This window comes from Vigna unguiculata, chromosome 6, assembly GCF_037176805.1.
Source record: "Vigna unguiculata cultivar grain cowpea cultivar isolate G323 ecotype 2 chromosome 6, ASM3717680v1, whole genome shotgun sequence".
NCBI classification, from domain to species: Eukaryota; Viridiplantae; Streptophyta; class Magnoliopsida; order Fabales; family Fabaceae; genus Vigna; species Vigna unguiculata.
The window spans coordinates 10,825,254-10,969,432 of NC_140797.1; the positions used below are offsets into that span (position 1 = coordinate 10,825,254).

The 144,179-nt window shown below is 33.7% G+C and overlaps 6 protein-coding genes, 2 long non-coding RNA genes and 4 pseudogenes across 10 annotated transcripts in view; 8 read left to right on the top strand and 4 right to left on the bottom strand.

Annotated features, from left to right (window-relative positions):
• Positions 1-7,327: 7,327 nt before the first annotated feature.
• On the top strand, positions 7,328-8,136 carry LOC146885514 (uncharacterized). The gene is made up of 5 exons (XM_085674967.1): positions 7,328-7,413; positions 7,512-7,633; positions 7,707-7,791; positions 7,876-8,008; positions 8,095-8,136. The coding sequence occupies exons 1-5, from the start codon at positions 7,328-7,330 to the stop codon at positions 8,134-8,136; spliced, it is 468 nt and encodes a 155-aa protein (XP_085531093.1).
• An 11-nt stretch (positions 8,137-8,147) lies between these two features.
• Positions 8,148-9,412, top strand: LOC114163677 (uncharacterized). The gene is made up of 5 exons (XM_028047972.2): positions 8,148-8,248; positions 8,339-8,459; positions 8,661-8,840; positions 8,927-9,004; positions 9,072-9,412. The coding sequence occupies exons 1-5, from the start codon at positions 8,199-8,201 to the stop codon at positions 9,360-9,362; spliced, it is 720 nt and encodes a 239-aa protein (XP_027903773.2). The 5' UTR covers positions 8,148-8,198; the 3' UTR covers positions 9,363-9,412.
• Positions 9,413-11,218: 1,806 nt separating this feature from the next.
• On the top strand, positions 11,219-19,467 carry LOC146885515 (uncharacterized; annotated as a pseudogene).
• Positions 19,468-30,270: 10,803 nt separating this feature from the next.
• LOC114188369 (uncharacterized) lies at positions 30,271-31,329 on the bottom strand. Its single transcript, XM_028076959.2, has one exon. It carries the CDS (start codon positions 31,327-31,329, stop codon positions 30,271-30,273), a length of 1,059 nt encoding a protein of 352 aa, XP_027932760.2.
• A 16,914-nt stretch (positions 31,330-48,243) lies between these two features.
• Positions 48,244-55,218, top strand: LOC146885516 (uncharacterized; annotated as a pseudogene).
• A 2,637-nt stretch (positions 55,219-57,855) lies between these two features.
• Positions 57,856-58,752, top strand: LOC114188370 (uncharacterized). Its single transcript, XM_085674968.1, has 3 exons — positions 57,856-58,099; positions 58,151-58,503; positions 58,582-58,752. Exons 1-3 carry the CDS (start codon positions 57,856-57,858, stop codon positions 58,750-58,752), a joined length of 768 nt encoding a protein of 255 aa, XP_085531094.1.
• Positions 58,753-58,889: 137 nt separating this feature from the next.
• Positions 58,890-59,679, top strand: LOC146885517 (uncharacterized; annotated as a pseudogene).
• A 15,074-nt stretch (positions 59,680-74,753) lies between these two features.
• On the bottom strand, positions 74,754-75,602 carry LOC146885518 (uncharacterized). The gene has a single exon (XM_085674969.1). It carries the CDS (start codon positions 75,600-75,602, stop codon positions 74,754-74,756), a length of 849 nt encoding a protein of 282 aa, XP_085531095.1.
• A 36,940-nt stretch (positions 75,603-112,542) lies between these two features.
• LOC114189141 (uncharacterized) lies at positions 112,543-114,158 on the top strand. The gene is made up of 3 exons (XR_003605574.2): positions 112,543-112,744; positions 112,842-112,907; positions 113,937-114,158. It is a non-coding gene; the product is annotated as an uncharacterized LOC114189141 (long non-coding RNA).
• A 6,568-nt stretch (positions 114,159-120,726) lies between these two features.
• On the bottom strand, positions 120,727-122,370 carry LOC146885519 (uncharacterized; annotated as a pseudogene).
• Positions 122,371-136,494: 14,124 nt separating this feature from the next.
• LOC114187850 (F-box protein At2g26850-like) overlaps positions 136,495-144,179 on the top strand; it is an 8,829-nt gene continuing 1,144 nt past the window's right edge. Inside the window, exons 1-5 of one of the 3 annotated variants that reach the window (XM_085674700.1) lie at positions 136,507-138,331; positions 138,490-138,569; positions 138,744-138,922; positions 139,363-139,437; positions 139,530-139,716. In XM_085674700.1, coding sequence (XP_085530826.1) covers positions 137,657-138,331; positions 138,490-138,569; positions 138,744-138,922; positions 139,363-139,437; positions 139,530-139,537 — 1,017 coding nt within the window. In that variant the 5' untranslated portion in view covers positions 136,507-137,656 and the 3' untranslated portion in view covers positions 139,538-139,716. Of the gene's footprint in view, positions 138,332-138,489; positions 138,570-138,743; positions 138,923-139,362; positions 139,438-139,529; positions 139,717-140,847; positions 141,323-144,179 lie in introns of those variants that run through there. The other 2 variants (XM_028076234.2, XM_028076235.2) reach the window with 2 other exon arrangements.
• The window catches only part of LOC146885520 (uncharacterized), a 2,671-nt gene continuing 342 nt past the window's right edge, over positions 141,851-144,179 (bottom strand). Inside the window, exons 2-5 of the long non-coding RNA XR_014995826.1 lie at positions 143,577-143,651; positions 143,347-143,379; positions 142,975-143,062; positions 141,851-142,675 (exon numbers count right to left, since the gene is read on the bottom strand). This is a non-coding gene — a long non-coding RNA (uncharacterized LOC146885520). The remainder of the gene's footprint in view (positions 142,676-142,974; positions 143,063-143,346; positions 143,380-143,576; positions 143,652-144,179) is intronic.

The following is a 144,179-nucleotide window of genomic DNA, read 5'->3' on the forward strand; positions in this document are numbered from 1 at the left end:
TGCAAGCATAAATTATTCCTATTGGCAATGCATCCTGACAATCAAATTGTTATATTTAAAGTTTTTAGTAAAAATGTCAATGAAATTTACATATGAGAATGATAGACAAATGTATTAGATACTTAATTACTCATGGTTATCTCTATTGACTTTGTCAGGTTAAAAAGAAATATTGCAGATCTGCTTATCAAAAGGTTGATGCATAAATTAGTTACAACAATGGACACCCATCTCCACATGAATGGCGATCCCATGGAATGGAGTTCAATGGGTAACAACAAAGTTTTTGTTGACTAAAGTACACCAAATAGTTTGATTAAATTTTATGTCTCATTCCTATGGCGAAGTGTACTATAAATTGTGGCAATAATAAGGTTGAGGTATGTGCATTATTATGCTTATTTTATAAAATACCTCTTAATAAACCTAATGGTTGAGGTATGTGCATCATTATGCTTACTTTATAAAATACCTCTTAATAAACCCAATGACAATTATTGTAGGGGTGTGAGTCACAAACCACCATTCGAGTCCTAAGTATGCCAATTATATGATATTTTAAAATGTGCATTATTTTAATGTTATGATTGAATGTGAGTAGTGATAATGTAATCCTAATATTATAAGAATACCATGAAACATGTGTTGGTTGAATTGGTTGCGCATTGACTTTGTAATTAAGGGGTTGTGTGTTCAAACCTTGCTAAGAATGAATTAAACTTTCATTTTGCCTAATTTTCTTTTGGCAAGAATATGAAAGGGGAGAGAAACCCTAGCTGCAAAATAGGCAAGGGTTTCGGGTCAATTTGGTGGTGAAACAAAGGGGAGTTTATGCGTTAGTTTTTATGTATGAGCATGAATTGTATAATGTTTGATATGAATTGTATGCATTTTTATTGTGTTTTTCGTGTTTTTCAAGGTTTCTTGAAATTTCCAAAAACCGCCTAGTAGACTATTCATAGCCCTAGGCGGCACATGCGTTGTGGCTTATTTATGGGTTCCTAAAGAGGAACTGCCAGGCGGTAAGCTCCCAATCGACAGGCGACACATACCAGTTTTACCCAATTTTTTGAGTTTTTATGAAGGGCTTGGCGGTGGTGATTGACCCGCAAGGCGACGCGAACCAATTTTTGGCTTGATTTTGATGTTTCTCAGGTTTTGGGAGGTTTCTGATCGGGGAGAAATTGCGTTCTAATCTTTATGAATGACTAAACATCGTATTTCATTGGCAATTCGTGGAATGGAGGTTTTATTGAGAAGAAAATTGCATGAAGGTTATCTTAGGGTTGATGATTTGGGGATTTCGAAAATGACACTAATCTAAATGGAAAATGTGAATGAATTCGGTATGGGAAGTGTTAGAGAATGAATTGTAATCCTAAAAGATGGGATCGTATCTTATAGAGTCATAAATTGGTTGAACTCAGAGTTGTTGTGAGTGGGTTGAGGTTCGCATGTGCAAAGAAGAATGTTGGGGTTCCTGGAATAGTAGGACCCGCCTGGCGGCACCCAATTGGCCGCCAGGCGCCATACCAGTGATGCGTGGCGCTTTGATTCACGAAAAACGTTGTTTTTCGTATTTTTCACGGAACAGGAACCGCCCGGCGGTAGTAGAGTCCCGCCAGGCGCCACCTTCCTCACTTTTGGGCGCTAGGCGCCAACTTTTTTTTCTGGTTTGCGCAGTTTTCGTAAAATTGCATTTCCTGGTTCGTTAACCGTCCAATCTAGGTGAAATTTTGACAGGTAGTCCATAACATGTAGTTCTTCACTGTTAACGGTGGAGATTTGATTTGGAGGACAATAGCTAGAGATATACGTCACGCATGTTTGGTTGTTTGAATTCCCTAATAGTATGATCACTAATGGTTGATTAAGTGTTCTCAAGTGGTATGGTCTTGATTGGTGAATGCATATATATATAAATATATAAATGTGTGAATGATGAGTATGTTTTTGGTAGTGCTTGCTGAGGCATGTTGAATATATGAACCTATATATGTTAGCTCAAATGTATGATGTTATAAGTGTGTGAATAAGGCCACTATTGATGATATCACTATGACCGAGTGTTGCATGATCATGACGGGTTTTGGGAAAGTATGGAAACATGATAATCATACTTTAAATGTAATAGAATTGCGAGGGCATGCAAAATAAGTATATAGCTTTGATGGTGTTTTATGTGGAGTCTTTAAATTGTAAGCATGCAAAGGGATGTCTTGTGAGTTGTGGTGCCCGGCGGTGATGTGAAACTGCCAGGCGGTCATTACGATGCTATTTCGCTTAGCAGCGCTTAGGCTGCGCTAGGCGATGTTGTAGTGGCAAGGTGTGTTGTGATATGTTTTGCATGACTTGTTGTGTTGGCCCTGGTCTGGGATATGCTTGATCTTGTCATGAGCGGGTAGGTTCATGACTGGTGATGAACACGTGATGATATGAGCGGGGAGGTTCATATCCTATTACTCTCGTGTGAGGATACGAGCGAGGTAGGTTCGTATGTTCCGTGCTCACACTTGAGAGATGCTGCGTGCAGGGAGGTGCGTAGCTGGTAGATCACGTGTGTTGGACTACGGGCGGGTAGGTCCATAGAGTTGGACTACGAGCGGGGAGGTTTGTAGAGTTGGAACACAAACGGGCAGGTTCGTGGAAGCATTAGAATCCCTAGGACTAACTTGAGTATGTAGCTTGTGTAGCGTAGTGTGCTTTACTTGTTTTCGTTATCATGTTGTGATGTTAAACTTGGATAAGGGGATGTTGTGCCATGAGCAGGTAGGTTCATGGATGGTGGTGAACATGTGATGATATGAGCGGGGAGGTTCATATCCTATTACTCTCGTGTGGGGATACGAGCGAGGTAGGTTCGTATGTTCCGTGCTCACACTTGAGAGATGTTGCATGCGAGGAGGTACGTAGCTGGTGGATCACGTGTGTTGGACTACGGGCGGGTAGATCCATAGAGCAAGACTACGAGCGGGGAGGTTTGTAGAGGTAGGACCACAAGCAGGCAGGTTCGTGTGAGCATTATAAACCCTGAATCTGAGACTAACTATTTTGTGTGTTGTGAAGGTTGAAAAGCCTTGGGGATGAAGGTCTTGGCCAAGAATTAACTAAAATAAAATAGATGGTTGTATCTTGATTTTCTTATTAACTTATATGTTATCTATTTATGAGTTCACCCTATCTGCTCGTGTTTGGCGATGATCGTGTAATGCATTACACGGGAGCAGATGATGTTGCAGGTGGTGTTGATGAGGCATAGCATCGGAGAGAGGGTTAGTTGGGAAAAACTTTTACTGGAATTTTATCATTATTGTTTTCATGAACCTTGTAAACAATGTTTTACTGATTTGTGAATTTGGATACAATATTGGAGTTTCATAAATTATGGATTTTTGGATAACTTCCGATTAATAAATGTTTTAAAATTTCCCGCGTTTTTGGGAAGCGAAGTATAATAAATGAGGTTTTCATCATATTTCTTTTTTTTTATTACTTAAATTAGTAATATCCGACCGGAATGTTACATAGGTGCATGGGGAAAGATACAACAACAAAACAACAATAGAAACAATAAACACTAAAGTTTTTCTTAAAAGTCTTCTTCTTTTCTTCTTTACATTATCTTAAAACAGTGGTGTTCATAAGGTTCGAAGATCCTTCGTTGCACTCGATCGAACTGACGGGTTGTTGTATCTTGGGAGAGAAACGCATATGATTTGAAAAACATATGATTGTGTATTTATTTAACCTTGTGCAGTAGAGGTGTTTTCTCTCTAAGGATAGCGCTATGCGTGCCTCAACCCAGAATATTTCTACTCATTTCCTTGTTTATTTTTTATTTATTATTGTTATTATAATCGTTGATCTCTTGTTAATATTCATTGTTTTATATATATATATATATATATATATATATATATATATATATATATATATATATATATATATATATATATATATATATTTATAATACAATTCAAAGAATCACAAAAGGCAAAAAATTACACGTGTCATTTTCTCTGAATTTGTTCAATTTCAAAATTTTTTATTTCTTTACCTCTTAAGGTAATTTGGACACGTGTCATCTTCTTATCCCGTCTCAGCCATCTTTCTCGCGTTTCACCACACTCACGTTAATCATCTCTCTCGACTTCCTCTCTCTCTTCATTTTCTCTCTCTGTTTACGCACACTTCACTTCTCTCCTTCCTCAAACCCTTCACTTCCTCTCTCTCTCTTCACTTTCTCTCTCAAACCTTTACGCACTCTCCACTTCTCTCCTTCCTCAAACCCTAGCCACACCTCTGCCTCCGCCTCCGCCTCCAGCTCTCTGCCTCCTCCTCCACCTCAGTCGCTCTTATCCGTTCTTCCTCCACAAACGCGACACCAAATAACGTTCTCCACCTCTCTTCACTTTCCCTCTGTCGAACCCTAACCTGTTTTACGCATTCTCCACTTCTACGCCATCGACCTCCCTTCCTTCTCAACTTCATTCGACCTTTTTGCTGCGTCCAACCATCTCCACGATTCTCTCGATTCGTACTGTTTTAGGGTTAACATCAATTTTTTTTGCTTCTAACTAATTTTTTGGTTTGTTTTGTTTGTGTAGATGGTTTTTTTGCTTCAGACGCTCTTCCTGCACAAACGCGATCCACCTCTGTTCTTTCTGAACTTCATTCGACATTTTTGTTGTGTCCACGATTCTCTCGATTCGTACTGTTTTAGGGTTAACATCAATTTTTTTTGCTTCTAACTAATTTTTTGGTTTGTTTTGTTTGTGTAGATGGTTTTTTTGCTTCAGACGCTCTTCCTGCACAAACGCGATCCACCTCTGTTCTTTCTGAACTTCATTCGACATTTTTGTTGTGTCCACGATTCTCTTTACTGAAACCATGTCCTCTTTTGTGCCGCATGAAACGCTCTCCATTGGAATCGCACTCTCCCCCTTTCTGCGTCATCAAACCCTAGCCAGCTCTCTGACGCCGCCTGAAACGCGATCCTCAAACCCTAATTTTTTGTTCTTAGACTCAGTGAATCCAACTTGGTTAACATCAATTTTTTTGTCTTCTAACTCTTGTTTTGGTTTGTTTTGTTTCTGTAGATTGTTTTTGTTCTTCTGTGCGCCCATCTCTCTCACGCCGCGTCAAACACTCTCCATCGCTCTTTGGTAATAACTTTTATCTCTTCACTTTTAATTTGAAACCGTAATTTTTCATTTCTTACTAATATTTTTCTTTGTGTAGATTTTTTTTGTGGTTCTGTACCTTTTGAAAACCTCTCAATTTCTCTGTTGAATCAGACTCAAACCCTACCATTTCAATCTGATATGTTGCCTATTGCATGTTTTATTGGTTTCTATTAACTGAGAAAGTTGCTTCACTTCTTAATCTTTTTTATTGTTAATGTTTGCTCAAATTTGATTCGATTATACATCAACTTTAAAGAAATCCCACCATTTCAGGTTTGCTTAATTCGAACCCCAAAATTTGAGGTATATTTCATTTTTATGTTAATTTTATATTTTATGTTACTTCATCAATCTGTTATGTTGTTGTAACTCATTTTTTTGTTTTTTTTTGTTTATGTAGGTTGTTTTTGGGTTCATTCCTTCATTAACTCTAATAAGATAACTTCATCCTGACGTCCACTACGTATTCCAGTTGCTGATCAAATTTCTTTTTCTCCACTGTTGAGGAGAATATGTTTTAATCAAAGGAATTCCTTTAATATGTTGTATTGTTTAATTGTTTAATTCATGTGTTTTGATTAAACATGTCTTTCTTTGTTATTGATTTTCTGATGTCTGATGAAGAAGTTTGAGCTTGATTTTATTGTCCCTCAACTTTAAATGCAGAATCTGTTGCCATTTTATTTCATAAGATAATTTGTTGTTGATTCTTTATGAATTATTTATGAATTTGTTTTATTGATTTATTTTGTTGTTGTATCGTTCATTCAAAGATATTCCATATTACAGTTTTAAAAATCTATTTTTGTCGCCTATTTCATGTTTTATTGGTTTCTATTAACTGAGAAACATGTCTTTCTTTGTTATTGATTTTGTGATGTCTGATGTTCTTTGTTTGATTCTTAATTGTTGTATCTTTGAGTCAAAGATCTTCCATACTATACTTTTTAAAATATATTTTTGTGGCCTATTGCATGTTGTTGATTAGTTATGAATATTGCATTCCCTTACTTTTTTCATTACTGGTATATTGAAATCAGATCTTTTTTTCCTATTTTCGTTGATTTGTCAACCTTTTCCAACATTTAAAGTTACTTTTTGTTTTCTTTTTGTACTGCTTTCTGCCATATTTCCTTTTATTGCACAACATTGAGCCATGTGAAAAACAGCTTTTGTTCTTTTTTGTGATCTTCGTATTTTTGTCAGTCACTTCTCCCAATTTTTACTCCATTTGTTTAACCTAAACCACACTTTGCGTGTTGTTTCAGTAAATATCTTTTTTCGTATCAAAATCTGATTTTGCTTTTGCAGATTGTTTCTAAATTTGTGAAATGAAAACCAGAGCATGCGTATGGTGTTGTTTTGTATTTATGATCTTCCAATCTATTCTTTTTATGTTTTTATGTTTTGTACAAATACATTTCTGCAGACCTTTCTTCATTCCTTACTCTACTCTGATTTCCCTCATTTTCCTCATTCCTTCAACCATGTCTGTTATCCAAAAACACACTCACTCTTTACAAGAACTAAACCCTGAGAAGGAGAGTTGGAATATCCTTGCAAGAGTTGTAAGGTTATGGTTTGTTGAAGATTACACAAAAGGAAAAACTCCATTTTCCATGGAAATTGTTCTTCAAGACCAAGAGGTATCTTCCTTGAACTATAAACGGCTTTTATTTTTTGACTTTTCCTAAATTAGTTTTTACCCAAAAGTTTAGATATGTTTTTGTAAGTTTAAATGTGCTTCTATTTTTTCATTTATGAATCTTTTTTTTTCAGGGTGTACTAATCCATGCATCTGTTAGACGCACATTGATATACAAATTCCAGTCTGAAATCAAAGAGGACAAGGTTTACACCATCCAATCTTTCAGTGTTTCATGTAATGGTGGTTCTTATAGAACCACAAAACATGCCTATAAGATCAACTTCCAATTTGGAACCAAGGTCAATATGGTGCAAAGTACCTTAGTTCCGAAAACTACAACTTCATACACCCCTTTTTCAACCATCATAGCTGATGGTTTTGACACAGATTACTTAGTTAGTAAGTATGTTTTGCTTATTTTTCTTCAGTTTTTTGTATAACTTTTTGTTAATTTCTTTTCTTTCTTTTTCCTCTTTCTGTAGATGTGATTGGGATGTTTACTGGTGTTGGAACAGAGAGAGAGCTAGAGAAAGCTGGTAAGAAAACCAAAATGAATGTCATCCTTATTGAAGCTGATGGGTAAGCAGATTTCATTTGTTTTTGTTCTTTATTATTTTTTATTTTTCTTCATGTATTTCATATGCTTCTCATTTTATGTTATTTTTAACATTCAATAGTTTGCAACTGGAGTGTACTTTATTTGGTCAATATGTTGATATGTTAAATGCATTTCTGGCCTCTGGAGAGGATCAACATGTTGTCATTGCTTTGCATTATTGCAAAGTGAAGACCTTCCAAGGTAACTAACATAAACCACATTATTACAGTTGTATTAATGAATAAAAATCTTTTTGACATTTTCTCTTTTGTAGATAAAGTTTCTATTCAAAACTGTATGAACTGTACCAAGATTATCTTTAACTGTGATGGTGAAGATGCAACCAAGTTGAAAAAAATGTAAGTCTATATACATAACATATATCTTTGTTTATACATAGATATATGTATATCTTTGTAATATAAATTATTTTTTTAATGTAGGATGTGGGATAATACTGAATCTCCTTCTCAAGCTCTTACCCAACTTTGTGCTTCTTCTAAAGTTAGCTTAGAAGATTATTTCATTAAGCTGCATCCTAGGAGTTCAATTGAAGGTCTAAAAGATTTTAAGCAGGTTCAAATATTTGTCTCTATGTTCCACATAAATTTTTTTATTTAATGACTATTTTTTTTCATAATTTTATATTCTAAATTTTACAGGAAAGTACTTTTGTAGTAAAAGCTACTATCAAACATTGCTAGATCATGATGATTGGTGGTATACAACATGTATCTGCAACAAAGCAGTTTATCCTGATTCCAAAATGTTTTTTTGTGAAAAGTGTAACAAGCATGTCATTAAGGTTACACCTAGGTAATATTTTCAATATTCACAACATGATTTTATTAATATAATATTAAGAAAACTTAATAATGTTCATAATGTCTTTATTGTTTTTTTTAGGTTTAAACTGAAACTTCGTGTAATTGATGCTACGGATTCTACAACTTTTGTTGTATTTGATCGTGATGCAAGTGCAATGTTGAAGAAATCATGCTCTGACATTCTTGACTTGCAAGACAAGGTGAAGTTTTTAATCTAATCATTTCTGCTTATATTGTTGACATTTAACTTAAATGTTTTGTATAATTTTCAAATGAATTCACAATCAATTATTTACTATTCTATATTGGGTACTTCGTTTCCACTTATTTTACTCATTATTGTTGTACAGTAATCGTTTTACATTAATTTACATCATTTATATTAATTGCTTTTTTAATAGAACACTGCTGCTGGAGACTTGCCTAAAGAGTTTGAAGTCCTAATTGATAAGACCTATCTCTTCAAAGTTGAGTGCAAGAATGATTATAATACCAAATTTGAACAATCATTCAGAGTTAAAAAAGTTTGCATGGATGAAAAAGTAATTGAAAGCTTTTCTGATGTTGAAATTAAGTCTTTGGTAAGTTTATTTTTCTAATTTTTTTCACGTGTTAGCCTAATTTTTTCTTAAATTTTATCATTATTAATATTTTATACAATTTTTAGGATCTATACTCTGCAAATGAAGAAGAAACCAAATTAAATGAGCGAACAAATCAAATCTCATCTGATTCCATTGCAGAGGTAGTTGAAAATTACAATTTAACTTATTTTGTAAAGCTTTGTATATTCTAATCTTTTTTTTTTTTAGGATTTGTTGATCAAATTCACAGAAGAATCAAATGATCTTGAGACTCTAAGTGATGATTTGAACAATATAGTATCAAGCCATGTTCCTCCCGAAGAATCCTTGAAAAATAAAAATGTAATTGATGTTCAAATTCATGAGTTAACCCGCAAAGAATCATCTCATCTGGACAATCTTGATTTGGGTACTCAACCACCTGTTCCAGTACTTAAAAGACAAAGTCGATCTATGGTTCAAGAAAACAAGAAGATTCCAGTGAAGATGTTGAAGAAGAATATAAAGATTGAAAAGTGATAGACTTTATTTGGATTTTTATGTTTGTTATGTTATTTTTTGAAAAACATTTGCTGCTGTTATGTATTTGTACTCATGACCATTATTTTCTGTTTGGTTGTTATTTTGAAAACAATATTACTTCAACTATGTTTTAATTTAATTATGAATAGATTTCATGCTTAAAATTAATTCTGTACTCTATTTTTTCTTTCAAAAGTTGCTAGCTGAATCAAAGTGTGTTGATATAATTTGACATTGTCAACACCATAATCATGCTAGCTACATTAAATTAATTAATTTCAGCATAGGTTTTTCCTTTTGTTTTGGTTTATAAAAAATCCTTTATTTTGAATATTTGTTTACCTTTTTTAAATAGATTTCTTTAAATTTATATACATTTTGTTGTATATGCTTATTTTTAAAATTTAGTATATATTGCTAGCCTAATGTCAAAGTTTTGATATTATTTTTAATGTCAACTACATTATGATGCTAGCTACATCAAATTCATTAAGTTTTTATCTATGTATATTTTTCAACTACATTATTTTTTTCGTAACATAAAAAAATTATTTCATGTTTTCAAAACCATGATTCCTTTATCAAACAGATTGATTAACAAATCAAAAAACATTTGTAACTTTTCATTTAAAGGATAAAAGTTGATTTTTATTTTTCTTAATCATTAAGTTTTCTTCTTTTATTAATTAGTTATCTTTTATTTTAATCTTTTATTATATTATTTTTATGTGCTATTACTCTGTCAACTTCTTATTTGTTTTTATTTATTAATTTATTAAAAAAATGTTCATTTCTTCGTAATTTGTTTAAATTTATTTATACTTTCTCAAAATTAATTTTAAATTTTTTTTAAGTAGCATTGGATTTTGAAAAACCCTTCTTTTATTCTTTTATTAATTAGTTTTAATTACAAGTCTTTTCATATCTATTTATTAACTTTTAATATTATCTTTTATTCTTTTATTAATTAGTTTTTTTTCTGAATTCTTTATTATATTAAGTTTATCTGTTATTACTCTTTCAAATTCTTATTTCTTTTTATTTATTTAAAAAATGTATATTATTTTTAAAGTTATTTTTACTTTCTCAAAATTAAATTAAAAATATTATTAAATATGATTCAATTTTCAAAAAGCTTTCTCTTTAATTACAAGTCTTTTCATATCTATATAACCGTCTGTTTTCCTATTTACTATCAAGTTTTATGTTTTTACAAAATCATTGAAAAAGAAAGGTCACTCCCCTACACTTGCTTCCATGGCTTCCTCTTTGAGTGTCACTGCCAGAAAAACTTTAGGAAGGTTCACAACAATCATTTTGTTCATAATCAGGTACGTCTACTTCACAAAAACTTAAAAAAAATATTTGCTTTGATGTTTTTTTTTAAGTTTAGACCGTACCACATTGCTTCGTCATCCATCCTAATCGTTCAAAAACATGTTTTTATGTGATCACTTTTTACACAATATTACTTATTCTCGATTTTCTTTATAAAAATTCAAACTTTCTGCAATAATCCTTCAAAGGTCGTTTTTTTCTATTTGTTTCCCATGCTTGATGTATGTTAAACTATATTTTCCTTCATCATCTATTCTCCAAATCTTACTTCATTTCATTTTTTGTTATGAAAATGTCATCTTTCTTCAATAACCGTTGAAATCAGTTAAAACTACTGTTTTTTATGCATTTGTCATGTATGTCCACCTTTTTTGTCTTTCATAAGACAACTTATATTTTTACTTTGTTTGAACTCTGACTTACTATTGGTTTCTTCTAAAGATGTCATCTTTTTCCAGTAACCATTCAAATTCACTACTTTTCTATTCTTTGTTTTTATCAGTTTTACATCACCCATGCATGTTTTTATTCCTGTATTTTAATATTTATGCTTTCATCATCAGTTTCATATTTGTCTTATTCATCTTTTTGACGTTTTTATCTGTTTTTTGTCTCATTAGGAGTTTGGACATGTTGATCCAATATTTTTCGCTATTTTTGGTGAGGAATTAGGACCCGTTTGGCACTTGGAAGATATTGAAGGGAATCAACATCAGTTAAGCTTTAATATGGATGTGAATCATCCCGTTCTCACGGATGGTTGGTATAGCCTACGAGTTTTTTATAAACTGCAACATATCCATCAAATTGTATTTAGATATGTTGGCAATTCTACCTTCCACATCACTGTATTCCCCAACATGTCTACAATATCAACTGGTGCCAAATTTCTTTTAAACCTAATTCGGTTGCGAAAAAAACATCTGTTTAGAGTCAAATTGTCAAAATCTCAATGCAAAGGAAGCCATCTGGTGAACTTATAATTTTATTATTTTGGTTTTATATTTTGTTTTCTTTATATATTTGTATTTGTGGTCTTATTTTGTTCTTTTTTCAGGACCTCCAATCTGACTTTGCAGATTACGTTCGTAAACATAGATTGAGGAGGTTGGAATTGCAGGGACGTAACAACACCTTCATTGTTCAATGTAAACTTCTGCTCCGTAATACACCAAAGAAGTCAAGTAAGATTGGGAAGGGATGGAAGGACTTCTGCACATTCAATCGTTTGGAAGAAGGAGATATTCTGGTGTTTCTAGCGGACAAAAAAATGAAAAAGAAGAAGATCAAAGTATACGTCCACAAAGAATGCAATTTCTAATATTGCACTTTTCTTTTAGTTTACTATTTATATTATGTATGTTTTTTTGAAGAACTTTGAAAGTAGTTTGGTTTTATTTTGTTTGTAATAGTTTTAGCATCTTTTTTTGTTGCTTCTAATAATTAGAAGCCATATCTAAAAGTATTTAACCGAATTTAATTATTGTCACGTTTTATATTTTAATTATTTTCGTAATACAAATTTTATTTAAGTAATGATTTTCTAAAATAAATTTACATTTCCGATACTATAAATAATTTGAAATGATTATGATAAGAATTCAAATATGTTAAAATATTTGATTGTTTTCCTTTAAAAAAAGTTTAGAAGTAATAATAAAGAAGCCAACTTGATATTCTACAATACTAATAATTGGGCATACTAACTGAATATAATTTTCAAAAGATTTTATTAATTTCTTTACAAAAATTATTTTAATATTTATTGCAAAATTTATTGAAATTGTTTTTTTATTAATATAGTAACCATGAAAACTTTAAAACCCATTTCATTTTGAACTCTCTTACAAGTTTTTTAATTCTATATCGAAATTTTTTTTCATTTCTAAACTTGAAAACAATAAAATTATTTTCTTTTGGCCTTTCTTTAGTAGTTGCATTTTACACTCAATGTAGAAACAAATGTTTACTTGAATGGTTGACTATTACAAAGCAGAGTACTTTTGTGCTTGGCAAAAAAGGACATATATCACAGATCCACATTCTGAAATGAGGCTTTGCATTGTCTGCAAATCATCAATTTGGACTTTGCAGATCAAATCTTTTTCAAAAGGTACGCTTTTCCAAATTTTGATTTATTTGTTCAGTTCTGATATTTCCATATCAATGAAATGTTTGTTCTTTTTTGTCAAAACTTTGTACTGACAGTACCTGAATCATCAGGAAGAATGTTGGTTGAATACTAAAAATGTGCCTACATATACTAATAGGTTTTTTCTTCCTCTCTGCTTTACTTTCTTCACAGTGCATTGTTAATTGCTTTTGTTATTAGTTTTCTATTTGTAATTTTAAATCTTCCTCCAACATGTAATGAATTTGTAAAACACCATAATACCACAATACAATGCATAACTTCTGCACACTTTGAACATTATCACAACAAAATGGATTCAACAAATGGAAGAAGAAAAAGGAAGAACATTATCCCACAAAATTTATCCAATACCTTGATGAAGTCCACAGGTTCAATATTTTTATGTTTCTCACATTGCATTTTTAAGTTTCTTCATTTTTTGGAGCTCATTTCATTCGTTTCTCATCCAATTAAATCTACATGTATGTTATTTTTTTTTTCTTATTTTGATTTCATTAACAAATGATGACAAATCCAGTCCAACTGAAGCATTTCCTTTTCCAAATACTACACCTCTTTCTCATATAAGATATTGTGGTAATAATTTTTTCATTCTCTATACATTTCATCCAACAAATTTATTACTGCATTCATTGTTATCAAACTATTTTTCATTTCATTCACAAATCTGAATCCATTGATTGCACTAACACAAATCTTTATTAATGCATTCGTTTGACATCTATTCTTTTCTCATTGGACTTTTTAACTATTCTACTAGTATCCAAAGAAAATGTTACGCCAGATTCAACTACCAAAACCTACTTATCTCTCAATGAAGATACAGACGTGCAGAATAAAAGAATTCAATCTACTATTAGAAAGCCATTTTCCGAGTTGACATATTGTGGTAAGTTTGTTTTTTAATTTAGTTTTTATCCAAAATTCAGTACAAATGCTAGCACTGCATACTTATTAGTCTCATTATTCATCTTTAATGCATATTATACAATTAACACACATTGATATTAGATGACATCATTTCATAATTAATTGGTTTCATCTTTAAATTCATTTCATAATCCTTTTTTTAACTGCATTTTGCAGAACTTGAACAAAATAATGGGAAAGCTGCACGAAGAAGAAGGAAACTTATTATAAATCACAAGTTGGTAGATAAAAGTAATTTCTTTCATATCTAATTCTTTATATATCTATTATTATGAAATCTTCAATTGAATTTCTTTCATACTAAATTTTTCTATTACTACCTCTCTTATCAGAATTTCATGGTTCTACATCAATTGGATCTACCAATGCTCCAATTTTGCAAAACAGCAACAGTAACAACAAAGGTACAAATGAAAAATATATTAATTTTTTTAATGCTTTTCTCTTAATATATTAGTGCTTTAATATATTTTACTATTTTTTGTTTTAAAATTGAGTTGTGCATACTGAAATTGAAGTTATTTTAGTTATTCAAATGTATACCACTAATATATTTTACTATTTAAAATTATATTTGAATGATAAATTAAATTAATAACAGAATTACAAAATCATATATATAAATAATATTTAGTTCATTAATTTATGGATGTACTTGCAGGTATTGTTCAATTTGATTGTCCTATTGGAAGAAGCAAAATCAATGTGTTTAATACAGAACTGTTACCTAAAGAAATTGTGGGTAGCAGCTCCAGTTATGCTTCACTAAATTCTTCTGTTTTTTCTGAAGTTGTTAATCCTTTTTATGTTCAACAACACCAAAGTCATGGTAATTTATAATATAAATAAAATTCGTTTCATTACTTTAATTTCTTTAATTGTTAAAAATTCAGCTTCCTAATATGAATTTCAATCTTTGTTAAAGGTTTACAATTCTGTCAGCCTTCTCGGGAGCAGGCTATTAGATCTATTTCGAAGATATTGGATTTTGACAATAATTCTGAAGAAGATGAAAATGATGGTAATCAATAATGGTTCATTTTAAATAATAAATACTTTGTGTTTGTTTATTTAAATTGTTGTTTAAATAATAAATACTTTCTTCTTCTTTCAGATAACATAATTGGACATTTCAAATCTGATTTGTATTCAAAAGCTGAAATTCAAGGTGAAACAATACTTTTTAGTGTTTTTATATTTAAGTATAAATGTTATTTAATTACTGACATATATGTTTTTTATGTACTTAGGAAATGTTGATGTTGGGGAGTGTTCACTTGAGTGTCCCTATTGTCAAGCTCAACTGTGGTACGAAAAAAGATCTGATAAATGCAAAAGATTAAAACAAGTTGATTTCTCTCTTTGTTGTAAAAGGGAAAAGTACAACTTCCATTGTTGAAGAAACCTCCACAATTGCTTCAAAAGTTGTTAAAAGGAGAAGACAGTACAAGCCAGAATTTCTCATTTACATCCATTGGTGCTAAGATCCATTCCTCAATCAACGATGGATCAGGTCCTCCTCAATTTATTCTTAGTGGTCAAAATTACCATCGCATTGGAAGTTTATTGCCCGAAAAAGGATCAAATCCCAAATTTGCACAACTATATATTTATGACACAGAAAATGAAACAAGCAACAGAGTTAGTCACTTTGGGTATGTTTAAATAGTTTCTTTATGTTTTAGCCATCATTGGCATATAATTGACTAATATTTACTTTTTCAGGTCTGATAGTCAACAATCCATATTTGATAAATCATTGATCGAAGAATTGAAGAAAATGATTGACAAACACAATGTACTTGCTCAAACATTCAGAAGAGTAAGAGATTTTATACATGATCATGAACAATCAGATTTTGGATTGAGGTTATTTAGACATCGCTTTAAGGATCCTAGAGTATATAATACACCAGTAGCAGATGAAGTGGCAGCATTGATTGTTGGTGATTTGAGCACCTTAGATGTAGGAAGGGACATCATTGTCAAGAAAGTTTCTGGTCAATTAACAAGACTACATGAAACACACACATGTTTCATTCCTCTTCAATATCCTTTGATTTTCCCATACGGAGAGGATGGTTATCAAGAGGATATTCCAATTAGAGATTGTCAAAAATATGGACAAAGTAGAAAGAGAATTCGCATTTCTTTACGAGAATTCATTGCTTTCAGAATACAAGAGAGAAAGGTTGAATTTGGTAATGTTGTAAATTCACGTAGATTGTTTCAACAGTTTTTAGTGGATACATACACCATGATTGAAGCCCAAAGGTTGTCTTTTATACGAAATAATCAAAAACTCATTCGTTCAGATATTCTGAATGGGTTACAAGAAACTGTTAACAAAGGTGAAACTGATCCTTCTTCCATTGGTAAGCGTATTGTTCTTCCAGCTTCATTTACAGGTGGTATGAGATACATTTTCAATAATTGCCAAGATGCTATGGCAATTTGTAAGAGGTATGGCTATCCAGATTTGTTTATAACAATCACATGTAATGTAAATTGGCCTGAAATTGTTGATTTTGTCAAATCAAGAGGATTAACTGCTTCAGATAGGCCAGACATAGTTTGCAGAGTTTTTAAAATGAAATTAGACCAATTGATGACAGATTTCAAGAAGAATCATTTCTTTGGCAAAGTCAATGCAGGTATACAATTTTAATTTTCTTAATTTATTTTTCTTTTCTGCCTAATGTTTTCTCTAATAATTATTTTACAAATTTAGGTATGTATACTGTTGAATTTCAAAAGAGAGGTCTGCCACATGCTCATATATTACTATGGTTGAGTGACTCTAACAAGTTAGAAAATGCAAAGCATATAGATCAAGTTATCTCTGCTGAACTTCCTCATCCAGATCTCTATCCTAAACTTTCAAAGGCTGTTCAAATATATATGATACATGGTCCTTGCGGAGCTGCTAGATTCAACTCGCCATGTATGAAAGAAGGTCGGTGTTCTAAATTTTTTCCTAAAAAATTTAGACATTCAACTACAATTGATGAAGATGGATATCCTGTATATAGACGTAGAGATGATGGTTTATTTGTGTTGAAAAATGGACATAAATTAGGTAATGCAAATGTGGTGCCGTATAGTCCTCTTTTGTTAATGCGTTATCAAGCTCATGTTAATACAGAATATTGCAACAAATCCAACTTAATCAAGTATTTGTTCAAATATGTAAACAAAGGTCCTGATAGAGCAACAATTAAAATTACAGACAAGGAGAATGAATCTACAAAGATGCGTATTGTTGATGAGATAAAAAGATACTATGATTGTAGATATTTATCTGCATGTGAAGCAGTTTGGCGAATTTTTGGTTTTGATATCCATCATCGGTGGCCAGCTGTTCAACGATTAACTTTTCACTTACAAGATCAACAACCAGTTTTGTTTAAAGATGATGATCGAATTGATGATGTATTGCATAGGAATGAGAATATGAACACCATGTTCTTAGCTTGGTTTGAAGCTAACAAAAAATTTGAGGAAGGTAGAAACTTGACCTATGCTGAATTTCCAACAAAGTTTGTTTGGATGTCTCAACAAAAACAATGGAAACCAAGAAAGCAAGGTTATAGTATTGGTCGACTAACATATGTTCCTCCAGGATCAGGTGAATGCTACTACATGAGAATCTTACTAACAAAACAAAAAGGTTGTATTGATCATGATAGTATAAAGACAATTAATGGTAAAACATTCTCCACATACCAAGAGGCTTACCAAGAATTAGGATTATTGGCAGATGACAAAGAATTCATTGATGCCATTAAAGAGGCTAGCCATCTTGCATCTGGAAATCAACTTAGAAGGTTATTTGTTGCTTTGTTAATCATGAATACAATGTCTAAGCCAAATGTTGTTTGGGATGCAACTTGGACTTTACTTGCAGATGGTATCCTATATCAAAAAAGAAAAGACTTGAACATACCAGGTACTAAATTGAATTATTCTACACTATTTTTTCCATAATTAGGTATTAATTACATATTCTATTTTGTAGATTTTCAAATTGAAGAGCATGATTTACACAATCTTTGCTTACTAGAAGTACAAGAACTTCTAAATTCAAATGGGCGAGCTTTATCAGATTATAGTTGCCTTCCTCAACCTGATCTTTCAAATTCATTCAAATTTCAGAACAGGTTCATTGTTGATGAAATGAATTATGATAAAGAACAAATGGAGAAGCTACATCAATCTCTATTGCAGTCTGTCACTAATGAGCAACTACATGTTTATAACAGAATTATGACAGCAGTGAACTCAGAGGTAGGGAATTTCTTTTTCTTATATGGTTATGGTGGTACTGGAAAAACATATCTCTGGAAACTTTTGTCAGCTGCTATTAGAGCAAAGGGAATGATTGCCCTTAATGTAGCTTCAAGTGGCATTGCATCTTTATTGCTTCCTGGAGGTAAAACTGCTCATTCTACTTTTTGCATACCATTAGCAATCAATGATGAATCAACATGTAACATCAATCAAGGAAGTCTTCGTGCTAAACTATTGATGGAAGCAAAACTTATAATATGGGATGGAGCTCCTATGATGAATAAGCTATGCTTTCAAGCTTTTGATAGAACATTGAGAGACATTATGAGAGCTACGAATCAACATAATGCTGACAAACCATTTGGTGGAAAGGTGGTGGTCTTGGGCGGTGATTTTAGACAAATCTTGCCAGTAGTAAGAAAGGGATCAAGGTATGATATTGTGAACTCATCAATTAACTATTCTGATTTGTGGCAATATTGCACAGTTCTTAAGCTATCACAAAACATGAGGTTAAAGACTGCTACTTCAAATGAAAGTGCAAAAGATATAAAAGAATTTGCTGATTGGATTCTTAAAATTGGAGATGGAAATATGAATTTGAATGAAAGTGGTGAAGCCAACCTTTCAATACCAACAGATCTTCTAATTCAGGAAAGTGAAACACCTTTACTTTCTTTAGTCAAATTTGTTTATGGTGGTCTAATTGAAAATATCATGACTCCTGGATTCTTTGATGATGGTGCAATACTTTGCCCTACAATTGATAGTGTTGAACAAGTAAATGACTTCATTTTATCTTTGATTCCTGGTGAAGAAAAAGTTTATTTAAGTTCAGACACTCCTTGCCAATCTGATGATGATCAAGAAATTCAAGGTGAGTGGTTTACTCAAGAGTTTCTAAATGATATTAAATGTTCAGGAATTCCAAATCATAGGATTAAATTGAAAGTTGGCGTACCAATTATGCTTTTAAGAAACATTGATCAAGCAAATGGTCTGTGCAATGGTACAAGGTTGCAAGTTAATGATTTGGGAAAGAATGTTATCTCTGCTACAGTAATAACTGGCAAAAATGTTGGTGACAAAATATTCATACCAAGAATGAACTTGACACCTTCTGATTCCAGCATCGCTTTCAAATTTCAAAGAAGGCAATTTCCAATATCCTTATGCTTTGTGATGACAATAAACAAAAGCCAAGGTCAAACTCTTTCTAAAGTTGGACTTTATCTTCCTCGCCCAGTTTTTACTCATGGACAATTGTACGTAGCAGTTTCTAGAGTCACATCAAAGAAAGGACTAAAAATCTTAATTCTGGATGAAGATGGAAAAGTAACCACTACAACTACAAATATGGTTTACAAAGAAATCTTTGAAAATCTTTGATAAAGGTATACAAATTACTTTTATATAATTCTTACAATTTTTCAATTATTTTACATTTAACTGTATTTAATTTTTACCTTGCAGATTACAATTGGTGCAGATTACTTTATTTTTTGGGTCCATATACAAATTTTGGTGCACATTACAATTCATGCAGATTAGAACTGTATAATATATAGTGATTGATAAATGTTTTCATACTTTCATTGTTTATAATTTTTTTTTCCAAGAGCTACTTCTTTGCATTCCAGTAATGCTTCTTACATATTAATACACTATTGTTTCTTCTATTAGTTATATATATATGTTGGTTTTCAATTGTTATTTGTTGCTTTACTCTATTTTCAACAATAAATATCTACATACATGTGCTTGGGTGTTACTGAATCCGAATTGACATAATTGCATTTCATTTGTTTAATTTTGTAAATGTTAAAGAATCTGAATTATATATTTTTGCTGTTACTTTACCTGTAACTTCTATACTTTATTTTATCTGTTACTTTACTGACAGTGAACAATAACAATTTTAAATTTGTTGTCACTGTTTGCACGTGACAATGTTCTCTATTCTAACTTAAAGTTTGTCATTCCTTCACAACTTTCACTTTACCATTTCATACACATCCTTCACTCAACACTACATTTCAACCTCCATTTCTCTGCAATTACAAAATTGGAAATGGACCAAACCCAACATCAGAGAACAATACTTTGGAAGTTCAACACCATCTACATATTCTCTAAGGTATGTCTTCAATTTTAACACAATTACAAATTTAGATCTATTACCCTGCATTGAGATTTTCTGTTCTATGTGGTTCGCAGTATTCTGTATTCATAACGTATGTACTGCACCTTTCTATTTATTTTTTAAAATAATTATTAATTCTGAATTCAATTTTTATCAACGTCTGTTATAAATAAATATATTTTTTGTTGATATATAAGTCTGTTGACAACTTATATATGTTTTGTTTTTCATTCTGTTATTGCAGAAAAAATATTCATAATGTCTTTATTGTTTGAAAATAATTTAGTATCCTCATTATTTTGTAGCCATTTTTGTTTGTTGATCGACACTTTGCTGTTGGTTATGCACACGAATTAGGCCCACAGTGGCACTTGGTAGATGTAAATGGTATGACCACAACAGTTACCTATAACATGGATTCAGATAACCCAAGGATCACTGAAGGTTGGTTTAATATGAGAAATTTGTATCAAATTCAAAGTGATTCTCACATCCAATTTCAGTATTTGGGAAATTGTTTATTTCACCTAACAGTGTTTAAAGGTGGATGTACACGAACAAGTTGGACAACATTTATGAACTGTATTACTCATCAAAATACAAGATCTATATTTTCAGTGAAATTGTCAAAGTATCAAAGCAAAGCAAGTCACTTGGTATATTCCTTCTTATTTAGTATTATGCTTATTACTATAATTAAATTCAAATAATTATGCTAACAATAAACGTTTTAATGATGTAGGATTTGCCATCAAAGTTTGCCAACTTTATTCGGGAGGTCAAGGTAGAAGACGTCTTTCTTATAGGGCCTAAAACTATAGTGAATTGCAAAATACTAATATCCAACAAACAACGAAGTTCAACAAAGATTGGTCAAGGTTGGAGGCTATTTTGTTATGAAAATGAATTAAAAGAAGGAGATATTGTTGTCTTTCAAATAGACAATGATTTCATCGAATCAAATGTTGAAGTATTCGTGAATGGTTGTTGTTGTGATTAGATTAACGATAATTTTTTAATGTTGATCAATTATGGTCATTCAACTTTGTTATATGACAATATAGTTTTGTATTTCATCAATTATGAATATTGAACTTTGTTTACAATATATAATTCATGATAATTATTATAAATAATCCCGTGCATTGCACGGGTCAAAAAACTAATATATATATATATATATATATATATATATATTAGTATTATTATTGATTTAATAATTATTATTATATCATTTTATATTTTTATTATTATTATATTATTTGAATAATATTTTCTAACATGTTGTCCACTCTGCTATCACTGCTATTAAAATAAAGAAACTGCATAAAATAATTGATTTTTGTGACATTTCTTGCAACACTAAAATAAAGAAGCTGCATACTATAATGCTTACGGTGTACATGTTGGTGTGCAATATTTTATTTCAAACTATTTATTCTTACTTCTAACTGACGACAATAATTCTATCTTGGGACTTTCATGAATGCTTCCATAATAATTGGATTTTTTTTTACTTATTGCTAAGTGAACAAATTTAACATTACTTGTGTATTGTTTTTAGTTATATTTTTTTGAAATGTTACAAATATTTATTTTAGAAACACATTTATAATGTCTTTATAGAAAAAATATTACCTAACTTTTTTAGTAACAATTTGAAAATATCTATATTTGAAAAAATGTTACTAAAGATTTGTAGTAGTAACATTTGTATAGTGTTACTTTTTTTATAAAAAATTATTACTAAATGGAGTTAGTAGCATGTTTTAAAATGTTATATTTTCATTAAATAAATATTTCTGAAAATATTTAGTAACAATTTTATAAATTTTTTAATTGATAAGTAAAAGTTTCACTAAAAGGTCATTATTAAGTTAGGATATATCTAGCATTTAATATAATGTTACTAAGTCATATTAAAAATGTTTTTCATAATTTAATAATTTTTTTTGTTGTTACTAACGATTATGCAATGGTGTAATTAGGGTTGGGCAAAACATAATTAAAAACTGCACTAAACTAAAAAATGGTTCGTCTAAACTACACTAAACTGAGAAACAGTTCAGACAAACTGAACTAAACTGTTTTTTTCTCTAACAAATTGAACTGAACTATACTGCACCCTAATTTGAACTAAACTGTTATAAACTGAAATATTTTACAAACTACATTATTCTTTAATTGAACTGCACTATTTTTGAACCATTTTTGAACTACACCATACTAATTTTAAACCAAAAATATACTATTTTTAAACCGAAATGTACTTTATCATTTAAATTCTTAATAAATTATTACATCAATTTAAATTGTTGAATTTTTACTTCAAATCCTTTTTATTTTTTTGCTAATAAACTTAAAAAATATATTAATAATGAATTAACTTAAAGTATTTTCTATAATATTTTTTGAAATAACATTTTTATATAAGTAAAGAGTATTTTATGTATTTACAAAAATTTTAAATTTAAATAATATACAAATTTAGTTAATATGACGTGAATTTGTTACGTACTAAAGCAATAATAAAAATAAAACTTAAAATATTATTTCTAAAATTTAAGTCTCTCACTATTATACTCTATTCCATGAATAATAGTAATTATGTGATATATAAGAAAAACACATTTGAAAAGGGGGAACGAACAATAATTAAAAGAGACATTTGATTTCAAGAGGAAAAGAGGGAACAATAATTAAAAGAGGCAGGTATTTTGTGTTCGATATCAGAAAAAATATTTAGAAAATAAGTGCTGAAAGTATTAAATTTTCTTTATCATAGATAATTACATTAATTAATATAAATTACATACATACTATTTTTTATAAAATGAAATAATTAATATCAATGAAAATGTGGCTTATAATATAAAATTGTCGCTTAAATCTATTATTATAATATAATCTAAAAAATATTACATACTTTTATTTATTATTGTATATGAAATGAAAAAAAAAAAAAAATCAAAGAGCAATAAATTTTGTGTGTAGTGTACATGAGATGAGGAAATACGATGTCGTATATTATTAGCAAAGTGTGAAGCAAGAAGGATAAACTAAAATGCTCAATTCAGTTCAGTCATAGACAGTTAATTTCTCTAAGTTCAATTTTTAAAAACCCAACCGAAAACAGAATAGTTCAACTTTTAATACAACCAATTCAGTTATTTGAGTACAAAATAATACAGTTAACTGAAATACATTACTGTTAAGTTAATTATGTCCGGCCCTAAGTGTAATATTCATACACTTAACTAAAATGCTATAAAGGAAATTTGTGCTTTTATATTATATTACAAGAACAATTGGGTTAATTAGAAGAATTTATTTTGTCTAGAGTCTTAATTTTCTTTTATATACATTCAAGTCAATTAGATGTATCTTCACAAACTATGTTCCTAATTTTAGGATTTGTTCTTAATTTTGAACTTAATCACACTTAAACCTCTAAATTCTTCTTAATTCAGTGTTTTAACTTTTGGGCGTTAAAATGCCATTTCTCACATAAAAATTAAACTAAAATATCGTTTCTCTTACAAAAGTGAAACCTAAATTTTGATCTTGTAAATTGCTTCATAGGTTCATGTTGTAAAAATTTGATCTTAAAAGCCTCCCCTTATTGCAATTAATTGTGGGCTTCTGCAGGTATCTAGACCAACGTAGTGGGCTAGTAATGATAGTCTAAAAACTTTTCAAAACACATAAAATATGTTTCCAAAAAAGTTCCAAAACGAGTTTTTTTTTTCTTCATTCTCTCCCTTTCTTCTTCCTTTGTAGCATTTTCTCTCTTCTTCTTCCTCAACGATAACGACGTGATAATGACAGTAACGAAAACAGTAATGATGTAATGTGCAGTGGTGAAAGATGTTTGAGTCTTTCCTTATTATCGTGGGGATGTAGTTAGTAATTGTGGGGTACAAAAAGCAATAATGAAGAGGAAAGAGATTGTTTTGGCATCTGGCCATACAATACAAAGTGAGAGTGAGAGAGTTTTTCATATGGAGAAGGTAGGTGGGGCACCCAAATTCAAAGCTTAGTGGGGTTTGACTGCTCAATTGTTCACACTTTAGGGGACAAACACCAAAACATTGCATCTCCTAGGTCAAATCCCAAAACCCTAATATGCCTACTATTTGCATTTCTCAATCAACACCAAAAGGAAAATATATATATATATATATATATATATATATATATATATTTATTTATAAAGAAATGAAAACCTGTTTGTGCCATTTGCTCCATAACCCATGGAGGAAAAGAAGACAGAAAACAGAAAACAAAAAAGTTAGTTCCATAAAAAGAGAGTGTATATGTGAATGGCCAATGGCATTGTGAAGAATCAAATTGGCCTTTTGTCGAACAAATGATCTGCATTTAGATAAGATTCCTTGGGTTCACTTGCAAATGCCAACATCTCCACCCCAACACTCCTCCTTTATTTAGACATTGCTTACTAAAGTTTTCACCCATCAACATTATTGCTATTATACAATAATATATGATGCATTAAACTAGTCCTAAACAATTTAAGAAACTTACTTTTCATAATAGGGTATGCTTAAACAAATCTTTATATATATATAAAGAAGTAAAAAAATGAAGTAAGTTTTTCTACAAGTTAAAATTAGGTTATCTATGAGCTAATTTGTAGAACATAGTTTCTAGTAGTTTTTTTTTTTTAATGTTTGTATATAAATTAATTTTAGTTTATTAAGAAATTGATTGGGTATTATTTCCCATTTTCCTCTTTTAAAAGTGTTAATGGGTAAGTTTTTTCCCTGGCAACCTTTAATCTAATAGTTTTAATGAGTTATTTAAATGGTAAATTAAGAATATGTTTGAATTTTTTTGATATAGATTATGAAAAAAAAGTAGAAAAACAATAAAGTGAACTTTTACATAAATTCAAATTAAAATTAATTTTGGTATAAGATAATTTGTAGAAGTTATCTAGTAAAGAATTCAAATTAGGAATTGAAAGTTTCATTTTTTAAGTGAAGATACATCAAATAAGTTATATATAAGGAGAAACATCTACAAATATATACAAATTATTGATTAAAGGTTTTGATTTACTAATGATGTTAGGTCTTTGGATGAATTCACAATTCATCAAATCCAAATCTTAGAAAGTCGCTAGTTAGGTGAAGATAAAAGAAAGGACTAATCATATTTAAATTTTCTTAATTACGTGTAGTGACTCTCTCCAATATATATGTACTTGAAAAGTTTAATATATCTCATACAACCTTTTAGATTTTTATTTTTTAATTTGTACATAAAGAAGTTTTTATTTAATCCAAAAGTTTATCAAAAAAATATGTTTAAACACGTGTTTAAAAAAAAACAAAAAAAAAACAACCCTCTTTTGTATATATCAGAAAGAAATGAACCCACCCAATTAATGCATCTCTCTCCTTTAAGGAATGGAGAAATTATATCCCTAGTGTGGTAATGCCCTTTGATGGGGTCATTGTTCCCACATGGAGCCACGTTTCCCACTTAATAGACCAAAGAAAAAGCGATTTTTATTCATCAAAGTGTCAATCTTTGAAGGACCCTCTTTTTATCCACTATCCACTAATCAACTTCAACCCATTTTTTCTCTTCAACACCAATTATTGATCACTTTCAAAGGACACCACCAACTAAATAGATTTTATCACAAACTAAAAGCAAAGAAAAAGAAAGTTCATGGTGTTCTCAAACTGTTCAGAAAATTTTGGAGTGCTATTAAGTTACTTTACTTTCTATTTACGAATACAATACTTTGGTGCATCACTCTATCCCCTTTTGGTTAGGTTTAGGCTTAGATTCATGAAGGTGGTTCATTTGTTGCCACCATATGTTGAACCTACTGTTAATTGCATTGGTCATGAAGTCATCATAGCCCAATAGTGGAATGGATGATTCACATTAATCTACACATTCTTTTTCAAGAAAAGTTTTTTCTTTTTCTGCAAAATAAGCTGTGATTATCTAAATTAGTGAATAATATCTCCTTTAACATGGCTTTTTAGTTCTAGAAAATGAGTTTTTCACTTTTTTAAATTGAAATTCTAAAGAGTTATACATGGTTTGGTTATCTTATTTTCGTACTTATTTTCATATTTCGGGAATGACGTATTAAGGTTTTGTCAAATTTTTGTCATAATTATTCATTATTCAATTTTTTTAAATGTAATCATTCCTTTTATTGGTACTTTCAGTTAAATTGATGGTGACACTATTTAGATAGAGTGACAATATAACAGTATAAATAAGATGGTTTAATTATGTCTTTGCTCCCATTTTTGAGTCAAAATTTTAAAATGGTACCCAAATTTTTAAAAGTCTCAAAATGGTCCTTTTTTTTTGTTGAAACGTCTCACGTTTGCCCTTTCCTTTAAGTCAAGGTTGACGCCGTTAGAGGGAGTGTTACGTGTCAGTTCTTCGATTTTTTGAAATTTTTTATTATTTTTTTTTTGAATTTTATTTTTGATTTTTTTAAAAAAAATCAAAAAATTGCCACGTGTCAAGCTGTCATCGTGCCACGTGGCAGTGACAGTGACACGTGTCAGTATTACACCACGTGTCATTTCCTTAGTCTCAATTTGGTCCCTTTATTTTAATTTGTCTCAATTTAGTCCCAATTTTTGTAAAAAATAGCAATTTTGTCCCTATTCAAATTGAAATCAAATTTAATTTTTATATAAATGTACATAAATATTTCCATCAATATTGATATTTCAAGTAAATATTTTTAACCAAATTAAGTTCATTTAATTAATATTTTACATTGAAATTTATTTAAAATGGTTTAAAAGTTGTTAATAGAAAAAAATTCATAAATTAACTAGTTCATGTAAAAATAAAACACATATAAATTTAAAATTTGAAAACAATTTTAAGTAAAATTGAATGTAAAACATAATTTTAAATAAACTTAGCTATGTTAAAAATATACAATAAAAATATCAATTTAAATAAAAATATCAAATTTAATAAAAATATTTGTATAACATTTATATAAAATTAATTTTTGAGACTTTTAAAAATTTGGGTACCATTTTGAGTTTTTGACTCCAACATGGGGATCTTTTTAATAAATTATCATACACAGAAGATAAAAAAAATAATTATACATATTAAATTTGTGACAAGAAGATATATAGTATCTGTACCTGATCGATACTATTTCGGTGCAGAACCAGACGATCTCAAGAACCCTCTGTGTCGAACCTCCTCTTGTTCCTCCCTAAACTCCTCCTGGATCTCCCTACTGTCTGCACTCCGGGGGTGGGGGTACCTGCAGACACTCCGACGCTCAAGTCAGAAAGTGATTCGATATGAGGCGTATTTGGTTCAGTGAGAAAAGCGTACCTTTACATGTTCACTAGGCCTTAATTTATACTAATTTCTTAATGGACCTGTTATTATTATTTGCGGGTCATTTGTATCCGAGGACCGATTCTTTCCCTTTCCGATTGAGGTTACACGCATCGGTTCTTTCCTTATTGGCTGAGATTGTTCTTTGTGTCTTTGTTAAAGATCAGCTCTTTCCATTATGAGATTTGTTCGTCTGTACTTTTGTCAAAGATCAACTCCTTCCTTTTTGGGGTTTGGCCGTTTGTATTTCTCAAATATCAACTTCTTCCTTTTTGGGGGTTTACCCGTCTGTACTCTGCCAGATATCAACTCCTTCCTTTTTGAGGTTTGGTCGTCTGTACTTCTCAAATATCAACTCCTTCCTTTTTTGGGGTTTGCCCGTCTATACTTCGCCAAATATCAACTCCTTCCTTTTTGGCTGAGATTGCGTGCTGCTCCTCTGTACCTTTGCGCTATAATCACATGTTCCATCTGCCACTCCCTTGGGCCGATATGTACTCGGCCAAAAGGGGTCGGGATATACCCGACCATCACACTTATTGGGCCCTCTGTGTTGTGTTGGAGAAAAGGTGAAAAACAGGTACCCTAGTGACTGGGCCACAACAAATGTGCCTCATACTTGGGCCGGGGTGATCCCGACCATTTCTGTCTTATTGGGCCGGGATGTACCCAACCATACACCAACACCAGCCCCTCTAGTCTCGTAGTGAACGAAGTGAAACAAGAGGCTAAAATGTGTAAAATTGAGTATGAAGGAAAGAAAGAGTGTGGTTGGCCGAGATGTACCTGACCATTCCTGGACGGGCTATACCCGACCATTCCTGGCTAGGATGTGGTTGTGACGCTGCCAACATGTGTCTTGGCCGAGATGTACCTGGCCATTCCTGGCCGAGATGTACCCGACCATTCCTGGCTGGGATGTGGTTGTGATTCTGCCAACATGTGTCTTGGCCGAGATGTACCTGGCCATTCTTGGCCGAGATGTACCCGGCCATTCCTGGCTGGGATGTGGTTGTGATGCTGCCAACATGTGTCTTGGCCGAGATGTACCTGGCCATTCCTGGCCGAGATGTACCCAGTCATTCCTGTCTGGGATGTGGTTGTGATGCTACCAACATGTGTCTTGGCCGAGATGTACTCGGCCATTCCTGGCCGATATGTGGCTGGCCTCTTGCCCTACTAGGTTAGTAAGTCCGCTTTTGTGAGTTGTTATGTGTCATTTTTGTCGTATTTATTTTATCATTATGGGGGGATCATCTAGGGCGATGAAGCTTCCTTTCCCATTTATATATATATATATATATATATATATATATATATATATATATATATATATATATATATATATATATATATATATATGAGGGGATCATCTAGGGCGATGAAGCTTCCTTTCTCATTGATACAGATATGAGGGGATCATCTAGTTTGATGAAGCTTCCTTTCCCATTGATATAGATATGGGGGGATCATCTAGTTTGACGAAGCTTCCTTTCCCATAGAGAGAATGCTAAGAAAGTATTTGTTTGATACACTTGATTTAAATATGAGTGTGCTTCAGCGATGGAAAATGTAAGCGTAGAGTAATAATATTGAAAAATTATGCTTTATTCATTGCTACGATGCCTCATTAAAACCTTCTTGACCAAAACCCTCCTTAGGTTAAAAAAAAAAGATCAAGGTAGGAAAGAGTACACCACTTATTATGCAATCAATCCACAAATCGTTCGTAAGAAGTCTGAAAATAAAAAATAAGCATTTAACAAACTAACTGTAATACTTCAGATGTGAGGCGTTCCAAGTTGTTGGAATAGAGACACCTGATAGGTGTTCCTATCTGTATGCGCATTTACCCACAACTTCCTTGACACGGAGTGGCCCTTTCCCAGTTGGGTGAGAACTTCCCCTCGTGTTTTCGGGCAGCACTTGCCATTCGCCACACTAGATTTCCCTGGTGAAAAGACTTGGGTTTGATTTTGGTATTGTGGTGGTGTTGGGCTCTCAACTTGGTGTATGGGTCTTTCTCTTAAGCTATCTGCGTAGCATCTGCGCACAGTTGGCTGGTCTACATGTACAGTGACTATGTCTCCCAAAGTTGACAAAAATTTTATAGCTAAGTGATATGTGGATATCACCGCACCAAGCATGTTCAACGAAGGTCTCCCTAGCAAAATATTATAAGAGGTGTGAGCATCAATAATAAGGTATCAAATTTTTACCGTTCGCGTCGTTCTCCCTGCTCCGAATTTGGTGAAAAAATCAATGTAGCCCTTTGTATTCACTCGCTCCCCTGAGAAGCCCATGATCGACTCTGAGTATTGTTGGATTTCTACTTTCAAAATTCTTAACTTTTTGAAAGTGCCCCAGTACAGGATATCCACTGAACTACCCTGGTCTACCAAGGTTTTACTTATTGCAAAGTCATCAATCTCCATTGAGATCACCATTGGGTCATCGTGTTGGGGGTCAATGGCTTGAAAATCATCATCACAGAATGTGATGGGTGGCATGTGCCGCTAGGGACATGTAGATACGACATTGACATTATGGATTGCTCGGATGTACTTTTTCCTCGCAGACATAATGGCTTTGCCTCGTGTAAAGCCTCCTGATATATAGTTGATCACCCCTCTCAATGGCTTCTCCCTCACATCCTGTTCATCATCTTTCTCGGGCTAAACCTTCCTTCTGGTACCTTCTTCTCGCCTCTCCTGGTACCCTGACGTTCTTCGTGGTCGCTCCTCATATCTACCTTCTCGCTCTTCTTTGGAAGAGAATCCTCCTTCCTCCTGTTTGACAAATCTTCTCAGGTGTCCTGCTTGTATAAGCTCTTCGATTTTATCTTTCATGGTAAAACAATCCTCCGTCGTGTGCCCATAATTCCGATGATACCGACAATGCTTAGTGGTATCCGCGTTTGGAGGAGTCGTGACCCTTTGAGGGGTTGCTATTAGGTCGGCATTCAAGGCCTCCTCCAAAATTCTCACTCTATTAGACACGAGGGGTATGTACCTATTGTACTTTGGTTGTCTAGAGTCCTTGAACCTACTGTCAGGTCGCGGCGCTAACACCCTTTCTCTGTCAATGTATTTCTTTTCCCGAGTGTCTGATTGGGTCGTACTGTGAAACTCCTTTAATTCTTCCATCTGCATAAATTTGGTTGCCCTGGTTCGAAGCTCGTCCAGATTGCTCACAGGCTTCTTGCATAGACTGTCAACGAACGGGCCAAGCTTTAACGCTGTTACAAGGTGGTGCATGGCGACCTCAGGATTTATATTAGAGATATTCAACAATATCTTCTCGAAGCACTCCATAAACTCTCGCAGAGATTCTCCCTTCTCTTGTCGTATATTTACTAACACCAGAGAAGTGAGATGGTGTGGCTTACTGGTGGTGAACTGAATGCCGAAACGGGTGACCAACGTATCGAAACAATCAATAGAGTTAGGTGGTAATCGTGTGAACCAGTTGAGTGCAGGACCCTTCAGGGACGTTGGAAACACACGACAAAGAATTGCATCATCTGAAGTGTACAACCCTGCTTGGGTGGTGAATACGTCCACGTGCTCCTCTGGATCAGTAGTGCCATCGTACTGGCTCATAGTCAATCCCTTCCAGCATGCAGGAAGTTCTACCTCCATGATCCCGTCCACGTAAGGGTGGCGTCTAACTGTTCTGGGTCTCGCGCCTGTTTGGTGGGTGGTGGTCTGTACCCTGAATTCATCTCGTCCCATGCCGCCCTCTCCTTCTCCATTACTGTGAGATTATTCCCTTTGTTGGGAATTTTGCTCAAGTTACCTTCGCAACCGCTGGTTCTCCTCCATCAGGGCATTTATCTCTTCTTCATTCTTGTGTCTTAATTCCTCCAACTGGCGGTTCATCTCTCGTTGCATCTTCGCTGCTATTGTATTTTGATCGACTGCTGCTCTTGTCGACACCATCCTTCTTGAGAATTGTCTGGCCCCACGGTGGGCGCCAATTGTACCTGATCGATACTATTTCGGTCCGGAACCAGACGATCTCAAGAACCCTCTGTGTCGAACCTCCTCCTGTTCCTCCCTGAACTCCTCCTGGATCTCCCTACCGTCTGCACTCCGGGGGTGGGGGTACCTGCAGGCACTCCGACGCTCAAGTCAGAAAGTGATTCGATATGAGGCGTAATTGGTTCAGTGAGAAAAGCGTACCTTTACATGTTCACTAGGCCTTAATTTATACTAATTTCTTAATGGACCTATTATTATTTGCGGGCCGTTTGTATCCGAGGATCGAATCTTTCCCTTTCCGACTGAGGTTACACGCATCGATTCTTTCCTTATTGGCTGAGATTGTTCTTCTGTGTCTTTGTTAAAGATAAGCTCTTTCCATTTTGAGATTTGTCTGTTTGTACTTTTGTCAAAGATCAACTCCTTCCTTTTTGGGGTTTGGCCGTTTGTACTTCTCAAATATCAACTCCTTCCTTTTTGGGGGTTTACCCGTCTGTACTTCGCCAGATATCAACTCCTTCCTTTTTGAGGTTTGGTCTTCTGTACTTCTCAAATATCAACTCCTTCCTTTTTTGGGGTTTGCCCGTCTGTACTTCGCCAAATATCAACTCCTTCCTTTTTGGCTAAGATTGCGTGCTGCTCCTCTGTACCTCTGCGCCATAATCACATGTTCCATCTACCACTCCCTTGGGCCGAGATGTACTCGGCCAAAAGGGGCTAGGATATATCCGGCCATCACACTTATTGGGCCCTCTGTGTTGTGTTGGAGAAAAGGTGAAAAATAGGTACCCTAGTGACTAGGCCACAACGAATGTACCTCATACTTGGCCCGGGATGATCCCGGCCATTTCTATCTTATTGGGTCGGGATGTACCCGGCCATACACCAACAATATCTAATAGATATTATAAATGTTAATTTTTAGGTATTTCATTTATGCATAAGGGATCTTCTCCCTCAGTTAGATCATCATAATTTAACTTGTTTGATCATATTGTCTCCTTTCTCTTCTATGTATAATTATACTAATAATGTTAAATAAATTTAATTTATTGAGAGCCTCTATATATAGGGTATTCATACTAATAGTTTAATATTAAACCAATTTAATTTATTGAGAGGATGATAATAATATATTTTTCTTTCCTCACAAACCTAACCCTTAAGTTTTATGCATTATGTTTCTTTTCTTATTAATTACCAAATCAACAATAATTTCTTATTATCTTCCCTTTAACTCCATTCAATATTGTTATATTGACTTGTCTCTATGCTAAACTAGATAAAAAAAATACAACTATGATACTCAATTTGTTGACTATCAAACTACAAATTGTTCAACTATAAATTTAAGTTTTAAATAGATGTTTGACATATTGCAATTTTACTTATCATTTATTGTATATATTCATATATATATATATATATATATATATTGAATATTTAGGTTGATGACTTGTATATTCAAAGTATAGTGATGTTATATCTTATTATGAACTTACTTTAAAATATAATTGTGATCCTATTTTAATTATAATGTTCCAATAGTTAGATATGTGACTTTGGGAATTACATTTCATTGGAAAGTTGATGTTTTTGGTCAAACACCGATGTGAGACAAAAGGTTATGTTGAACATGTCTCTTTAATGTCTAATTATGTTTTTTCAAACATCATATGCTTTTATTATAGGTTCCTTAAAAGTCTAGAAAGAACGTATACTAAAAGCAAGTGTTGACTATATAAACAACTTAAATTGATTATTCCAATCACAATTTGATTATACAAACAAGAACAATAAATAATGATTTGATAAAGAGTAAAAACTAGACCAAAATAGATTTTAAAACATATAAGAAGACTCAAGAATGGAAGAATAGTGTGTCACTTGAAGAAGAAAAATATGACTTCACACCATCTAAAATAAGTTCTAAGTGTTGAATCATTGCTTAATTTCAAGAACTCTAAGGCCCTGTTCTTATGCGATGAAAGACTGTAGAAGCAGAATGGAGAGCGATGAATAGGAGGAGAAAGTGATGTTATTTTTTGGGAAAGGCAACGATGAAAAAGCGAATGTTAGCGAGATTAGTTGATAAATGAATCTCTCTTTTCTGAAGAGATTTGAGGGATAAAAGTGGCAAATTACCACAATGTCCTTATGAAAAAAATCATGTAGTTGCTCATAGCCATGGACGTTTTGTGATGTGCCACCAGCCCTCGACTTCAGCTCCGTTTGATGTTTCATTCATTCTACTTTCATTCTATGTGCCTTCACTTATGATTTTACATTTTCCATACTTTCCATACAATTCCATGCATGATATATGAAGAATATTGAAGAAATAGTTTATCCGATTTCATTTTGTGTATCCGGTTACAAGTGGTTGTATCCGGATACATGTTATTTGTATCCGATTACACACCACATGTGTATTCCATATTTGATTTGTTACTGTGTTAAGCTATGGCAGGTTCTGTCAATAGTTGTGAAGGAGTTCACACTCTATTCTTCTCATATAATGGTATGGTTGAAAATGTTTTTTTTTTTAAATTAAAATATTAAATTTTCTAAATGAAATATATTTTAATATTTTTCTTCAATTCATAAATATTTATAATATTTTTATTTATGATAATATTATATGAAAAACTAATTATAACTTATCTAAATATAATTTAATTATATTTTTTTAACACCAAGGACAAATAAGTCATTATACATTTTCATCTATTAAATTAAATTTCTTTTAGTCACATCAGTCAAATCCTTCATAAATTTTCACAAAAATTACTCTTAAGTACACTCCACTATCACTCTCAAATCCATAAAAAAAACATAAATATCACCTTCTAATCAACCCAAATCAATCCTCTCCCTCTCTCTCAATTCATCACCCCCGTAAGAACACACCCTAAGAATGATCTTCACACACGGAATGTATTAAAATCTTAACAATCTCATATATCTTAAAAGTGATTATACAAAGGAAGGATGTGAATGTTAATTACAAGTAAATGAAATGTAAAAATTAATCTCTATGTAATGGATGCAAAGAATAAAGAGGAGAAAAATTTGAACTTTAAAAATTCAAATCCATTTATTTTAAGCATGAATCAAGGAATATAAAAACCATATCGCAATCACACTTTTCTTGTCACAATCACTCCCCCGATACCTTGTTATCCATGTATCTTGACTAAAGTTTGATTGGGCTCTCCATTGGACATGCTTCCTTAACTAAATTTATTACATTGATTTGAACTCTAACAAACCTTACAAACTAATTATGAACATATTTAAATCTAATAGTACAAGCCATAACTCCTAATTTCTACAAGTCTAAGAAATACAAAACAAAAAAGTTAAATCATTATTTTGGTGAGCAAGAACATTTTTTTCTTATCATAATTTAGTTACTCTTCTTGAAATTGTGTGTTCTTGTTCTTTTTCTTTCACCATTCATGCACTCATCATTTTATGACAAGACCATGTCCATTTGGATCCTGAATTATAATAAGAACATTCTTATTGCTTCTTGTAAACAAAAGTAATTTCTCCTTTCTTCGCTAAAAAAGTAAGCATTATTTATGTTTTACTATCTTATTTGCTTTAAAAAAAATTTGCTTTGCTAATACTAATTTCTTCTTAATCATAGAGTTACACTCCATTATATCCATTTCTTTACTATTGTAATATCATATCTTTATTTTATCATCAAGGATTCCTTTTGAATCCCACCACCACCCTCCAGTATAAAGAAAAATCATAAAGATTGGTAGCAAATGATATTGCCCTTCTCAAATAAAGTATTCATCAACACTATCATTTTTCTTATAATAAGTAACATCACCGACATTGTTCAAAAGTCAATGATGAAAACACAAATGTCACCAACAAAACTAAGATCTTTGTATTAATCATATTGAAAACTAAATATTGGAAGCAAAAGAGAGAATTTCTACTACTTAAGAGGATTTTCCCTCTTATAATGATCCCTAGTCATAAGTGGAGGTAAGAAAAGAGATGATAATAGATTTTCCTCTTAATTTCGGATTGAATTCGGTCAATACCTTTATGTTGTGTTTGGATAGAGTATTTTCATTTTTTTGAAAAAATTAGATTTCTTTATAATGAAATGCTCTGTTTGAATAAAGAAATTAAAAAGTACTTATAATTCAAGCATTTTCTTAAATTATTTCAATTTTAACCTAATTAGTACAAATTCAAATACCCTTAAAAGAGGTAGAGTTTGAAATTTTATTTCACTCACCAACTCACTCTGGGTGCTCTATCCAACTTACACTCTCCATTTCTCACCTGATTCCACACTCCTCCACAGGTATACACCCTTCCTCCCTCTTCCACCACACTTTTATTCCCTTCACACTACCTCAGCTCGCTCTTCCCATTTTCTTCTCCACTCTTTGTTCTATCTTCATTTTTACTTTTTTTGTTGGAGCTTTTGGGATTTAGGTTTCAAGTTCCAATATTAGTTTGATATTTTGTGTGTATCACGTCTTCCTCATTTTCCTACTACATGTTTATTGAAATGTTTGAGTCACAAATTGCACATACATAACCTTTGCAAATGACCCTCCTGTTTTTCTTTTAGCTTTTGGATTGTTGTGTGAGGTGTTAGAATTGGATTAGTTACTTGTTGAGTTTTGTTTGTTTTATATATCTAATTTTTCTTTATCATAAACTTTTGAAGTGGGTAATGTCCCGCCAGGCGATGGTGACGAAATCAGTGGCCTCCTAGAGCACGTCTGCCTGGTGGTGTGGGCTGTCCCGTCGGGCGGTGGTTAATGAATTTGCGAATTTGAGGCGCTTGGCGCCTGGCGATACGTGTCCCCCGCCAGGCGGTCTGGAAGTGGATAGCGCCTAACGGTACGTGTCCCCCGCTAGGCGATTTGGTTGTTGTAAGTCCTGGTTATTAGACTTTGTAGGGTGTTCTACAAGGCTTTTGGTGATGCTTCAAAGGTAAGATTGCTAGGTTCCTTGAGTTGAGCTTGGAACGTATCCCTTGACTTGAGCTCGGGATAGGGGTTAAGCACGTATATTCCTCGAGTTGAGCTCAGAATGACATCCCTGGAGTTGAGCTCGGGATGGCGGATGAACACGAGGAACCCTTGAGTTGAGCTCGGGTTGGCGAGTGTTGCCAGTGTGAGTGTGCTGGTTGTGGCCAGTACGGATGGGTCCAGATAGATTGCCCACCTCAGTAGAACGCTGACGAGTTTGGTAGTCTTGGGACATTACGGACTATGTTCGTATTTGGGAACTCCACCTGGCGTTACGGTTTATGATCCGTGGCATTGGTTCCCGCACGTGTTCTGTCGGTTGTGGCCGATAGGTTTGGCAGCAAATTACCTTGGGGTAATCACTAGAAGAGGTAGAACACGAACGGTCTGGTTGTGGCCAGATGATAGAGAATAGAGAAAGAAATTGTATTTTGGTTCTCTGCAGAAAATATAGTTTTATGGTCGGTTGTATATTTATTACTATGATGTATTTTGATTTCATAAGCTCACCCTATCTGCTTGTGTTTGGCGATGATCGTGTACACAGTACACGTGAGCAGATGATGTTGATGCAGGTGATGCCGGTGATGCTTAGATACGGAACGGGAGATAGCTTGGGAGACTTTTTATGACTTTATGTTATTTATATTTTAAAATAAAATGTAAAATTATATGAGACCGTTCTGGATTATTCAGTTTCTGTAATCTTGGATTTGGTTTTAAATGTTGAAATTATAAAATTCTAAATTTCCCGCATTTTTGGGAAATGAAGTTTATTCATAAATGCGACATCTTTATGATTTTATTTGTTTTATTTATTTATGTTGATATCGCGCAGCGGAATATTTAATCTTTGGTCAAAAACCAAGAGGGGGGTGAATTGGATTTTTATGAGTCTTAACAAGTTTTAAAATTTTTCTCAAAATTTAAATAATTAACTTAAAATCACAGTTACTTTAAATGCAAGTGTAGATAAATAAAAAGGTTAAAGGAGGAAGATGCACACTAATATTTATACTAGTTCAGATCAAAAGACCCTACGTCCAATTGTTAATCTCTTACACAAAGAGATTAACCCAATCACTATAATAATCAGATTACAATAGATTATAAAAGAGTAAGGATTAGAAAACACCTCTCTTGAACAACCACAAGAGATGAACAAAACGCCCCCCTATATCACACAGAGGATGACCAGCTTTCCTAGCAACAACGCAACACTCAATCTTCTAAGAACTCACTTAGAAAAAGTTATCACTCACTCACACTGGGCTTTCAAAGCTATTTTTTAAGAATCTCACAGAGCAACACTTTGCAGTCACGGCACAAGAACTCTAAATCTTAAAAAGGTTGTTTGAAGTTTGGAAACTGAGTTCTATTTAAAGAGGTTTTCGCAGGCTGAGTTAGAAATGAAGAGTTTAGCTGAAACTGCCAAGGATAATCGATTACCCAAAATGGTAATCGATTATCTCATGTACAAATTTGAAAAAATATTTTTATAACTGCCATTGGTAATCGATTACCATCGATTATTTCAAGTCATTTTTCAAGAGCCAAGTTATAACTGCCAGTGATAATCGATTACTATTCGTGGTAATCGATTATCTTAAGTAGGTTTTGAAAAATAGAATTTTTTGAGTTGGTAATCAATTATTATAAGTTGGTAATCGATTACCATACTAATTTTTGCAAAAAATTAGTTTCTCTCAGAGGAGTTGCGAGCTGGCTGTTGTTCTAACAATTTTGCACCTAACTAGAAAAAGCACCTAACTAGAAAAATTTTAAGTCTATTACAATAAGAATCTTTAAACATAAACTATATTGTCTTCAATATCTTCAAGTGTTTTCTTCAGCATCTTTATCATCATCAAAATCTTTTAATCAATCTTTGTCAATAATCTCCCCCTTTTTGATGATGATCAAATATATGTTTAAAGTTTCTGAACTTCTTGCAATTTAAACAACTTATGGGAATGAAACAGTGAGACAACCCTTTAAACCTTTTCTCCCCCTATTTTGATCAAAAGATAAAAAGGAGTCATGAAGGAGGGTAAGAAAAAAAAAACACAAGACAAATATAACATAGAGAATTTGTTATTTCAAAGAGAAAGTCATTACACAAGAAGCAATAACATTAAATTAAACAACTAGATCTCCTAAAATTATTCACTCATGTCATCATCATGAGTGAATGCATCAAATTTTGTTTCTAAATTGGAGAGTCTAGTATTGACTTCTCCAATGGACCTAAGGACTTCTTCATGGCGAGATGTAGATAGAAGAAAGAAGTCTTCAAGTCTTTGATTCAAGCCAGGAATATGGTTTTCTAAGGAGATGGAGGATCCTGTTGCAGCATTGCTTGAAGAACCAACATTGGTTTGAGGAGGGACAGGATATGGGGAGGAAGTTCCTTCATCATCTTCATAGTTAGGAACATCATCTTTATGAACATATCCACCTCGAAATTGCACAATCTTCATTTTCCTGACGGAAGATTTAGAGATTTCATTTGAAGGTGAGGTGCTTTGACAGAGTTCCCCCTCGGTTGGAACATGTTTGTACTCACAGATGCGAGATATGAGAAGAGAATATGGAAGAGGATATTCGGTAAGCTTCCTTGCCATAAGCATATTCTCCATAAAAAACATTGACCAATCAATCATAATATGATTCATTAAACAATAGATGATCAGTAGGTCGGCTTCACTGCATTGAGCATGATTGGTGCCACGTGGGCACAAAATCCAGACAATGAGACAGTGCAGCAGCCTTGCCTCAATTGTGAGAGGGCCAGCCAATAACTTTTTGCTGATGTGCAAATCAGGCTGCCGTAAAAGAGACTGGTATGTAAGATTTCTATTGAATCCATCGATGTGAGTAGACAAGATGGATGAGCGATCAGCAGAAGGAGGAATTCGTGCTACATTGGTCCAGATATCATCATCAAGAATGATCTCTACTCCCTTGACTTTTGTATACCCAATGTTTCCCCTGAATTTGAGGTTGTAATGGAAAATGCGAACAAGATCGGGATGGTAAACACCTTGCATTTCTGTGAAGAATCGAATGCCCTTTTCTTCGAAAAGATCAGGGAAGGAGAATCCTTGGTTTCAGAACCAGCCATTATTGATGAACTTGGGCGTTTGCAGTGGTTTTTCTTTGAAGAGGGTGAGAAACTCTGGGCGTCTGCTTTCATCAGAGATCCAGCCATCAATGGAGGCATCTCTTGGAGGACGATCAACAAAGAATGAAGGTTGAGCACCTCATCGACGAGTGGGAATCTTCCTGCATCGTTCTGCCATTGATTTGCAGAAAAGGGGTTTTAGGGTTTTGGAAAAGGGAAAAGTGATTTTGGATGTTTGTGATTGAATAGTGATTTGTGGAAGAAGGATTTTATAACCGAGGGAGGGAAAAACGGTTTGATTTGGTGATTTGATGGAGAATCTCGCCGTTACAACGGCTAATTGAGGAAAGGTTAATGCGCAAAGACGAAGGATAATTGATTACCAAATGTGGTAATCGATTATTTGCTCATATTGCAAAGTCCAGAATGGGGCAACGAAGGTGGGTAATCGATTACCGTAAGTGGTAATCGATTATTTTCTCATAATCTGGAAAATAAAATGTTCAGAGAAGTTTGGTAATCGATTACCGTAAGAGGTAATCGATTATTTGCTCATAATCTGAGAACCCAGAAATAGAAAGAGGACATGGTAATCGATTACCATAAGTGGTAATCGATTATTAACACTGTTTTTCAAATTTTTTTTATAAAGTGCGAATTTGTGCATTTTTGTTTCAATTTGGTGCATTTTTAAGACACTTCTAAAATTCCCAGATCTCTTCTAAGTTCATAAAATCTATCTTTGGCTAAAGGTTTGGTAAAAATATCAGCTAATTGATGATTGGTATCTACATATTCTATCTCACAATTGCCTTTACTTATGTGATCCCTTAAAAAATGAAGTCTAATTTCAATGTGTTTTGTCTTAGAGTGCATGATGGGATTTTTGGTTAAATTAATAACACTGGTATTATCACATTTCAAAGGTATATGATTTAGAAAAATATTATAATCTTCTAACTGTTGTTTCATCCAGAGAATTTGAGCACAACAATTTCCAGCAGCTATGTACTTAGCCTCTATAGTTGACAAAGCCACACAAGCTTGTTTCTTGGAGTGCCAAGAAACTAATGAGCTTCGTAAGAGGTGACAAGTACCACTGGTACTTTTTCTATCTATTTTACAGCCACCATAATCAGCATCAGAGTATCCTATTAAACTAAGTGAGGCCCTAGAAGGATACCAAAGTCCAAAAGATATAGTTCCTTTAAGATATTTTAAAATTCATTTTACTGCTATAAGATGTGATTCCTTAGGACTGGCTTGATATCTAGCACAAACACATACAAATTGCATAATATCAGGTCTACTTGCAGTAAGATATAAAAGAGACCCTATCACACCTCTAAACATAGTTTGATTTACCTCAATACCTGATTCGTTTTTATCCAAATAGTAGGAAGTTGCCATAGGAGTACTTGCTGCTTTAGCATTATCCATTTCAAATTTTTTAAGTACTTTGTTATAGTATTTAGATTGAGATATGAATGTCCTTTCTTCCATTTGCTTAATTTGCAAACCAAGGAAGAAGGTTAATTCTCCCATTATTGACATTTCAAACTCACCTTGCATTATGCTTGCAAAACCTTCACATAGAGATTTATTAGTTGATCCAAAAATTATATCATCAACATAAACTTGAACCAATAAAATGTGTTCACCTACCCTTTTAATAAATAGAGTTGAGTCTATTTTACCTCTTTCAAAATCATTTTCGAGCAAAAATGTGCTTAAGCGTTCATACCAAGATCTAGGTGCTTGCTTTAAACCATAAAGTGCCTTTTTAAATTTATAAATGTGATTTGGAAATTTATAATCCTCAAAACCAGGAGGTTGTTCAACGTACACATCTTCTTTGATAAAACCATTTAGAAAGGCACTTTTGACATCCATTTGATATAATTTAAATTTCATAATAGAAGCATAAGCAAGTAGTAAGCGTATAGCTTCTTACCTTGCAACAGGGGCATATGTTTCATCATAGTCTATACCTTCTTCTTGTCGATATCCCTTTGCCACAAGCCTAGCTTTATTCTTAGTAATATTTCAATCCTCATCCATCTTATTTCTGAAAACCCATCTTGTGCCAATCACTTGAAGTGATTCATCTTTTGGAATCAACTCCCATACTTTATTTCTTTCAAATTGATTGAGCTCCTCTTGCATTGCATTGCACCATTGATCATCTTGAAGAGCTTCTTGAACATTCTTTGGTTCAATCTGTGAAACAAAGGCAACATTCATACAAAAATTATTCATATTTCTAGTGATTACCCCTTTTGAAATATCACCAATGATATTGTCTAGAGATAATCCTCTTGGTGACTTCCAACACTTTTCATGATCTTCAGATTGAGGAGGTGGATTCTCATTTAAATACATTTCATCAAGGGCCTCCTAAATATATTCTTCATCACCTGTAATTTGCTTATTTAACTCAAGAGGGTTCTCCTCAAGGTCTACAACTTCATCAAAGACATGCATGGATTCTTCAACATTCAAAGTTCTTCGATTAAAAACTCTATATGCTTTACTCGTGAGAGAATATCCTAGAAATATTGCCTCATCAGCTTTAGAATCAAATTTTCCTAAATTTTCTTTTCCATTATTTAAAACAAAACATGTGCATCCAAAAATTTTAAGATGGGCAACATTTGGCTTTCTACCTTTAAATAATTCATAAGGAGTAATTTTTAAAATAGGTCTAATAAGCATTCTATTTAAAACATAACATGCAGTAGTCACAACATCAACCCAAAAATACTTAGGAACATTATGTTCATTTAGCATTGGTCTAGCTAGTTCCTCTAAGGACCTATTTTTCCTTTCTACAACTCCATTTTGTTGAGGTGTCCTAGGTGCGGAGAAGTTATGCAAAATTCCATTTTCATCACAAAAAATTTTCAAATGACTCATTTTGAAATTCCCTACCATGATCACTTCTTATAGTCTTAATTTTCAAATCTTTTTCATTTTGAACTAATTTTGCAAATTTTTTAAATGCTTTAAAGGCTTCACTTTTTAAAGTAAGAAAGAATGTCCAATTAAACCTAGAGTAGTCATCCACAATAAAAAGAGCATAATAATTTCCTCCATAACTCTTAATCCTAGAGGGACCAAATAAATCCATATGCAAAAGCTCTAATGGCTTTGAAGTAGATAAAATATTTTTTGAATGAAAGGATGATCTTACTTGTTTTCCTTTTTGACAAGCAGCACATATTTTATCTTTTTCAAATTTTATTTTTGGTAAACCAATTACTAAATCCTTAGAAATCAACTTATTCAATTGTTTCATGTGAATATGAGCAGCCCTTTTATGCCTTAACCAAGGATTTTCTTCTTTTGCAACAAGACATGTTATATTACTAGATGATGCATAATAGATCAATTAAATAGATATTGTTGTGTCTCATACCTTTCAAAGCAATTTCCTTAGAATTCTTTTGGTGGATAGTGCAGTAGTCACTTTCAAAGATAACTTTAAGACCTTTATCGCATAGTTGACTGATATTGAGGAGATTGTGCTTCAGTCCGTCTACAAGTAGCACATCCTTGATCTCCAAGGTATCCCCTCCACCAACATCTCCAATTCCAATTATTTTCCCTTTGTTGTTATCTCCATATGTAACAAATCCTTGATCCTTTCTTTTGAGATTCTTGATCTTTCTTTTATCACCCGTCATGTGTCTTGAGCATCCACTGTCAAGATACCACATTGATTTTCTGGCTTTGGAAGTTAACTACAAAATAAGAAAAATAATTTTTAGGTCCCCATTAACTTTATTGGGTCCTTGGGGTTAAAGAGATATACAAATTATCTAACAATAGGCATCCAAGTATACTTCCCATTTGGAACATCATAATGTTTAATATTGCATTTATTTGATGTATGCCCCTTTTTCATGCAATAAAAACAAGTAGTTATACAAGTATTTTTAGAGTGAGCAGTTCCTTTTTCTACCCACACTCTGTGAGTCCTTTTAATTTTATTTTTAGGAAGATATTTGTTTCTACTTAAATTCTTTTTCTCAGAAACACGTTTTTCAAAAGATTTATTTTCTAAAGCATTTTTAAGTTGATTTTCTAAAATCATTAAATCAAACATATAGCTTTTGCAAGATGCACATTCAATTGTCTCAATTTCTCTATTTTCCAAACTTAAGATTTTATTTTTTAAAGCATTTTCTTCTTCAAGAGATTTTTCAAAATTGCTTTGTAATTCTTTAAAATCACTTTTTAATTTTTTGTGAGCAATATCTAATTTACTAGATTTAGCAAGCAATTCTTGAAAGGCATCATCACTAGTGCAGAATTGCATTTTTACCTCGCCTTATAGGCCTCGGTTGGCAAGGAACCGAAGCATATAACAGCGCGGTGACATTTTTGCAATTCTAGGTAACTTTTATGCTTCGGTTCAAGAAAAACCCGAAGCCAAAAGGGGTTATAGGCTTCGGTTCAAAAAAAACCGGTGCCAAAAGGCACTTATATGCTTCGGTTGAACAGACCCGAAGCCAAAAACGTGGCTAGAAATTTCAAAAATGCCACTAAATGTTACGTCTTTGGCCTCGGGTGACACTGAACCGGGGCCAAATAGGGCTATATGCCTCGGTTATTAATTGAACCGAGGCCATATAGTTTAATTAGGGCACAAAAACGAGAACCCTTCTACTTCTTCCTCGCGCCGCTGCATCTTCTCCATCTCTCTCTGCGAACCCAAACTTGTCCCAAAACTCAGCGATACTAGAGCTTCTAGTTTCTTCTAGCACTGTCGAACTTTCGTCCAAATCCAACAAGTCACCGGAGCCGTCATTCCCGGTGGAGAACTGAAACGCGCCAGAGTTGCTCAGCTTGTCGAAAAGCTCCCCGACGTTGCTTTGCGAAGCTCGATGCTCGAATGCGATCACGAAGGTGGGAGAGACCGTCGTTTCAGACGCTAACTTGGAACCCCTAGGTTCGGAGCCAAGGGTTCTGAGAGGGGGCTGCGGCGGTGGCAAAAACGGGTGCACAACAGGCAATGAGAGAGCGTCGAAGAGAGGAACCTGGGAAACAACGACAGTGATAGGAACTGCCTTCTCCATATCCAAAACAAGACTGGAATGCTTCATTCATCTTTCTTTGCAAACTCATGCATCTTCTTCTGCCCGATTTCCACCAGTAGAGTCAAGAGAGCCTCACACACCTGGGATGCATCTCCTTCAGAAAGGTCATCATTTATCGATGAATAAACCATCCAAGCATGGTCCAATTTTTGCTTAGGTCGCACCACAACAGATCTAGGAACTTCTGCGTCTCGGCATGTCACAAGGTCGTCACTTTTCTCACCATACCTAACTTGCGTCAACTGTGCACAAGCAGCCATTGCCGCACCAAGGGGCATCACCACAGGGAGTTTTGTAGACTCACCGGTCGGAGCAATTAGGGGTGGAAATTCAGCATGTGCAACATGAGATAATGTGGCTAAAACAGCAGGGGAAATGCCAGCTACAGTCCGAAAGGAAACAACTAGGACTTCTTTTGGCAAATGATGCTCTTTCAAAAACTCTCTCCGCCTTTTGGTGATGATGGTTCGAGATTCATCTTTGTAAACAGCACAGCCAGAAACCTTGGAGTCGTTGCTAATGGTGCATTTCTATTTTCTTAAACTCTACCCTTCGTCTTTATATTGAAACAATCTGAATGAACGCTCCTTGCATTGTTTCAGGTTTCACTGTTACGAATGCTTCTTACTGCTCAATAGGGACGAATGTGCTGTGTGTTCCTAATCAAACATCGTGCCAGAATAGAAGTCAGTATGTGTTTTAGGTGGTTGGTGATTCGAAATGTAGGAGTGATGTTGTAATGGTTCTGTGTGTTTGATTTCTATTTGTTAATTAAATGGTTCTGTCAATGGTAATCATCCTGAGGACAAGGAGAAAACGATTTATGATGATGAACAGAGGAGCGTGCTATGTCGCGAAAAATTTAATTGAAAAAATATTTTTACCATATGACTTCGGTTCTCGTGGACCCGAGGCAGAAAAGGAACCATATGGCTCCGGTTCATTTAGAACCGAAGCATAAAAGAGACTCTATGGCTTCGGGTAACAACCGAGGCCAAAAAGGGTACCTTTTGGCCTCACCCCAATATGCCTCGGTTCCAGACCCGAGGCAAAATGAGAAAAATAACCGGGGCAAAAAGCCCTTACTGCACTGGTGCATAAAGTGAATCATAATAATTTTCATTTTCATTGTCAGAGGAGCTTACCTCACTGTCAGAGTGATCAGTATTGGCCATTAAGCAAAAGTTTCTTCTTCTTCATCGGATCCTTCAGAGTTGGATGAACTTGAGGCATTATCTTCCCACGCTATGTATGCCTTTTTCTTATAATATTTCTTACTTTTCTTTTCATCACTCCTTTTTGAATTTGGGCAGTCTGCTTTTATATGACCAGTTTCTCCACATCCATAACATTTAAAGTTTGAGGAGGATCCTTAATTCTCCTTCTTATTGCTCTTGAATTGATTTCTGCCTTTGGCCTTCATGAACTTTGTGAACTTCTTTATCATGAGACTAAGATTCTCATCATCATTAGAATCTTCCTCCTCTTTTTGCTTCTTTCCTTTGACAACTTTAGTTTTGAAAGCAATATTCTTCTTTCTTCCTTGATCTTCTTCATCATTCAATCTTCCCAGTTCAAGCTCGTGCTCTCTCAGTTTTCCAAAGAGAGCCGCCATTGTCATTGTTGCAAGATTTTGTGACTCCGTGAAGGCCGTCACCTTGGGCTGCCAAGTCCTATTCAAGGATTTAAGAATTTTTATGTTAAGTTCATCAATATCAAAGGTTTTACCTAGCCCACTGAGATGGTTGACGATGTGTGTGAACCGCTTCTGCACATCATAAATGGTTTCTCCCTGCTGCATTCGAAACATTTCATATTCTTGTATCAAGGAGTTCTTTCTAGCCCGTTTGACATCATCAGTTCCTTCATGAGTCACTCGAAGGATTTCCTATATCTCGCCTGCACTGGTGCAAACAGAAATTCTGTAGAACTCATCAAGAGTTAGAGCAGATGATATGATGTTTTTGGCTTTAACATCATATTGAGCTCGCCTATTTTCATCAGCAGTCCATTGAGCAAAAGGCTTTGGTTCCTACACTTCATTAACTGTGTTAACAGGAACAAATGGTCCATTCAAAACAACATTCTAAATACCCCTATCAACTGATTCTAAAAATATTTGCATTCTAACTTTCTAGAAAGGGTAGTTTTCACCAGTGAAAAGTGGAGGTCTATTGATAGACGCACCTTCAGCAAAAGTTTGGTTTGACCCTACCATTTTCGAAAAATTTGAATAACTATCAAAGCAAGCTCTGATACCAATTGTTGGTATCGCACAGCGCAATATTTAATCTTTGGTCAAAAACCAAGAGAGGGGGTGAATTGGATTTTTATAAGTCTTAACAGGTTTTAAAATTTTTCTCAAAATTTAAATGATTAACTTAAAATCACAGTTACTTTAAATGCAAGTGCAGATAAATAAAGAGGTTAAGGGAGGAAGATGCACAATGATATTTATACTGGTTCAGATCAAAAGACCCTACGTCCAGTTGTTAATCTCCTAAACAAAGAGATTAACTCAATCACTATAATAATCAGATTACAATAGATTATAAAAGAGTAAGGATTAGAAAACACCTCTCTTAAACAACCACAAGAGATGAACAAAAAGCTCCCCCTGAATCACACAGAGGATGACCAGCTTTCCTAGCAACAGAGCAGCACTCAATCTTCTAAGAAATCACTTAGAAAAAGTTATCACTCACTCACACTAGGCTTTTCAAAGCTATTTTTTAAGAATCTCACAGAGCAACACTTTGCAGTCACAGCACAAGAACTTTGAATCTTAAAAAGGTTGTTTGAAGTTTGAAAACTGAGTTCTATTTAAAGAGGTTTTCGCAGGCTGAGTTAAAAATGAAGAGTTTAGCTGAAACTGCCAAGGATAATCGATTACCCAAAATGGTAATCGATTATCTCATGTAAAAGTTTGAACAAATATTTTTATAACTGCCAATGGTAATCGATTACCAGAAATGGTAATCGATTATTTCAAGTCGTTTTTCAAGAGCCAAGTTATAACTGCCAATGATAATCGATTACCATTCGTGGTAATCGATTATCTTAAGTAGGTTTTGAAAAATAGAATTTTTTGAGTTGGTAATCGATTATTATAAGTTGGTAATCGATTACCGTACTGATTTTTGCAAAAAAATGAGTTTCTCTCAGAGGAGTTGCGAGTTGGCTGTTGTTCTAACAATTTTGCACCTAACTCGGAAAAGCACCTAAGTAGAAAAAGTTTAAGTCTATTACAATAAGAATCTTTAAACATAAACTATATTGTCTTCAATATCTTCAAGTGTTTTCTTCAGCATCTTTATCATCATCAAAATCTTTTAATCAATCTTTGTCAACAATTTAAATTAGTAATATCCTGACGGGATGTTTCACTTTTACCCTTTCATTGCTAGCATATTGTTAAGAAATGGATGATAGTATAAATGATGGTGCAATTATTTCAAGAAAATGTAAAAGAAAGGAATTTAAGAAAATAATTATGATTGTTGTTGCTTATGTCATTTATATGTTTATGAGTTTAGTAGCATGGAATGTTGTAATTTCCTTAATCATCTTTATAGAGGGACAATATAAATTGTATTGAACAACTAAGCGTTAGGAAAAGTGCATTTCTCAAACTTTGTAAAATTTTCAAAGAGAAAGGTGGATTGGTAAGAGCGAAAAATGTTCCAATAACTGAAGTAGCGGGGATGGTTTTACATATCCTTGCTTATAATCTTAAGTACATGGTGATACAATTTAGTTACTAGATCAATTTGAAGTGAGCAAGGATTATTTGAAGTTTCATACTTATAATTTGTAGTGATGCTACAAGTACATGAATATGGTTTCAGGTAAAATTATTAATACTTATACTAGATTAATTAACTTTATGCATTTTTTATACACTATATAGTAATAAACTTATGTTGCTTGTAGAAATGTGTTGGAGCATTTGATGGAACTCATTTCGATAACAGTTTCTCCTGAAGATAGGCCTTAGATATCATAATATAAAAGGTGACGTCTTGATGAAGATGTGACCACCTCATCAAGTTCCAAGGAGGCCAACCCTAGGAGGATCACTAGGAGCATGACAAAAGGGAAGGCATTATCCTTTCTATCTTTATTTTGCATTTCTTTAGTTTCAATTTCTTGAAGTTGGTTATGGTTGACTATTTTGAGTTGACTTGTTGACCTTGACTTAAGGGTGGACTTGTTGACCCAAGATTAGCAAAACCTTAAACCCACATGCTAATAAATTCCTTAATTTGCTTTTGTAGGAATAAGAAAGGAGGAGGACCACATAGGAGACACTTGGTGTCCTGAGGAAGAGAGAGAAGGAACAAGACTTTCTAGAAGCATCTAGAAAGGGGAGGCCCACATGCCTTGGACACAAAGTCTTCTAGAATGTTCTAGAACCTTCCATTAGGAGCCTTGGACATGAAGACTTGCCACCTAAATGGCTTGGACGAAAATTCACCCATGTGCACCCAGGATTACCTAGTTTCTAGAACATGCTAGGTTTCTTTTGTAATCCTTTAACTTAGTTGTTTTGCTAAGGGGCCCCTAGACTTGTCTATTTAAGGGGACCTCCAACACTTGTACAAGGGTTGAACATTTTGGAGAATTTATACACTTTGTGTTTCAACCTTTTGTGAGAGTATTCCTCCTTAGGGAGTGGAGTTTTTTCAAGCCTTATCTTGCCTTGGCAAGTGGCGACATACACCACTCATCTTACAGGTTGCCATGGCTTCTTCTAGCTTAGCCTTATAGTGGCGTGAATCCTCCATTCCTCCCCTTTCCCTTGCTTTTCATTTTATGTTTCTTTACTCTTCTTGGTTTATATTGTTTCTGTTATATGTTTTTCTTTTTGGTTTCTTACTCTCTATCTGATGAAGGATTGACCCCAACCAAGGATGGAGGAACATGCTTAAGAAGACTAAGCATGTTTAGAAAGGAAGTTCACTAATCCTTCATCCCTTTCATTTGTGTTTGTTATTTTTCATTCCCAAAGTTGACTTAGTTGAATCAACTTTAGTTGACTTGTTGACCTTTGACTAGGTTTAACTTGTTGACTATAGTTGACTTGACTTAAGCCAACATGCTAATCTATGTTTATTTGCTTTGTAGGTTAATTAGGAGTAAGAAAGCAATGCTAGGTGGCGCATGGTAATTGGGGAGCATAAATGATGTGGAGGAGAGAGTAAAACAAAGGCATAAAGCATAAAGTAAAAGGCATGAAGCAAGTGTACCTATGTACCTTTGGTCTCCTTTGTTTTTAGCACACTTTGGCCACTTTTTAGAGACAAATGAGACACATTCTTTGTCTCCTTTTGTGCTAGAACGAAATTAGCCTTGCACACACCATAGTTAGGTCTTATGTCTCTAATTTTTGTAACTTAATTTGACCTAGTTTCTAGAACTAGGGTTAGGTTTTTGTAGAGACATCCTTTGGTATCTTTTATTTGCTTAGAGGCCCCTAAACTCTTCTATATAAGGGGTGCTCCTAGACATGTAAAAGGGTTGAACATTTTGAAGTAAAAACACTCTTGTGTCTCAACCATTTGTGAGAGTTTCCTCCCTAGGGAGTGAATACTTTTAAGTCTTATCTTGCATAGCAAGTGGCGGCATACATCCACTCATCTTCAAGGTTTTCATGGCTTCTAGCCTAGCCTTCTAGTGGCGTGCTTCTCACATTTTTACCATTCCTTTCCTTTCCATTTTATGTTTTCTTCTTCCTTTAATTGTTCTTTGTTTTCTATGGTTTATGTCTTCTCATTTCCTTTTTGTTTTGAATCAATCCATCATCTCCTTCCCTTGAGCTTTGTGAAAGGAACCTTCACATCTAGATAGCTTGCTATCTTAACGTCCAGTGGGGATTTCACATAGCTTTCTTAATCAACTCACACCATCTTTAATAATCTTAAAAAGAAACAAGATAATCCTTCATCATTTGGTATATAGAGTTTTGGTTGTCCTTGAATATGGTGTTTTCATGTTCTAACCTTGTTTTGTGTAGCTATCTTTGAATGGTCCACATAAAAACAATGCTGGCAGAAACTGTTCATGATTTTAAAAGATTAAACTGCACCTGCTCAGTGGTCCAAAAATTACGTTCTTTATGTCCAAAGAAATCTCTGTTAGTCTAGTGTTTAACAAAAAAAGAACCAATGCAGTTGGAGTTGTGTGGAGAGAGTTATGATTGAAATAGTGAGCAAAGGTCAGAGCTGCCGAGATCACCGCGAATCAACGTGTTTCAGGTTATGTTGGGCAGTTTTGGCTACTGTTTTTGTTACTCTTCTTACTCCTAAATGTTATTGGATAACATGTCTTTGTGTGCTTAATCATTGACCTTCATTTCCAAAAGTTTAAATGCATGATAGCTACATGTTTGAGTCTTTAAATGTGCCTAACTTTTGCTTGAGTCATTTGTCATATGTCTTGCTTGATGTATGCTCCTTGAAATTTATTTTGGCCTAAAACTTGAGGAACTAAGTGTTCAAGCCACCTAAAACTCTTTCTCACCATTTTATGAAACTAGTTGTGAAAAGAAGAAAATTTTTGCACCAAATATTGTCTAAAAACCGAGAGCAATCTTGCTCATTGGTGAACTAAAAGTGTGTTTTTCACTAAGTGTTATGGTACTAGTTTTCATGCTTGAGAAGTGGGTGATATTGGCAAATTAGTTCCATGCTTTAACTTGGTTATGATCTTTCTTGGTGTATGCATGATTTAAGACTTGAAGATGCTTGTCAAGTGCTTTCCATAGAGTCTTTAAAATGTGCTTTTCTTGTTTTAGTCTTGTTAAAAGTTTTGTCTCAAACTTTTCTTCTTTAGAGTTTAGCATTTCTTGTTTTTGTGCTTTTCTTGCTTGTCTTTAGGTACTCTTGGTTTTGTCATAGTAAGTTTGTCTTCTTGAAATTCTTGAGTGTTTGAACCGAGCCACTTGTATGCAAGAAAAGGATTTTTGAACAAAGTGTTTTCTTCACTCCTTGGAGGAGCTTTGAGTGTAGCCTTGCCTTGTTACTTTGGGAGAGTGATCTAAACACTTGGGTTACATTTTGGATTGGAATTAGTCTTGGTTTTCATGTTGTCTAACCCCTAATTCATTTATTTTGTTTGGCTTTGCGTGTTTTGTTGTAGGAATCATGACAAGTTCATCAAATGTACCTACTCCAAACAAAAACAATACATTGATGAGATTGCTTTGGGATTTGGAGTTGTCTAGGAAGGAGTCCTTTGAACAATTGAGAAAAGACAAGGAGCAAAGTGACCTAAGAATCCAAGAGCACATTCAAAGGCTTGAAGCTAAAGAGCAAGAAAGAGAAGCTAGGAAAAGAGGGCATTCTAGGTGCAACCCATCACAAGAGAAGCAAACTCCAAAGATTCCTAAGTTCTATGGTGGAAGTGATCCCAAAATCTTCCTTGATTGGGAAGCTAAAGTTGAGCAAATTTTCAATGAAAATCATGTAAAGGATCAAGCACAAGTTGATCTTGTAGTTTTTAGGATTTTTGAAGTATGCCAATACTTGGTGGCATAAAGTTTGTAAGAATTATGACCAAGGGTCACCCGCGGCTTCTTGGATGGACATTAAAAATCTTATGCGTGCTAGATTTGTTCCTCCCTCCTATAGGAAGGAACTTCTTTGGAAGCTCCAAAGGCTTCAACAAGGTTCTATGAGTATGAGTGAGTACTTTAAAGAATTAGAGTCTCAAATGCGTAGGGTTGAAATAAAAGAAACTAACAAAGAGAAAATAAAAAGATTTGTGAGTGGTCTTAGGAGAGACATACAAGACCAAGTAGAGTTGTATGAGTACTCCACTCTTGAAAATGTTTTCACACTTTCCCTTGGGATTGAAATTCAATTGAAAAGAAAAAGAAGGGCAAAGAAGAGTTACTCACCCAACCACTACTTTAGTCACTCATGGAAGGGAAAGGATAAAAAGAAACATGATAAGTTCCCTTCTAACTCTCATCAAGAACCACCAAGTAAAAGTAAGTCACCAAGTGATCACATTCACCAATCCAATTCTCAAAGATCAAGTTCCATTAAATGTTTTAAATGTTTGGGTTATAATCACATTGCTTTAAATTGCCCAACCAAAAGGACCATGATCTTAAAGAAGAGTAATGATGTTGAAAGTGAACACTCATCTCCCCGTTCTCTTTCAAAGGAATCTTCTTCCTCTAGTAAAACTAAAATTTTTGAGAAAGACCCTATATTATGAGGCGCATGATAGGTTAATATCAAAGTGAGCTTGAGCCAACTCAAAGAGAAAACATTTTTCAATCTAGATGCAAAATTAACAAATGGGTTTGCTCTTTAATTATTGATGAAGGAAGTAGTACCAATGTAGCTAGCACAAGGTTGGTGGAAAAGCTTAGCTTAGAGACCATTCCTCATGCTAAGCCCTACAAGCTTGCTTGGATAAGTAAAGAGGGAGAAATAGATGTCAATAAACAAGTCCTAATTAACTTCTCTATAGGAAGCTACAAAGATGAGGTGTTATGTGATGTTGTTCCCATGGAAGTCACACATATCTTACTAGGTAGGCCATGGCAATTTGATAAACAAACTTTACATGATGGTCATACCAACCAATACATTTTCTTCATAAATGGGAAAAAGACGACTATATAACCTCTATCACCCCAAGAAGTTAATAAGGATAGAAATATAATAAGAAAAGATAAAAAAGAAAGACAAAAGGGGCAAGCTTTTACCAAGGTATTGCTTGCCTACAAAAAAAATCTTCTAAAACAAGATGGACATCACCCTTCTTCCTTCTCTTCCAAGGCTCAAAAGGAAGACCTAATGCGTAAGCATGAGAGGAAGAGTGGTCTAGAAGTTGATCCCTTTCATTTGTGTTTGTTATTTTTGATTCCCAAAGTTGACTTAGTTGAATCAAATTTACTTGACTTGTTGACTTTTGACTAGGTTTGACTTGTTGACTATAGTTGACTTGACTTAAGCCAACATGCTAATCTATGTTTATTTGCTTTGTAGGTTAATTAGGAGTAAGAAAGCAATGCTAGGTGGCGCATGGTGATTGGGGAGCATAAATGATGTGGAGGAGAGAGTAAAACAAAGGCATAAAGCATAAAGTAAAAGGCATGAAGCAAGTGTACCTATGTACCTTTGGTCTCCTTTGTTTTTAGTACACTTTGGCCACTTTTTGGAGACATATGAGACACATTCTTTGTCTCCTTTTGTGCTAAAACGAAATTAGCCTTGCACACACCATAGTTAGGTCTTATCTCTCTAATTTTTGTAACCTTATTTGACCTAGTTTCTAGAAGCTAGGGTTAGGTTTTTGTAGAGACATCCTTAGGTATCTTTTATTTGCTTAGAGGCCCCTAAACTCTTCTATATAAGGGGTACTCCTAGACATGTAAAAGGGTTGAACATTTTGAAGTAAAAACACTCTTGTGTTTCAACCATTTGTGAGAGTTTCCTCCCTAGGGAGTGAATACTTTTAAGTCTTATCTTGCATAGCAAGTGGCGGCACACATCTACTCATCTTCAAGGTTGTCATGGCTTCTAGCCTAGCCTTGTAGTGGCGTGCTTCTCACATTTTTACCATTCCTTTCCTTTCCATTTTATGTTTTCTTCTTCCTTTAATTGTTCTTTGTTTTCTATGGTTTATGTCTTCCCATTTCCTTTTTGTTTTGAATCAATCCATCATCTTCTTCTCTTGAGCTTTGTGAAAGGAACCTTCACATCTAGATAGCTTGCTATCTTAATGTCCAGTGGGGATTTCACTTAGTTTTCTTAATCCACTCACACCATATTCAATAATCTTAAAAAGGAATAAGATAATCCTTCATCACTATCAATCCATCCTCCTGCTCTCTAGAACCTTGGAAAGGAACCTTCACATATAGATAGCTCGCTATCTTAAAGTCCAGTAGGGATTTCCTTGGTTTTCTTAATCAATCATCACCATATTCATTAATCTTCTAAAAGGAGCAAGATAATCCTACATCACGTCTCTACAAATGTGTTGGTAGTTTCTAGTCAATATTTAAGGTTTATTTATGTGTTACTTGGGTGAGAAGGTTGTGCAGGAGATTCTCGAGTATTATGATATGCTTTACATCGTCAAAATAAACTTAAGATCCCAACTAGTAATATTTGTTAAAAATAATGTTTAATTTAATTTTAATTGAAGCGGTAAGTATTTTCTTGTGGATGCGGGATATAATAATGGTCCAAGATTTTTAGCACCATATAGTGGCACTAAGCATCATCTCAATGAGTCTTGGAAATAACCCTCAAACTTATAAGGAGTTATTTAATCTTCGTCATGTAAGTGCACAAAATACAATAGGAAGGTCATTTGGGATATTGAAAAAACCATGGAGCATATTAAGAACTCTTTCATATTTTTTATATAAAGACACAAACAATGATTATCAATACTTGTATTGTGTTACACAACTTCATCATATATGAGGGACAAATTGATAAACTCTTAGAAGTTCAAGACCTGAAGCTTTTAGCTACTATAGATGAAGAGTTAAATCAGTTAAAGGAAAGAGTTCAAAACAATATCATAGATGAAGTTACAACTATTCAAGTCACTAAAGAATGGACAAGATTCGAGACACATTAGCAATGAATATGTTTGGTAGTTATTAAAGATGAAGTCACATTTTATGTCATTAGTTAGTTTACTTAATTATGTGATTATTTCATTAGCTTGTATGGTGGCTTATTTCATTAAGTGATTACTATAAACACTATTTCAATTTTTGATATAAGAACTATTTCTCGTAATTATCTGGTGGCTTCATCTATTTAAAGCATATTGGAAGTATTGATCATTATTGGAGTATATGTTTATGGTGTTCTTTCATATGCCTTTGTTCTTGCGTGGGTTTTTGGCTTGTACTATGATTAATCTAATTTGAGTATCTAATATGATTTTATCACACTATTAATTGAGGGATCATAATTGGTATTTCCTTTAATTCTTAATGGCATACATCTTTCAAAGTTGCGGAGTTGAATGTCATGCTCACTAAGACAAAAGAAAACAATTGTTGGCTCATGGTTTCCTTTTTTGCATGAATGGGACCCATTTGTTTTGGATCCATTTGAAAAATTGCATGAATGGTGTAATGCATTTTATAATTTTAAAGATTTAGCATTAGGTGTATGCACTTTCAAACTCATGTGTTTTAGAATATAAGTGATAAAGGTTTATTACATGCATTTGATGTCTCCAGAACTTAGAATCATGAACACTAAAAAAACTAGAATTGTGATTATTATTAAGTTATTTAGTAGCTTATTTCCAATGGTGATGAACACTAAAATATTGACTTTTGATAGTTGTTATGAGTTGTTTTGGATAAAAAGTGCTAGATATGAAATACATTAGTATGTTGTATATGATATTTGTTATGTGTGGGTTGAGAAAATAGAAGGATAAAAAGAACATGACAAAAAGAAGCAATGAGGAAACAAGAAGTTATTTTTCATGGAATTTTGAGATGGAACGTATGTTAGTTAAAGTATTAAAAGATCAAAGAAACATGGGCAATAAGAGCGACAAAGCTTGGAAAAGGGTTGCATATGATGTTGCAATTATAGTGTTATCCAACAACTTTAAAGTCCAAGTCACTTGGGAGATTGTTAAAAATCAAATCAAACTTTGGAGATCATGGTATGGGGTTGTTAATGACATCCTTGGTTAGAGTGGATTCGATTGAGATGGAACCAAACACATGATTACAATTGGTGATGAAAATGTACGAAATGAGTATGTCAATGTAAGTACTCTTTTACATGAAACCATGTACCAATTGTATCTTTTATATGCCATTATATCTTTGAGTATGCAGTGAATGTACAGTTTAATTCAATCACAAATTGTGTATGTAAGAAGTTTGTTCACTTCATAATAACTATATAGTAGAGATCATGCTAACAATGTTTTTGATTGGTTGATAGTAACTATATTTTAGTGCTATGTACTAAAATAATTTTTTTCCTCTTTATGTGATGTTACAATCACTTTTTTTATGAAAGCTTTATAGTTTGTTGTAGTCTTTGATAGATGGAACCATGATTTTAACCTACAAAAAGATTATAATGTGAATCAATTTAGTAATTTTAAGTGTTTAATTGATATTGAAATAAAGGACTATAATCGTTGAAATTTTCATTTTTCATGGTGAAAAATGATGATTTTTGTATGGAATTGTAATTGTGTTATTATTTACTTCTTCCCTTTTTCTTTCAAGTCGTGTAAGGAGGCTATGTTTTTTTCAAATTCAAAGCAATTCCAAATTGTGATGATATAGTGGCTTTATGTGTTAAAGATAGAGCTATTGGTCACGAAGCTGAAACTAGGGATGTCAACGGGGCGGGTAGGGTACGCGTAGTAGCTCCCCCGTACCCTACCCGCTAGATAAATATCCGCCCCGTACCCGTACTCATATCTGTCGGGTATCCGTTATGCGAGTACCAGTCTATTTTTTTCATATCCGCGGGTATCCACGGGTACCCGCGAGCATTTACAAAATTATTAAAAAATAAATATTTAATCATAAATTCAAATAAAATAAAATAAAATACATCACTGTCATAAATTTTAAATAAAGTTCAAATAAACTCAAGCTCATACAAGTCCAAATAATTATAAAAGTAAATATAAAATGACGTTCAATACAATGAAAATTCTTTAATTAATGTTTTGATCAAAAAGTCCACTTTCTCCAACTGATTCCTAAAAAATAAACAAAATAAACAAATAATAAACCTCAATTGCCACATGCCAAGTATTCTTATTTTGATTCCATTATTTGACAACAAGCATGCCATAAACGTTATTGTCTATATAGGATTTGATGTATATGCCCAATTTCAAATAAAGGAAAGAGAAGAATGTCAGGGGTGTTCTTGGAAGAAGACAACATACCAATACTTGAAGTTTGAAGAATACAAGATGTGCAAGAAGTTTAATTTGTAAAAAATGATCAGAAGAGAGTTAGGGCTGTATGTAAAAAAAACGAGGTTTCTTAATGATGGCAAGCAAGGTTGGTGGTAGGGAAACCTTTCAGATAAAGACATTGGTTGGGCGACATAGATGTGGCAGGGTATTTGGGAATAAAAATGCTAATTGTGATTGGATAGCACAAGTGTTAATAGACAGGTTTAAGAATGTGGGTGTAATGACAGTGAGTCAAATTATTGAGGAGATCAAGAAGACATACAGCGTCGACATAACCCCTTGGAGGGCTGGAAAAGCAAAGCAAATAGCAATGGACTGTTTGGTTGGGGATGGACAAAAATAGTACAGTTGCTTACATGATTATGTAGCTGAATTGGTTAGAGTAAAGGCTGGAACATTCAAAATTAAGATCAATCAGCCTCAACCAAGTATGCCACCAAGGTTTGGTTGTTTCTACATGTGCTTAGAAGGCTGTAAGGCTGGGTTTTTGGCTGGGTGTAGGCCCTTTATAGGGGTTGATGGATGCCACTTGAAAACAACTTATGATGGTCAACTTTTGGTTGCGGTGGGCAGGGACCCCAATGATCAATACTTTCCACTTGCATTTGCTGCTGTAGAGAATGAATGTAAGGAGACGTGGAGGTGGTTTCTTTCACTACTGCTAGAAGATATTGGGGACATTGAAAATCATCGCTGGGTTTTCATCTCAGATCAACAAAAGGTAAACAACTTACTTGCACTGAATTTATATAGTATTCATTCATACTATATTCTAACACAGAACAATTAACTTTTGCAGGGACTTATGACAATATTTGATGAAATTTTGAATGGGGTGGAGCACCGTTTCTTCTTGAGGCATCTTTATAGTAATTTCAAGAAAAAATTTTGTGGTGGGGTAGTTATCAGAGATCTTATGATGGGGGCAGCAAAGTCAACTTTCTACGCAGGTTGGGAAAAAAATGGGTGAGTTAAGAAACATTAACCCTGAAGCATATAACTGGTTAATTGCCATTCCTAGAAGTTCATGGTGTAAGCATGCATTCAACATATATCCTAGATGTGATGTTTTAATGAATAACTTGTCTGAGTCATTCAATAGTATGATGGAATGGATTAGGTCATACACAATGAGTAGATTTGCAATACTAAGAGAAAAATTAAATGCATATCCTGGTACTGTTATGCCTAAGCCACAGAAAAGGCTTGATAGGGAAGTGGAGAAAAGTGGCAATTGGCTTCCAATGTGGGCAGAGGGTGCAAAGTTTGAAGTAACACAAGGGTTCACCATGGAGAAGTTTATGGTAGATCTGAGTAACCATAGTTGAACGTGTTATTTTTGGGATTTGATAGGCATACCTTGTAGACATGTTGTAGCAGCAATTAATTATAAGGTGGAAAACCCTGAAGCTTATGTGCATCCATATTACAAAAGAGCTGCTTATGAGGCATGCTATAGCCCAGAAATAACCCCAATCAATGGACAACAATTGTGGCCTAAAAGAAATCAACCTGAACTACTCCCACCAATTTATAAAACACCACCTGGGAGACCCAAAAGATTGAGAAGAAGGGAAGCTGATGAACATGTCAGTCATTCCAAGCTGTCAAAGAAAAATCTTATCATGAAGTGCAACAAGTGTAAGCAGTTGGGACACAACATTAAGAGCTGTAGAAAGGGAATTAGGCATAGAAAGGTAAGAACACAAACTGGACCTCTGATTCATTTTTTTTTTTCATTAAAACAATACAAATCTTGAGCTGTAATACATACCCAATTCACAAGGACAAACACAAGGAACTCCAAGTGTTAGTGCACCTAGCAGCGCTGCAGGACCATCTACCCAAAGCTGCAGTAGTAGAAGAAGATCCAGACCCAGGGTTGCTGCAAACGTGAACCAGGGAGAAAGACCACCAACAACACAAACCAGAAGAATGGTTGCACAAGTGATAGGGTCTCAAGCAAGTACTGCAACCTCTGCACAAACCACGTGAAATAGAAGAAGGAATCAAACTGCTTTTGTTGTTTTTAATGGTGGACCACTTTTTTGTAGCAGTGGGCATTGTGATAGTGGAAAACTTTTTGGATTAAAGCAATAGTATAACTTATTGTATTCAGATTTATGGACCACATGTCTGGTGTCCAATACTTTATTCAATGTAGTAAAACTTATTGTATTCATATTTGTGGACCACATGTCTGGTGTACATTAAAACTTGTGTTTTGTGATAATGTAGTAAAACTTTGATGATGCATTACAACTTGTGTATGGATTACTTTGATGAATTCAATTAAATGGATATCATGTTTACATGAGTATGGTCAAAGCAAAACCTTACTGGATAAAAATCACAGGAAATAACCACTGCTATTTAACAATGAATTAAATTACAACAGACTTGTTAAGTAAAAATAAAATCATAAATTACAGCAGACTTATTTCTATTCATGATGTCTCCACTTTGCAAACCACCATTTAAAACACAATTGAACTTCTCATTTCATTCATTACTGACATATTACAAATACAAAACACTTCCCCACCAGAAGTTACCTCAAACATACTTAACCATTAAAGTTCCATACATAATTAATCACTGCTAAATAGTAATTAGTAAAAAACTAGTTACAATTGAACTTGAACAGCAACATAAAAACCAAGACAACTGTTAATGTCCACGGTAAAAGGAAAAAAACTTGCAGGAATCTCCTAAACTTTTTCTATTCTTGCAATTTCGCCTTCAACTTCTCATTTTTCTTTATCAACTCCAATATAGTTTTCTCCTTCTCCAAACACACTTCATCTTCTTCAGCTCGTGTTCTACCACTGTCCTGAAAGTCAGGTGCGTTCCCTTCAAATTTAGATTCCTCTTCATTAAACCATTCAAAGAAATTGCAATGAGAATTGGACTGCAAAAATAAAACAAAACCATTAAGACATCAAACGAAATCAAGTTCGCCCAATAAATAAAAAATTTGTCACTTACAGCCCAGTTTCTACATCTCCAAAATAATCTCCCCTTGTTCTTCACAGTCGTTGCCTTTAGGAGCAGTAATCTTTCCCCACACCCACACAGTTTGGATCACATATCCGACGACGACGAAAAGGTCTGCGAAATTTTCGAACCACTACTCCTTTGTGTACACTGAATCCCTCTGCTCCCACTTTTCATCACCCTACAACGATGTTCAAAGTTAAATTTTGGCTGCCAATGAATTCAATACTCTATCCCCCCAAACCAACACGAACTGCTCCAATTTTAGGGTTTCAGAAACACCCAAAATCTCTCTTTTAAAACGATAATAAAATTTCAAGACCACATGTTGTTCATAAATTCCTCTCAACTCAAAACGGGATGCTTACGTGGCCATCCGTTAGACACGTGTCAATTAAAATTAACGGAGTTTAAAATTGAGGACCAATTCAATTAGATTTAAAATGTGGAGGACTGAAAATGAGCAAACGATACGTGGGGGACTAAAACCAAAAATTACCCATATTTGAGGACAAAAGACATAATTAACCCTTAAATTTAAATAATTAAATAAATAAATATTTAATGAATGCGGGTAGGAGAATCTTTTATAACATTAAATGTAAACTTTCATGATGTAGAAAAGTACTAGCTCAAGTGAGAGTACTTTGATTGTGGGAAAGGATTTTGGTTCGAGTTCTATGTATGCCATGATGTGTTATTTATGAGATTTTATATTTTTATTTTTTTTTATATTTATATTTTTTTTATTTAATTTTTTTATTTTTTATATATTTTTATTTTTATTTATTTTTAATTTATTTTTATTTCTATTTTTATTTTTATTTTTATTTTTATTTTTATTTTTATTTTTATTTTTATTTTTATTTTTATTTTTATTTTTATTTTTATTTTTATTTTTATTTTTATTTTTATTTTTATTTTTATTTTTATTTTTATTTTTATTTTTATTTTTATTTTTATTTTTATTTTTATTTTTATTTTTATTTTTATTTTTATTTTTATTTTTATTTTTATTTTTATTTTTATTTTTATTTTTATTTTTATTTTTATTTTTATTTATATTTATATTTATATTTTTATTTTTATTTTTATTTTTATTTTTATTTTTATTTTTATTTTTATTTTTATTTTTATTTTTATTTTTATTTTTATTTTTATTTTTATTTTTATTTTTATTTTTATTTTTATTTTTATTTTTATTTTTATTTTTATTTTTATTTTTATTTTTATTTTTATTTTTATTTTTATTTTTATTTTTATTTTTATTTTTATTTTTATTTTTATTTTTATTTTTATTTTTATTTTTATTTTTATTTTTATTTTTATTTTTATTTTTATTTTTATTTATATTTATATTTATATTTATATTTATATTTATATTTTTATTTTTATTTTTATTTTTATTTTTATTTTTATTTTTATTTTTATTTTTATTTTTATTTTTATTTTTATTTTTATTTTTATTTTTATTTTTATTTTTATTTTTATTTTTATTTTTATTTTTATTTTTATTTTTATTTTTATTTTTATTTTTATTTTTATTTTTATTTTTATTTTTATTTTTATTTTATTTTTATTTTTATTTTTATTTTTATTTTTATTTTTATTTTTATTTTTATTTTTATTTTTATTTTTATTTTTATTTTTATTTTTATTTTTATTTTTATTTTTATTTTTATTTTTATTTTTATTATTATTTTTATTTTTATTTTTATTTTTATTTTTACTTTTATTTTTATTTTTATTTTTATTTTTATTTTTATTTTTATTTTTATTTTTATTTTTATTTTTATTTTTATTTTTATTTTTATTTTTATTTTTATTTTTATTTTTATTTTTATTTTTATTTTTATTTTTATTTTTATTTTTATTTTTATTTTTATTTTTATTTTTATTTTTATTTTTATTTTTATTTTTATTTTTATTTTTATTTTTATTTTTATTTTTATTTTTATTTTTATTTTTATTTTTATTTTTATTTTTATTTTTATTTTTATTTTTATTTTTATTTTTATTTTTATTTTTATTTTTATTTTTATTTTTATTTTTATTTTTATTTTTATTTTTATTTTTATTTTTATTTTTATTTTTATTTTTATTTTTATTTTTATTTTTATTTTTATTTTTATTTTTATTTTTATTTTTATTTTTATTTTTATTTTTATTTTTATTTTTATTTTTATGATCATGTTGAAGAATGATATGCTAATTAAATTATATTAGTTAGCATGAAATATGAATTGAGATGATGGTTTGGCATTGACTTTGCAATTGTCTGGTGATAGGTTCAAACCTTGGCTTAGACAAAATATTTTTTTTTACTAAAGGCCTAGGAAAACCTAGGAGGCAGTTAGGGTGGGTTGTAAAAACAAGTCCTAATGAGCATTGAAAACCAATTAAAGCCAAATTTTAATGCTAATCTCGTTTTTGTACCTTAACACATCACTAAGGGCTTGAGTAATAGGTCAAGGGAGTGGAAAGAGAGGGTGAGAAGAAGAAGTTCGTGTGGTCAATGTAAGGGAAGGTTTCTGGGTAGAAAATTGAGTCTAAAGAGAGTGGGTGAGTTTGATTGGAAGTAGGTGAAGGCTTGGAATCAAATTGGAATCGCGAAGGGACATTGAAAGAGCAATTGAACAAGGAATACCCAGGTTAGGGAAGTTCTTATAAAGTGTTCAAATTTTAATTATCTGTACTCGTGATGTGTTGTGGATTTGAGAATGCCATGGTTCACTTTCATCTACGTCACAATCGGGTTTTTGGAACTTTCCAGAAACCGCCTGACGGTCACATGCGAACCGTCAGACAACACCTACTACAGAACTCACGGTTCTAGGTTTCTTGATGATCTGCCCGACGACGAGACTCTGCCTGCCTGGCGGCGGAACTGGATTTTCCAATTCGCTGATGTTTGATGTTTTGTGATGATTTGTGTTGCCTGGATGACGTTTGGTGAAATACTTGAGGGAAATTTTTTGGCATTTGGATATTCCAGTTTCATTATTATGATTATGATATGAAGGACGTGAAATTTTGTGATTTAGGATCATGCTAGAGTTGGTGATGAATAAGTATCAAATTGGTAATTTATGGATGAGTCGTGGTATATAAATACTATTCAACTTAATATATTGTTCTTTGTATGACGTATGCACTAGATATTTCTGACAATGTGGTGGTAAGTGCTGAAAGTAGAATTACTTGGGTCATTACTGGTGCGAGAACAGTATGTGCAGAACCCATTTTAGTAAGCACTGCCTGGCGGCGTTCTAGGTTGCCGCCAGGCGACATTTCGGTTTGCTAGTTAATTGGGTTTCTGTTGTGATTGCACGTTTTGGGTATTATGTTGGATAGTTGAATGTATGTAAGGGAAATATAGGGTAGTGGCGGTTATTAAAGATCAGCAATATGTATTAAACCATAATGTAGAATGTATGCTAGTGGGATAATAGGGAGTTTTACACTGAAACTAAATAAGGTTGTATGGGGAAATATGATAAGGACTGTATTTATGTGTAATCGGTAATTAGGATACTAGGTGATACTAGTTGTATGACTATGAATTGGCTTAATAGTAACTGGATGAATGTGCAGAAGAATGAGTAATTTGGTAGTTGGGGACATGCTTGTATGAAAGAAATTGATACTTGGAAGTGGCTTATATTGCATGCCTCACTGTTTAGGTGTGTACGCGATATGTTTTATATTGAAAATTTTTAACTACATGATTAAATTGTTTGGATGATAAAGTAGCAAGAGAACCTTGCATGGAGTGCCTTATTTATTCTATAATTGGTGTGTTGTATGATTAGGGTCCTTTGGGGATCTGTTTAAGTGCCAAGAAACCAGTAGCATTGCACTACTGGTATGGCGCCTAACGGCGTGGGCGAGCCGCCAGGCGGACGAGATGCAAACCAATGATAGTGGTCACAGTGCGAGTAGGTCGCCTGGCGGTGGGGTTGGTCCCGCCAGACGGAATGGTGAAGCAGAAGGCCTGGAAGGAGGTTGGCGCCTGGCGACGTGAGATGGGTGCGCCAGGGGGTGACGGACAGCGAGGTGCCTAGAGGCAGGGTGGAGTCTGCCAAGCGATGACAGTGCAGTGAGGATTCTGCTAGTGCTTGGCGCCTGGCCGTGTGTGATGCCCGCCAGGCGGTCTGGACCCAGATTCCGCCTAGTGGCGTGAGATGCGTGCCAATCGGTTTTGGTTTAATGATTTCAATGATTTTAGGGATCTTTGGGGAGTAAGCTTATTACGTTTGAATTGTGAATGTATGTTTTGCTTTATGATGATATTGAAATTAAGTTGTGTGATTCAGCAGCTAAATATGTGGCGAATCCAGACCATGCTGGAGTTGATGAGATCACGCAGGCAATCCATAGGATGGTTGACGCGATACAGCCTGTTGTCGCGCAACCAAGTGCGATGGTTCCGCCCACTCGAGCAGTCACTATGGAGGATGTATTGAAACACAAGTCGTCTAAGTTCAGCGACAAAGCTACTCCCAATGAGGTCGATGCTTGGCTCAGGGAGTGTGAGAAAATATTTCGAGTGTTGACATGTACTGAGGCACAACAACTAACATTTGCCACCTTCTTGCTGGTGAGCGATGCAGAGTACTGGTGGACTAGGATGCAGCAACAAATATAGACCCGTCAGGAGAAGGTGAATTGGGTGAACTTCAGGACAAGATTCCTGGAGAAGTACTTTCCAGATTCGGCCAAGCATGCCTTAGAAGCTGACTTCCTCACTTTACAGTAGGGCAGTAAATCTGCGCAGGCCTACGTGGATCGTTTTGAGTACTTGGCGAGATTCCACTCGCAAGCGATCATGAAGGAGTGGTGCTGCCGCAAGTTTGAGGGAGGTTTGAGGCACGAACTGTGCAGATTCCTGGTGCCACTACAGATCAGAAAGTTTCCAGTCCTGGTGGAGCAGGCCAGGACCGTGGAGAAGTTAGAGATTGGACCTAGTCGGGGAAGTGGCTTATATTGCATGCTTCACTATTTAGGTATGTACGAGATATGTGCTATATTGAAAATTTTTAACTGCATGATTAAATTGTGTGGATGATAAAGTAGCAAAAGAACCTTGCATGGAGTGCCTTATTTATTCTATAATTGTTGTGTTGTATGATTGGGATCCTTTGGGGATCCGTTTAAGTGCCAAGAAACTAGTAGCATTGCGCTACTGGTATGGCGCCTGGCGACGTGGACAAGTCGCCAAGCGGACGGGACACAAACCAATGACAGTGGTCAAAGTGCGAGTAGGTCGCTTGGCGGTGGGGTTGGTCCTGCCAGGCGGAATGAAGTAAAAGGCTTAGAAGGAGGCTGGTGCCTGGCGACGCAAGATGGGTGCGCCAGGCGGTGACGGACAGCGAGGTGCCTGGCGGTGACGGACAGCGAGGTGCCTGGCGACAGGTTGGAGTCTGCCAGGCGGTGATGGTGGAGTGAGGATTTTGTTGGCGCTTGGCGCCTAGCGGTGTGTGTTGCCCGCCAGGCGGTTTTGGTTCAGTGATGGTGCGCGAGGAAAGGTTTCTACGCATCTTTAGGTGATGTTCATGATGTGAGGCTTTGGTTGGGGGCCAGGGACGAGTGTATCTTGTATTGGGGTAACACGTGACCACTTAGGTTGTATCCTGGTGGTTTAGGAAGTCCAGTGGAGTGTGCGAGTTGTGGCTCGTACGGCGAGGTTTCGGGTGATTGCCCTCTTTAGTGCATTCTGATAGAGCTTTGGTAGTCTGGGAACATCTACAAACTTGTGTTTGTTTTCGGGAGCTCCACTTTGTGTCACGGTGAGATGTTGTGGCAAAGTTATTCCCACGTGTGGACTATCAGGTGGTGGCCTTTAGTCGGAGGGGCGAGTAGATACTTGTTCAGCGAAGATCGATCATTGATCTCACCTAAAGGGTATAGAAATGATAGACGTCTAATACAAGTATTGGAAATGGAGACCTAAGAAAAACGGAAAAGATTATACTAACCCGGGTCATGTTATGGAGACGTTGAAATTTATATTTATTATGATATGTGTTTGATTTATTTAAATGAGCTCACCCTATCTGTGTGTGTTTGGCGATGGTCATGTAACTCGTTACATGAGAGCAGATGTTGATGCATGTGAGCATGCAGAGGCATAGAGAGACGGAGTGGGGATCAACTTGGGATAGTTTTTCTTAAATTTCATTATGGATTTTCCTTTTGTAATTTTTATTTTAGAGGATTTGTTTTTTGTAATAACTGAATACTATGGTTTTTGAAGACTTAATTTTCCCGCATTTTTTGGAAATTGCAAGAATAAATGTGATGTTTATTAAATCTTATTTCTTATTTATTTTTAGTAAGTAATTTTCGGCTAGGACGTTACAAGTTATGGATATGTGAATGCTAAAGTATGACTACAAGAAGATGCATAAGCAAGTGCATAATTTAAATATGCAATGGAGCTAGCAATTTAACCATGATGCACTAATAGAGACTAATAATCAGAACCAGAATGCAAGAAGCTAAGAAATAGAAAAATATAAAACGATGAAAGTACATATCTACCATTAAACCATTACCAGAACTCGTGACACGAGCAAAAACAAGGAATTAACATTACTTAGACAAATAACTTAAATTCATAGCAAAATCACAAAGTAGTAAAGTAAAATAGCCAATGAGAAATATCAAAATGGAAAACTGCAGAATGACTAACTGAAAACTGAGTACAATGATATGCTAATGGATTCCTCTGCACTCGAGAAGACATCTCAATGATTTATGCCCACTTTGGGGTCACTTGGTTCCCAAAAAGGAAACATTTATGTGTGCAAAATTGTGAATCATGCTCAATCACTAACTCAAGATTGCAAAATTGAATTTGAAACTGAAAACAAGAAAGGAATTTAAAAATAGTGCAAAATTTAGATCCTTAAAACATAAACTACAACTGAATCTTAAATACGCAAAATCTAAAAACTGTGAAGAATTTGAAACAAAAGTTGATAAGTAGACAGGAAATTGAATAGCAAATTGTATTTCATGACAATACTAGGCGATTACAAGAGATCAAGCAAGCACTATAAATAAATTAGTGAAAGAAGCTCACTTAGTGGTCCCGACCACTTTGTGCTCATGATTATTTAAGTGAAATCAATCTACACGCTAGAGAAATCTCCAAATTCTAAAGGCCACTTTGTGCTCATAAGAATTAGGGAAAACTTTCTTACAATGCATTCCCTCTCACTCTTGCTCCCACCTAGAAGATGAACCCTAGTTCACAAAATTCCTCACTGTCTCGCACTACCAGGGCCCTTCAAAAACAAACCTAAATTTGCCCTTAAAAACCCTTTACAAAATGTGAGCCAAAAACCAAGAAAAAAATCCTAACTTGATTCCTTTGTCCCGAATCCAGCATTGTGATCTTGAACCAGAAAATTTTTTTGCACCCTTGATCAACCTTCATCTCATCATGAACTCTAGATCCCGAGTGTAACATCCCTAGGGAATATTACTTAAAAATAAATATTTTAAATAAACATTTTCATTAAATAATCATCTCGATAAAATTCCCAACGCGGGAAAAATTTATTTCATTAAGTTATCGCGTCAAAACTCATAACGGCTCATAATTCATTACAAGTTCCCAAATTTTGCATTTAAACATAAATTACAATTCATTAAAACCCTAGAGCTACTCCCATGCTAGCCCCTCACTCCGCCATCTGAACATCCTCAGCACCACCTACATCAACATCTGCTCCCGTGTAACGAATTACACGATCATCGCCACACACAAACAGAAAGGGTGAGCTGAGAAAATAAAATAACAAGAATATAAACACAAGACAGTTCATTTCCCTATCTTAATCATTATCTATAAATCTTGGCCAAGACCCTAACCCCAAGACTTAACAGTCTTCAAGTCATACAATTGGTTAGCCTTGGACTCGGGAATCTGATGCTCACACGAACCTGCCCGCTCGTGGTCCTGCCTCTACGAACCTCCCCGCTCGTACTCCTGCTCTACGGACCTACCCGCCCGTAGTCCAACACATGTGATCCACCAGCCCCCGTACCTCCCCGCACGTGGCATCTCTCAACGTGAGCACGGAACATACGAACCTCCCCGCTCGTATCCCCACGTGAGAGTAACTTGATATGAACCTCCCCGCTCATATCATCACATGTCACACCACCCATGAACCTACCCGCTCATGGCACAGCATCTCCCGATCCAAGCATCATTGTCAGCTTAACAAAACCACACACCAAATGCAAGTACAACAGCGTTTCCACCTGGCCCGGCCCACACGCCGCCAGGCGAAATTGTTCCAGACCGCCTGGCGGTATCCACTTTCCGCCAGGCGCCAGCGCCCTCCAGACCTCACTGTTTTCTCGTCACCGCCTGGCGGAGCACACCGTGCCGCCAGGCGCCTGCTCAGTGCAGACCCTCGCTAAGGCTATCGCCTGGCGGCTATCAGTAGACCGCCAGGCGCCATACCAGAAGCATTCTGCAGCTGGTTTTGGCACTCAATTCAGTTGATTCTGCATTCAAAAATGACTCTAAGGAACATTTCTTATTGGTTCTATCACAAACCTATTGACTTTACAATCATCCCGCTATCATTATACTTTCCTATATCTCATTCTTGAGACGTTTCATCCTCAACCTTTGATTCACTAAGACCTCTCCTCTAGAGTAATAATTCAATAATTTTTAAGAGATTACCCCATCCTTTGCATTCACTCACTTCACCCTACAGGATGGTCCTATCATCACATTAGACATACAGACTTATCTTAGCTAATTGGTTAGTTTTATTGCCACATATCCAAGGTACACCATTCGCTACCTAACTTGGGTATTTTCCCCTTGTCATCATTTGCTTACAACGCTTTATCCTTTACCACCAAAATTTCCAGTACCTAATGGCCTCTTTATATCTCAATTCTCTTCCCGCACATTGGCGTACCTATAATATCACGAATTCTCACTTCCTCCACCCTTACCCCCCAATTATACTGGATTTTGCCCTATTACGAGTTCACCCTTCACCTTTCACTCCGCCACTGCCCCAGAGACCCCAACAGTCCCAAATCACTCACTGGCGCCTAGCGGCCACCATTACGCCGCCAGGCGGCACATCAGGCCCTGAAACAGCTCCCTAATTTCCATACTTGCACAGCCCATCAATTTCTCCAGAACTTGATCAAACACCCAATTATCATTGAATATAACACGTATATAGCACTTCCACATGAATTACTAGAATCATCATCGAATTATATTATACCCGCTATAATAACTACTTCTAATCAACACATCAAAATTCAGAATGACCTTTTGATCTCAATCACAAATCCTCTCTGCCCATACTCTAATTAATTCGCAACACCCAAACAGTCAAGATTACAATCACTATATGCAATCGCAGAACATCGGAAAGCAATGGAGAGTTCATGATTTCACAGAATTCACAACAACACAAAGAAACAGTGATAATCGTTATGCATCGCCTGGCGATCCCGGACTCACTGCCAGGCAGTTCATACCAGAAATCCAAAAAAACGGGAACAAAATTAATGTGCCGCATGGCGGCATATGCATGCCCGCCAGGCGGTTTCTGGGCAGAACCCAAAATTTCCAGAAAACAGCGTCAGACAGAGAGGAAAATTCATACATTTACACATGGCAGCACAAAACTAATCGATCACAATTATAAACACACAAAGCAACTCCCCTAACCTGGATTCCTTGCTCCAAACACGAATTGATGAGTGTGCTTTGAAGTAAAAACCTTTTCCTCTCTTGATTTGTACCTTTTACACCGTTCTTCCTCCCAATTCCTCTCTGTAATGCGTCCAGACCAGATGTTCTCCACCCAACGCCCACGCTCCTGTCTCAATACCCCTTCTCTTGCTAATTCTCTTCCTTTCCTTTACTAACTACCTCTCTAATTACCCCTTCTTACCACTAAACGAAAATTTAAGTAAAATAAAGCTTAATGATTAATTAAGCCGCTTCTCAAGCTACGTCTAGCCCTCTGAATTGCCCATTCATTGGCTGCTAGGGTTCTCAAACCCCTTCATATTCATATTAATGAAATTTAGCAAAAAGAAAAGTAAGTTAGTTCTCAACAAGGTTTGAACCCACACCCATGCACATACCAAACCAAGGCCTAACCATTCAACCAATCCAGATTTCATGATAAATCCTACAATTTTAAGAATTTATCATGACAACACGCATCCAATATAAAAACACACAAAAACACACAATTTAAATAACATCCAGGTAGCACACATAGGACTCAAACCCAAGTCCTCACACACAATAAAGTACTCTCAACCACTTGAGCTAGTACTCTTCCATGTCATAGTTCTCCGCATTTATTACTTTGAATATTCTTATTACCCGTCCTAATTAAATAATTAATTAAATAACTATTTAATTTTCCCGGGTCTTACATTACACCCCCTTTTTTAAGATTTTCGTCCTCGAAAATAAAACTTACTAGGGAATAAGTACGGATAGGATTGCTTCATGCGATCCTCCATCTCCCAGGTCATCTCCTGGGTAGTCTCATCCCACAGCACCTTCACCGTCTTAATCTCCTTCCCCCGCAGCTGCTTCACCTGTGAATCCAGAATTCGCACTGGTCCAGTGCTCACCGTCAAATCCTCCCAGATCTGAATATCATCTGACTCCAGTACGTGCGACGGATCTGCAACATATTTCCTCAGCTGGGAGACATGGAACACATTGTGCAGATTCGTCAAGTGTGGTGGTAGGGCTATCTCATAAGCTGCAACCCCAATTCTCCTCAGAATCTGATAAGGCCCAACAAATCTCGGGGTTAACTTCCTCGATTTGATGGCCCTCCCAATACCAGCCGTTGGTGTCACCCTGAGGAACACATGATCTCCAGCCTCAAACTCTAGAGGTCGTCTCCTTTTGTCTGCATAGGATTTTTGTCTGCTCTGTGTAGCCTTCATCCTCTCCTGGATCGCCCTAACCTTCTCAGAGGTTTGCTGTAAAAACTCAGGACCCAACACTAATGATTCCCCATCCTGGTTCCAACACAGTGGCGTCCTACACCGCCGCCCATACAATGCCTCATATGGAGCCATACCGATGCTGGTGTGATAACTGTTGTTGTATGTGAACTCCACTAAGGGAAGCATCTCACTCCAACTGCCCATATGATCCAATACACAAGCCCTCAACAGATCCTCCAAGGACTGAATGGTACGCTCCGACTGACCATCAGTTTGAGGATGATATGCAGAACTCATCCTCTGTTGGGTCCCCAACGCTGCCTGCAATGACTGCCAAAAACGAGAAGTGAATCTCGGATCTCTATCTGACACTATACTGGCCGGCACTCCGTGCAACCTGACCACTTCCCTCACGTACAACTCAGCCAATCTATCCATTGACCACTTCTGATTAATAGCAAGGAAGTGAGCACACTTTGTCAACCTGTCCACTATTACCCAGATTGAGTCGTGCCCCTTCACAGACTTCGGCAAGTGAGTGACGAAATCCATGGCAATACTATCCCATTTCCACTGAGGGATGTCCAACGACTCAAGTGTACCCCCTGGTCGCTGATGCTCAATCTTGGCCTTCTGACATACCAAGCATGATGCCACAAAGTCTGCAATGTCAGTCTTCATCCCATTCCACCAGAAGGACTGTTTCAGGTCGTGATACATCTTAGTCATACCTGGATGTATGCTAAGACGGCTTTTATGGCCCTCCTCTAGAATCTGTTTCTTCAACCTCCAATCTCCAGGCACACAGACTCTATCTTTGAACCTCAGAATACCATCTGTCCCAATCCGGTAGTCTTTCCCCTTCTCAGTCCCTATCCAACTCACAAATTGCTGTAACTCAGCATCATCCTTCTGTCGATCACGGATAACTCCCAGTACATCACTAGTCAGCGTAAGCACTCCACATTTGATGCAATCTCCACTCAACTGCATACCCAGATTCATATCCCGGAGCTTCTCAATTAACTCCAACTCCTTCACCATCATAGCTGAGATGTGCATCCGTTTCCGACTCAAGGCATCCGCAACCACATTAGCTTTACCAGGGTGGTAAAGCAACTCGAAATCGTAATCCTTGAGATACTCCATCCAGCGCCGCTGTCTCATATTTAGCTCCTTCTGATCGAACAAATATTTCAGGCTTTTATGATCACTAAATACCTGAAATTGGGAGCCATACAAATAGTGTCTCCATGTCTTAAGAGCGAACACTACAGCAGCCAACTCCAGATCGTGGGTAGGGTAGTTTTTCTCGTGCACCTTCAACTGTCTAGAGGCATAAGCCACCGGCCTCTTCTCCTACATTAATACACAACCCAAACCCTGATAGGATGCATCGCAGTATACCTCAAACATCTTGCTGGTATCTGGAATAATCAGAATTGGAGCGGTAGTCAACCTCCTTTTCATCTCTTCAAAGCATTCGTCACATTTATCAGTCCATGAGAAGGGTTGATCCTTCCTAGTGAGTTGAGTTAATGGACTCACCATCTTAGAAAACACTTCCACAAACCTCCTGTAATATCCAGCCAATCCCAAAAAGCTTCTGACTTCTGTTACAGTTTGAGGTCTCTCCCATTTCAACACCGTCTCAATCTTACTCGAGTCCACTGATATACCCCGTGAAGAAATTACGTGCCCCAGAAACTGTACTTCGTCCAGCCAGAATTCACACTTGGACAGTTTCCCGTATAACTGATGTTCCCTCAGTACCTCCAACACAACTCGCAGATGGCCTGCATGTTCCTCCCTATTCCGAGAGTAGATGAGTATGTCATCTATAAACACCACCACGAATTTGTCCAGATACGGTCTAAAGATGCGGTTCATATAATCCATGAAGACAGCTGGGGCGTTTGTCACTCCAAAGGGCATCACGACATACTCGTAATGTCCATATCTCGATCTAAAGGCTGTCTTCTGGACGTCCTCTGGCTTGACTAAGATCTGATGATAGCCAGACCTCAAGTCAATCTTGGAGAATACTCCTGCCCCTCTGAGCTGATCAAGCAAATCGTCGATTCTAGGCAGCGGGTACTTGTTCTTTATCGTCAACTTGTTCAACTGACGATAATCGACGCACAGCCGAGAACTACCGTCTTTCTTCTTCACTAATAACACCGGGGCTCCCCACGGTGAAGCGCTGGGTCGGATAAATTTCTTCTCTAGCAGGTCTTCTATCTGACTCTTCAACTCTGCTAATTCAGCTGGTGCCATTCTGTATGGCGCTGCCGACACTGGACCCGCTCCAGGGATTAGATCAATTGAGAAATCTATATCCCGGATGGGTGGTAACTCGGGTATCTCATCTGGAAATACGTCGGCATATTCATCCACCACCGGTATCTTACTGATCTGCTCTTCTGTACTCATCTTCTTCTCTTGGGCCACTATCACGAAACAAGTCGCCCCATTCTCCATCTCTTTCACTGCCTCTCCAGATGTCACCAACTCTATCCCCTCTGTTTCTGGGAACACAATTCTGCGCCGTCCACAATCAAGTACCACGTGGTTGATAGACAGTCAGTCCATTCCTAGTATGACCTCCAATCCCTCCAAGGGCAAACAGACTAGATTCACCTTGAAGCGTCTGCCCTCCACTTCCATCAAGCATCCAACACAGGCTATGTTTGTTGAAACCTGTCCAGATGCGGGTGTCGAGACTATCAACTCGCATCCGAGGTCACGAGTGGACAACCCCAATTTCTTCACACAGTCATGGGATATGAAGGAGTGCGAAGCTCCTGAGTCAAATAACACTAGCACACTATTACCATAAAGCAAGCAATGGTCCAGAATCAGATTACCTGACCGGGTGGCCTCTGTGCTAGTCATGGCGAAAACCCGGCCTGCGGCTCTCGGCCTGTCGGAAGAGGATGGTTGAGGTCGTGATGTTGGTGCAGTCTTCCTATTAGGACACCTATCGGCAAAGTGTCATGGCTGATCACAGGCATAGCACTTACGAGTGCTCATGCCACTGCCTCCGCTGCGGGCGGGTCTAGTACAATTTCGCTGAAGATGTTCACCCCCACAGTTATAGCACCTCGGCCTCCACGAAGACGCGGTGGGTCTACTGTAGGGCTTCTTCTGGAATCTGCCCTCAGTACTATTCCTCTGTGTACGGTTCACCTGACTGGGTCCTTTCTCCAGCTGCTCCACACTCTTGGCTTGCTCCACCAAGATAGGGAACTCTCGCACCCTCAGTGGCACTATGAAACGCCTCAATTCATGCTTGAGGCCGCCCTCAAACTTTCTACAGCGCCACTCCTCCGCCACTGTCTGAGAATAGAATCTCGAGAGGTACTCGAACCTCTCCACATAATCCTGCACTGACAAACTTCCCTGCTGCAGGGTGAGAAACTCTGCCTCGCGCTCATGTTTAGCGCTATCCGGGAAATACTTCTCCAAGAACCTCACCCTGAAGCTAGTCCAAGTCACCTCTTCAGCTCGGTTTATCATCTGTTGTTGCATATTCATCCACCAATACTCAGCCTCTGTCACCAGTAGAAAGGTGGCAAAGTTAAGCTTCTGGGCCTCCGAGCACTCTATCACCCTGAATATCTTCTCGCACTCTCGGAGCCATGCATCCGCCTCATCTGGGGTGGCTTTCCCAGTGAACTTAGCCGGTTTGTGACGCATGAAGTCCTCCATGGTCACTGGTCTGACAGGCGGAATCATAGCTCGTGGGGGCGCTACCATAGGCTGCATAGCATCCACCATCCTGTGGATCGCATTAGCAATCTCATCAGCGCCAGCGGTATTTCTACGCCTCCTGTTTGCCATTGCCTGTGCACGCCACATATTTCAGCTGTTAAAATCAAACAGCTAAAGATCAAATTATACTCTATCATATTTAACATTCAGCATACATCAATCAATTTCTCACAACAAACGTGAGCTCACTCCCCAGTTTGCCCCAAAAGCATCAAAACGTTTGCTCTGATACCAAATGGCCACATACAGACTTATCTTAGCTAATTGGTTAGTTTTATTGCCACATATCCAAGGTACACCATTCGCTACCTAACTTGGGTATTTTCCCCTTGTCATCATTTGCTTACAACGCTTTATCCTTTACCACCAAAATTTCCAGTACCTAATGGCCTCTTTATATCTCAATTCTCTTCCCGCACATTGGCGTACCTATAATATCACGAATTCTCACTTCCTCCACCCTTACCCCCCAATTATACTGGATTTTGCCCCATTACGAGTTCACCCTTCACCTTTCACTCCGCCACTGCCCCAGAGACCCCAACAGTCCCAAATCACTCACTGGCGCCTAGCGGCCACCATTACGCCGCCAGGCGGCACATCAGGCCCTGAAACAGCTCCCTAATTTCCATACTTGCACAGCCCATCAATTTCTCCAGAACTTGATCAAACACCCAATTACCATTGAATATAACACGTATATAGCACTTCCACATGAATTACTAGAATCATCATCGAATTATATTATACCCGCTATAACAACTACTTCTAATCAACACATCAAAATTCAGAATGACCTTTTGATCTCAATCACAAATCCTCTCTGCCCATACTCTAATTAATTCGCAACACCCAAACAGTCAAGATTACAATCACTATATGCAATCGCAGAACATCGGAAAGCAATGGAGAGTTCATGATTTCACAGAATTCACAACAACACAAAGAAACAGTGATAATCGTTATGCATCGCCTGGCGATCCCGGACTCACCGCCAGGCAGTTCATACCAGAAATCCAAAAAAACGGGAACAAAATTAATGTGCCGCCTGGCGGCATATGCATGCCCGCCAGGCGGTTTCTGGGCAGAACCCAGAATTTCCAGAAAATAGCGTCAGACAGAGAGGAAAATTCATACATTTACACATGGCAGCACAAAACTAATCGATCACAATTATAAACACACAAAGCAACTCCCCTAACCTGGATTCCTTGCTCCAAACACGAATTGATGAGTGTGCTTTGAAGTAAAAACCTTCTCCTCTCTTGATTTGTACCTTTTACACCGTTCTTCCTCCCAATTCCTCTTTGTAATGCGTCCAGACCAGATGTTCTCCACCCAACGCCCACGCTCCTGTCTCAATACCCCTTCTCTTGCTAATTCTCTTCCTTTCCTTTACTAACTACCTCTCTAATTACCCCTTCTTACCACTAAACGAAAATTTAAGTAAAATAAAGCTTAATGATTAATTAAGCCGCTTCTCAAGCTACGTCCAGCCCTCTGATTTGCCCATTCATTGGCTGCTAGGGTTCTCAAACCCCTTCATATTCATATTAATGAAATTTAGCAAAAAGAAAAGTAAGTTAGTTCTCAACAAGGTTTGAACCCACACCCATGCACATACCAAACCAAGGCCTAACCATTCAACAAATCCAGATTTCATGATAAATCCTACAATTTTAAGAATTTATCATGACAACACGCATCCAATATAAAAACACACAATTTAAATAACATCCAGGTAGCACACATAGGACTCGAACCCAAGTCCTCACACACAATAAAGTACTCTCAACCACTTGAGCTAGTACTCTTCCATGTCATAGTTCTCCGCATTTATTACTTTGAATATTCTTATTACCCGTCCTAATTAAATAATTAATTAAATAACTATTTAATTTTCCCGGGTCTTACACCGAGCCTTCATTACGCATCGTCGCGCATCATATTTCAGCATCAACCTTCTTGCATCAAAGTTGTTCTCTCTCTCTCCCTCCCTCTCTCTCTCACTCCCTCTCTCTCTCTCTCTCTTTCTCTCTCTCTCTCTCTCTCTCTCTCTCTCTCTCTCTCTCTTCGTTATGCATCACGTACGTTCACCAATCTTGGATTGCATTGGATTGATCCTTCGTGCATCGGCCATTCAGTAGAAAAAGTTGTTTATTCTTTAATGGGTGTGTTGTAGGGAAGGACTTGGTCAATGCTGGCAAAACGAAATTATCTTACTAAATTAACCTTTTATAACATTTTAAAGAAAACTCTATTTTTCTAAACACTTAAAAACTAATTAATTCAAGACAAACTAATAGTTATTTTAAACTAAAAAGAAAATTTTAGAAAGGAAAAAAAACATAAAATGGAGTCTTAAAATTATGCATTCAGTTTTTCGTGACAGGTCGCATGGCATTCTTGGATTGTCTCAGAGAGGATATATTGATAAAGTCCTCAAACTGTTTAATTTGCACTCTTGCTTCTCATGTGTTGCACCTGTTTAAAAGGTGACAAACTCTCTAAATCTCAATGTCCACAAAATGATAGATAATTATAGAGTTGAAATGGAAAAAGTTTCATATGCTTCTGTTATTGATTGTTTAATATATGCTCAAGTTTGTACTCGTTCCCGATATTGCTTTTGTTGTTAATGCTTTAGGGAGATACTTGAGCGATCCAATTTTGGGTAGCTGGAAAGTCGTTAAAAAGGTTTTATCAACTTTAGGTCAATGATTATTCTGATTTTGTTGGTTGCCCTAATGACCAAAGATATACTTATGGCTTTGGTTTTATGATGGTAGGAGAATCTATTTATTAAAAGATTGTTAAACAAACTTTTACTGCTACTTCTACCATGGAGGTAGTATGTTGCATGTTATGAAGCACTTGTCAAGCTGTGCGGCTTAAAAAGTTGATTTCTAACTTTTAAAATGTTGAAAGCATTTCTAGGCCACTTGTGATATATTGTGACAATATTGTTGCTATGCATTTCTCTCAAAACCAAAACAACAGAAGTTATAATCGCTCAAAGCATTTTGATATAAAATTTCAGTTTGTTAGAAAGAAAGTTTTGGATTTTCAAACTCGAATTGAGCATATTGCTGCATAAAATGTGTTACTAGATCCACTAACTAAAGGCTTAACTATTAAAGTTTTTTAAAGTCATATAATTCATATGAGAGTGGTTAAGTCTTTTGATGTACTAAGTTAGTGGGAGTTTGAGATTTACACTTTATAATATTATGGTTTTCATAAGATGTAAATTTATCAATGACGTCATTTTCATTACATCTCTTTTAGCATATAAAGATGTCTGAACCAATTTTGGGATCACATATTTATGATGTTTTATATTTTTTTTATTCACTATTTATGGGATATAAGCATATGGTATGTATCCCTATTGGATACTATCTTCGTGATTCATGTTTATATTTTCTAATTAGTATTTGTGCTTGTGTTGTAATTGATATAATTAATTTATTTATTAATGTTATCCAAGTAGGACAATGTTATATTTATATAATTTTATTATATAATTATTATGAATTAACAATAATCAATAAATTATATTATTTGTTAATATCAATTATATTGTACATTGTTATTAATTTATGGATAATATATATTGGATTTCTGATGAATGGTCTATGATTGGTTGGACTATTAGTGAACAATCTGTGATGAACTTGAGTATTCAGTAACCTGTTGAGAGTTCCCTGGTTTGTGCTGCTAACGATATAAACCTGATACCCCATTAGTCAGTTTTGGATAAAAGACGTATTTTTTTTTGTAAGATACATTTTAGAATAATCTACCAAAGAGAGCAATATCATCTCACACACAGTTTTAGAATGAGAGATGAATTTTTCGCTGATTTCGTTTCAAAGATCAAGTACGAATCTTCCATCTACATGATTCCTAACTACTAATCAATCAAGTATGCTTCCGCATTATGCTATTTTGGTATTGGGAATAGCTCTTAATATTTTGGGTTAATTTATTGTATGATAAGGTTTAATGTTCTTTATAATTGGCTTGTTTAGAATTCATAATCAAACATTCAACTATAAGGAATTCAAATACAATGTATTTCAATCTCTCAACATTGTTGAAATGTTTCATTCAAACACGGTTAAAAAGTTTATCCAAATACTTTACACAACCATAATTACATAATTACAATTATTGTTGAGTTTTTTTAAGTGTGTTTTTTATCCTGTGAATAAACTAATTTTAACTTGTGCAAAATTCTGTTAAAGGAACTTTATTTTTTTTTTTCTACTTTCTAACGTGAAAATTTTACAAAAACACAACTTTATTAAAATAGGCTGATTAAAATAGTCTGATTCTAATGTCTTCTTTTGAAATCCTCTATGGATTTATACGGATATATCAATTCTTACAAATTAACGAACTTTTATGAAATCAATTTCGAGAGCAAAATTAATTGGATATCTCTAATCAATGAACACCGAAAAGTTCGATTCACATTGTTTGATTTGTCATTAAGGAATCGAAAGAGAATTCAATTTATGTTTGCTCATGTGGCTTTATTGTTGATTTGCATAGTTTTCTTCTTTTTTTTACTCATGAAAAGTCAAAATTCCTTCTTTATTAACAATACTCTACTTTGAAGTTTAGTATTATTCTCTATTTTTTTATTTTGAGTATATCTCTCTTTAAAATAATGAACATATTAAAATAACAAAAAAAATATTTATCTTTAAAAAACTAAAATAATACATGTAGAATGAGTCTCTGTATTATAAGTATGCTGGTGCAAAAAAGAAGTATATAATGGAACCTCATAAAGAGTATGCAGTGCCCAAAAGTTTTTGTCCAAACTCAAGAAAAATAGAAAACAAATTCAAAATTTAAATTTAAATTAAGGATCTAAGCTTGGAATACTCTTTTAATTAAAATAAAATCCACTTTCTATATTTAAGTGCTTTCCTTTCTACTAGGACTGGCAATGTGGGTCGACCCAACCTATTTAGGCTCATCTCGCACTAGGCCTGCAAAATGCTGACTGGGTAGACCTGCCCAACTTTGAAAATGCGGACTCAAAAGTTTGATCCATCCTACATAGGTTCTGGGTAGCGGGCCCGCGGGTCGACCCATTTTTTTTAATTTCTTATGATAAAGTTTTCAATGTTCAACAAATTGTGGAACTTTAACAAGTTTACAAAATTAAACAAAGACTTATGAGGAGTTGAATGATAAATTGATAATCCAACATTTTCATCATATCAATATTCGTACTTTGACATGCACGATGAATTCTTCAAATTTTAACAATTGAGAAATATATAACACTAGTCTTTTTCACTCATACAAGAATTTAGAATGTTCATACAAAAGTTTAGAACGAAAGTGACCAACACATGCAAGTGCAAGTTTTTTTTTCTTTTTCTTTTTATATATATGCGGGTCATGGGACAGCCTGCCTCTGGCCCGTGCGAGCTGCGGACTATACAGGTCGAGCTTTTGCAGGCCAACAGACTCAATATCTCGGTTCATCCTGGGTTTTTTTAGGTTGGCTGTGGGTTGGCCCATATTGCCACCCCTACTTTCTACCATGTTTTTCTTGATTCAAATTCTTTAATTATTTAAACTTTAATTGAAATTGTATTTCAAGTTTAAACTATTATTATCACTTAAAACAAAGTAGATGACCTGTAAACTTTATGTTTATGAAATAATAAATAAAGAAAAAAAATTGATTATTTTTTTCGTATTACTTGTGATTTTTTTATTACTTTTTTCTTTTCCTATACTGAATTGATGTACTTTGTTAAGAAGTTGATTTTAAGTCTAACTAATTTTACAAAAATAACTTATAAGATGAGGTTTGCACCCACTTGTATATTGTAAATTGATCTTATCTTTAGTTGATGTAGGACTTCCAATACACCTTTTTATGTCGAGCTCATTACATCTTAAACGTAAAACTAGACATTAATGGGTGATCCGATAACAACCCAATAGTGGATGAAACAATAAACCTAACAAACAACAAACTTCACTATTATAGACTTTAATCCGTATAAGGAATTCAAGTGTGAGTCTAAGTTCCAACAAAAGTGAGAAAGTTGAGCATCATATAGAAATAAGACCCATAAACTCATTATATTAAGATTTTGGGTTGAAGGTGGTATCAATCCCTTATGTGTAGGTTGGGTTTATATCTTATTAGTGTCGCATCTACTCAGTGATTCTCCTCAAGAGACTCATAAATAATATCAAAGCCTTTATAAAATGCCAAAATACGTGAGCAACAAACTCATAAAAATGCAAAGAAACTTCCTCTGGGGTTGGAGTTTGGAAACTAAGAAAATAGCATGGGTCAAATGGGAAAGTATATGTAGATCAAAGGAGGCAGGGGGACTTGGCATAAGGAACATTCAAAATTTTAATGATGCACTCTTAGCCAAATGGAAATGGAGATTAGGTACGAAGGATAATGGGTTATGGAAACATGTCCTAGAGTCAAAGTATGGGTCATAGAGAAACCTTAATGATCCTATCGTATTAAAGCCTGCTTCAAGATGGTGGACAGATATCCATAAGGTTTGCGGGGGCACGTTGCAAGGTCTTTGGTTTGATAGTAGCTTTGAGTGGGTGTTAGGTGATGGGAAAAAAGTGAAGTTCTGGGAAGACAAATGGGTAGGGAAAGAAACACTTAAAAGTAAGTTCCCGAGGTTGTATATAATATCAGACTGTAAAGATGGTGCTATTGAGGAGGTCGGTCACTGGGAGGACAATATCTGGCAGTGGGACTTATTGTGGAGGAGACCACGATTTGTATGGGAATCAACTATGGAGAAACAATTCCTCCTCGTTATTGACGGACCACGATTACGAAAGGAGTATTTTGATACTTGGAAATGGAAAGAAGATGAAGATGGGATATACTCAGTAAAGACAGCTTATAAAGCATTGCAGAAAACTACTGAAGAAGTACAGAACAATGAGTTCAAAATGTTGTGGAGCACAAGAGTAACTCCTAAGGCTCAAATACTAGGATGGAGAGTATTCTTGGATAAATTACCGACTAAGGATAACTTACTTAAAAGGGGGGTCCAACTACAACATAGTCTTTGTGATTTGTGTAATGCACATGAAGAGACTACATACCATCTATTCTTTTCTTGTAGGGTGACCCAAATAGTGTGGAATATGTGTGACAGGTGGTTGGGGTTATGCACTGTGCACCACATTAAAGCCAAGATCAACTTTCAACACTTCCATCTTTTTGACTTTAATAGTAGACAAAATCTAGCTTGGCGAGGAATGTGGTTAGCTATTATAGTGGAAATTTGGAACCATAGGAACAGTGTAATCTTTAAACAAATGAAAGTTGACCTTATAAAAATCTTTAGTCAGGCTCAAATGATAGCTTGGGTTTGGATGAAGCATAAAATCCCAGCTGCCTTGTTCTCCTATAGTGATTGGTGCTTATCCCCACATACATGTCTAAAATCTCTATGATACGGTAATGTTGTGTGTTTTAGTGCAATAGGTAAGCAAATGCAGGTTCCTCAAGTGAAGGGAAGAAAGTATCATAATGCAAGGCTTCAACTATAGCAATGTTGCAGGATCCAGTCTGCACAACATTAGACATGGCTGAGTTCTGTAGCTATGGAACTGCACAACAATAGTGCTAGAGGAGGCTGACCGCTGCTATATCAGAGGCAACAACTTCATATCTGCAATAGAGTGGGCTGTATGTCAATAGTTTCATAGACGATGTAGAGTCTTATGTGTAGTGTCATGGTGATATTCTAAGGCTACCTCTTTGTTCTGGGTAGGTTTTGGTTGATGGTTCTTTCTTGCTAAGCTATGCATCAACATTTACAGGTTGTGTTTTTTGTATAAAGGTTAAAGCACCCCTCAAGTGCTCTACTTAATTAAATTTTATTCTTTACTGATAAAAAAACTAATATCAAAATCAATGGTTAGTGTTAATAACCAACTTAGACGATATCAAAAGTTTTTTTAAAAGAGAATGAGACAACTGTTTTCCATTATAATGAACGACAAATAAAGGAGTACTCTAAAAATAGAATAGATTGTCAATATAAATGGAATATATATATATATATATATATATATATATATATATATATATATATATATATATATATATATATATATATATATATATATATATATATATATATATATATATATTTGTATAAGTAACTATTATTTAGGAAATAATCACTGACACCCCTAAAATCTTTGATTTTCTTTTAAGACATAATTAATCCTCCAAATTTCTGAGATTTTTCTGCGTGGATTTATTATGAGAGAATGTTAATTGATTTAATGAGCAAACCTATTTTTTAATTATTTTTTAAATATGAAAAATCCTCATTAGTGTGATTATTCTGAAGAGGTATTTTATGCTTATTGTCTGTATATATAATTTTTTAACGTGTTTGAATTAGTTTTTTATTTATTTAATTCCTTACAAAATTTAAAATCCACAATTATGTTATGGTAATTATATATGTGCTTTTGATCGATTTCTATCACTATCAAAAAGATTTAGCATATCATTGAAGCTTCCACTCAATTAATATTAATTGCATACGACAAGATCAGAAGAAGCTCCTATGATCTTGAGAGATCAATTGAAAATATTTTCATGTTTGTTTACGTTATTAACATTAATAACATGATTAATTTTAAGGGAAGAAAACAAGAAATATTTTTTTTTATAAAATAAAATGAATTATGCATAACAAAATAAAAATAAAAATTAATTTAAACTTATAGATATAGGTTAGTTTTAATTATCTTTTCTATTTCATTTTATAAGTGTTATAAAAAAGACTTATTTAACTGTATTTTAAACACTCTTTTACACGTCACGAATAATCTATTTAATAACAAAATTTGAGTTTGATTTGTGTTGCATGTAAAATTATTTTAAATGAGCAGTAACTAAATAAAATTCATTTTTAACCTAATAAATTATAAATAGTTATAAAAAATATAACTAATATAGTTTTGATACACCTAAAACTTTCACATGACTTAAAAATTAAGATTAATATTTATATTCATGCTCATTTTTCATTTATCTCACTAACATGTCTTTTAAAAAATAAAAATTAGGATAGATATATCAGACTTTAAAAGGAGAAAAAATTATAATATATGATTCATAATCATATTATTTAAATAGATTTGAGGTTTAAGAAAATTTCAAAATCAGATGTTTAATTAAGAAAATTATGAGGAATAAAGGAAAACAAAAATTGTAAATTAAAATCGTGTATAATCTCCATGGTGGACCCAGAAACCATAGCTACGCTTAAACCTATGTGATAGGGCAAAATAATATACTTTTGTTTAATAAGGTTGGTACTCTTCTATAATCTTTAGGATGACATTGATTTTGGTGTTCTAACTACCAAGTTGTTTTTCAATGTCTTGTCTTGTACAAGATTTAGTTAAATTATATCTAGACCATATATTAATTTAATCAAACGCGTATTCACACGTGTACATCATACATTTGTTGCTTTAATCACAAAGTTAAATAATATTTTTATGTGTTCTTGACATTCTTAAAATTACATTTCATGTTTTTCAAACTAAGTGAATTTCTTTAACTTTGAAAACTTGGCTACTTAATATTTTATTCATTTACACTATTTAGTTGATCTTTCATCTTTATATGAAAAAGTGAAGTATAAAATATGATAACTGAATACCGTAATTTATTATATATGAGATTCTTTATTGAATTTTTTTATGTTATCCTCTATTAAGTATTAAAAATACATTATATTAGTACTTTAAAATTATTTTTAATATATTTTAAATTTTCAAAACTAGTGATTATTAATGTATTTTAAAGGCAATGCAAAAAAACAACACAAGAAAAAATTGAAAGAATCCAAATTCATATATTTTGTTATGCACCTTTCATAGCAATTAGATGCAAAATAGTAGAAGGTCTTATCTTCTTTCATAAATAAAAGGTGTCTTATATTAGAAGTCAATTCTACTTCACGCAAGGTCACTATGGATAGGAAAATTCTTCTTTCAAATAATTAATGTAATTATATAGTTAGAATTTGATGAAGGATTATCTTGTTCCTTTTTAAGATTATTGAATATGGTGTGAGTTGATTAAGAAAGCTAAGTGAAATCCCCACTAGACATTAAGATAGCATGCTATCTAGATATGAAGGTTCCTTTCACAAAGCTCAAGAGAAGAATATGATGGATTGATTCAAAACAAATAGGAAATGGAAAGCACATAAACCATAGAAACCAAGAACAATTAAAGGAAGAAGAAAACATAAAACGGAAAGGAAAGAAATGGTAAAAATGTGAGAAGCACGTCACTACAAGGCTAGGCTACAAGCCATGGCAACCTTGAAGATGAGTGGATATGTGCCGCCACTCGCTATGCAAGATAAGGCTTAAAAGTATTCACTCCCAAGGGAGGAAACCCTCACAAATGGTTGAGACACTAGAGTGTTTTTACTTCAAAATGTTCAACCCTTTTACATGTCTAGGAGCACCCCTTATATAGAAGAGTTTAAGAGCCTCTAAGCAAATAAAAGATACCTAAGGATGTCTCTACAAAAACCTAACCCTAGCTTCTAGAAACTAGGTCAAATAAGGTTACAAAAATGAGAGACAAAAGAGCTAATAAATATGGTGTGTGCAAGGCTAATTTCGTTCTAGCACAAAAGGAGACAAAGAATGTGTCTCATATGTCTCCAAAAAATGGCCAAAGTGTGCTAAATTCAAAGGAGACCAAAGGTACATAGGTACACTTGTTTTATGCCTTTTTCTTTATGCTTTATGCCTTTGCTTTACTCTCTCATCCACATCATTTATGCTCCCCAATCACCATGTGCCACCTAGCATTGCTTTCTAATTAACCTACAAAGCAAATAAACATAGATTAGCATGTTGGCTTAAGTCAAGTCAACTATAGTTAACAAGTCAAACCTAGTCAAAGGTCAACAAGTCAACTAAAGTTTATTCAACTAAGTCAACTTAGGGAATCAAAAATAACAAACACAAATGAAAGGGATGAAGGATTAGTGAACTTCCTTTTTAAACATGCTTAATCTTCTTAAGCATGTGCCTCCATCCTTGGTTGGGGTCAATCCTTCATCAGAATTTAAAATTAAAATCATTGATTAAACTAGAAGAATCTCATAAGAAAATGTTCCACAAATTATGATACACAATATGTTCGTTAATTCATGTTGAAGATAAGACATAATTTTTTTATATTGTTAGGTTCAAAAATAATAGAAGTTTAATTTTGATGTATAGATACAAGTGCATTATTGCAATAATAAGAAAACAATAGTTTTGATTATATAAGATGAATGATTCAGTAAATTACAACTACATTTGTAAATTTTTTAAGAAAGATGTATAAATGGTCAAAAAGGGCGTATTGAATATCAGCTAACTACTTTTGAAGTTATGTTTTAATTGATATATATAAATTTATTTATAGTAGGAACAATAGAAAGATATTGACACAAAATTTGAAATGATTTTAAGAAAGTTTAATTGTTTAAGTGTAATTAACTTGGAGTCATGTTCATGACGGTCAACATTTGACTCGGTAATAGAAGTTAAGTTCTTCTAAATAGTACTCATACACATAGTTGAAGTTGACCTTATTGTGAGAAGGTTTTATATATACCATATCATCATTAGAGCAAATTTTGGTTATTACAAGGCTCACAACATCATCACTACATATCCTATAAGATTTGAGGAACTTCTTGACATAATTCCTTAACTTAAACTCATAAATAAAAGGTAACTTCCCCAAGTACGCATGTGGAATTAGGATTGAGAATGGAGGAAAACTTGTCATTTCGTCTCCTGTAATAGTGATTGGCCCAACCAACTCATTGGTCTCTTGTGTAGGAGTTTTTCTTTCACCCTTGATAGGGCACTAAAGAAAGAGCAATCACAATCGTAGTAGCAATAGAGACTAATTGTATCTACCTCTATTGAGAAAGAGTTACTAAAACTCTAAAAAAAGTATCCTTCTTCGATATAAAAAAATTTCCTATCAATGATAAGGCTACTACCACAATAAAAATAGAAAAATGAAGAGGAAACAGATAGGAAAAAAGCAAGGCATACATAGACCAACAAAGTTGTGATGATAAGAAGGTGAACAGGTGAAGAAGGGAGACAAATAAAGGTGGATGCTAGAAATAAAAAAAATGTAAAACCAAAAAAAGGAGAATATGAGTGTTTAAATAACAAATGTTTGAATTGGTATGACATTCCCTTTTTTAAAATGTTATCTCTTAGGGTTTGAGCATTTTCTAAAATGAGGTGTTTGTCGTTCAAGTGTCATAACGTTTTGAATTACTCAAAATCCCTTATCAGTAAGTATTAATAGACATACTTCAAATGTTTATTCGTAAATACGAAGCATGAACAAAAGAGAGTGAAATATTTGTTAACAAAACACGTACCTTTTTTTTATATTTTGAAAGGGGGGAAATTATTTCTATTATGGGTATATATTTATGATTACTTATTTCTCATCTTGCACATAACACAATATATGAATGAACATTTATTTATAGTCGCGCATAGTCTTTGATATTCATGTTTTTTCTAATACTTTATTTGTATTTATTAAAGTTTTTATCATCATTAAAAAAAGACTTTAGATGATTTAAACCCACGGATTTTTAATCATAATGAAACTAGACAAAAAGTTAATAAATGATTTGCTCATATGAACCTTCTAATATGTATTATATGCAAGTTTTATGTGAACTACATCATCAACAAACGAAGTAGAGCATGTCAAACAAAGTACATCAATTGAAGTTCTTCATACAAGCTCTTTTGTTTATCTGAGAAATCATTCAGGCAGTTCTTTTGTCCTTTTTAAAGCACTATACAACCTATGAAAAATTATTTTGTGAAGTTCCCAAGTGAGTTTATATTGTCTTGTGTTTGAGAGTTATTTCTTTCATTTTATTTTTGTGAATCTCAATAGAAAACTAAAAAAATATGTGTTGATTTGTGGTTTATGTACTATTCATTTGATTAGTGAAACCTCTTAAGAAATTGACTTAAAGGAGAATTGAACGCAACATGTGAGTAGAGATGGCAAACAAACCCGTCCTCGTGGGTATTGTCCGAACCCGTCCCCGTTTTGACGGGAAATCCCCGCATTGACTGGGTATGGGTATGGGTATGGGGAATCCCCGATTTTTTCAATTGGGTATGGGGATGGGGATGGGGATGAATATATCCCGCCATAATACCCGTCCCCGCCATATCCTCATCCTCATTTAAATTATTAAAATATTTACAATTAATTAAGTAACCCTATATATATATATATATATATATATATATATATATATATATATAGGGTTACTTAATTAATTGTAAATATTTTAATAATTTAAATGAGGATGATTTTTATTTTTTATTTCTTCTAAATATTTGGTTTGTCATGAAACTCATTTCGCATCTCCAATATATTTTTTATTTTATCACAACCTTTATGTAATTATGTTAAAATGATGTATGTCAATTAAAAAAAATTATGTCTAACATTTGAATATTTCTATTATTTTTTAATATTTTTTTTATTGTATATTTTCCTTTCACATGAGAATATTTAATACTCTCAATTTAAGTGTTTAATAACATAAACATTTCATTTACTAGGTAATATAAAAAAAATTCTTTACTTATTATTATTAATTTTTGTTTCATTTGAAGAACTCTTTTGTTTCGCTAAAACAATTTTTGTTATTTATCAACCATTGAGTATATATGTTGATATTTGAAAAGTTTTCTTAGATCTCTAAGACGTTTTTCGTCTTATCATACCCTTAATTATACATTTGTTTTTCTTTGTGCAATTCCTTCCAATAATCTCCAAATTATTTATAAGACACACATTTGTTAATTTTTTAATATTTTTATTTTTGTTTAATTTCATCATATAGAATACTATTTCGATAAATTTTATCTAATTATTTTTTATTTTCTAACTCATTACAATCATACTTTAATATTTTCAATATAATTGTATAAATAATTTTTTATTTACTACAATATAAAAATTTAATGTAATTGTCATGAATATTTTTTTATCACCATCCAACATATATTGGAGTTTAAAAAATACCAGATCTATGATAAAATTTTATTATGTTTATTATTTGTTCTTTGCGTCATTTTTTTATCAAACATTGAGTATATATGTTGATATTTGAAAAGTTTTCTTAGATCTCTAAGATATTTTTCATCTTATCATACCTTTAATTATATATTTGTTTTCATTTGTGTGATTCCTTCCAATAGTCTCCAAATTGTTTATAAGACACACATTTGTTAATTTTTTTATATTTTTATTTTTTGTTTATTTTCATCATATAGAATACTATTTCGATAAATTTTATCTAATTATTTTTTATTTTCTAACTCATTACAATCATACTTTAATTTTTTCACTATAATTGTATAAATAATTTTTATTTACTACAATATAAAAATTTAATGTAATTTCCATGAATATTTTTTTACCACCATCCAACATATATTGTGGTTTAAAAGATACAAGATTTATGTTAAAATTTTATTATTATATTTATTATTTGTTCTTTGTGTTATTTTAATCAAGTGATGTATTATAACTTTTATTAGTGTATAAAAAATAGATTCATTATAATTTAAAAAACTGAAGTAAACAAACATTTAAAATATATTTTAATTTAAATATTTTTTTCCTTTTATATTTTTTTAAGAATTTTTTTTCCTTTTATATTTTTTTAAAAATATTTTTAAAATTTATCAACTAGGTTTCATTAATGTTTGCAAATTTAATAAATGTTTTGGTTCTCATTAAATTTTATTTGGTATTCTAATATAAAATGTAAACAATTATAATTTATTTCAAAGTATTTGATATCGAAAAAATAACCATATTCCTAATATTGAATATTTGATAATATTATGTTTCCTTTACCGTAATTTTTTTATTATTTTATAAAATTAATTAAAATTAATATTAAAATAGTAAGAAAACGGGTACGGGTATGGGTACGGGTATGGGTACAAGATTATAGCCGTTACCCGGTGGGGATGGGGATGAGATAAAAGTTTGATACCCGTTGGGTTTGGGTATGGGGATGGGGATGAACTTTTTTTACAGGGATGGGTATGGGATAGTGAAACCCGTCTCCGCCCCGCCCCGTTACCATCCCCACATGTGAGTTTGGGTGAACCAGTATAAATCTCTTTTGTGTTATTTCAGTTGCTTGCTTACTTATTATATAGTCTAGTCCAATTTTTTGCAAGAAAATTCTAAGGTCTATATTTAATCCCTCTTTTTATACCCAATTGTGCAAACACTTCAAAATCTCATACAAGAAACTCTAAAAAAATCTAAGTTGAGATCATGATGATTCGCAACAAGTAAATCTAGGAAGTGGTACTTGGATGACGCCAATTTATCTCTTAGAAAATATTTTAATTGAAATAAATATTTTGAATTAAATAATTAACAAACCATTTTATCTCTTGGAAAATATTTTAAATGAAATAAATATTTTAAATTAAATAATTAATTATTAAATATAAAAAATATCTTAGGCACCTATATCCTTAACATAGTATTGAGGCTAAAATTCTCTAATCCTTAATATCAACGACATTTGTTGATATCTTCTAGCTTGTGTAAATAATAATCCTTTGTTTAGTGCTTTGCTTGTAGCATTCAACGGACTTTCACTCGTCTACCATATTATTCATTTAACAAAGACCTCATTTACCCTGCTCATTCCATAATACTTGTCTACTTCCTTAAATCCATGCAATGTTTACCAGAACATTTGTTTTGCACCTATAATTTATTTACTCGTATATTTTGTTATTGTTTTTAATTTTCTAAGTTCTTACAATTAACAACAACAACAAAAATAAGATTAATTATTTAGGATGGAGAATAATTCTCCTTCCTTTATACTTTCACTTGTATTTTAACCACCAAAATTCTCAAAGAAAAAGAATAAAGTTTGTGGAAAAAATAAATATTTTTAGAAATTTAAGGATGAGTTAAAGTTTCATATTGAATAGGAATAAGCAATATGAACAATATATAAGAAGGAAGACCTACAAAATCTATTGTCTTAAAGTTTTTGGTTAAATATGATATCTTGGTCTCTTATATAATATGCTTATGGCACATTTGTGGTGAATCTCCCCAATATTTTCTCTCACAAGAACCCAAAACATTAATGCAATGAATTTGGATAAAAACATAAGTGGGTTAAGAATCCTAAATTTCAGTATTTATTATATCAAAACTCTCTCTAACAGGAGTTTCAAGTAAGTGTGTTCATGCATGAACCCAACACCTTGTATTGAAAGGGATTTCAAGTAATTGTGTCCATGCAAGAATACAATACTAATGTGTAAACACTCAAATTAAACAGTTGAATGACCTCATATTCTTAGGAATATTGATCCAAACAAGTTAATATTTCTTCGGATTACTCATGTATGTATCAACATAATCACATGCATAAAAAAACAATATAAAGATCTCAAACTTTTAAGGGAAATTAAAATTTAAGAGAATAAAGTTTAAAGAGATTTCTTTATCCATTTTATACTTTCATCTAAATTTATAGAATGAAACTCATCCTTATATTCTCCTTAGGAACATATTTCTTCCTCCTAGAAAAGAAAAACAAGCTTACAAAATCTCTCTTAGCCTAGAGTATAAAACTAGAAACGAAGAAAAATGAGTTTAATTTAAGGAAGAGAAAAGGTCTTTGGTGTTTCACAAGCAATTATACAATCTAATACAATCCTTACCGGAAAGATGACGATCTTTTATAAATTTGAATATCTTTTATAAAAAACAATTAAAATAAGAGTAAAGAACGCAGAATAAGACAGAGATGAAATGTGCCACAATCTAGCAAATTGATAAGTAAAGGAGATTTGCCACAGAGAGGTCACTCTTTGATAAGAACCCAATCAAAAGGGTAGACGCCACAATAAAAAATATATAAGTCTAGACGCCACAATCCAATCCAAGATTGATAAGTCAAGACGCCACTATCGAGATTGATAAGTCTGAAGAAAGTTCACCACAAAGATGTTTGTCTTTGATAACAACCTAGTAATATTGACGCCACAAAGAACCCAGTCTTTGATAAGTCAAGGAAGATTCGCCACAAAGACCCTTCTCTTAAGCCAAGAACCAAGAGAATCTTTTCTTTAATGAAATAATTTTTTTAATGACTGAAAAAGTGATTACAAATGTTGTAGACCTTTGTATTTACAGGCCTTGAAGGATAAAAGATAAAAGATAAAAATGGGAAAATATCAAAAGATATAAAAAAAATATCAAAAGATAACAAAAAAATATCCAAAAATATCAAAGATATCAAAAATATCAAAAGATATGAATGATATCAAAAGATAACAAAAGATAATAAAAAAAGATAAGTTGGATCATTTAAATAATTAAATTTAATTACATAAATTATTTTTTAATTTTATGATCTTTTTGTCTCGTGCCCTTTTAATGCTAAAAGTTCATCCTCAAGTTCTTCTTATATATATATATATATATATATATATATATATATATATGTGTGTGTGTGTGTGTGTGTGTGTGATGGGAATAGTCCAAGTGTAAGTCAAAGTCCCACATTGGATAGAAAAGACAAAGTTAAACACTATATAAGAATAAAGACCCATAACAACATTGCCTTAAGGTTTTGGGGTTAAAGTGGTGTCAAATGTCTTATATGTGTGAGACTAATGTCATATAACCATATGAAACCAAAATCTATCAATGATCAATAACCTTATAACCCATATATATATATATATATATATATATATATATATATATATATATATATATATATATATAAATATAAACACATCAGTGGTATCACAACCAAAAAGGGGTCACTCATACACCTGAACTGAAAGGATCTAACCTTAAGAAAACGGTTGTAAAATTGTACATAGGTACACTTGCATTATGCCTTTTTCTTATGCTTTATGCCTTTGCTTTACTCTCTCCTCTACATCATTTATGTTCCCCAATCACCATGCGCCACCTAACATTGCTTTCTTACTCCTAATTAACCTACAAAGCAAATAAACATAGATTAGCATGTTGGCTTAATTCAAGTCAACTATAGTCAAAGGTCAACAAGTAAAACCTAGTCAAAGGTCAACAAGTCAACTAAAGTTGAATCAATTAAGTCAACTTTGGGAATAAAAAATAACAAACACAAATGAAAGGGATGAAGAATTAGTGAACTTCCTTTCTAAACATGCTTAGTCTTCTTAAGCATGTGCCTCCATCCTTGGTTGGGGTCAATCCTTCATCATCCTCCCCTCCTTGGAGAGAATTTGACCATAAATTCTTTAAGCCTTTGTAGATGGAGCTTGACTTGATTTGGGGGAGGATTTGCGCCTCCCTTTTATGAGCTCTTGTTCCATCCTTTCTAAGGGTATTACCCTTAGCTTTAGTTAGCCCATCTTTATTTTCTAGACTACTCTTCCTCTCTTGCTTGTGCTTTGGGCCTTCTTTTGTGGCTTGGGAAGAGAAGGAAGGGTGATGCACATCTTGCTTTGGAAGATTTTTTTTGTAGGCAAGTAACACCTTGGTGAAAGCTTGCCCCTTTTGTTTTTCTTCTTTATCTTTTCTTATTATATTTCTATCTTTATTAACCTCTTGAGGTGATAGAGGTTGTAAAGTGGTCTTTTTCCCATTTGTGAAGAAAATGTATTGGTTGGTATGACCATCATGTAAAGTTTGTTTATCAAATTGCCATGGCCTACCTAGTAAGATATGTGTGACTTCCATGGGAACAACATCACATAACACCTCATCTTTGTAGCTTCCTATAGAGAAGTTAATTAGGACTTGTTTATTGACATCTATTTCTCCCTCTTTACTTATCCAAGCAAGCTTGTAGGGCTTAACATGAGGAATGGTCTCTAAGCTAAGCTTTTCCACCAACCTTGTGCTAGCTACATTGGTACTACTTCCTCCATCAATAATTAGAGAGCAAACCAATTTGTTAATTTTGCATCTAAATTGAAAAATGTTTTCTCTTTGAGTTGGCTCAAGCTCACTTTGATCTTGACCTATCATGCGCCTTAATAACATAAGGTCTTTCTCAAAAATTTTAGTTTTACTAGAGGAAGAAGATTCTTTTGAAAGAGAATGGGCAGATGAGTGTTCACTTTCAAAGTCATTACTCTTCTTTAAGATCATGGTCCTTTTGGTTGGGCAATTTAAAGCAATGTGATTATAACCCAAATATTTAAAACATTTAATGGAACTTGATCTTTGAGAAGTGGAATGGTGAATGTGATCACTTGGTGACTTACTTTTACTTGGTGGTTCTTGATGAGAGTTAGAATGGAATTTATCATGTTTCTTTTTATAATTTCCCTTCCATGAGTGACTAGAGTAGTGGTTGGGTGAGTAACTCTTCTTTGCCCTTCTTTTTCTTTTCAATTGAATTTCAATCCCAAGGGCAAGTGTGAAAACATTTTCAAGAGTGGAGTACTCATACAACTATACTTGGTCTTTTATGTCTCTCCTAAGACCACTCACAAATCTTTTTATTTTCTCTTTGTTAGTTTCTTTTATTTCAACCCTACGCATTTGAGACTCTAATTCTTTAAAGTATTCACTCACACTCATAGGACCTTGGTGAAGCCTTTAGAGCTTCAAAATAAGTTCCTTCCCATAGGAGGGAGGAACAAATCTAGCGCGCATAAGAGTTTTAATGTCCATCCAAGAAGCCACGGGTGGCCCTTGGTCATAATTCTTACAAACTTTATGCCACCAAGTATTGGCATACTCCAAAAATCCTAAAACTACTAGATCAACTTGTGTTTGATCCTTTACATGATTTTCATTGAAAATTTGATCAACTTTAGCTTCCCAATCAAGGAAGATTTTGGGATCACTTCCACCATAGAACTTAGGAAATTTTAGAGTTTGCTTCTCTTGTGATGGGTTGTGCCTAGAATGCCCTCTTTTCCTAGGCTCTCTTTCTTTCTCCCTAGCTTCAAGCCTTTGAATGTGCTCTTGGATTCTTAGGTCACTTTGCTCCTTGTCTTTTCTCAATTGTTCAAAGGCCTCCTTCCTAGACAACTCCAAATCCCGAAGCAATCTTATCAATGTATTGTTTTTGTTTGGTGTAGGTGCATTTGATGAACTTGCCATGATTCCTACAACAAAAACACTCAAATCGGAGACAAAATAAATTGATTAGAGGTTAGACAACATGAAAACCGAGACCAAATCCAACCCAAAATGTAACCCAAGTGTTTAGATCACTCTCCCAAAGTAACAAGGCAAGGCTAGCACTCAAAATCCACCAAAGGAGTGAAGCAAACTCTTTTAAAAAATTGTTCAAAACCTTTCAAATGCAAGACAAGTGATTCGGCTACAACATCCCAAGAGTTTCAAGAAAAGAAAACTACTAAGACAAGACAAAGAACACCTAGTGACAAGCAAAAAAAGCATAAAAACAAGGAAATCTAAACTCTAAAGAATAAAAGTTTGAGACAAAACTTTTAACAAGACTAAAACAAGAAAAACACATTTTAAAGACTCTATGGAAAGCACTTGACAAGCATCTTCAAGTCTTAAATCATGCATACACCAAGAAAGATCATAACCAAGTTAAAGCATGAAACTAATTAGCCAATATCACCCAATTCTCAAGTATGAAAAACTAGTAGCATAACACCTAGTGAAAAACACACTTTTAGTTCACCAAGTAGCAAGGTTGCTCTCGGTTTTTAGGTAAAAATTGGTGCAAAATTTTCTTCTTTCCACAACTAGTTTCATAAAATGGTGATAAAGAGTTTTAGGTGGCTTGAACACTTAGTTCCTCAAATTTCATGGAGCATACATCAAGCAAGACATAAAGTGAATACAAGATTCAAATACTTGGGAAAGCAAGAACAAGAAAACTTCAAGTTAACATATGACATATGACTCAAGCAAAAGTTAGGCACATTTAAAGACTCAACATGACATACACAAAGACACAAACATGTAGCTATCATGCATTTAAACTCATGGATTTGAGGCTCAAACACTAAGCATCCAAAGACATGTTATCCAACCACATTTAGGAGCTTAAAGAGGTGCAAAAACCGTAGCCAAACTGCCACAACAAAACCTGAAAACACTGACCTTTGCTCACTAATTTGATCATAACTTTCTCATTAGAACTCCAAATGTGTTGGTTCCTTTTTTTCTGGAAACTAGACTCAAAGAGCTTTCTTTTGACACCAAAAACGTAATTTTTGGACGGCTGAGCTGGTGCAGTTTAATGTTTTAAAATCGTCACGTTTTCTGCCAACACTATTTTTGTGTGTCATGAAAGTGAATTTGAACCATACCAAGATAGCTACAACAAGACAAGGTTATGATGTGACCCCAATAAGGCTTATAGCACTGGGCCAATGCCTAGGCCCAATCTTTTTAATTTCTTTTAATTTCTTTTATTTTTAATTACATAAAACTTGTCTAATTGGGTTTCTTTGTTAAATGCAGCCTTTTATTTCCAAGCTGCCCATTAATATTGGGCTTGCGACCCAATTCACCACACCCATGCTTTTTTCCATCAATAAGCATCATCATGTGGGCCAAGATCCCATCTGCGGCCCAAGTCCAACTGTACGTTGCGTGATTATGTTTGCACACCTCCACACTTCTACAAAATTGCAGCCAACTTTTTCAATCAGCAGCCCAATGTTATTTTTCCGCACACCCCTACAACGCTGGCAGCAACCTTTCTTCAGTACCATCATCAACTGGGCCTGCACCTAGCAGCCCAATTCCTTTCACGCATTCAGCACACCACAATCCAGCTGCAAAACCTCCTTCCTCTACTGAACCCGAGCCCAACTTCATTTGATGATTCTCCAAGGCGCGTCCATCTTTGAAGATAGGTGTGGCTAGGGTTCCAGCTTTCCTCACCCAACACACGATTCTCACGCCTTCCACCTTCACATGTCCCAAGCCATTAGGGTCCGACGAAAGAGCTGCCCTCCTTTTTGCTTATGCTCCTTCCAGTAACGGTTCCAGCCCTAGTGCTTCGTTAGGGTTTTCTTTCCTCGCCGTTAGGACCTTTTGTTAGAGGCAAACATCATTTTCTTCCTTCTATTTTTACCGGCTACCTTCTTCTATAAAAGGCAAGCAATTTCTTTGTAAAAGTTAGCTTTGATGAATGATAGTTTGGTTGAGAGTACTCCCACCTTTCGTCTCTGCTCCAATCTGAATCCTAGATTAGGTTTTTACCTCTTAGGGTTTCCGAAACCAGTGAGATTTGAGCCTAAACACTATACACGAACCATTCCGTTGCGTTTCCCTCGCTTTCTGCGAGATTCAATCGGTGGAACGCCGATTGGGAGAGCTTTTCTGGCGATACCGCGACGGAGGAGCCTCATCAAGTGGTATTCAAAGCCACTCGTTCTTGGACCACCGTGAGTTAAGTATTCTTCGTCTTATCTCAGCTATTTCTTCATTTCTGTTTGATTTCCGGTCTTGTTCATGCGCTGCTTGAGTCTTATTTGATTGATTCTCTGATTGATTTTGTTCTGAATCTGTATTTTGGATTTTTTTTTTGTGCTGAAATTGATTCAATGTGCTTGTTCTAATTGTCTTGAATCAATACTGCTGATATTTTCTCCTAAGCTTCCTAATCTGCCGATTTAAATGCATGTCAAGTAGGTTTCATTTCAGTTTTTATTACCTAGCTTTGAATTTTATATTCTCGTGTTTTTGTCTTAGGTTTTGTTTAGTTCGTTTTGTATGTCAGTGATTCCATAGATGTGTGCTGAAACTGTGTCACTGTTTCACATCTCATTCAATTTTTGTTTTGTTTTTGAATTCTTAGTTTTTGTTATTATAAGTGTTCTAGAGTTCTGAATTTGCTATTAGATCATTAGCAAATTGTCTGCAATGCCAATTGATACTGTTCTTGTTCAATTCTTCTTAAATTGTCTCTGTTTTCAATTTGTGCTTTTAAGTGTGTTGTTGTTCTACACCTTAAAATTGTTGGCCAAGGATTGCTCCTTCCTTAGCACATAATGAGTATTCCATCGCACTTTAATCTGATTCGCATCAGAATTTATATGTGGACACTCTTGCTTTGGTTGGTGATTGCATAGGCAGTTTCAGTGCTCTTGTGAAATCTGTTTTGTTGAATCAGTGCCTGACCCGTTAGTTGCCTTTGATGCAGTTTCCAAATATTTTCAGAGTATATGCTTGTTGCTTCCCGTTGTTGTTTCTGTGTCAAAGTTCAATTTCTGCTCTGGAAACTTATTTTGATTATTCCTTGTTCATCATTGCATCTGCATCTGTCGTGGGTTTGCTATATCACAATTTTATTGTCTGTGATTAGCCTAGATATCATGTTCAACCAATTTAATTATTGTTCTTTGCTGTTGAGGTTGTTTCTCTTCTAAATCAGGACTTTCAATGTGCATAGTTTGCTCATATTCATATTTGATTGAGTCCTGCTCTGATGGCAGTGTAGCATGGTATTCTTAGTTGTGTTTAAGTGCTTTATGAAATATGGTGCCTCAGCTTATTCACTTGTTGCATTCATCTGATTTTGTTTCAGCACTGCCATGTAATTTTTGAGTTCCAGTTTCTGTTTTCTCATATTATAATCATTAAAGTTGTTTCACTTTGCTGTTGGCTCCTTCATTCTGTCATAGAATCAATTTCTACTCTATTGTTCAGGTTCTGCTTTTGTTGCTTTGTATAAGCCCTTTCAGTTGTTTTTCGAAAGCCTCACTGGGTAGTTTCCTGTTCTGTGACATTCACATCAATTGAGTGTTGATAGTCTATTCTGTGTTAACAGCTTTTACATTCTAAAGTGTATGCCAGACAACTTTGTGTTTGATGCAGTCTTTTTGGGTTTTGTTACTTCCAATTCTGTTGTGCCTTGCCATTGTTGGGTCATTGTACTCTGAGTTTGAACCATATCCATTTGCCTACAGTAGTGGTATCAAGTTTCATTTACTTTTGAGTGCCTCTGTTGTGGCCTGCTTCATTGCTTGACTTCACAATTCTGGTGTTCTTGCTTTGATCTGCTGTTACTTTCTTTGATTCCACATGTTCAGATTTTGAGATTGTCAAATGACATAAGCTGTTGCACGTTTTGTAATCTGTGTTGATGATTGATTCAAATCTGCTGCATATTGATTTTGTTTTTAGTTCTGCACTGGCTGAGTCTTTTTTCTATTTGTCCTTGTGTGTGTCTTTCAAATTGTTTTTGAGTTGGATCCTTGTAATCTGTCATGTGCATTTGTTCATTGATTTGGTGGTAGAATTTTGATACTGTTGTGCACTATTCTACACGTTTTTTAGAGCTGAAAAGAAAAAGCGAAAGAAATCAGTGAAAAGAAAAAGAGAAAGAAATCAGTGAAAAGAAAAAGATTATGATAAAAAAGAAAAGCATCTGAAAGATATTTTTTCAGTCTTTATTGAATTTGAGAACATTATTTGTTTCAGCAAAATACAAGTTGTCTTGTACAGTTCACAAAGTGCCTACTGTTCTGTTCAATTTCATGTGCACATGCTCTTGATTCAACTTATTTTGAGTCTTTGTTTGCTTTTGGTTTTGTTCATCTTAATCTAGATACATTCCTTAGGTTCTCTTTTGTGTGCTTCCTTTCTTTCATAGCTTGTTTCTTGCTTGTCTTTGTTGGCTATCCTTTGAGTTTGTCATTATATCCATCACTTGATGTTGTCCTTGCCTCAAATTTGAACTTTTATTGTTTTCTGCTTTTTACTCTCAAAAATGGCTGACTGCTCATTTGTTCTTGGTTCATTTGGCTTGAACTCACTGTTTTTGGTAGCCTTGTAGGTGATACCCTTTCTGCAAGGTGCAACTGTGGTGAGGAAAACCAAATTGAGTGGCCACCAAGAGGAAAAAGGAGTGAGTTGGGACCTTCAAGGAGGGGTGCACACACTTGAGGGTGACACATTTTGGAGGTTGGCCGAGAGAGAAACATAGCTTAGCATAGTTTATGTTCTTTTATTGTGCTTTCAGTTTTGATGTCACGGCTTTTGTGTAAATTTTTCTTTTCCGATTTCAGTGTTTTCCTTTCATTTGGCTTGGGTGGGAAAATGCTTTAGAGCAATCCCGTCCTTCGCAAGTTTGTAATAGTTTTTAAACGTGTAGTGTGAGATTCAAGGGGTTCCAAAGGCCACTTGTATCTTCACTTAGGTTTTTCGTCTAGTTTATGTTTTCAGTTTTTACAATTTCAGTCTTTATGTTTTCAGCTTTTATGCTATGTGTTTCAATGTTCAGGTTCTGTTTTGCGTGCTTTGTATGGTTGTATTTCTGTTTTAGGTCCCGTGATATCTAGGTGCCATCTGTTTAACACCTAGTTGACCTTCTTTTGGTCTTTAAGTTTTCTTCTTTCTTCACACACTTTCTCAATTTGTTTTTCATACAATCTATTTCATTTGTATTTTTATTGAGGAATTTTGTGAAAGCATTTTAGAGATCTCTGGCTAGGAAAGGCTTGGTTCCTAAGCTTGTCCATGTGACTCACCTCCCTTTCCTGGAAGTATCTCTAGAATTCTTTTCCACTACTTTCTCTTTAGAAATTCATCAACTTTGTGAACAATTGTTTTGTCAAAAGTGTTTCAAAATGAGTTTTTCTTCTTCTAGCCGTATGCATATAGATAGGTATAATAGTGTGCATTTAGATAGGCATCGTAGTCATGAGTTGCGTCATACCATTCATAGTGACATTCCATTCTTTGGGGAAGATATAGGACCAATATCATTTAAAGATTGGATGTGGGATACTGAGAAGTTGGTGCAACCTTTGTTTAGTAAATATAGTCATATAGATATTCTTAGGCATGTTACATCTAGGTTTGTAGGACGTGCATTTGATTGGTGGCAAGAGAGGCAATATAATGTGAAAAAGGGGAGAACATCATGCATCAATACATTTTATGAATTAAAAACATGCATGTGGAAACATTTCATTCCCCCTTCATTTAGGATCACTAAAGCACAACAAGCTAGGATAGAAGACTTTATTGACATTGGGGATGCATTCATCCAAAACATTGCTAAATTTTCTAGACTAGAAAAAGATTTTAAGCATAATTTAGACTTGCTCTTAAGTGAATAAAGAAAGAGAGAAAAATACAAGAGAGAGCAAGCTAAACATCAAAAGCTTGAAAAGAAGCAAGAAAAAGAAGAGTTTGAGATGTTTTGTGCTCAACGAGAACAAGAGGAAAAAGAGATAAAAGAGAAGAAAAAAAGAGAGGAAGAAGAAAAGGCTAAAGAAGAGAATGAGAGAAAAGAATTAGAGGAAAGAGAGAAAATAAAACAAGAGAGTAATCTTGCAAAACAATCACAAGTGGTAGAGTTAAAGTGCATTTCAAAAGAGCAAAAAGAACTCTATGTTTGGGATTTGGTGATCAATTCTTTACCAATTCCTTACATGAAGATTCCATTTTCAAAGGGAGTTTTCCCATCTTTAAACTCTACTCACTTTTTCATTAAATCTTTTGTTTTGTTTTGTTCTCAAATTTTTTGTTCTCCATCTCATTTCCTTATTTCATCCTCCTCAACATGTTTTTCCAAAACACACTTTGACATTAAAATTCTTTTCAAAAATCATCTTAGTCAAAATGTAAAACATTCCTTTTGTGAAGTGGGCCTAATACCAACTTTTTCAATCTTCAAAAGGCCATTTTCACAAATTTTCCATCCAATTTTACTGCATGGTCATTATGATTTTAATTCACTGTTATTTGATGACTATTGCAGATTTGTTTTTGATCCTGGTGGTACTATTATTTTGGTTGCTGTAAGCCTTTAATAACCCTTTAGATCTGAGGACAGATCCTCTTCAAGGGGGAGGGGATGATGTGACCCCAATAAGGCTTATAGCACTGGGCCAATGCCTAGGCCCAATCTTTTTAATTTCTTTTAATTTCTTATTTTTAATTACATAAAACTTGTCTAATTGGGTTTCTTTGTTAAATGCAGCCTTTTATTTCCAAGCTGCCCATTAATATTGGGCATGCGGCCCAATTCACCACACCCATGCTTTCCATCAATAAGCATCATCATGTGGGCCAAGATCCCATCTGCGGCCCAAGTCCAACTGTACGTTGCGTGATTCTGTTTGCACGCCTACACGCTTCTACAAAATTGCAGCCAGCTTTTTCAATCAGCAGCCCAATCTTATATTTCCGCACACCCTTACAACGCTGGCAGCAACCTTTCTTCAATACCATCATCAATCGGGCCTGCACGTAGCAGCCCAATTCCTTTCACGCATTCAGCACACCACAATCCGGTTGCAACACCTCCCGCCTCTACTAAACTCGAGCCCAACTTCATTTGATGATTCTCCAAGGCACGTCCATCTTTAAAGATAGGTGTGGCTAGGGTTCCAGCTTTCCTCACCCAACACACGATTCTCACGCTTCCACCTTCACATGTCCCAAGCCGTTAGGGTCCGACGAAAGTGCTGCCCTCCTTTTTGCTTATGCTCCTTCCAGTAACGGTTCCAGCCCTAGTGCTTCGTTAGGGTTTTCTTTCCTCGCCATTAGGACCTTTTGTTAGAGGCAAACATCGTTTTCTTCCTTCTATTTTTACCGGCTGCCTTCTTCTATAAAAGGCAAGCAATTTCTTTGTAAAAGTTAGCTTTGATGAATGATAGTTTGGTTGAGAGTACTCACACCTTTCGTCTCTGCTCCAATCTGAATCCTAGATTAGGTTTTTACCTCTTAGGGTTTCCGAAACCAGTGAGATTTGAGCCTAAACACTATACACGAACCATTCCGCTGCGTTTCCCTCGCTCTCTGCGAGATTCAATCGGTGGAACGCCGATTGGGAGAGCTTTTCCGGCGATACTGCGACGGAGGAGCCTCATCAAGTTAGCACATGAAAAACACCATATTCAAGATAACCTAGGCTCTACATACCAAATGATGAAGGATTAACTTGTTCCTTTTTAAGATTATTGAGTATGGTGTGAGTTGATTAAGAAAGCTAAGTGAAATACCCACTGGACATTAAGATAGCAAGCTATCTAGATGTGAAGGTTCCTTTCACAAAGCTCAAAATAAGAAGATGATAGATTGATTCAAAACAAAAAGGAAATGAAAAGCACATAAACCATAGAAAACCAAGAACAATTAAAGGAAGAAGAAAACATAAAATGGAAAGGAAAGAAATGGTAAAAATGTGAGAAGCACGCCACTACAAGGCTAGGCTAGAAGTCATGGCAACCTTGAAGATGAGTGGATGTGTGTCGCCACTTGCTATGCAAGATAAGGCATAAAAGTATTCATTCCCTAGGGAGGAAACTCTCACAAATAATTAAGACACAAAAGTGTTTTTACTTCAAAATGTTCAACCCTTTTACATGTCTAGGAGCATCCCTTATATAGAAGAGTTTAGGGGCCTCTAAGCAAATAAAAGATACCTAAGGATGTCTCTACAAAAACCTAACTCTAGCTTCTAGAAACTAGGTCAAATAAGGTTACAAAAAAGAGAGACAAAAGAGCTAACTATGGTGTGTGAAAGGCTAATTTCGTTCTAGCATAAAAGGAGACAAAGAATGTGTCTCATATGTCTCCAAAAAGTGGCCAAAGTGTGCTAAAAACAAAGGAGACCAAAGGTACATAGGTACACTTGCTTTATGCCTTTTTCTTTATGCTTTATGTCTTTGCTTTACTCTCTCCTCCACATCATTTATGTTCCCCAATCATCATGCGCCACCTAACATTACTTTCTTAATCCTAATTAACCTACAAAGCAAATAAACATAGATTAGCATGTTGGCTTAATTCAAGTCAACTATAGTCAACAAGTCAAACCTAGTCAAAGGTCAACAAGTCAACTAAAGTTGAATCAACTAAGTCAATTTTGGGAATCAAAAATAACAAACACAAATGAAAGGGATGAAGGATTAGTGAACTTCCTTTCTAAACATGCTTAGTCTTCTTAAGCATGTGCCTCCATCCTTGGTTGGGGTCAATCCTTCATCAATAGTGGAACAAAATTTTCAAGGGAGAAAAAGTGATAATTAAATATAAGTTTGGCTAAATCCAAACCAGTAAAAATTATTGTGTTCTTTGTCTTTCATTATCTCTCTTTATCTTTACATTGCTTTTCAATCATATCAATAAAATTCTTAAGGGAAGTGAATTCTAGTTTATATAGTGAAAAAAAAATTAAAGAAATGAATTCTTTTCAGATTTTTTTAAAATCAATTCATCCTCTCTTAGTTTAGTAAAGTCATCTTATTTTCTAACAAGAGCCTTTGTCCCTGTTTGTCTTCCAAATATACTTGTATTAACGTATGTGTTAAGGTAGACGTCAATTGTCTTTAACCAATAACTTTTGGATATTAAATTTAAAATTTAAAATTAATATTCAAATATTCAAAATTAAATATATGTTCATTACTTAATTTTATTATTTGAGATAAAAAGAAATTATATATACTCATAAGTATTATAGGAAATACTCACTTAATACTCAATTACTCCTTATGTTTTCTTTTATAAATAACTATTATTAATTTAAATGTCAAAAAATAACTTCACTTAAATAAATAATAATAGTTTCGAATTTATTAAAAGAACATTCAACAAAGTTCAAAATAAAATATTTCTTTTTTTCACACCTTGAAAACACAATATTCTTCTTCTTTTCCGTATGAAAAATATATAATTATTTAGATATAATTTTGTGACCTCAAACTTTGGCTTAATTTTTATTAGGATTTCCTTTTTCTGACTTATAATATTATGGATGATAATAAACATTAACTAAACATAAAACGATAATAATAATAATAATAATAATAATTTATTTTATTAATTAAATAAAGGAATTTATGAAACCTACTTATTAAAAACCTTAACCATTAAATATCAATAAAATAAATATATTGATGGGAAAAGTAACCTTTTTAGTTCCTCTTTACTTTATTCTATGTCGCAGTGAAGCACGAGTACGGATGACAACGGGGCGGGGCGGGAATGGGTTTCACTATCCCATACCCATCCCTGTAAAAAAAATTCATTTCCATCCCCATACCCAAATCCAACGGGTATCAAACTTTTGTCTCATCCCTACCGGGTAACGGGTATAATCTCGTACTCATACCCGTACCCGTTTTCTTACTACTTTAATATTAAGTTTAATTAATTTTTATAAAATAATAAAAAATTACAGTAAAGGAAACATAATATTATCAAATATTCAATATTAGGAGTATGGTTGTTTCTTCGATATCAAATACTTTAAAATAATTGTTTACATTTTAGATTAGAATAGCAAATAAAATTTAATGAGAACCAAAACATTTATTAAATTTGTAAACATTAATGAAACCTAGTTGATAAATTTTAAAAATATTTTTAAAAGAAATATAAAAGGAAAAAAATATTTAAATTAAAATATATTTTAAATGTTTGTTTACTTCAATTTTTTAAATTATAATGAATCTATTTTTTATACACTAATAAAAGTTATAATACATCACTTTATCAAAATGACGCAAAAAACAAATAATAAACATAATAATAAAATTTTAACATAAATCTTGTATGTAAGGCCCGCTTTCCATTTTACCCCTTTTCTTAGGGCTGCCTTAGCCATTGGGCCTCAGGGCTGGCCCAGAAAGGGAAAACAGACTTAGTCCGCCCCAAACCCTAACCTAAACTCACTTTTCATAAAACAGAAATCCCACTTCCTAGAGTTGCTGCCGCTGCCATTTTCTGCTAGGGTTCCAACGTTCAGGGTCACGTTTAGCTTGGCCTTTGTTATGCTCACGTAAGTACCTTTAATCCTTACCGCCTCTGTCTTGCATAGCTTTCACAGTAACAGTGGAAACACTGTAATAACTCGTTTTTATCCACTGTTCCAGTTGCGAGTCGGGTTTTAGGGTTGTTGTGCTCCTTGGTTCTGTGCCGAAAGTCCTGTACGAACCCATTTCTAGGTAGGGAAGCTCTAGCTCACTCTCACGTTTCATTTCTATTTTGTTATGAACTGTCGTTTTGAGGTTTTGGGGCTGGTATGATATTGTGATAAGCTGTGTATGCGCGAATATATGTGGGATGGGCTGGTGTGGATCACTGTTGTAGGAAAACAGTGGCGAGACCTGCTAATCTCGCCCAAGCGAGCCAGTCTCGCTTAGGCGAGATGAATAGGGACTCGCCCAAACCCTATTACGCGAGAGGTCGCCCAAGCGACTCGCTCTTTAATTTGAGTGAGCGAGCATCTCGCCCAGGCGAGAGGGGTCTCGCCTAAGCGAGATCCCGCGCTGCTCTCTTGGTGTTTCTGTTTAGCCCTCACCTAGGCGAAGGGGACTCGCCTGAGCGAGACCCTTCAGCCTGAGCGAGGGGTTGGGCGAGACAGTGTTGTGTTTGGTTGTGTGTTTACTCTCGGATGAATGGAATTGTTTGGGTATGATTGCTATGATGAGATACATGTACTTATGTATGGATATATGCCTAATGGATTGCTATGCATGCGTGATATGATTCATGAATGGTGAATGATGGGTGTGGTGGGAACTTGGCATGTGAAATGAATGAGTGGATTGGAACTAAAGTAACATGGTATTGATATGAGATGAGGCCCTAGACTCATGGGGTGGTGATGATCAGTGGTATGGATCCAAAATGTGATACGTATGAGGAATTAATCCCAGGGGTTGGTATGAAATGGTAAACATGATTTAATGTTCTCGTATTGTTGATTTATGAATGTTGGTCCGTGTCAGCGTGTAATTCCTTGGGGTCTCTAAGTGAGACCTCCGGGGTTGCGCTTCAGTGGTCGGGACGTAATTCCATGGCCCTTGTTAGTGGGTGTCCGTGGTGGTGCCCCATTTGTATAACTAGGTAAGGATTCAAGGTAAGGATTGCATCCTAACACTCTAAGGGGTCAATTAGTCTCACCTAGAGCGGACTGACTCCTGTGGTGAGAGTAGCAGGAGGCCTGAAACTCATTAAGGGCTAACCTTGTGGTGAGGGAAATTTATTCATTGAAACACTTGCAACACATAGCTCGGGGATGAGCAGCTCGGGGGTGAGCAGAGGTATCCACCACAAGTGCAAGCGTCCGCTAAATCCGACCAAGTTATATGTATCCGGATGAGTCGAGTCGTAGTGTATTGCCTGATGAGTCATAACATGCTTGGTTGAGGTGAATGTTTGATACGGCGAAATTATATCGGACTTGATGAATGAAATCTCTTGTGCTTTAGCTTACCCTACTTTTGTTGTTGTGTGTTCTGCCGTATGGTACTCTCCTTTGCGATGATCGCCAACTTGTTGGTGTGAGCAGATGCGAGGAACAACCGCGGACGACAGGGAGGTGATGGTTCCGCTGCATGATCTGCATGGACTGGATCTTGGTTTTCTTTTAGGGCTTTGTCCCATGTATCACGTTATGATTTACTTTCTCTATCAGTATGGATTAGACTTTTCAACTGTAATCTTTCGGTATCGTGGTGTGCCTAGTTTGTAGGGGTTGGGTTAAGGACCCCAAGACTGCTATTTAGCATCATTTGTGTGTGGCGTTTCTTTAATTACGTTTATTAATTAAATGGGACGTTACGTTGTATCTTTTGAACCACAATATATGTTGGATGGTGGTAAAAAAATATTCATGACAATTACATTAAATTTTTATATTGTAGTAAATAAAAATTATTTATACAATTATAGTGAAAAAATTAAAGTATGATTGTAATGAGTTATAAAATAAAAAAAATTAGATAAAATTTATCGAAATAGTATTCTACATGATGAAAATAAAAAAAAAATATTAAAAAATTAACTAATGTATGTCTTATAAACAATTTGGAGACTATTGGAAGGAATCACACAAAGGAAAACAAATCTATAATTAAAGGTATGATAAGATAAAAAATATCTTAGAGATCTAAGAAAACTTTTCAAATATCAACATATATACTCAATGGTTGATAAAAAAAAATGACGCAAAGAACAAATTATAAACATAATAAAATTTTATCATAGATCTTGTATCTTTTAAACTCCAATATATGTTGGATGGTGATAAAAAAATATTTATGGCAATTACATTAAATTTTTATATTGTAGTAAATAAAAATTATTTATACAATTATAGTGAAAAATTCAAGTATGACTATTATGAGTTAGAAAATAAAAAATAATTAGATAAAATTTATCGAAATAGTATTCTACACGATGAAAATAAACAAAAATAAAAATATTAAAAAATTAACAAATGTGTGTCTTATAAACAATTTGGAGACTATTGGAAGGAATTGCACAAAGAAAAACAAATGTATAATTAAGTGTATGATAAGACGAAAAATATCTTAGAGATCTAAGAAAACTTTTCAAATATCAACATATATAAAAAAGTTTTTTTCAAACAATGGTTGAGAAATAACAAAAATTGTTTTAACGAAATAAAAGAGTTCTTCAAATGAAACAAAAATTAATAATAATAAGTAAATAATTTTTTTTATATTACCTAGTAAATGAAATGTTTATGCTATTAAACACTTAAATTGAGATTATTAAACATTCTCATGTGAAAGCAAAATATAAAATAAATAAAAATATTAAAAAATAATAGAAATATTCAAATGTTAGACATAAAAATTTTTTAATTGACATACATCACTTTAACATAATTACATAAAGATTATGATAAGATAAAAAATATATTGGAGATGCAAATGAGTTTCATGACAAACCAAATATTTAGAAGAAATAAAAAATAGAAAGAATATGTATATACGGTTACTTAATTAATTGTGAATATTTTAATAATTTAAACGAGGATGGAGATATGGCGGGGATATATTCATCCCTATCCTCATCCCCATGCTCAATTGAAAAAATCGGGGATTCCCCATACCCATACTCAGTCAATGCGGGGATTCCTCATCAAAACGGGGACGGGTTCGGGCAATACCCACGAGGACGAGTTTATTTGCTATCTCTAAGCACGAGTTTCATTTCATCGTAGAAGAAAAACGATTTCACAAATCTTAAATAAACTCATTAATTTTAAAAAGATTTATTATTTTTATATATTAGGAAAAAAATCTGTACACCACCAAATTTTCTTATTCCTTTCTAACTAATAAGCAAAAAATTAGTTGATTCATTCCAAGTTATTTTATATTTTAAAATGAGAATACTATTTTATTGATGTTTCATAAGTGATAAATAAAAAAGAATGAGATGTTTATGTATCATCATCCTAAAATTTATTGATTATCACATCCATTTTCTTCAATTTTCCAAATATAATTGACGTTGGAATTTTATATTCATCATAGGTAGGGATGGCAACGGGGTGGGGCGGGCACGGGTTTCGCTATCCCATACCCATCCCCGTAAAAAAAATTCATCCTCATCCTCATACCCAAACCCAATGGGTATTAAACTTTTGACCCATCCCCATCCCCACCGGGTAACGGGTATAATCTCATACCCATACCCATACCCATACCCATACCCATTTTCTTACTATTTCAATATTAATTTTAATTAATTTTTATAAAATAATAAAATTTTTATGATAAAGGAAACATAATATTATCAAATATTCAATATTAGAATGATGATTGTTTCTTCCATATCAAATACTTTAAAATAAATTATAATTGTTTACATTTTATATAATAATACCAAATAAAATTTCATGAGAACTAAAACAATTATTAAATTTGCAAATATTAATGAAACATAATTGATAAAATTTAAAAATATTTTTTAAAAAATATAAAAGAAAAACAAATATTCAAATTAAAATATATTTTAAATGTTTGTTTACTTCAATCTTTTAAATTCTAATAAATCTTTTTTTTATACACTAATAAAAGTTATAATACATCATTTGATCAAAATGATACAAAGAACATAATTGATATTTTAAATGTTTGTTTACTTCAATCTTTTAAATTCTAATAAATATCTTTTTTATACACTAATAAAAGTTATAATACATCATTTGATCAAAATGATACAAAGAACAAATAATAATCATAATAAAAGTTTAAAATAAATTATAATTGTTTACATTTTAGATTATAATACCAAATAAAGTTTCATGAGAACCAACACATTTATTCAATTTACAAACATTAATGAAACCTATTTGATAATATTTAAAAATATTTTTTTAAAAGGATAAGCGAAAAACAAATATTCAAATTAAAATATATTTTAAATGTTTGTTTACTTCAATCTTTTAAATTCTAATGAATATCTTTTTTATATACTAATAAAAGTTATAATACATCATTTGATCAAAATGATACAAAGAACAAATAATAATCATAATAAAAGTTTAAAATAAATTATAATTATTTACATTTTAGATTATAATACCAAATAAAATTTCATGAGAACCAACACATTTATTAAATTTGCAAACATTAATGAAACCTAGTTGATGAAATTTAAAAATATTATTAAAAAAAATATAAAAGGAAACAAATATTCAAATTAAAATATATTTTAAATGTTTGTTTACTTCAATATTTTAAATTCTAATGAATCTCTTTTTTATACACTAATAAAAGTTATAATACATTACTTAATCAAAAAGATACAAAGAACAAATAATAATCATAATAATAAAATTTTAACGTAGATCTTGTATCTTTTGAACTTCAATTATGTTGGATGGTGATAAAAAAATATTAATGACAATTACATTAAATTTTTATATTGTAGTAAATAAAAGTTATTTATATAATTATAGTGAAAAAATTACAGTATGATTGATAATGAGTTAAAAAATAAAACATAATTAAATAAAATATATCGAAATAGTATTATACATAATGAAAATAAACAAGAAATAAAATATTAAAAAATTAACAAATGTTTACAAACAATTTGAGAGACTATTGAAAGAAATCGCACAAAAGAAAACAAATGTATAATCAAAGGTATGATAAGTTGAAAAATATCTTAGAGATCAAAGAAAAATTTTCAAATATCAACATATATACTCAGTAGTTGAGAAATAACAAAAAATGTTTTAGTGAAATAAAAAAGTTATTCAAATGAAACAAAAACTAATAATAAGAATAATAAGTAAATGATTTTTTTTATATTACCTAGTAAACGAAATGTTTGTGCTATTAAATACTTAAATTGAGAGTATTAAACATTTTCATGTGAAAGAAAAATATACATTAAATAAAAATCTTAAAAAATAATAGAAATATTCAAATGTGAGACATAAATTTTTTTAATTAACATACATATTTTTGAACATAATTACATAAAGATTATGATAAGATGAAAAATATAATTGAAATGCAAAATTAGTTTCATGACAAATCAAATAATTAGAATAAATAAAAAATAATATATATATATATATATATGTGGTTATTTAATTAATTAGGAATATTTTAATAATTTAAACGGGGACGGGTAATATGGCGGGATATGTCCATCGCCATACTCATCCCCATACCCAATTGAAAAAGTCGGGGATTCCCCATACCCATACCCAGTCAATGCGGGGATTTCCCGTCAAAACGGGGACGGGTTCGAGCAATACCCACGGACACGGGTTTATTTGCCATCTCTACATAGGTATTATCAAATTAAAGTAGTCATACATTTAAGCTCAATTTTTTAAGATAAATTAGATTTAAAATCTAATTTTTAATTTTTAATATTATATTCTTTTAATGCAAACAAATTCCTGTTCCTTGAATTTCATTTACTCGTTTTCATTTACCAAGCTTCGCGTGCTTTTCCCCTTCTACCTTTTCCACGTTTATTTTCACTTTGAACGTGAAAGTTAATTGAAATAGTTTCAGAAGATCACGTCCATTAAGCACGTGTATCAGGTTCACGTGTATCAGGTTCACGTATAGCGGATCGTGTTTTTTTTTAATTTCTAACATCATTACTATATTTGTGAGGTCCCTTCTTTCTCTCTTCATTTTTCTCTCCATCTCAAAAACTGAACCACTTTCACCTCCTCTCTTTGCTTTCTCTTTCCCCTCAACAAAAGAAACTCAAGTTTCCCCATCTGAATTCATTCTTCTTCCTTGTGTAGTAGGCAGAATTGGAACCAATGCAGAACCCTCCATTCCAGTTGAACTTCCCCCTCCTTCCCGTAAGTTCAGTTTAACTCCCAATTCTGGAATTTCACCATTTATGGGTTAAAATTTTGAATCTCACTTATTGTGTGAATTCGCATTTCCCTTCCTTAGGTTCAAAGTAGTAGTGGTGTCCCTTTTTGGAGCTCCTTCGTTGCTAAGTCAGTGATTTTTAGAGAGGTAAGGGAAGCTAACCATTTTCTTTTAAATTCGTATGGAAATGTGTTCTGTTGGTTTTGGAATGCGTGTTTGAGTGTTGAATTGATGTTGAACTATATAATTGGGTGTGTGGTTGAAATTGTGCGAAGAATCTGGGCTTCTACATGTGGAAACAGTAGAGTAATTTAGTATTTTCGCCTAGGCGAGTGACTCTCGCATGAGCGAAAACACTAGAAAACCCATCCCTGTTCCTGCGCGAAGTCTCGCCTAGGCGAGCTGAGGTTACTTGAGCGAGAGACACTCTCGTCTAAGCGAACCAGCTTAGCCTGAGCGATCGCCCAAATTTTTATTTTTGCCCACTATTAGAGCCTCGCTCAAGCGAGCCTAAGCGAGATGGCCTCTCGCTTGGGCTAGATTTTCTAGCTTGAGCGAGAGCCACTACAGTTGGGTGTTTGATTCTCTGTTTAATGGGTGAGATCATATGTTTGAATGTGAACTAGTGTAACTAGCCCTTATATATGCTTGGAATGTTACCACTAATATTATGAATGGTGAAATTGGATGAATATAGATTATGAGGCAATGTGGTTGAATTAGAATTTCAAGGGAAATTCAAAGGAGTATGTTAGTGTGTGTAGGGACATGAGGACTTCGTATTGGTTGGTATCCTGAAACTTCAATAATCATTCACGCTCAAGTAGAGCAGAATGGATTATGTCGTGAGGAGTAGTAAGAGGTCCTGGTCTTTGGACTTGATCAAGTCTTAGACGCGAAGGGGACTTACCTTGGGAGTGGTCGAGTGATAACCCCTTGCGTCTAAACTCTGCAGAGTTTGGGAACCGTCACATGTGTATGCCACCAAGAGATCCAATGTCGCTTACACAATTCGGATATTGAGTCTAGAGTTATGTTTTTGAGCTATGTTTGTGATGATACTCATACTTTGAACTGCATGATTTCTATTATTTAAGTTAGCTTACCCTTTCTTGTCTATGCTGTTTTGTTGTGTATTTCTCTTTTGCAATGATCACCTACTTTTGGTGTGAGCAGAGAAGAATTCAGATGAAGACACCCCTCTCCTGAATAGGAATTGATCCTTGGCTTGGAAATCCAATAGTAGCTTTTGGGTTAAGCTCTATGGAGTTTTGAGATGTATAAATTAACTCTTCCTTGTGTAGATTGTACATGTTGATAGGGACTTATATGATTATTTTGGATGACTGTATCAACATTCTATAACTGTTTATTCCCACTATCTGTTTTGTTTGATCATGATATAATATTTTATTTAGTAGCGTGAAAACTATTAAGTGGGATGTTATATAACTAGTTTTATTTTCTTTATTATTTCATGAATTTTATTTAATTCATCAACGATATTAATCTCATTTACAATATCATAATACTGTTAATCGAATATTAACAAAAATATTATTTCCTCTGGAGTCTTAAATAATCGAAAGCATCAATGGTTTTTACTAGTTATCGATAAAAATTACTGGACAATATTTCGTGAAAAATTATCAACGTTCTAGATTGATTCTTACAAATATAGATAAACCATATTTTTATTTGGATAAAAATAATAATTTTTATAATTTAAAGGTATTAAATATATTATTTTATATTTGATGATTTTATAAAGTAAAATACCGTCCAGTGTATCATCCTAATTTTCTGTTCCTAAGCCACTTGACTCCTTCTCAACCAACTGTGGCACGCGGTTTTAGGTAGCCACTTATTCACGCGCTTTGCCCTTTATGTCAACTCCACGTTACGATTTAAATGGATAGTGTTATTCACCCTCCCTTAAGCTTCTACGTAAGAGGTTGCAATCGTCTGCGATAGCTCCATAGTAAAATAATGATTTGTAATGTTGGGTATTAGTTATAATTGCAACATTTATTGAGCCACTTTCGAAATTTGAGAATATATTTCATAACATTTTGACTTAAATGTCAATTTTCTCCCTTATTTTAAAAAATTTATAACTTTTGGTTCTATATTTCTTTCGTAAATTTAATTATTGTATTTTTAATTATCTATAATTTAGGTTCTTGATTTCTTTTACATAATTTTGATCTTTTAATATTCAATTATTTATAATTTTATATAAGTTAAAGTTTTTAAAAAATACATTAAGTTATATATTATAACATTTATACGAGTTAGTTATATCAATAACTCATATTAAGAAGAAAGTTTAAACTTATCTCTCTAAATTGACTTCCATATAATATGCATATATCATGATATTTGTGGATAGTTCATTATATCTATTAAACATCAATAGAATAAACTTTAATACACCGTATTAAATAATAAACTTAAGTTTAACTCATTCATATATACATATATATATATATATATATATATATATATATATATATATATATATATATTATAAATTAACCTTATTTTCAGTCAAAGTAAATTTTTTAACAATTTATTATCATTATTTGTTTACTCTCTTTGTTATGTGTTTAAAGTAATATAAAAAATTATTTGAATAATTAAACCTATAAATTGAATAATATTACATATAATTATAATTGAATAAAAAAAATTAATAACCAAAATTAAGGATATTTAAAAGGTAAGAAAATGTTAAAAAAAAATTAGGAACCATAAAATATAGAGAATAAAATTATAATTAAAACTAATATTCTTAAGACAAATTTAGATATTTTTTATTGTATTTGCGGTCATTCTAATTTAATATGCGAGTTGTGTTTTTTAGAAGTAATTTTTTAATAATTTAGAATTTAATTTTATATAACATTGATGTTGATATGCTATATTAAAACTTTACATTGACTCAATTTCATTTATATATTTTATTTAAACTTAAATAAATCGTGCAATTAAAGTTTCAAAACTGATTGGGAATGATAATTATACCCCCGATCCTATCATATAAAATATCTATAAACGAAAAAAAATATCACATATCCAATATGAGACGACCATGGAAAATAAAAAAAAAAAAAAAACAAGGACGGTGTAGTAAAATTAAATAATAATTTTCACTATTTTTAAATTTTTAAATAATTATAAAATTAAATGTGGAAATAAAGTAGAAGTATTAAACCCTTATTTATTAATATTACAAAATACTAAAAACAAAATCAAATTATTTGTGTTTAGGGATGACAACGGGGCGGGCACGAGTTTCGCTATCTCATACCCATTCTCGTAAAAGAAATTTATCCACATCCTCATACCCAAACTCAACGGATATCAAACTTTTGTCATATCTCCATCCCCACCGGGTAACGGATATAACCTCGTACCCATACCTATACCCATTTTCTTACTACTTCAATATTAATTTTAATTAATTTGTATATAATAATAAAAAAAAGTATGATAAAGGAAACATAATATTATCAAATATTCAATATTAAAAGGATTGTTGTTTCTTCGATATCAAATACTTTAAAATAAATTATAATTGTTTACATTTTAGATTATAATACCAAATAAAATTTCATGAAAACCAAAAGAATTATTAAATTAGCAAATATTAATGAAACATAGTTGATAAAATTTCAAAATATTTTTTAAAAATATATAAGAAAAACAAATATTCAAATTAAAATATATTTTAAATGTTTATTTACTTCAATCTTTTAAATTTTAATAAATCTCTTTTTTATACACTAATAAAAGTTATAATACATCATTTGATCAAAATGATACAAAGAACAAATAATTAGGGATGGCAAGGGGCGGGGCGGGGACGGGTTTCGCTATCCCATACCCATCCCCGCATAAAAAATTCATCCCCATCCCCATACCCAACGGGTATCAAACTTTTTTCCCATCCCCATCCCCACCGGGTAATGGGTATAATCTCGTACCCATACCCGTACCCGTGTTCTAACTACTTCAATATTAATTTTTATAAAAGAAAAAAATTACGGTAAAGAAAACATAATATTATGAAATATTCAATATTAGGAGGATTTTCTTCGATGCCAAATACCTTAAAATAAATTATAATTGTTTAAATTTTATATTAGAATACCAAATAAAATTTCATGTGAACCAAAACATTTATTAAATTTGCAAACTACAACATTGATGAACTTAGTTGATAAAATTAAAAAATATTTCAAAAAAATATAAAAGGAAAACAAATATTCAAATTAAAATATATTTTAAATGTTTGTTTACTTCAATTTTTTAAATTCTAATGAATCTCTTTTTTATACACTAATAAAAGTTATAATATATCACTTGATCAAAATGACACAAAGAACAAATAATAAACATAATAATAAAAGGAAAACAAATATTCAAATTAAAATATATTTTAAATGTTTGTTTACTTCAATTTTTTAAATTATAATAAATCTTTTTTTATACACTAATAAAAGTTATAATACATCACTTCATCAAAATGACACAAAGAACAAATAATAAACATAATAATAAAATTTTGACATAGATTTTGTATCTTTTGAACTTCAATATATGTTGGATAGTGACAAAAAAATATTTATAGCAATTACATTAAATTTTTATATTGTAGTAAATAAAAGTTATTTATACAATTAAAGTGAAAAAAATTATAGTATGATTAATAGTGAGTTATAAAATAACAAATAATTAGATAGAATATATCGAAATATTATTCTACATGATGAAAATAAACAATAAATAAAAATATTAAAAAACTAACAAATGTGTGTTTTAGAAATAATTTGAGAGACTATCGAAAGAAATCGCACAAAGAAAATCAAATGTATAATTAAGGTATGATAAAATGAAAATACCTTAGAGAACTAATTATTAAATTATGTTTGAAGTGGTTAAAATTAAATAGAAATATCATTAGTGACCAAAAAATTTGTCATTAAATTACAAATAAATTAGTAATTAAATTGGTCACTAAATCAAGTATCGATTCGATCATTGAATCAGTCACTAATTTAGTCATTGATTCAGACAATAAATCAACTACTACCACCAATGACGAAAAATAGTGACTGATATGGGTTACTGACTAAATCAGTCACCATTTCATGTTTTTCTTGTAGTGAATTGTCATATATTATTCCTAAATATCATTATATATATATATATATATATATATATATATATATATATATATATATAATTTTAACCACTTCAAACAGAATTTAAAGTGAAAAAATTACATTATGATTAATAATGAGTTATAAAATAAAAAATAATTAGATAGAATATATCGAAATATTATTCTACATGATAAAAATAAAAACAATAAATAAAAATATTAAAAAACTAACAAATGTGTGTTTTAGAAATAATTTGAGAGACTATCGAAAAAAATCACACAAAGGAAATCAAATGTATAATTAAGGTATGATAAGACGAAAAATATCTTAGAGAACTAAGAAAACTTTTCAAATATCAACATATATACTTAATGGTTGAAAAATAACGAAAATTATTTTAATGAAACAAAAGAGTTCTTCAAATTAAACAAAAATTAATAATAATAATAATAATAATAAGTAAAGAATTCTTTTTATATTACCTTAAATTGAGAGTATAAACATTCTCATGTGAAAGGAAAATTTATAATAAATAAAAATATTAAAAAATAATATAAATATTCAAATGTGAGGCATAATATTTTTTTTATTAACATACATCATTTTAACATGATTACATAAAGGTTATGATAAGATAAAAAATATATTGGAGATGAGAATGAGTTTCATGACAAATGAAATAATTAAAAGAAAAAAAAATAGAAAAAAAAAATATATATATATATATATATATATATATATATATATATAAGAGTTATTTGATTAATTGTGAATATTTTAATAATTTAAACGAGAATGGAGATATGGCGGGGACGGGTATTATGGCGGGTATATGTACATCCCCATACCCATCCCCATACCCAACTGAAAAAGTCGGGGATTCCCCATACCCATACCCATACCCAGTCAATGCGGGGATTCTCCGTCAAAACGGGGACGGGTTCGGGCAATACCCACGGGGACGGGTTTATTTGCCATCTCTACAAATAATAATCATAATAAAAGTTTAAAATAAATTATAATTTTTTATATTTTAGATTATAATACCAAATAAAATTTCATTAAAATTTCCTGAGAACCAACATATTTATTAAATTTACAAACATTAATGAAACCTAATTGATAAAATTTAAAAATATTTTTTAAAAAATATAAAAGGACAACAAATATTCAAATTAAAATATATTTTAAATGTTTGTTTACTTCAATCTTTTAAATTCTAATGAATCTCTTTTTTATACACTAATAAAAGTTATAATACATCACTTGATCAAAATGATACAAAGAACAAATAATAATCATAATAATAAAATTTTAACATAGATCTTGTATCTTTTGAACTTCAATTATGTTGGATGGTGATAAAAACTAATTCATGACAATTACATTAAATTTTTATATTGTAGTAAATAAAAGTTATTTATACAATTATAGTGAAAAATTACAGTATGATTGATAATAAGTTAGAAAATAAAAAGTAATTAGATAAAATATATTGAAATAATATTCTACATAATGAAAACAAACAAGAAATAAAAATATTAACAAAATTAACAAATGTTTACAAACAATTTGAGAGACTATTGAAAGAAATCGCACAAAGAAAAAAAATGTATAATTAAAGGTATGATAAGTTGAAAAATATCTTAGAGATCTAAGAAAATTTTTCAAATATCAACATATATACTCAGTGGTTGAGAAATAACAAAACTTGTTTTAGTGAAAGAAAAAAGTTCTTCAAATGAAACAAAAACTAATAATAAGAATAATAAGTAAATGTTTTTTTTTTCTATTACCTAGTAAACTAAATGTTTGTGCTATTAAATACTTAAATTGAGAGTATTAAACATTCTCATGGGAAAGAAAAATATACAATAAATGAAAATATTAAAAAATAATAGAAGTACAATAACCTCTTTGTCACTTTTAATATCTATTTTGCCTTTCATATGCAATAAAATAATTAAAAACTATTAAACAATAGGGATGACAACATATTAGGTTAGATAGGGACATTGTTACTCACTATTTAACTCGTCACAAAAGACCTTACCGTTACCTACCACACTGGCTATAAATTATTTTTTTTATGGATAGTGGATATTCGTGGGTATATTTAATATCCACACTTGACTCGTTTATAAGAGGATATTAAATTATTTGTTATCTATCACCTGTGGGTACTCGTTTAAAGTATTTACTTACTACCTATAGCGAATTTTATCTATAGATAAAAGTGGAAAAGGGGAATTTTTGCCACCTGTAGTTGCGATGATTATTTTTGTATTTTGCGTCGTTTTTAATCGCTATTATTTACTTAAGTGATAGTTTTCAAAAACGTAATAAATCTTGCTACCATAAAGTACAATATGACGGTTTAAAATGAACCTCCGCAACAACTGTCATTTATATTATGTATACAATGGCATTTTAAAGAGGTAAATAACGTTAGTTCAAACAGCGGTAAAATTTCCTATAAAACAATTAGAATGGAAACGACACTTATAACTGAGATTGTTGTTATTATATTATGTCATTTTTAATTGTAATTATTATAATTAATTCTCAAATAAATTACATCATTATCAATTGTAGTAATTTTAATATTAATTATTTATTATTTTCACCAACATTTATACTTTTATAGTTTAATAAAATTAATTTTGATGATAATTTAAAATATATAAAAAATTATGACACTATAAAAAAAATTAACAAACTATATTATTTTATTGATTGATCAGCATAACATAATTACATCATACGGCAATTATAAAACTAAAGTTGTCTTAATTCTAAATTGTTTTGCTTCCACCACTTGATCCTAGTATATTGTATGTAGATGGCACACCACTTCCAACTTTTGGTGCTTGCAATGAAAAAAGAATATAAGTATATGAGTAAGTGAAATTCAAATAAATTAAGAGATCACTACAATAAGTTTAATTAATTTACTAATATAAATTATACCTCATTAATAGATGGATGTACCAAACCAGCAACCATTGCAGCAAAATGTCTTGGAACATCTTCTTTAGAAGCATATAGGAAGAAATGTTTGCATTTGGTTCTTGACAATTGCAACCTCATTTTCAATGTTTACAAACTTTTCTTCTTCATATGGTAAAGTTGCACTAGATAAAGCAAAGTTGATTCCACTTATTTTTGTAGTTGATTGCTGAAAAGAAAAGGTAGGACAAGCTCCATATGAAAGTCCTTTAACCTGACCTGGATGCTCTTTTCCAAATATTACTCCAACAAGATCATTTGGAGATACTTTTTTATGCATTTCTGGATTTTTCAACATCAACTCATTAATTTTTTTCCTGCATAAAATAAGAATAATAGTTCAACATCAATTTATCAATTTGTAGATTGTAGATTATTCTATTTTCAGCATAACAACATTTATTTTTGTTTCCAACACAATTTCCTACACAACAACATATATTTATCTTCTGTTTAATCACCTTACTCAATGTCACAATTGGTTCACGTTAAGACTAAATAAGAGGAAATTACTCTAACATAAGTAAAATCACACTGCCTATTGCCTAATAAAGTCTACTTCATCATATTACATAACGAATAATGTATTACTCTAACAATAGTAAAATCTTACTCCCAAGTGTTGCATCACATGAGTAAGATAGTCACATGGTAAAGACATTCAAAACATAATTGAAATTCAAAGCAATAAAACAAAGTCTATAGTCTAATTGTCATGCCCATAAAATATAGTTGAAATACCATGTAGAGTCATCCAAGTTACCTAAAAGAAAATTGAAATCTATATTCTAAAATTACCTAAATTACATGTGCATTCTAAAATTTATATTCTCTAGGACCAAATTCTAAAATATATATTCAACAATTCAATAATCCAACAATCCATAATTCAACAACTTAATGAAACGAATAAAGTTACCCCAATCTTCATAGCCTCGTTATTCACATAAGTGCCATTTTTTCTCTTATGAGTTATCTTCCACATTTCGGCTCTCTTAATATTTCTACCAAGTTATAGTTTCTATATAATCCAAGGAAAATAATTTAAGCCAAACATCATAATATAACTCAAATGAGAATAAAATATCAATGAAAAAAATTACCAAATTTTCCCTTCTTATTGAGACATAACACCACCATGTGAGGAATAATTTTCCTTTTCTTGATATCTATATTTCTATTACACAGACTCTACAAAATGATAAGGAAATCAACTTTGTGGAAATTTAAATTTTGAAGCTTATTGTAAATATACTAATTGCAAATTTTGTACTACTATTGAAGGTTTAAGGCGATAATCAACAAAAACAACCTTATTGATTGCCACCTGGAACATTCTTGGTGAGGTAATTTCTGTTGAGAAGGGGGTTATAAAATTCATTCCAAAGCTTACATTTGTACTCCCTATGCAGTTTTCCAATTATAGACATAACATCTTTTTTTTTTGCCAATTCCTCATTTATCTTAAAATAAAATCGTGGCTTCAAATAATTCAAATGTTTGTCCATATCAATATTAATTATAAGAAATAATAATAGAGATGTTTAATGTAGGTTTAATTACATTTAATGCACTTTCCTACACATTGTCCTTGCAAGTATCTGGCACATATGGCCACGTTTCAAAACTTATAGGAAACAATATATAATTTACTGCTAGCAACCTGATGATTATTTCACAACAACCATTTCTCAGCAAGTGTACTGGTACATAGTAGTATCAACAAGTGTCGTATCCACGAGAATTTAGCAAGTATATTGGAAGTTTTATTTTTTGGTTCTTGGTTTGTGATAAAGATTGCAAGTAAAAATAGATCATAGTAATTAGATAGATTGAATGGAGTATGGGCTATGAATTGATTTCATCTCATCTTCTTCTACTATACCATTACCATCTTGTTAACTTATTATGCAAATCATTCAATATCCTAGGAGTGCTCTTTTTATATAGATCTAGGTTCATCCCTGATACACTAGAACCTAAGGACTTCAAACCCAATGTGATTCCTCAACTCCTGGTAGAATGAATCCTTGCTTTAATGTGCAAGCTCTCTCCTCCAACATCCCCTCTGTCTACTTAAATAAGCACTAGTACATGTATGATGATTTGATTGGACCACAGTTTGAGACCGGCTTCCCAACTCAATCCAATCTAGTTAAATAGATGAGTGATCAAGCCATCATTAAACATAAGTCAAATCACAAACAATTGAATGAAAGCAAAGCTAGATACCCAAGAAGTAGGAGTATATATAATCAAACCTAGGCACGAGGGAGTTCAATTACTCATAGAATATTACAATGCAATTCCAGTAGCATCTACACATAAGATTTACACTAAGAGCACCTCCCTCGTGTCTCATAGACCCTATTCTATACTACTGCTACATTTTTCAACCTCCACTCAATGCCTATAATGAAGACCTAAGGTCTTTAATTATAGAAAGTTTTTGGCAGTTCTTAACCCAACTTTTGGTGCTCAGCCACATGGGTTACTTCACAAGTGGATTTCCTTCTTAGCTCAACCCCTTGTCCTAGTGCTTAGCACATGAACTTTTCTTCTTGGAAAGGTTTTCTTGGTTGCTCAGCCTCATGGATTTGGGCTTCAAGTTTCTTGGAAAAGAGGGTTTCCTCACGAGGCTCAACTCCATTTGTTATGCTTAACCAGAAAGTCAAAATATGTTGTCCAATCTTTTCTACTTCCATGGCTCAGCTCCAGTATCGTGGCTCAGCTCCAGTATCGTGGCTCAGCTGCACACTTGATGCTTTCTTTTATACTCACTACAAAACAACAAAATATCATTATAATTCCTAAAACTACAATTCTAAATACCTCATTATGTATCTTAAGCTAAGTAGGTTTGTTTTATACACAAACAACACCATTTGATACATGCTAAGTGTCAATTTCAAATGGAAAATTTACTTATTATTGACACTTATCACTACCCACACACCCTTGCAAGTAAGTTGGATGCTTTTCTAATTGGTTGATATTTATCATCATAATTCACCACCACATGTAATCCATTTGGCAAGTTATAAGCATCCTTGACCTTGACCTTAATTTTTTATTAACTCTGCTCTCATCTATAAAAATTAAATACATCAATTTGAACTTATTAAATGAAAACAATTACACAATATTAAATTTACTAATAGCATCTACAAACAAATAATGGTTTGACTATCTTCCTTTTTTTGGGATTATAGTTACAAGTTTGGATTCAGAACTGGGTTGAGTAGATTGAGATACTAGATGTGCAAATTTAGAAAATGGCTATGAAGATTCAGAAGTTGGTTCTTTTGTTCAGGAGGTGCTTGTGTAGGTTCATAAGTTGGCTATGTAGATTCAATTCTTCATTGTCTAGGTTCAGTTGTTAATTGTGAATATTCACTAATTGGTTGTCCTAATTGAATTCTTGACTGTCTTGGTTCAGTAGTTGTGTGTTAATATGTAACTTGCATATGATTTCCCACATAATGTTCTGAATGACATTAAATGTGTTAATTTTTAGAAGTTCTTGGAACTGACTTTACCAAGTTCCTAATCCTTCTAGGCCTATTCATATCCCCCAAAAAAATGAAACAATAAAAAAATAAATAATTTATAAGGTAAACATGTATCACCATATTTTCTGCATTTCATGTTCGAAACCATTAAAAAGTAAATAATTTATAAGATAAACATGTATCACCAAGTTCTATAACCTAGAGTCATACCCAATAATTATTATTATTATGACATTGAATCATTTTCATCAAGTTCATCATTGCGATTGTCCTCATTTAATAAGTCATCATCTTCATCGTCCCTAAATAATGTTAGTTGTTTAGAGTCTTTAAAAACTTATTTAAGTCTTGTTGTGGACAAACTTCAACTTCACAAACATCAACATCTCAATCTGACATATCATACAAGTCTCTTGGATTTCTCTCACGGTTTTGTATGGTTTGTTTATAATAATAATAATAATAATAAGAATAAGAATAATAATAATAATAATAATAATAATAATAATAATAATAATAATAATAATAACTGAACAGTTATAGTTATGTTGATTAATTACCTTTCCAAACAGGAAAATTTGTTGGTGAAGGGTTGTTATTCTATCACTTAGCTTCTCCATCCAAACCTAATTAAGATTAATACATGAAAATCATTACATGAATCTATGTTTTTCTCTCTTCCAAAATTTATTTGGTAGCAAAATAATATTAGTCTCAAGTACAAATAACTAAGAAAGACAACAATAACAAAATGCTCAAGATATATACAAGTTCACTCACCACATGCGAGAAAAATATAAGGAAAAATTGATGAAGGATTATCTTGTTTTCCTTTAGAGTTATGAATATGGTGAAGTTGTTTAAGAAAGCTTTTTGAAAGTTCCCATTGGACATTAAGATAGCATGCTATCTAGATGTGAATGTTCATTTCTCAAGCTCATGAAAGGAAGAAGAGAGCTAGATTCAAGTTAACACACACACGGATTCAACAACACTTAAAGAACAAAATGAAAGAAGAAACATTAAAAATGGAAAGCATAGAAGATGAGCAATGGGTGAAGCACGCCACTCATAGGGGGGATATAAGCCAACCAAATCCTAGAGATGAGTGATGGTGCCGCCACTTGCAAGCAAGATAAGGCAAAGGTGAGTTCACTTCAAGGAAGGAGAGCTCACGAAATTTGGTGGTTGAATACACAAAGTTTATAACAAAATGATCAACCCTTTTACAAGACAAGGAGCACCCTTTAAATAGGAGTTCATAGGGGTCCTTTAGCAAATACAAAAACATGAAAATGGATTAACTAGCAAACCCTAAACCTAAAGTGAGAGTCATTCTCGACCAAGTGAAGGGAGATGATTGGTGGATGCATTCCCATGAGAATTCTAGGCCAAAAGAGGAAGGAGACCAAGTAGCCTTCTAAGGAATAAACCAAAAAGGCAAAAGGAGACAAGGAACATGTCTACTTTTGCTTTTACTTTATGCTTTTTGCTTTCCTCTCTCTTCCATTTCATCCATGTGCTCCAATCACCATGTGCCACCTAGCCATGCTCTACTTTCTCTTAATTACCTACAAAACAAGACAAACAAGGATTAGCATGTTGGTTTATGTTAATCTAATCTTGGTCAATGATGAAGGATTATCTTGTTTCCTTTTAAGATTATTGAATATGGTGTGAGTTGATTAAGAAAGCTAAGTGAAATCCCCACTGGACATTAAGATAGCATGCTATCTAGATGTGAAGGTTCCTTACACAAAGCTCAAGAGAAGAAGATAATGAGTTGATTCAAAACAAAAAGGAAATGGAAGGCACATAAACCATAGAAAACCAAGAACAATTAAAGGAAGAAGAAAACATAAAATGGAAAGGAAAGAAATGGTAAAAATGTGAGGAGCACGCCACTACAAGGCTAGGCTAGAAGCCATGGCAACCTTGAAGATGAGTGGATGTGTGCCGCCACTTGCTATTCAAGATAAGGCTTAAAAGTATTCACTCCCTAGGGAGGAAACTCTGACAAATGGTTGATACACAAGAGTGTTTTTACTTCAAAATCTTCAACCCTTTTACATGTATAGGAGCACCCCTTAAATAGAAGAGTTTAAGAGCCTCTAAGCAAATAAAAGATACCTAAGGATGTCTCTACAAAAACCTAACCCTAGCTTCTAGAAACTAGGTCAAATAAGGTTACAAAAATGAGAGAAAAGAGTCAACTATGGTGTGTGCAAGGCTAATTTCATTCTAGCACAAAAGGAGACAAAGAATGTGTCTCATATGTCTCCAAAAAGTTGCCAAAGTATGCTAAAAACAAAGGAGACCAAAGGTACATAGGTACACTTGTTTTATGCCTTTTACTTTATGCTTTATGCCTTTCCTTTACTCTCTCATCCACATTATTTTTGCTCCCCAATCACCTTGCGCCACCTAGCATTGCTTTCTTACTCCTAATTAACCTACAAAGCAAATAAACATAGATTAGCATGTTGGCTTAAGTCAAGTCAACTATAGTCAACAAGTCAAACCTAGTCAAAGGTCAACAAGTCAACTAAAGTTGATTCAACTAAGTTAACTTAGGGAATCAAAAATAACAAACACAAATGAAAGGGATGAAGGATTAGTGAACTTCCTTTCTAAACATGCTTAGTCTTCTTAAGCATGTGTCTCCATCCTTGATTAGGATCAATCCTTCATCATCCTCCCCTTCTTGGAGAGAATTTGACCACAAATTCTTTAAGCCTTTGTAGATGGAGCTTGACTTGATTTGGGAGAGGTTTTGCGCCTCCCTTTTATGAGCTCTTGTTCCATCCTTTTTAAGGGTACTACCCCTAGCTTTGGTTAAACCATCCCTCTTTTCTAAACCACTCTTCCTCTCATGCTTGCGCATTGGGTCTTCCTTTTGAGCCTTGTAAGAGAAGGAAGAATGGTGATGTCCATCTTGCTTTGGAAATCTTTTTTTAGAGGCAAGTAACACTTTGGAGGTAACTTGCTCTTTTTCTTTTCTTTAACATTTGAATTTGGTCCTCATTGACTTCTTTTGATGAAAGAGGTAGTAATGTAATCTTTTTGCCTTGGAAGCTAAAGGAAAACTTGTTGGCATGGCCATCATGAAAAGCTTTTCTATCAAATTGCCATGGCCTTCCTAATAAAATGTGAGTTGCTTCCATAGGCACTAAGTCACATAACACCTCATCCTTGTAGTTTCCAATGGAGAAGTTAATAAGGACTTGTTTGTCCACTTTGATCTCACCTTCCTCACTAAGCCAAGAAAGATTATAGGGCTTGGCATGAGGGATGGTTTTCAAGCCAAGGATATCTACAACCTTTGTGCTAGCCACATTAACACAACTTCCACTATCAATTATGAGGGAGCAAGTTTTGTTGTTGATTTGGCACCTTGAGTGAAAAATATTTTCTCTTTGGTTTTCAAATTCTTTAGGCACTTGGTCTAGCATGCGCCTAACCACCAACAAACCTCCTTCATTAGGTTTGATTTCATCCTCACTTGAAGATTGGGAAGAAGTGTGTGAGGAAGAACTTTTTGGGGAGGGGGAGAAGAATGTTCACTTTCAACCTCTCCTTTAGGGTTCAAGATCATGTTCCTTTTTGTTAGGCAATTTGAAGCAATGTGACCATAGCCCAAACACTTAAAACATTTTATGGAACTACTTCTTGAACCTTGGGAAGAGTTTGCATTTTCATGGGAGGTTCTAAACGAATTGGTCCTAGGTGGATGGTCTTTGGAAGGAGGTTTCTCATCCTTTCTTTCTTTTCCTTTCCAAGTCTTAGAGTAGTAGTCATTGTAAGGAGTACTCCTCTTGGCCTCTTGTTTCTTTTTCAATTGACTTTCAACTTTTAAGGCCAAGTGTAAAATTTTGTCAAGAGTAGAGTACTCATACAACTCAACGACATCTTGAACTTCTCTTCTAAGACCACTCACAAATCTAGCTACCTTTTTCTTCTTCACTTTCAAATTGGAGTCCTACTTTGAGAAGCATGGACTCCATCATTTTAAAATATTCATTCACACACATGGACCCTTGTTGAAGCCTTTGGAGCTTCAAAAGAGTTTCCCTCCTATAGTAGGAAGGAACAAATCTAGCGCGCATCAAAGTCTTAATGTCCATCCAAGAGGTCGCAAGTGGCTCTTGGTTAATATTGTCCATACACAATTGATGCCACCATGTCATGGCATAATCCTCAAATTCTAAAACTACTAAGTCTACTTACTCTTGATCACTAACTAAATGAATATTAAATATTTGGTCCACTTTTTGCTCCCATTCAATGTAGAGGTTTGGATCATTCTCCCCCTTGAACTTTGGAATCTTGATTGGTGGAGGTTGTCTTTGTGGGAGTTGATTGCGCCTTCCACCACCATCATGGTCGTGCCTTCTTCTTCTTCCACCATGGTTGGAGTCCTCGGAAGAGGACCTTCTCCTTCTCCTCCCATCTTCTCTAAGCTCAAGTCTTTGGATGTGCTCTTGTAGGAAGAGCTCACTTTGTCTCCTATCCGCCCTCAATTGATCAAAAGTTTCCCTTCTACTCACCTCCATCTCACGTAGGATGTTGGAGGGTGATTTGTTCACTTTCTTGGGCCATAGGAGTCACCATGGGAGGGGAATAAGGTGAGGCCGATTCCTCCTCCTCTTCTACCTCCAAGATTGGATCCATATTCATGTTCCTACACCAAAACTCACCAAAAACCGAGACAAGCAAGATGTTAGATAAGAAAATAAGCTAAACCCGAGACCAAGTGTGGTCTTTATAAGCACCCAAGTGTTTTTTATCACACTCCCAAAGCACATAAGCAAGGCTAGCACTCAAAATCCTTCCAAACAAGTGAAAACACCTTAAAAAAAGATGAAAACCTTTTCAAAGCAAAACAAGTGGCTCGGCCACCACACTCTAGGAAATAAGGAAATGAAAACAAATAAGACAAAACAAAGATTACCTAAAGACAAGTAAGCAAAGCTAAAAAAAACAAGAAAGTTTAACTTTTAAGGAAATTTGTTTTAAAGACAAACCTTGAACAAGACTAAAGCAATGAAAAGCACTTTTAAGGACTCTAAGGAAAGCATTTGAACAAGCCAAGATTGTATCTCAAATTATGCATACTCCAAGAAAGATCATAACCAAGTTAAAGCATGGAACTAATTTGCCAATATCACCCAAAATCCAAGTATAAAATTTTGTAGCATAACACCAAGTAAAAATGGCCAAATGGATTCACCAAGCCACATATTAACTCTCGGCCAAACTGTTTTTGGTCATGAAAATAATTTTTATTTTCAAAACTAGGTGTCTTGAACACTTAGTTCCTTAAAATTAGGTCAAAATCAATTTCAAGGAGCATACAACAACAAAAGGCATAGATCTCATGCAATAGCTCAAATACTTAGAAACAAGAACAAGAAAACTCAAAGCAGCATATGACAAGAGACTCAAAAGTAGCTAGGAACATTTTAAGAAGACTTTCAACATATGAAGAAAAATTTTGGCATGGTAACAACTTAGCAAGCTCTCGGCCAAAGGAATAATAAGCAACAAAATTTCATGTTTTCACTTCACCAAGCAACATATATCAAGAGATAGAGTTTTTGGATACTTTAACCTCAAGTGAAGTGGAAAAATTATGTGCACATCATCTTGAACACCACAAGGCTGAGAGGTCTCCAAGCCAAACAAGCCACCAAAGCAAAGGTTAGCACAAGAAAAACACCATATTCAAGATAACCTAGGCTTTAGATACCAAATGATGAAGGACTATCTTGTTTTCTTTTAGAGTTATGAATATGGTGAAGTTGTTTAAGAAAGCTTTTTGAAAATTCCCACTGGACATTAAGATAGCATGCTATCTAGATGTGAAGGTTCATTTCTTAAGCTCATGAAAGGAAGAAGAGAGTTAGTTTCAAGTTAACACACACACAAATTCAACAACACTTAAAGAATAAAATGAAAGAAGAAACATTAAAAATTGAAAGCATAGAAGATGAGCAATGGGTGAAGCATGCCACTCATAGGGAGGATCTAAGCCAACCAAACCCTAGAGATGAGTGATGGTGCCGCCACTTGCAAGCAAGATAAGGCAAAGGTGAGTTCACTTCTAGGAAGGAGAGCTCATAGAATTTGGTGGTTGAATACACAAAGTTTATAACAAAATGATCAACCCTTTTACAAGACAAGAGCACCCTTTAAATAGGAGTTCATAGGAGTCCTTTAGCAAATACAAAATCATGAAAAAGGATTAACTAGCAAACCTTAAACCTAAAGTGAGAGTCATTCTCGGCCAAGTTAAGGGAGATGATTGGTGGATGCATTCCCATGAGAATTCTAGGCCAAAAGAGGAAGGAGACCAAGTAGCCTTCTAAGGAATAAACCAAAAAGACAAAAGGAGACAAGGTACATGTCTACTTTTGCTTTTACTTTATGCTTTTTGCTTTCCTCTCTCTTCCACTTCATCCATGTGCTCCAATCACCATGTGCCACCTAGCCATGCTCTACTTTCTCTTAATTACCTACAAAACAAGACAAACAAGGATTAGCATGTTGGTTTAAGTTAATCTAATCTTGGTCAAAGGTCAACTTTGGGTCAAAGTCAACAAGTCAACCAAAATAAGTCAACTAGAAACCAACTTAGGGAATTCAAACTAAAGTAATGCAAAACAAAGATAAAGATGATGGAATAAAAGACTCCCCTCTAGACATGCTTCTAGTGATCCTTCTTGAGGGAGCTTCTAAGGAGGTGGTATTCGCATTGGGGAAAGGTATTTGCATTGGCGAAGGTGTTGCCATCGTGGATGTACAATTTTTTCGACGAGGTCTTCAATAATTCACAAGCTATAGTTATTTTGCGACATGTTGATGTTGTTTTTTATTTTTAAATATTTTAATAATTTATGTGAGTGGGTAGCATAACAAATGTAAATTTATGTTTGTTGGTAGGGGAACAGACATAAATGTAGCGTTGGTCAACAACAAATGTAAAAATTTACATTTTCTAGATCTACATCTAACCTAGAACAGACGTAAAAAGCCAAAAATAACAAATGTAAAATACATTTTTTTTGTGTTAGTGTGGTCACTACAAAAGTAAACGAGAGAGAAGAAGGAAGTAAATGGGGTTAGGGAGGTAAAAAATGCAAGAGAAAAAGGAAACAAATGGGATCAAGAGTAGGGATGTCAATGGGAAGGGTAGGGTACGAGTAATAACTCCCCTGTATTCTACCCACTAGATAAATATCTGCCTCATACTCATACCCATATCCGTCGAGTATCCGTTATGCGGGTACCCGCCTATTTTTTTCATATTCTTGGGTATCCATGGGTACGCGCGGGTATTTACAAAATTATTTAAAAAATAAATATTTAATCAAAAATTCAAATAAAATAAAATAAAATACATTACTTTCATAAATTTTAAATAAAGTTCAAATAAACTCAAGTTCATATAAGTCCAAATAATTATAAAAGTAAATATAATGGAAATTCTTTAATTAGTGCTTTGATCAACAATCTCACTTTCTCATTTCAAATCCAGAGGTTAAGCGTACTTTGGCAACTTTACGTAAGGCAGAGTTTGGTTTTTTGGGTGTAATAGTGGAAAAGTTGACAGATAAGTCACCCTTACTGCCACTCTACAAAACCGTACATGAGATTTTCACTTCATATGACTCCTCGTTCAATTTTTTTTGAAGTCATTGGATCTGTTTCCTAGTTCGGTTCGAGAATCTCTCCCCTTCTTCTATTCCGTTCTGAAGAGTAACTAGGACCAATTCAGTCACGTTTTCATGTTCCAATTGAACACTTTCCTTTCTTGAAAAAATAAACAAAATAAACAAATAATAAACCCCAATTGCCACATGCCAAGTATTCTTATTTTGATTCCATCATTTGACAACAAGCATACCATAAACGTCATTGTCTATATGGGGTTTGATGTATATGTCCAATTTCAAAGAAAGAAAATAGAAAAATGTCAAGAGGTGTACTTGGAAGAAGACAACGTAAGCTTAGACAAAAGTAGGTCAGAATGTTTTTTACTAACATACACACACACACACACACACACACACACACACATATATATATATATATATATATATATATATGAGGGTATTTTTGTCAATTAAAGTTTAGCGGGTACGGGTATCCACGGGTATGGATACTATGATACCCGTACCCGCCCCGTTAGCATGCGGGTATCAAAATACCCATATCCGCGGATAGCGAGTATCCATTTTTAATATCCATTTCTTACCTGTTGTAGATTTTATCCACGAATACTCACGGGTACGAATTTTTTTGACATCCCTAATAAAACGCCATAAATGAAATGAAAGAGGAAAAATTGGTATGCAACAACAGTGAGAAGTAACGGTGCATTTCGTAGGGAGAGAAAAAATGAAGAACATGATCTACTTAGTATTAGGTGACAATTTAGTTAAAATCATTATCTATCATTCTGTAAATGATAATTCTTTAAGACAATTGACACCTATAAAGTGATAAATGACAATTTTAACTTAACTATCACCTTTGTCCGTAATTCTAAAATTGTTTTTAGTTCAACACATACATTGTTATATAAAAAAAATCGTCATTATCCCTGTTGTTATATAAAAAAAATCATTACTATCTCCGTTGATAATTTATATTTTTATAGTAATAACTGATTTCTATATAAAAGGTAATAAAAAAATTATGATTAGTTGTGTTTGCAGAAGAAACTGTAAATTATATATATATATATATATATATATATATATATATATATATATATAAATTGATTATTTAATAAAATAAAATAAAATTATTTACATAAATCAACTTATTTATATTTTTAGAATAAGCTAATTTTAGTTTATAAAAATGTTATTTTTTTTTTGTCTTCCAAAGGGAACTTATAGAAAAATGCGACAAATCTAATTAATTTGATAGCGAAAATGTAAGGCCCACTTTTTACTTTGCCCTAAATTGTAAAGGGCTGCCTCAAATTGTTTGGGCCTAGGGCTGGCCCAAAGGGAGTCCAGACCTAATCTGCCCTAACACTCTCACTTTCACTCATTTCACAGAAACACAACCGTCTCTCTCAATCTTTCCAAAAGAGCTATGCTAGGGTTTTCTCCTCCGTCTTGTTCAAGTTAGTTCGACTTCGTTCTTCCCTCACGTAAGTTGATTTGCTAACCACACTTTCCTTATTTCTGACTCTATTGTCGTGATTTTAGCTAGGGTTCACCTTAGTAACCCGATTTGAATCTGTTCTGCCATATTTCCAGTTCACGAATCTGCTCCGAGGTCTGTCGTATTCACTAGCTTAGGGATCGGGGTTTTATGCTAGCTATTTCCAGGTAAGGGAAGTTAGAACCCTTTTGTCTGGTGTGATTGTGGTTTGTACTATTTTTGGTTTCATGATTCTTGAGTTGTGTATTGCTGTGGATGCCTGGATTGTCTGGTTATTTTGTTTGGCATATGTATGTGGCTGATGTAGGTGCGAACAATGGCGAGGGCTGATAATCTCGCCCAAGCGAGCTTGCCTCGCTTAGGCGAGATGAGCAGAGACTCGCCCAGGCCTTTTCACGCGAGTGGTCGCTTAGGCGACCAACTCAGTTTTGAGCGAGCGAGCATCTCACTCAGGCGAGGGGAGTCTCACCTAAGCGAGAATGCGCAGAGGCCACTATTCCTGTGTGTCGAGCTCTCGCCTAGGCGAATGGAGCTCGCCTGAGTGAGAGACCCTCTCGCTTGAGCGAGACCCTTAAGCCTGAGCGAAGAGCTAGGCGAGAGTGCGTCCTAATTTGATATTTTCTCTGTTCTTGGATGCTTGGCATGGATTTGATTGGGTTATTGTATAATGGCATGAGGTGAATAAATATGCATGAATGGGAGGGTGTATAAGTTGTGAATGATGAACTTGGATAATTCTTGGCATGTAATGAACATGAAATGGTTGGTTATGAAAGTGGCATGGTATTGATATGAGATAGAATTCTATATTCATGGATGGAGGATGATGAGTTGGTATGGGTTTGACTTGGAATGTAAAAGGGGTTGGTTATAAAGTTTGACATGAGATGTAAATGCATGATAAATATTACTTAGTTGTTTGAATATGATTGGTAGGGTCAGTACGTAATTCCTTGAAATCCCTAGGCGAGATTTCAGGGTCGTGCTTCAGTGGTCGGGACGTAATTCCATGACCCTTGTTAGTGGGAGTTCATGGTGGTCAGTATGGCTTTGGCCATTGATGGCAATGGCTTCAATCTCCGTTTGATACAATTGGGCTGGTTGAATAAAATGAATGTATTTTGTGAAGTGCTGCACACGCGGAAAGGAACAGATTAGGCTGGAGTTAGTTCTAGAATGGACCAACAGAGACGTGTGCAGGGCGTTGAAGCGTTATGTGCAAGTGCAATGTTGGTGGATCTGTGTAAGTCTTCATGTGGATGAAAGTTTGGGCTGATATACTCCAGGCCCACATTGCACGCTGGTGGAGCAGATGGCATTTTAGGCCCATTTGCATGGGTAGAAAGCATCTGCATGCAACCTTAACCAACTGAAGCATGTAGCTGGTTACAAAGAAATCCACTCCAAAAAAGATATTAGTGGGTTGCTGGCAGAACGCAGATCTCGGTCCATGTTGGAATCAATTAGATCTCGCGTGAAAATAAAGACTTGGGCCCACACACGTTGCTCTCCAAAATAGCATGTGCTTCATGTGAAGAATGAAAGAGTTTTAGCTAAATTGGGCCGCAGGCCCAATGCCAACACTTCAAGATTTGGACAACTTGGATAATGGACTGCATTTAACAAAACAAGCCCAATTAGAACAACCTTTATTTAATTAAAAATAAAAGAAAATAAAATAATTTAAAAGAAATTAAAAGCAATGGACCTAGCGTTGGCCCCAATGCTATAAGCCTTATTGGGGTCACATCAGTAACACTTAGCTCGGGGGTGAGCAGAGAAATCCACCACAAGTGCAAGCATCTGCAGAATCCGACTAAATTATATGTATCCGGATGAGTCGCGTCGAGTCTTAGTGTATTTGTTTGGAAAGTCATAACATGCTTGGGTGACGTATGCATAATTGACTGTGAGAATATATATATATATATATATATATATATATATATATATATATATATATATATATATGATAGTATGATAAAAATATTTTTGGCTCTAGCTTACCCTTTTGCTTGTTTGATTGCTTTGTGTGTTCCTTCTCCTTTTGCGATGATCATCGATTTATTGATGTGAGCAGATGTGAGGAATACCTGTGGTCAACAGGAGGTGATGGTTCCGCTGCTTGGCCTTAGACTGGCTTCTGCTGTTGGGCTTTCTTTTAGGGCAATGACCCATGTTCTTTTTCTTTAGCTTTTGGTGTATTATCAACTACTGTTATGTCCTTGTACTTATTTCCGTATTTGGCATCGTGGTGTGCCTAGTTTCTCTTTTATTTATGTTTGAACAACTGTATGGAGCGAGGTTTGTACTCCAGGACCGCGCCTTTACATTTCTATATGATACCTCTTTAATTAGGGTTATAAATTAAATGAGGTGTTACAAAAAATACAATATCTTTTGGAAGAATAATTTCTACTAATTTTTAATAAGACTAAAGATTAATTATCTCATGTTAAAGATTAAACAAAAAACATGATTAAGCCTTTAACTTTTGTTAATAAAAGAATTCAAAAATCTCAAAACGTGAATGGAGGTGATGCTTTGATTAAACTCATAACAATACACACGGTTGCAGGGAGGCAATGGTGGAAGGGTAGCGTTAGTGTCAGTGTTACCAACTGCTCTGCTCCTTACGTTATCCAATGACGGCTGTCTTTTTCCTTCCCACCCACTTGCAAAAGGTGAGATTTTCAAAACACTATAAAATGTAACAATTCCAATTCATCCATACAACATTGTTATTCTTTATTAATTTCGTCATTAATAAGTTGGTAATCGATTCTATTGGATCACAGAATCTACAAGTAGAAAGAAATGTCTTCACATCCACAAAAAAAATGTTACTTTAATTTAACCATAGCCGCCCATTGTATATTTTTTTTTCAAAAATAAATAAATCATTCTCTTATCCATTTTTACCTATAAACTGTTTGCTAAATTGCCCCAAAGACAAAGCAGTACGAGGCTGGGGATCCCTTGAATATAGAGCATAAATGGTATGTGGTGAGGTGAGGTGAGGTGAAGGGCAAGGAGGTGGAGTAGAGGACCTACCCACCTACCCACCGCACAACACCACCCTTCCCTTCTTCAATATTCATCTCCACCATCACTACACCATTAATACCTTTTAATCAATCTTCTTCTGTTCATGTGCACACTACCCCGAGAATTGTTGTCCTTTGGCCTTGTTTTGTTTCCATTTTCTTGGGGTGTGTGTGGACCAATTACTGCGTCAATTGCAACTACCACGGATCTGTTCTAGGAACAAAATATTCCCATAACAGGATTAATTATTCAATTGCCTTAGAGATTCTTTAGATATGGGTCTTTGCATCTAGACTTATCTTCATCTTGTTCTTTTTTTTTCCCTTTCGTTCTTGTCTTGCCAATCCCATTTTCCAGGTGTCAAAAACCCTGTTACAGATCTTGGTGCCCCACCTTATTTAGCTTCCTCGCTTCAACTCCTTCATAGGACCCTTTGCTATATATTCAATCTTTCATTGAATGACAGCTGTTAACTTCGTATGTACGCTTGTGCTCCTTTTTCCTGTTGGAAGCCAATAAGAGGGAGAAAACTGTTTCATAGGCTTGTTTAATCTTTTTTTCTTTCTTTTCTACTTTACGTAGTAGCATAACAGTGGTTCAGGCTTTCAAGTCAAGGCAATTTCCACCCAAGTTCGTCGGTCTGCGTGGTTGTGAATCTTGTTCAAACTTTGGGTTAGAAGGCCCACCATTGGGGTTTTGGTGGGGTTTCTTTGAACCAAAATAAAACCCATCTTTAAAAGGTGTTTGAAGATACCAACTTCGCTTCAGTTTTGGTTAATAGGGAGGTTTCTTCTTATAAGCTATTGCCTTTCCGCAATTGGCTTCTCCACTGACTCTATCTACAGTCTATCCCCCGCTCTCTCTCGCTCTCTCTCTCTCTCTCTCTCTCTCTCTCTCTCTCTCTCTCTCCCTCTCTCTCTCTCTTATCACATATGCCAAATCCAATTTTGACCCGTAAAAGACTTTCAATATTCTAATGCTACTTTACTTCATCACTTGCATCTCCTTCTTCTTGTTTTTAAAGTCCCTCCTTCTCAGACGTCTCCCATCATGGGCAACTGAGATGCGGTTGCTACCCCTTTTGTTTTCTCAAGCGTTGTCTGTGAGAGCAATCTCCAAACTGTTCAGAAACCGCTTCTGGCTTGGATTTGTTTGTCAAATACCTGCAGGAATGTCTCTGGTGAGGAAGAGCCTGACTTCAAGAGTGGAGAATGTTGAGGAAAGCCATGGCATGTCAGTTTTGGACTTGCCTGAGTTGGCCTTGGATTGCATTCTTGAAAGGCTACCTCCTTCTTCACTGTGCCAAATGGTTGCCGTTTGCCGCTCCTTGAGGGAGAGATGTGTGAGTGATCACCTTTGGGAGAGGCACATGAAGCAGAAGTGGGGTAGTGTTGTTGGTCCTGCTGCTTACAGGGAGTGGAAGTGGCATGTTGCTTCCAAAAGAAATGTTGGGGGTCTTAAACATGGCAGGCAAAGGGGCTTGATGAGATTTCTGTCTCTTCGTTGGCCTTTGCAATGGATGAGACCAAAGGTTGATGAAAATAATAGCCTCAAGCAGAGGACCTCTTTGCCTGTTGACTCAATCATGAACTGGTATCTGGCTATCGAGTCTGGCAACTTTTGTTTCCCTGCTCAGGTCTATAACCGTGAGGTATGTAATATGTGCAAACCCTTTTGTTCTACTTTTCTATTGAACACTTACACCTACCTTGCTAGCTACAAATACAACCAGTTGCTTGAATTTCAATTATACCCCGTGGGTTGTGTTTTCTTTTCTCATAAGTTACATTTTTGCTGTTGTTTGTGTAGAATGGTCATGTTGGATTCATGTTATCTTGCTATGACGCTACAATTAGCTATGATCCACGAACTGATACTTTCCAAGCCAGGTAATTGGCATGATTAGAGATGCTCATATAGTCTATATGTACAATGTTCACATTAGTTCCATAATCTTAGAGATTTGATTAGCAAGTTTGAAGATATTTTAAAGGAAGCATAAGAGGAAAATAAAATGAAATTTAGATCTGATGACGTAATTATTGATTTGTTGCTTACTACAGGTATCCTCCGCATGGAAAAAGAGCAGATGCTAGAGAGTGTGGCATCCCATGGGAAAGGCTAAGAGCCCCTCCTATTGATGCTTCTCCACATGATCTTCATGTCTCCGAATGTTTAAATGATTTGTATCCGGGTGATCATATAGAGATTCAGTGGAGGAGAAACAAAGAATTTCCTTATGGTTTGTTTCATTCTCAAATATCTTGTGTTATTAATTTTTTGCATTAATCCTAGTAATTATTTCTTTGGCTGGTAAAAGGTCTACCCTAAGAACCATTTAAGTTTTAGTAAACATTGAAGAGAATAACTACATAGTGCAGGACCATGTCTATGTTAACAGAGTCAACAAAAGGGGCAGTTGTTGTGTCTACTTTGAGCCTTTGATATATAAAAATGGTTTCCATTTTTCTCAATTATTCATTTTCTTTATACCCTTGTGTTGGGATGTTAATAATTGAGAACTCATTTTCGAGTAATATTGGCATTATTCTAAGCTGTGCCCTTAATCTTGCATACCTTGATTGATATAAGAGTCTTTGTATTCTTCATATTAGAAGTATGATATGGACTTATAATAAATTAAAATGAATTGCCGCATGACGAGATCCATCTTCATTGCAGGTTGGTGGTATGGTGTTGTAGGCCACCTGGAGTCATGCAATGGGAGTGAAAATTATTGCCGATGTCACAAAAGTGGTGAGTTAATTTGAACTTCCTTTGGGATGATTGCTATTATCAATCACTGCTTTTTCTTGGTTATAATTGTATCATCTTTTCTTCCCTTCTAGCAAAATAGGACCTTATTCTGCCTCTGAGTATGATTGATAATCTTGCCGATCAGTGAAAGGACCAATCTTGGGGAAAAAATGGTTGTAGGATGTAGATGGATTATGCTTATGAATTTTGAAGACAGAAATTCAGAAGCACATAAAGTTTGCTGGTTTATTGATTTTTAATATATTAAGATTTTTACAATCTACAATTATTATTATTATTGTGGATATACACCGAAAAAAATTGACTTGCATTTGTAGTTAGTTTAATTTGGCAGCCAGACCAGAAGTTTGGCTAGGTCTTTCTGGATTCTAATCTATCTAAATATGGACCACCTGCTATGCTATTTGGCTGGTCCCCAAGACATTCATGGTCAGTATGTCATCATTTCCACCAACACATTGATAATTTGTGTCTCTGGGCATTTATGGCTAACTATGCTAAAGAACTAGATTCCTTTTGTAGGCTGTTTCATCTCTGTTAGGAATCTTTTTGCTTTGTGGGACTAACATGATTTTTATAAACCAAACACTATCCCTCTATCCCTATTTATAAGACCCTTTTTAGAAAAAAAATTTGTCCCGTTTTATAAGACCCATTTGTAATTGAATGATGCATTACTTATTTATTTCCTAAAAGGCCTTTACTTAAATATCTGAAATAAATCATAAAAAGTTTCTCCATCGTAATCTGATTATAGAATATAAGTCCTCACCGACACCGAAGTCTCTCTCAACCGCTTTAACTTAAAAATATGTAAGGGGAATTTCGAAACAAAAACACATATTAGTGACAAATTTATTGTTTTTAACTAGTTTTCTTAGAGTGTGAATTAATAAAAGGGTCTTATTGGGACGGAGAGAGTGTTTTTTGGTCTTCTGATCATGTTATATAGATAGAATATAGCATGACATTCTTACAAGGTATCGTTTGCGATATTTTATTTCACATTCTCTTCATTAGCAATACCACTCATTTTATGATTATGCCTATGTAACAAAGTCAAGTAACACAGGGTTAGTTGCTTTGTGTTGATAAGGCCTACTTTGCTTGTCTTGAACTCTGAAGAATGAAATCCAACAAACTTGTGCTTCCTTAAAAATTTGTAGTTATTTTAAGTCTTTCACCTTTTGCCAATCAATCATAATTGGTTGGAAACTTTAAATTTATAAAGGTTGCAAACATAGAACCGCTAAAATGATGTTGGAGGGGTGGTAAAATGCCACTACTACAAGAGTCTAGGAATTGACATTTTTATATTATATCTATCCCTGAGAGGGGTTTGTTGACATTGAAACATAGCTTACTTAATGATAAATGTGTTGGTTGCAGACACTGTGGTGCTAGAGTTTAATCATTACACTCCTGGCTCACGATGGAGGCAGACCACTGTGAGTAGGAAAGACCATAGGGAGGAGGGAAATGAGGCTGATGGATTTTATGGTGGAATAAGAAAGATTAAGAGTGAGGCTGAGATTGCCATTTGGAAACGCCTTTGGCCATCTGAAGTCTTGGATTAGTAGTTACTGGATCTGATCAAATTCTCTTCAACTTAGCATGATTTTATAGAAGCTTTGTCTCAGCAACTGAAGCATTGATTGGTTCTGCTTTATACATGCCAATATACAACATGAAGTGGACTTTCAGATATTTAGGCCAACCCGATTTCTTCTATCCTTTGTCACATTTTTTCGTGAGAAAATTTATGCATATTGATGTGGTTTCCCTCATTGTAAATTGCTCATTTACGCACAAATGTAGAATATTCATTCCACTATATATATAGAACGTAGTTGATAATCTCAAATTAGTACCTTTGAACTGATACTAATACAGCTTCCATCCCAATGAATTAAGTTAAGGCATTATTTATATGCAAATAGTTCACTTACTATGCATAAACAATGCTTGCCCCCTTTTGCCACTGAATTTTCTTATGATTTTTTATCCAGGTATACTTCCTCAGTGCCATTTATATTAGCCATTTTCTGTATAATGTTAACAATTTGTTGTCCTAAAAAACTGTCTTGAGAAACAATAATGGCATATAAAGTTGATTTGGCTAGCATGAAATGGAAACTATGTTTTAGAAAGTTGACTCTGCTAGAACAAGGAGAGTTGTATGTTAGTGAGTTACCTGAGTCACTAATCTGATGCCAGCCATATACATCCATGAAATCTCCTTTGGTCCAACAGAAAAGAAATTGATTTTGCTAAGCACATTTCAAAAGGTTCATAGTGGAGAAAACCAATTGCTGATTTCATTGGTATAATGAGCTTGCAATCAGAAAGATCAAATATTCTTTTAAACCAATAGAAAGAGTAGAGACAAGAATGAATCCAACTGGAGTGTGCACCACTTAGTTAACTTACTCAATCATGAAATGGTTGAAGCAGAGAAAGAGCCTATGCTTGTAACACTTGGAAGTGCTTTTGGTTATATTATATCAACAGTGTCTGGGTTTCAGGACTTGTTTCCTCAAGAATGTTGTCTTCTTCAATTGCTACTAACTAGTATGCTTAGCATTTGATCTTCCCATGTGTGCATTCATTATCTTCATCCAACTTCCTGCACCTTAAAAAATATCTAAATATACCATTTTTCATTCTAGAATTGTTATTTCTGGATGTAAAAAATACATTTCCAAATATCTACTTTGATATGAAGGAGGTGGTCCAAGATTTTTATAACATAGAAAGAACTATTTCAAAACAAAACCACTTTCAAGTCCATCTTCTTCCTGTTCATAGCTTTCCTCTTGGTCAGTTTCTTCCTGGACCTTCATAAATTCCCCCTTTTTCACCCCATATAGAAGAATTGCGTGTAATCGGAAGTCGCAAGTAAAAAATAACTTTCGAACTATGTAATCTGGAAGAAAAAAAAAACTTCTGAATTATGCAACCTTGAAGTCAAAAGTACTTTCGGATTGAATAATGTAGAAGTCATTTTTCTTTTAGAGCTTCTGGATTATGTAATCCAGAAGACAACTTTTAACAAAAATGAAAAAAAAAAAGTTATATGGGAGTGGAAGGGGAAATTTATGGAGTTGCAGGAAGAAGTTGCTTGAATAATATCATTTTCTTCTTGCACCCAATTATTACTAACTTCACTCACATGCCACCACTGCCATCATCATCGTCGTTACACCTCCATTCTCCACTACAAAGAATAAGATGAGAGAAAAGTTTATTTTGGACAAAAACTTATTCTGTGAAGTTTATTTTAGAATGCATTTCATGTGTCATGAAAAGTTTATTTCAGAAAGTTTATTCTGGAAAACTCATTCCACAGTGTATCATATATGTTTGGAAAGATTGTTGTAGAAATTTTGTTCTTAAAAGTTTGTTTCATAATAAATTTCATGCGTTTCGGAAATCGTGTTCTAGAAATTTTATCTTGAAAATCCTGTTTCAAAATTCAGATAGTTATGCTATTCTGATTAACTGAATATCGGTTACCTTGAAATGTCTATCATCGATTCTAGTAAACAATATTTTATTTGACTATAATGTCTCGGCTTTTCAAATCATTTTTCACCTGTGGTATCTGAAACAGAGATGAAAATGGATATAATCAAATTTCAAAATGAAAGGAACTTTCACATCAAACATGAACTAACCAAAGTACTAATGTATGATGTGGGATTGCTATTATCTGGTTTTAATAGCCACAAAAGTGAACTAATTAGAACAAAAATCAGATATTTTAAAACTCATTGTTTATCAAATATTTGATCAAAACTGAAACTAATAATTGAGTTCAACCACACGCTAACAAAATTCTCATACTGACAAGTTACTCACACACACTATATCAAATATTACAATTACCTGGTCGCTGCGTTGGAAAAGTTACTCAAAGTTCTACAAGAGAAAAAGATTCTTTGTGAGTTCAGATGTAATTTTTTATCATTTGAATTCATGCTAGTTATTTCTTACTCCTTTTTTGTGACTAGATTGCTAACTTTCTCAACAAAAAAATTAGAAATGGTAAGCACACGATTTCTTAGTTTTCATTGAACTTCATAACAGAATCGATGACAATAAGTATTATCCATAACCTGCTAAATTTCCTCTAACAGCCAATTCCAGCACTTATCTGCTACCATGTTTATGAACTTCATAACAGATTGAACCTGAAAGAAAAAAATAGAAACTGATAAATCATTACCTGATGCAGCATAAGGCATCTCCAGTGATCTTAGATTACTTGCTGATATAACCTCTTTTTCATACACCTTGAGAACTCCATTAATCATTCCATCACACACTCTGCCTAAACCCTACCGTGTTAGCTTTAGCTGCTGATACTATCTTCCTCTACAGACTTGTAATTCCCCTATCTAATGTTAAACTGATAAGACTACTTAGCCAAAATTTCCAACAGCTATTTATCAAATAGTTGATCAAACGTGAAAATAATAACTGGGTTCAAACACATTATACTATTTCCAGAGATTTTTTTTAGTTGGAGGATATGTTACCATGCGCTGATTTTTAGTGTGAAGAAGTGGAAAACTTAATAATATATACCCTGGTGAGAAATAAAACGAAAAATATTATCAAAGCACATGATAAACCTTGACACACCTTTTGCAAGCCCACGTATATAAACACTAAGAATATAAATACACTAGGGAATGTGGAACTTCTACTTACATGGA

What these genes read in the sequence shown, in the direction of transcription:
- LOC114163677 (XM_028047972.2), top strand. Translation starts at nt 8,199, where the DNA reads ATGTTTTTTTGTGAAAAGTGTAACAAGCATGTCATTAAGGTTACACCT. An exon ending in GTCATTAAGGTTACACCTAG is followed by an intron (nt 8,249 to 8,338) that starts GTAATATTTTCA and finishes TGTTTTTTTTAG; the next exon opens with GTTTAAACTGAAACTTCGTG. An exon ending in TTCTTGACTTGCAAGACAAG is followed by an intron (nt 8,460 to 8,660) that starts GTGAAGTTTTTA and finishes CTTTTTTAATAG; the next exon opens with AACACTGCTGCTGGAGACTT.
- LOC114188370 (XM_085674968.1), top strand. Translation starts at nt 57,856, where the DNA reads ATGGCAAGCAAGGTTGGTGGTAGGGAAACCTTTCAGATAAAGACATTG. An exon ending in AAAGCAAATAGCAATGGACT is followed by an intron (nt 58,100 to 58,150) that starts GTTTGGTTGGGG and finishes ATGATTATGTAG; the next exon opens with CTGAATTGGTTAGAGTAAAG. An exon ending in TCATCTCAGATCAACAAAAG is followed by an intron (nt 58,504 to 58,581) that starts GTAAACAACTTA and finishes TAACTTTTGCAG; the next exon opens with GGACTTATGACAATATTTGA.
- LOC146885514 (XM_085674967.1), top strand. Translation starts at nt 7,328, where the DNA reads ATGTTTACTGGTGTTGGAACAGAGAGAGAGCTAGAGAAAGCTGGTAAG. An exon ending in ATCCTTATTGAAGCTGATGG is followed by an intron (nt 7,414 to 7,511) that starts GTAAGCAGATTT and finishes AACATTCAATAG; the next exon opens with TTTGCAACTGGAGTGTACTT. An exon ending in GCAACCAAGTTGAAAAAAAT is followed by an intron (nt 7,792 to 7,875) that starts GTAAGTCTATAT and finishes TTTTTAATGTAG; the next exon opens with GATGTGGGATAATACTGAAT.
- LOC114188369 (XM_028076959.2), bottom strand. Translation starts at nt 31,329, where the DNA reads ATGGGACGAGATGAATTCAGGGTACAGACCACCACCCACCAAACAGGC.
- LOC146885518 (XM_085674969.1), bottom strand. Translation starts at nt 75,602, where the DNA reads ATGGCAAACAGGAGGCGTAGAAATACCGCTGGCGCTGATGAGATTGCT.